General features: G+C 38.4%; 2 protein-coding genes and 1 pseudogene across 5 annotated transcripts; 1 reads left to right on the forward strand and 2 right to left on the reverse strand.

The window, feature by feature from the left end:
* Positions 1 to 20,024: 20,024 nt before the first annotated feature.
* On the reverse strand, positions 20,025 to 27,963 carry CCDC59 (coiled-coil domain containing 59). Its single transcript, XM_004583069.3, has 4 exons — positions 27,730 to 27,963; positions 24,833 to 25,127; positions 21,688 to 21,787; positions 20,025 to 20,467 (listed from the first exon to the last, which is right to left on the reverse strand). The coding sequence occupies exons 1-4, from the start codon at positions 27,881 to 27,883 to the stop codon at positions 20,306 to 20,308; spliced, it is 711 nt and encodes a 236-aa protein (XP_004583126.2). The 5' UTR covers positions 27,884 to 27,963; the 3' UTR covers positions 20,025 to 20,305.
* METTL25 (methyltransferase like 25) lies at positions 27,961 to 93,250 on the forward strand. Of its 4 annotated transcripts, none has more exons than XM_058673208.1 (12): positions 27,961 to 28,297; positions 41,418 to 41,582; positions 43,933 to 44,039; positions 47,755 to 48,357; positions 52,716 to 52,863; positions 69,831 to 69,925; positions 72,283 to 72,312; positions 76,006 to 76,079; positions 79,598 to 79,691; positions 88,434 to 88,508; positions 89,101 to 89,172; positions 91,659 to 93,250. In XM_058673208.1, exons 1-12 carry the CDS (start codon positions 27,961 to 27,963, stop codon positions 91,749 to 91,751), a joined length of 1,893 nt encoding a protein of 630 aa, XP_058529191.1. In that variant the 3' UTR covers positions 91,752 to 93,250. The 4 variants fall into 4 exon arrangements, with proteins under 4 accessions (XP_058529191.1, XP_058529192.1, XP_058529193.1 ...); XM_058673210.1 differs by having other exon boundaries at positions 28,210 to 28,297; positions 41,418 to 41,464; XM_058673209.1 differs by lacking the exon at positions 41,418 to 41,582.
* On the reverse strand, positions 50,306 to 50,472 carry LOC131482147 (U2 spliceosomal RNA; annotated as a pseudogene).
* Positions 93,251 to 144,179: the final 50,929 nt, after the last annotated feature.

Here is a 144,179-nt window from a genome sequence, read left to right on the forward strand (position 1 = left end):
AACAAAGAAGTTATCCAAGAAAAAAGTTTAAGCAAAGGAAGAAGCTAACAAAAATACCAAAGTGTGTTTTTAGGTTAAATTCTCAGAAATACAATTACCATGTCAAAATATGTGTACACATTTTAAGCATTTGCTAAATGACCTTTTTGGAAAACAATGGATTGGGAAAATTTTTTCTATGAATCACAGTTGTTTTTTGTGTGACTTCTTATACATAGCATGTGATTTTTTTTTTCCAATTTGGTCTTTGGCTTTTAAGTTGCACTGCAAAATCATTATTCGTTCGTTTGTTTTAAAATGCAGAGATCTGGAATGGTGGGGAGTACTCACAGGAACAGAGATCATTCATCCATCAGTTCACTCCTCAAATGGCTACAGTGGTGGGTTCTAGGTTGACCTGAGTCAGGAATGAGGTTGATCTGGATCTCACGTCCATGCAGGGGCCCAAGCACTTGAGCTACTGTCAGCTACTTTCCCAGGAGCATTAGCAGGGAGCTGGATTAGAAGCAGTACTGCTAGCATGTGAATCAGCACCCATATGAGACACCAGCACCACGGATGGCTGCTTTATCCATTATGCCACAGCACTGGTATAAGACTGTTTATTTTTAAAAGCAGAAATATTTTCAGTTTATACACTCAAATGTATCCATCTTTTTCTTTATTATTTACTTTGAAGTAATACTTTACTATATCTTACTTTCTGGAAAAGAAAATCAGATTTTTTTGTCTGGTTATTTTTGAACTCATTTTGAATTGAGTATATTTCATAATGTAACTTTTCATGAAGTATAACTAGAAGTGTAAAAGGATACAGTGAAGTTCATATTTCCTGACAAAATCCAAAAATTCCTGTCTTGTATAAAATATTTTGAAATAGAGGCATGACAACATCCAGAATTATTACAAACATATTGCCCTGAACTTTTATTTGAAATATAATTCTAGATATAAAAGCATTTTTAGAGAAATTTGTTTTAAAATAAAAATTATTCTCAATACATTATTGTACAATATTTATCTTAATAAATAATCTTTTGTAGAATGGTTTTATATGTCACAGTGTTTTATAATAAACGTGTGTGTTATGGGAGACAAAAAGTTTGAGTGCAGATAATATGTATTAATAACAAGCATAATCAAATCTACAGCAAAATGAAATGGATATATCAAATTCTGAGGAACGGAACTACCTTGATAGAGCATTAATTTTAGCACCAATATCCTGACTTTAAAAAATATTTGATCCCCAACAAAATCAGGTCTACCTGTGCTTTTCACATCAAGGCCCCCACAGGGCTTTTGTAACCTTTGCTTGATCGAATTCCTGCCACTGAGCGGTTCGGTGGAGCATTTTCAACCTCATAGCAGGCTCCATTGTTCTCATACAATGAATAGAGAAGAATGGCCAAATGCAAATGAAACCCTTGGGTGGAATAGTGCAGCTTTTTAAAAAATATATAAGATTAGTCACTTTATAAATGATCAGAAAATTGTCAGCTCCCTTCTAGTTTATAATGTTTGCCAATATTTTCTAATTTTGTATATGGGAAGCAAAAAGCACTTCAGAAATATTTAGAGCTATTATTCATTCAAGATTTCAATCGGTTTATGTACATATTCTCACATCAGAAAATTGTGTTCGTTTAATCAAATATAAACCCATTATAAATAATACATATATATTTCTTAATTATAATAGCCAATTGCTGGAGATCTTTCCTGATATTAGTCTCCAAAATAAGTAGGAATCACATTTGATAGATTCCATAATTTGCTTAAATTTTAGGCTTATTTGCATTGTCTGAAAAAATTAATTCTTGTGAAAAACACCCCTTGCTGAAGATTTAGGCTCATCCTTAAATTATCTGACTTATAGACAGTATATAAATATTTAGGTACATTTTTATTACATAGGCATAAATTATGATCAATAAATATATTTTATATTCATAAATGTATTCTATGACTCAAGAGAGAATATATTTTTTCAAAGATTTTTAATTCCTTAATGTTAAAACAGTGCTTTGTCCTCCCTCTGCTGGTCTATAAAGGTACTGAACACATTCATACTTCTGTTTAATACTCTAGCACAGAAAAACAGAAGCATTTCAGCAGCACATTAAAGATTACATAATGACTGCAATCATAATACAATCCAAGTAAAAATAAGCATGGTCCCAACAAGTGAATATTGACAGGACATTAACATAAATTCACAGTAACAAAAACAATTTGAAATGGACAGAGGAAAACATAAATAGAACTATGATAACAGTAACACATACCAAAGAGCGTAACTTTCTTCTCTTGACTAAACTCTTATATTTGTAGCTCAATCAAGAGAAGAAAGAAGAGATTACTAATAATGCATGCTAACAAAATTTGTCATATTGTTGGTTGTAAAAAAAAAGAGATTTCTATCTCATACCCTACAGAAGTAAATTTCAGATGGAATTTCAGATGGAATTCTGTCTCCTTTCACATTTTTGCACATTTCCCAAGAAGATGAATTAACTTCTCTTTTGCTTAAGACTACCTTTTTTCAAAAGGTAGATCCCCTCACTGCACAATTACAAGCTTCAGATACGCTCGGCCCAGCGCTCTGTTATAAACATAAACCTGCTGTGAGCACAGCATCCCCCTGCCCCAACACAGCACCCTGTGGGAAGCTGCTGAAAAAACGGCAATACTCAGGCTACTACCATTAATTTATAATAAACTGACCCTGTCACAAAGTTAAGAACCCAGCATCTTCGGCTGTTATTCATAAAATATAGGATAATTGTTTAATTTGACAGACTCCAAATTTGTTCACAACTGTATCAATCAACACTTTACTGCTTTTCGCTTTTAGTCATTTTAGTATGTGTGGTTTTCATTTGCATTTTCATGATGATCCGTGTTGGAGATTTTTTTTTAATGTTCTACTTACTATCCACACATCTTGTTTACTAATGTCTCTTCAAATTAGCAACCCTGTTTTACGTGGAATCGTTGAAAGTAATCTCTCTAGACACATGTCACTTATCAAATACTTTCTCCTAGAAGGTGGCTTGTGTTCTGAATTCATTTTAAGTACCTTCTGAAAAGCAAACATATTTAATATTTATGAAGCCAAGCTTACCAATGTTTTATTTTATGGATCATGCTTTTATTGTCACATCCAAGTAACTCTCCCCTAGGCCAAGATCATAAAAATCTTTGTACATTTTCTTACAAAGTTTTATATTTTTAGCTTTTACAACTCTATTTATGAGTCATTCAAAGTATTACACACATCAGGTTTATTTTTGGCCTATGATTTTGCACCATATATTGAAAAGAAAATACTTTCCCAATGAATTACTCTGTCAGCAATGAGAAAATGATGTGTCATTTGCATGTAGATTTCTGGACTTACTCTTCATTGTCTAAAACCTACAGTGTATTGTCTTGACTATCGTAACTATGTGGAAAGCTTCGTAATAAAATAGCTAAGCTCTCCAAACATTTTTATTTTTCCAGTATTCTTTACCTATTCTAGATCTTCTAAACATTAGTCTGTTTAATGATAGTAGCAATAGTCAAGTTCTAGACATAGAGTGGAGTTGGAAGAGAAGTGAGTTCAAAGTGGTTAAAGATCATACACCCTGTTGGATAATAAAACCAAGAAAATGTGTGTGAATATGCTTTACATAGGGTCAGCAAGTTCTAATCCATCTGTGAAATCAATGAATGCAAATATGGCTTTGTGAGTTGACCATAGTCTGACATGTTCTCATTCTGATAGCTTTTTTTGCAATAATAATAATAATAGTAATATCAACAACTAATAAATTATTTTTTGTTTCTTGAAAGTTCTGCTGCACAATATACACAAAAAAGATTGAGCCCATTTAAGTCTCATTAAAGTGGTGTACCACTTAAACTTTCTATAAACAGACTGGAGTTTAAACATACATTATTAGATTTGCAAACTGAACCAGAAGACTGACTTTTCATTTCTAAGAAAAATTGTATTTCAGAAGCAGAATTCAATAACTTAAATACAGAGGCATAGAAATCAATTACATAGAGACAACTATAATAACAAGAAATAGTTAATTATGCTTATTTCTTTGGGCATACTGTTGGTATTATTTGTAGAGATCTAGTTTTCTGGTGGAATTTTGAGTAAGCGTTTCACTGTCTTATAAGGTACCTGTAAATTCAAGTATTGAACTATGCTTTTACTAATTGAAACTGAACTTTTTAAAATGATGCCTGAAAGAAATCAGATGCAGAAATAAGGTACATTCAAGATACTAAGTTTTAGAGAATAAATGCAAGAGGGAAGATAGGTGATACTGCAGTCTTGAAGAAATCTCAACTTTAACAATCATCTTGGTAGAAGATATTCAAAGATTTATTTATTTTTATTAAAAAGGCAGATTTACAGAGAGAAGGCAAGACAGACAAAAAGATCTTCCATCCACTGCTTCACAATCAAAATGGTCACAAGGGTTTGAGCTGAGCTGATCTAAAGCCAGGAGGCTCTTGTAAGTCTCCCACATCAGGGCAAAGCCCCACGTTTTTTGTGGGTTTTTTTTTTTTTTTGGTTTTTTGATATTTTTTTGGCCATTCTGTATTGCTTTTCTAGGACACAAGCAGGAAGCTGGATGGGAAGTGCAGCAGCTGGGACACTAACTGGTGCCCATATGGGATCCTGGCAGTTTCAAGCTCAGAATTTAGCCATAGAGCTATTACTTATATTGGAGTTGAAAGAAAAAGCCAACTTGCTGTTCAGGATAAGTTTTTTTATCTACTAGTTATCTATTAGTAAAAATGTTTTAACTGCTAGTTTCAATTTTTTTTAATTTTAAAATCTTGATATCTTCAATGAAAAAGTAAAGAATTATTATCATGTATACACACCACAGAGTTCTGACTGCTATAATGTAAGCTATAACACAAGTTTCCTCAATAATGTCTTTAGTGTTATCTGATGAAGCAAATACCCTCAAGTACCTATTTTTAGACTGTGATAAGGAGATAAGTATATTCATTTCTTTTTGAGCCTTTGAACTTTTTCTTATAGAGTTGCAATAAAGTTCAATTTCACTTAAAAATGTATAGTTTATTGATTATTACAACCTTCAATTGTCAATTAACCAGGTTTTTCAATGCCAATCCATATATTTAATCCAATATATTGAATTTTACATACTGAGTGAATTTATATGACAATGCATTCAGCCCACTTGCACCTTATATTGTATGCCAACCCTTGTACCTAATATCCATTTTATGTATAGGAGCAATTACAGGTTGGTTATAATGTAAAACAGTTCATGGGAAAAGTGCAGAAATTAATTTTTTAATAAAGAAGAGGTTTTTCTTTTTTTATCTCTCACACAGATAGAGATACATCATATTCCTAAAGTCGTGTGGTTTTGGGAACTGATGTTTGGAACTGAAAAACACAAAATTTACAGTTTCTTCCAAACTATTTAAACGTCCCTGTCATGGATCTACCTCTGCCACCGTCCTATCATCATGGACACCTAGCAAGGATTAAGAATTTACTTGAATTCAAACTCTGCAATCTTCACAATCTACCCTTGATACTGATTCTCACTTAAGGTATCCCAGCCCTTGTCACAGAAAATGACTCATCCAAGACTGTTTTTCAGACTTTTTGATAATCCATGTAAGAAGCTATGAATTTTTGTTTGCAGTTTCCACATTTATGCACTGTAGAGTTTTCAGCAGACCAGCGAGGTCAAAAATGTTATGGCTACCACTTCTACCATAGCAACTAAGCTTCAAAATCATTTCATATCTTCATTCCTTGAGCTGCTTGTGTATTTCAGGTGTACCAACATTTGTGATCCATTAAGTAATACTAATGTTTTTGCATTAATTATCTGAAGCCTGTTTATTTAAAGATTTATTTTTATTAACCTGAAACAACTACAGAGAAACAGGAAGAAACAGCCCAGAAGAGTGAGACATCAAGAGAATAAAAGAAAAATGGAGGCTTCCATCTGTTGGTTTGCTTCCCAGTTGGCCACAAAAGGCAGGGATGGGCGAGGCTGAAGATGGGAGCATAGAACTCCCATCTGGAATGGTGCAGCTCCATCATTCACATGGGTTGTAGGGACCAAGTGCTTGCACCATGCTCTGCCACTAATAGGGAGTCTGACAGTGGAGCAGCCAGGACCTCACTTGCAGCCACATGAGATGTTAACAAGGCTTAATCTGCGCACCACAGCACCAGCCTCTATGTTGTATTTCTGCACTGGGTGCTTCAATTATGAGAACAAACCATTGTCAAATTTAAAATTCTGTTTCCAATATCCATTTCTGGCACCATTTCTACTGACTAATATTGTGACAAGAGCATATAAGCAAAAGCAAGACAAAAAAAAAAAAAACCCTAGAATAGAATTTCAAAAAGAAATGATTTGCCCAGGTATGAGTAAGGTGTGAGGAAACCAGAAGGATCGTGAATATGTTAATATGTGCAGGTTCTGCTGGTATGGGTGTGGGAAGAAATGTACCCCACTCCATTATTGATGGGAGCATAGACTAGTGTAGCCTCTAAGGAAGTCAGTATGGAGAATGCTAAGACATCTGAAAACTGATCTACCATATGACCCAGCTATCCTACTCCTGAGGATGTATCCAAAGGAAGCAAAATCTGCACCTGAAAAAGTGACCCAAAATCCTATATTTATAACAGCACCTTTCACAACAGTAAAAACATGGAAGCAGCCCAGATGCCCACTGAAAGAGAAATGGATAAATAAACTGTGGTATATCTACTCCATGGAATAACATCTTGTTAAAGATTTATTTTATTTCAGTGAAATAGGCCAATCCCAAAAGGACAAATATCATATGTTATCTCTGATATAAGGCAACCATACTGGAAAGTGAAGATACGTGACAGCATATACCTGTACTCTCAAATAAAAGGAGTACCCCCAAGAAACGGCTGAATATACTTTGACAATAAGATACTAGACTACCATTGTCTATACCTACAATGCCATGACAGACTAAATCGCAGAATGTTGGACTTGTAACTGGTGATGAAAGAATATACTGTTGTATAATAATATGGGGGAAAACAATGGGGTTGAGGAAATGGGGAGGGTGTGGAAATGAGGATTAGTGGGGGAGGGAAGTCCCTGTGCCTATGGAACCATTCCATAAAAATTATTTTTTAATTAAAAAAGTAAAGCATGTATAGGTTCTTTGCACTCCTTCCTGTTTAGTATTTCATTACTTCACATAAAATATAGAGTAAAAAGCTGTGCTCTTCACTTTCTTACTAAAGCCAACTTTCAAATCATTAAGTAACAGTCCCTATCCATTTCACTTCCTATAAATATTAACATCTCTACCTAATTCATTGTGGCATCAGGGTTCAATACTTCCTGAGTCTTGAGGATTTTAGCATAGCCAAAATGTATGTAAAGGAAGAGCAGGAGATGAATTTGAAATAATCAGAAGGTGCTGGAGATCCTTCACTATCATTAGTCCATCTCTCTACTACAGCACAGGAGAAAGAAGAGGAGATACTGGAGCCCCTCATACGTTCATTTTAATTTTTGAATTTGCTTGGTTTGAGAAAAAGCACTGATGCAACATCAGCGCAAAAGACGCAGACTTCAATGTGCAGCACATTCTACTACAGTGTGACAAAGAAAATTAGAAGAAGCTATAAACATCCTAAGCATGTTTAAGCCACCCCCTGCTGTGAGCTGAGAGAATGCAAATTGTATGTTCTCCTCTCATTTTAGAAACAAAAGTGAATCCTATTAAAGTTCAACCTATAATATGACCTGCGAATTAAAACCGTTAACCAAATGTCTAATTATAGACTTGCTGAATTTTTTATTTTGATTAATATCCCTAAGTAAAAGCCATACTTAAGGAAATCAAAAGCATTAAAAGTTTTTCCAACCTGAGCCACAGTGCCACTTCTGACTCAAGGAGACATACGTGCATACTTTTCCTTAAACACTGCTATACTACAAATACATATATTTATATGTACTTGAATTGAGTTAAAAAAAACAATTACATAATACACAAATAATGTGAAGGTAAAGCATAACCATTGGCCTCCCATCCATGTTGTAGTCAGGTGCAGCCCAGATCACCGCCCCCATTCCACCCAGGTGAAGCATCCCCTTAGCTCCCGCACCAGGCCTCTTCCCATCCACAGATCTTTCTGGTGCCAGTGATTGCTCTGGCCCAGCTCAGAATGCCCCATTCCCCATCTTGGCCTTTGTCATTAGATGCTGCAGCCTGGCTTGGTCCAGTCCACCCCCCAGTCCAACTCTTACTGGAGGGTGCTACAGCTTAGCCTTGCCCAGTCTGCCTCCATTCATGCCTCATGCAAACCAGTAGGTGTGACAGCCTGGCCCAGCAGGATCTGCACTCCAGCCAGACTCCTGCACTTGCCAGTGAGCTAAGGTTGAACTGGTCCTGCCTGGTCCAATCGTCCCCAAAACCCAACTCAGACTTGCCTACAGATGGAGCTACCTTGTCCAGCCTGACCAACACCCAGGCCTGAATCACATGCTTACCTGCAGGAGCCACAGCCCAACATGGGAGTTTCCCAAGATCCCCAAATAGGCCCACTCTCAAACCCAGATCTCACATGTGCCAGTGCATACTAGGTCCTTACCCAGCATAGTCTGCCCCCTACACCCTAGTTTTTGTGTGAGTTGGTAGATGTAGTGGCCTGGCCTGCTCCACACCCTCTTCTTGGGTGTACCTGTGAGTGCTCCAGCCTGGCCTATTCCCAACCCAGTATCCATGAGTGACAAAGGATTTGATGGTCATGCCATCTCAGCCCATCACTACCTGAAGCAAACCAATGGAAATTGTGGTTCCACAGGCGTGGGACCTTGTATCCCCCACAGAATCTGCCCTCAGACCTGGTTCTCTCACATGCTGGTTAGTGTCAGGACCCAGCATAACATTACCCATCCCCTGTTACGATACTCACTGGTGGGTACTGTGATCTAGCTCTGCCAGGGAGGCCCTTAGCCCTAGCTTTAGTATGCCTCAGGGAGTGGTGGTTGGAGTGATCCATGCTAACTAGCCCAGCTCAGGTCTTCCACATTGGTAGGTGCATCAGTCTGATCCATAATAGTCCTTCAACTTTCCCCCACCAAACCGCTCAGCCTCAACCCCATTGCTTACCTGCAAGCACAGTGGCTTTGTCAATAGAAATCCCTCAGAAGGCATTTCTCACCTGCAACATACTCTGATAGTGGTACTCGCTCCCACACAGCCCTTTGCCCCATTCCATGATCGCTTCACAGTCTGCATCCACACGCGATGGGTTCCCCAGCCCTGTCTTCCAGTGTGGTGGTGTGTTGGCCTGGAGCTCTTCCTGCTTACTAGGGTCCCAAGTTCCTGGCATGTGTGCTGGCCTGGGGACATGAAACCTCCACACACCCAAGATTCAGGCACATTCAAAGTTCCCCAGTCCTGGTCCACCAGCTCACCAGGCCAGCATGCTAACCTAGGGCTCTTCCCTCCCTTGCTCCCATCCTAATACGGACCAAGCATGTGGGAAATCCCCAGGCTGACTCAGCCTGTCTAAACATGAACCTCCAGCCCCCACAGGTCCCCATCTGTGCCATACCCCAGGGCCCCTGCAAGCCTGCACCCCTAGGGCCCCACAAGCCCATTGCCCCCTGGGCTTGCCAGGTGCCAATGGTTGGCACAGCAATAATTTTAAGCAATTTCATATTCACAGGCTTGGCTTGCCTCTATGCATAACACCATATTTCCACTGGAGTATAAACATGGACTGAAAACAAAAATCCAATCCCTAAGAAACAGTCTCATTTTTACCCATTTTTGTATATTCTATATTAGCTTCCATATTTGACAGAAAACATCTGATTTAGTCTCTTTGTAACTGATTTACATCCCTAATCCTAATGGTTAATGAGAAAAACAAACTAATATCAAAATGGGCTATATGAATCCCTTGCTTTTACTACTCACCTCTCATCTTTGGCCTTTAATTTAAACCCATTATGGAAAAAAAAAAGTTTCTTTTGAGGAATAATTTGCAATACGGGACAGAACAGACCCAATCCTTTAATGTTAGTCTATAAAACCTTGTCATATTAAACATTCTCCAACTGCTTTAAAAAATAAATCTCAGAATCTTGCACATTTATAACATACAGAGAACAAGAAATTTATAAAACTAGGATAAATGCTAGAAGAAAATATCACTTTCCCATTCTTTTTTAAGTATTTATTTTTATTGGAAAGTCAGATATAGAGAGGAGGAGAGACAGAGAAAGATCTTCCATCCAATGATTCACTCCCCAAGTGAGCCGCAACGGCCGGTGCTATGCCGATCTGAAGCCAGGAGCCGGGAACTTCTTCCAGGTCTCCCACAGGGGTGCAGAGTCCCAAGGCTTTGGGCCATTCTCAACTGCTTTCCCAGGCCACAAGCAGGGAGCTGGATGGGAAGTGGGGCCACTGGGATTAGAACCGGCGCCCAGATGGGATCCTGGCGCATTCAAGGAGAGGACTTTAGCTGCTAGGCCATGGCGCTGGGCCCCATTCTTTTTTAAACTCTGCAGATGACTCTTGAAATCAAGCATAACTTGACAATTATCTATCCATGTTTCAAAGTGGAAGTATCTATTAGAATAAATGCCATGAGTATTGAGAAAATGATTCCCTTTTAATGTCCAGGGAACACCTGCATTTTTCAGTTACTCTAAGGATAATCATTGCATTATTAATTTTGTATACTATACGCAGGAAAAGAAGGAAAAACATGTGTAAGAAACACACATCTTTTCCCCATCAATCCCAAATAATCCAAAACATCATGTTGAGACTTACTGCTAAGCCTTTTAAATAAGAAAGCCTATTTTCTGATTATTTTCAGGAAGATTTATATAAAAACAGAATCCTCTAGAGTACTGAAACTTTCTGTAAGTACGCCATTGGTGGAGTGATTCAGTAGGTAAAGAAGTGCTCTCTCTCTTGCTCTTTCTCTTGCGCTCTCCCCCTCTGTACCACTGTTTCCAATAACTAAGTATATCTTTAAAAGTAAAAGCTCAAAAATGATTTTAAAATTTATCAGTGATATACACTTCTGATGCTTAGTATACTAAAAATTATTAAACGTGTAGTTTAACATGAAACATTACATAAGTTTATCTCAAATATTTAATGTAAAACAGCAATGTGTACAGGAAAAATTATAAATATGCTTCAAGGTTTCTAGTCTTATGTGTTGTTACCTTGCTGTTATTTAGAAGAGCCATAATTGAAAGGTGAAAATTTGAACCAACTATAAAACATTTTAAAAAAGAAAGAGAAGACACTAAAAGACGGCATAACTTACCACGTTACTGGGTAGGCAGGAACATCACCAAAATGTGCATATTACCAAAAGTTATATGCAGATTCATCACCACCCCAATTAAAATTCTAACAACATTCTTCTCAGAAACAGAAAGGATGATACAAAAGTTCACCTGGAAACACAAGAGACCACAAATAGCCAAAGCTACCCTGAAGAATAAAAATCAAGCTGGTAGAATCACAATTCCAGACCTCAAGACATACTCCAGCGCAGTAGTTATCAAAACAGTCTAGTACTGGTTAAACAGACAGAAAAAAAGACAAATGGAACAGAACAGAAATTCCAGAAGTGAGCCCACACATATACAATCAACTAATCTTTGACAAAAGAACTGAAAACAATCCAGGGGAAAAGTCTGGTCTCTTGAACCAATAGTGTTAGGACGACTGGATAGCAGCCTCAGAGATATAAAGAAAGAACCCAACCTGTCACCTTATACAAAAATCAGTTTTAAATGGATCATGAACCTAAATCTGCACCCAGAAACCGTAACATTATTAGAGGAAAACATAGGAACTGCAGGGATTGGCTTTGTGACAAAGCAGATGAAGCCCTCAATTATAACACTGGCAACTCATGCAGGGTACTATTTCAAATTTCCAGCTACTCTACTTCTGATCTAGCTTCCTACTGAAGTGTCTGGCAGGGCTAGAGATGACGGCTCAAATGCTTCAGCCCCTGCCATCCACGTAGAGATTGGGGTGAGGTTCCTGACCTCTTGTTACAGCCTGAAACCAACTCTGCCTATTGAACCAGAGGTTCATTAAGGGTGTGAACCAGAGAAGGAACTCTATTTCTCCTGCCTCTTACTGAAACTCTGCTATTCAAACAAACTACAAAAAATAAATATTAAAGAAAAAAAACCTGAGAGTGCAAAAAAACTGGCAGCATGGAGATATTCTGTATTTAAAAGCAGGATTTTTTTATATACTCATTTTTTCACAATTGCAAGTGTACATAGTAATTTTAACCATATACATTAACTATACTAAAGAAATGAATATTGTTAGGCTCACTGGAAAACAATGCACAATATTTATGCTAAATCACCTAGAAATACTAATACAAAAATTGATAAAAGACCATGTTTTTCAGAGAAGTTAATCTTGCTGCACCTTTGTTATCAGGCACAGGAGAAATCTGTTTTCTGTCTGGTTCAGGTACTTGAGTGAGGTGACTGACTCTCAGAGCAGTGAACATCAGGCTACATTTCTGACGTAGACTGAATCTAATATCTCAGTGGGAAGGAAAGCCATTTGAGTTGGTAGTTTGTTTTCACAGTGATAAATGAGCTAAAAAAAAAAGAAATAGTCTTCCAATAAAATGCTCTAAAATATTCAGCATTGATGTGTGTTATACATTGAATGATGTTCCCCCTCAAACATACGTGGAGTTCTAACCCTCGTGGACTGACACTGTGTGCGACCTTATTTGACAATGCTATTACGGAAGTGATCACATTTGAAATCATGTTATTAGGGCAGGCCTTCAAGAGTTTACTGGTGCCCTTAGAAAAAAAGGAAATTCACAGACATGCGTGCTCAGGCAGACCATTATGTAAACACTGCATTTACACTGCCACAAACCAGGAAACAATTAGTGTGTGTAACAGAGGTCTGAAATGTTTTTTTCCCAAGTGTATGCAGAGGGAGTTGGGCTCTTCTGGGATCCTGATTTGGATTTCAGATTTGTGGCCTCTAGAACTGTAAGACAATAAATGTCTGTTGTTCTAAGTTGCTATATGTTATTACTAATTGTCATTCAGAAAGTGGGTCGGCGTGCCTTCTAGATGACATACTTCCTAGGCTGGAGACCATGAGAGGTTCTTTTTTTTTTTCCTTTGGAGGGTGTTACATTTCTGCTAGGCTGAAAACTGAATGAAACAAGCTAGTTTGCGACCAAATTTAGGAATAGCCTTGGGATGATCTTAGGGAAGGAAAGCACTGCACCTTGCCTCGTGATTAAACCCTCTCCGGGGGCCTGCATTCCACATTAAGCATCTGAGTTTGAGTACTGTCTGTGCAGAGACACAAATTTGGAAGATAGGATTCCTTGCCAGTATAAAACCATTAAACGGCTGTAAACCTGTGAGAATGCTCTGGGAACTCGGGGCAAAGGTCTGGAGGCCCTAGGAATGGTAAAGCATGGCCAGGAGCGCCCTAATCCTCAAGCTTAGATAACAGACCAAAGAGAGGCATCTGTTCAATTAGTAGCCTGTCAGAATACATTGTTGGCTGACTGAGCCCCCTTTGCATGCCTATGTGGAAACTATTGATTCAGACCCACCTTCCTTGTCTGTGTGACCGTCAGTCTTTAAAAATCTGATGCTGCCAACAGACTTCGACTATTGACCATTAGTCAGCAGTCCATGTGTGTGATTACTGCTCTGCACCAAGTCCTTTGCTGCTGAACAGTGAACACTATTTTTGCTTCTGATGCCTGCTTCTTGAGAATTCATGCCTGGTAGACAGCAAATGGTCGCTCACATGCCTGGGTCCCCTCTACCCACTTGGTAGTCCAGACGGAGATCTCAGCTACCAATGTCAGCCTGCTCCAGCCGTGGTTATTGTGGGTATTTAAAGAACACTAAGGCAGACTCTGTCAGCTGATAAACCTTGAAAATATTTTCTCATTCCAGGTGAATGAGGCCAGTAATGTCTCAGAACCATCAAGACTCAAGGAACACTGGAAGCACTCCTTCCCACACCAGGGTCTCTAAGACATCATCAAATGACCGTCCCTCATCCCAGGGAGCTCATGTGGTTTGACAGCAAGGAGTGGCCCATCTTTCCCCAGAGGACACGGGAGAAAAAATAAGAACTGAAACATGTGTCCTACCGATCTATACCTCAACCCTACCCACCCTAATCAGAGGCCCAAATAATTAAAATTAAAAAAGAATAAGCTGGTAGTGCAGTTCTCTCTTTTTTTTAAATTTTCTAAATTAAAAAGCAGACAATCTTTGACCTTGGACCAAGGAACTGTGTGTTTAATAATGACAGTGCAAAATTTTATACGAAGGAAAACCTAATAATTGTGACAGTGTCAAGGTAGAAGAGTACTGATTCAGCCACACCAACATGTATGTATAAACTAATGATTTAGGCAGACTATTTGTAAACAAATAAAAGGACTTATAAAAAAACAGGACTATACCCTAACTTGCTTTTGTGGGTTTATCTGAATTTTTTGTTATCTAACACTATTTATCTAATGTGAATTATTCTTTAATTCCATAATATGAATTATCAGAGTCTCCAGACATGCATTTATTGGAAGGACCGTGGTTCTATACAGGAGCCATAACTAAATCACCAAAAATTATCTTTACCAACAGGGAATTCCTATGATGGACAATTTTCTCCTTTAGCAGGCTAAGCTGATCACTGTGAGTCATCCACAGCCAGCTTAAATTGGAATAATCACTCTTCTGAACGTTTAGTGGTGACAGATTTCAATTTAGAAACAACTCATGCAGTTGGGATGCTAAAGCTATTCATTTAGCAAGTAGCACAGCAAAGACACTGTGCTGGCATTTTGGTCTGCCTGTGTACTTCTTAAATGTAATGATCTCCTTGTGAGTTTTTCATAACCTCCACTAACTCACTGATCTTTTCTACTGGTGGGCAATGTACACCAATGGATCATAAATCTTCTCAGTTTATACAATACTCCAAAATCATGAACAGTTCCTAAAGCATATCTTCTCTTTTATCTTTTGCCACAATACAGGCGTCAGTCAGAGCTATTAATTCAGCTACCAGGGACGACTAAACACAGTGTAATGCAAGTGCCTGCATGGCTGCGTTTTCACCAGAGACAACGAAGGGGATGGCGTGTCATGTATAAAAGTGAAATTCATCTATAATCTATGTTAAATCAGAATTACCTAAAAAGATGCTTGTAATATCTAACCTGGATATGCTTGCCTCCTGAGTTATGTTACAGTCATGTTTCCTTTTCATCTTCAAGTGGAAAATCAAGGTATTGAACTATACCAAATAGGAATATGTAAAAGGGATGATGAGAGAGAACTACAGAGCTGCACAGAAATTAAAAGGATTTCACAGGAGATACACAACAGACACTGAAAAACAAGCTCTGTATCAACAGAAGTTCAACCAGCTTGGCAACCACTGCAACCTGTTGCAAACATGAGAAGCGGGTCCAACACACGCTGTCTTTATCTACATGTTTACTAAAGAAAGCTGCACAGAAATGTACCACCACAAAATAATTACTCCTTCACTTCAAGCAGAGGACAGGATTCACTCATGCGCCAACTAGGGCTCATGTTAGGAACTGCCAACAGCCGAGGGATCACAGTTCTTCAGCTTACTCTGGGTTCCTGAACACACAGGGAGCATTTTGCTGGACACACTGTGTCTTCTTAGTGAGTGGGATCTGAGACAGGGGTACTATCTTCCGAACTACAGAATTCAATGATGTAATCCTAATCGCTAGGTCTCCTTTGACCTGGTTCTGATGTCTTATAGCTAGTCTATTCAAAATTTTATATTCAAAAGTGTCTTTACATGACATTTCAATGACTGGTCATGAACAATTTAGCCCTTGATCTACCTTTTCTGAGTCCTTTTTTTTTTTTTTTGCATAAAATGATTCTTCTGAAGTCTAAAAACAGCAAATATTGATATAGTCATTAACATCTAGTATTATCTTTGAATATTCTTTTCTATTAAATCCTTGGCTCAAATGAGACTGCTTCCTAGTGTCAACAGTGTTTTAATGAGGCCCCTGCTGCTCACACATGCATATTTAATGTAGGTCAAGATTAAGCTGCAGCAGCCTACATCTGAAGTTGCCTGCATGTTACTGCCTGTCTTGGTGCCAGCACAGCCAGGGCAGCTACCAAAGCCCCCCTCAACCCCCCCCCCCAGCCTGTGACTAGCATCTGTTGAGCTGAGCCCGGAGGCCAGAAGCTGGGGAAGCCTGCCCACCACATTCTGTGCCTTTGCTGAAGCCTGTATATGTCTTCACCAGCAGGATCCACACACACCCCTATTCTGGTTGAGGCCTGCACACCTCTCATTAAAGGCTCAGTATCATAACCTATCTCTAGGGGAAAAAAAAAAAACAAACTTCCGGGGAAAAAAAAACTACTTTAAAATTTGGTAGGTAAAAAATTCCATGCACCTGCTATAGGCATTTGGCCTTGGAGTTGACATTTGCATCCCATATTGGAATGCCTGAGCTGGAGTTCCTGCTTCACTCCCTAGTCTAGCTTCCTGCTAATCTGCAGACTGGAAGCAGTGTCGATAAGTGATTGCGGCACTCCCTGAGCCATGTGCAGACCTGGATTGCGTTTCTGGCATGACTGGCAGCTTCAGCTACCACACACATCTGGTTAGCAAACCACTGGATTCGAGATCTTTCACAAACATTTTTAAAAGCAAGCAAAATTTCATGTCTTAAGCATTTAGGGAGTGAGCCAGGTCAGATCTCAGAAGAGATCTCCTACAAATCAAAAAAGAAAAACCAAGAAGCGTGTCTTAAGCCTCAAAGTCCTTTTGCCAAAACTGTAGCAAAAATATAACATAGGCCTACAAAACTGAAAATAATGGCTCAATATAATTCCCCACAGACTGCTGAGATCAAAAGTCTACACAAACATTGAAGTTTCAATTGAAGCCGCAAGCACTGACCAACCTAAGCTTCTCCACATAGTAAGCTCCCTCAGATTAGGTCCGTTTTCATCCCTTCATGTACTGCCCTATGCAGCACAAACCTTGTGATGCCATATGTACAAAAGCAGGCCTCTTCCCGGCTCTGCGTCCATCCTCTGAACTGCTCTCAACAGATGCTCTTCATAACCGCAACACAGACAATAAGGACGTGCATGCTACCAGACCATGGCCTCCCACCCTTACTTCCATTCTACTTTCCTTCTCCTGGACAGAACAGGTATGACAGTAGGAGACGATGTGTGTTAGGCTGACAGTGTCTCCTCCCCAGGGAGTCAAACATTAGAGATGGCTACAAGTGTTGTCCTCCATCTGTAATAATGCAAACTAATTTGTAGACAGTTCCCTGCCTCCCGAGTGCCTTCCCTTCCTGCACCTCCCTCACGCAGTGCTCCCCTCTGAGCTTCCCAACCGTGAAGCCTTTCCTCAATTCAGTTTCAAACATACGTTTCCTAGTTTCTCCAAAAGAAAAATCCTATTCTGGTACTTCATAAAACGTGGCAGAAGGACCAATGACAGTACAATCTCTGTGATCACAAGTTTAAAAGTCCATGACTGAGTTTTTTTATACTAGCCAAAGCTCTCCGCGTAGGACTTTAACATGCACATCCTAGGAGAACGCCCAGGACGTTCCCCGGTACCTCAGTTTGGACAGTATTTTGCAGCAGACTGTCACTGAGCATTCTCTCCCCATGTTGTTTTAGCTCTCACTCCCTTAAAGATCTTTGAAACATCTTTTAAAAGTATAACTGCTTAAAATGAACCTTACATAATGTTAAAAAAAAATTTTTTTTTTTAATAAAATTGGAAACAGAATGAAGAGATACCTTCCATCCAGTGGTTTACTTCTCAAATGGCCACGACAGCCAGGGCTGGGTCAGGCTGAAGCCAGAAAGCGGGAAATCCATCCTAATCTCCCAGATTCAAAGGCTTAAGCAAATGGGTCACCATCTGTTATTCTGCAGGTCCTTAGCGGCAGACTGGATCCCACATGGGGCAACTGGGACCTCTGTCCAGCACTGAGAACCTCAATAGCAGTGCTACAAGGCACGGCATAACCTAATGCCATCAGAATGTGAGTCCCAACAAAAGTAAAAATGATCTGGATTTTCAGTTGTCTGCCAAGTCTAGATCTCCTTCCATGTTGTGCCATGTTAATATCTAGAAGCAAAAACACAAGCAAAATCATTATAAATCAATTGAACAAGTATGCAATATACTGCTTAACAAGGTAAATGTAAGCTTTCTAGGATGCCTACTATTTAACTCATTGCAAATGTCTAAACCTTGTATTTTCTTAAACAAGCAATAGGGGCTTGCTAAGCAGCTCTTTGTGTACTTTTAACTGCTGAACTGGCCATTATAATATAGGTCTCTCATAGACTCAATCTAGCCCACATTTGCCTTTACAATATTATCAATGTTTTATCAAGCTTGGGTTCTCTCCTTTACAAAAACTACAGTCTCCCTTATCTCACTCTAACTTGCGGGAGGAAAAGCAGTTAGCCAAACACTCTCCCTCACCTTACAAAGACGTTCACACTAGAGGAGCTCTACCATGAGAGATATAAAGCACGGTTCTAAATGACACTGCTGGGTTTCCATCAGCATTTAAAATCTTACATTAGCAACCTGTGTGCTTTCACTTATTTAATCATTTCACTTACATAAGGGAAACAAATTTCATGTATTTCAAAAAAGATAGAGAGCATCATGACATTTCCCACCCTTATTCCCACCCCCCCTTAAAAGCCTTATGACGTACTTTCAGTTAACCTCATAATCACAGGCTTACCCTCTGGCAAAGAACAAACAGCAAGTTTGTGTCCAATGCAGTAGCATAGCGGCTTAAATCCTTGCCTTGCATGCACTGGGATCCCATATGGTGCCAGTTCTAATCCCAGCATTCTTGCTTCCTATCCAGCTCCCTGCTTGTGGCCTGAGAAAGCAGAGGATGGCCCAAAGCCTTTGAGGCTTCACACCCACGTGGGAGACCTGGAAGAGCTCTGGGCTCCTGATCAGCTCAGCTCCAGCCATTGTGGCTGCTGGGGTAGTGAATCAGCAGACAGAAGCTCTTCCCGTCTCTCCTCCTCTCTGTATATATGATATTCCAATAAAAATAAATCTTGACAAAAACAAATAGTAGAAAAAAAGAAAATCAGTTTAAAAAGTACAGTATAAACAACATAGTCTCATTTCAAGGACTACTTGTGTATCTCAGACACTAGGATTCTTGTATTGCAAGATTCATTTACTCATCTCAAAGTTACACAGGAAGTGTTTCATCTTGCTGGTTCACTCCCCACATGCCTTCATCAGCCAGGTTGGACGAAGTCCAAGCCAGGAACCTCATCTGGGTTTCCCGAGGGTGTAAGGGGCCCAGGGTCCGGGCCTATCTTCTGTCACCTTCCCAGGGAATATGCCAGGAGCCGCATCCAAAGCAGAGAAGCTGGCATGTGAACTGGTGCCCACACGGGATGCTGATGATACCATAGGCATTGGCTTAGCATGGCACACCAGAGTTTTGATCCTAAACTCCAGAGTTTTATGCTACACTGCATAAAACACTTTTTTAAAGATTTATTTTATTTTTATTGCAAAGTCAGAGAGGAGGAGTGACAGAGAGGAAGATCTTCCATCCGATGGTTCACTCCCCAAGTGGCCGCAATGGCTGGAGCTGAGCCAATCCGAAGCCAGGAACCAGGAGCTTCTTCTGGGTCTCCAACGCAGGTGCAGGTTCCCAAAGTTGGGCCGTCCTTGTCTGCTTTCCCAGGCCACAAGCAGGGAGTTGGATGGGAAGTGTAGCTGCCAGGATTAGAACCAGCGCCCAGATGGGATCCCGGCGCATTCAAGGTGAGGACTTCAACCACTATGCTATCGCGCTGGGCCCCATTTATCTCAATAATAATGTGAATTCAAAGACATACAGCTGAATAATAAATGAACATTTATTTTGTAAAACAATTTATTTCACATGTACATGTGCATATGCTTGGATAGCATCTCCCAAATGGGTTTTTGCAGTTCTTCAGCTTCCCTGGCTAGAGAGGAGAATAAGAAAGTCACAATATGCAGGACATATACAGAGAAAAAAATGTGTTAACATGTTTTATATACAATATAACCTTATAGTCCAAAAGCACTTTCTACGTAAAAGGTCCCACTACAGTCAGCAAATATTTTAATCTTTGAGCAAGGACAATTGCGTGATTCAGTTTTTTTCTTGTATTTTTTGAAGAAGATACTCCATTTGTAAGTTCAGGTTTGGCTGACCCTTCTTGGTCTTTTTGCTCAGTATTTTGAAGGTTTCCATTTTCTTCTTTTTGTAGAGCCGTTGAGCTGCTTCTCTCTCTTGTTTTCTCCTTTCAAATTCCTGAAATCAACATTTACAACCTTGTTAATAACAAACAAAGATGCAATTCAAAGCTTCCTTTGAAAAAGCTATCATCTATCCTTTCAGGGGCATCTCAGATTTTACAAAATGTGTACTGTTTTCTATAATGATTCAATGAGCCTTTTTTCCTTCAAAATGATACATGACGTAACATAATAAAGTTATCAAACACTTTCAATCGTACCTATTAAACCCAAATTAGACTGCTGAGGAGAGATGGCATACTAACGTAACTTCATTATTAATTAAATCCACTGAGGTAGAAGGGACGTTAGAGCTTATCTAGTCCAATTTTCCACATAACACTAAAAATTGATTTGCCAGTATTTATATCTGATACTATCTTAATCCTGGCAATTGATTTATAGGTTTAATAAAACATAGCATTATAAGTTAGTATATATTATGCAAAATATTCTATTAGAGATTCTGATTTTGGCCACTTAAGAGCTATCATGTACTTTCAAGTGCAAGGAAAAAAATAAGCAAGTTTCCTAAACCCAAAAAGCATTACTCAAAGCCCAACATTCCCACTAAAATCTTAAGTTTTTAAAGAATGTAATAGGTGCACTGCATTTTAATTTCTGCCTCAAAGCAGAGCTCCCAAACAATACAGTCTCATATTTTTATGGTAACATAAACTGCATTCTTAAGACTCATATGTGAAATCATAAAGTTCCATCATTTCCAAGTGTACATGCTAGGTTTAATGTTCATCTTACAGGGGAGTCACTGTCCAGCAATGCTGTAAGTGACTCACCCAACAGTCCAAACAAGTGCGGAGGCGAATCTCACAGCCAGATGTGCAGAACTAAGAGCCTGCTATGTTCTACCACACGGAATTACATTCTCATACGACACATAATATCTTCTTATTTTAAAATGCAAACAGATCTAAAATTTGTGTTAGTTATGTAGCTCAGCTTACTCCTACTGAATTTTTCTAATAATATATTTTAATAAATTTACTACTAATAATGGGTCTTTAACTAATGTTCTTAACAATTTTGATTTCTGAATGACAATAGTGTTGACTTTTGCATTAATGTTTGAAATCAGCAAGAATAAACTGCTGCTAAGCTTTATATTTAGTAATTTTTACAGAACAATTACCAGGTGTCCAATGCTAAAAGGAGTTTGTATATACATTTAGAATAAAAAAGGACAACAGGTACTATGATTTTTAAAACAAAACTTACTTGTTTCTTAGCAGCACGCTCAGCTTGTATCTGTTCATACTCCTCTTGTGCCTTTTGATTTGATGTTTTCTTTTTATTTTTCTTTGAATTAGTAATGGAGCTTATAAGGTAAATTAGACATAAGACATAAACTTTTAAAACTATTGAGCTAAAACCAGAATGTAATTTCCAGACATCACACTTGAACAGCAAAACTCTACTACACAAATTAACTGAGCAGGGAGGGCAAGGAAGCAGAGACGGGACACGGGCACGGGTACGAACACCCTCCTTCCCACAGTGCAGCACGTAGCTCCAGTCCTGACTTCCAGCTTCCCAACACTGCACACACTAAGGGGCAAGGCTGAAGGCTCCAGGAACGGTGTGTCTGCAACCCATGTCAGAGACGGATCGTGTTCCTGACTCCTGTCCTTGGCCTGGTCCACTTCTGGTCATTCTGGACATCTGAGAATGAACCAGCAGAGGGGAGCATTCTGCCTCGCAATTAAAATTTCAAAATAAGACACCGAAAATATAGTTGTAGCATTGAGGATTACAGATCTACTTGAAATCTAACAAAGATTCTTAGAGAACTATCTCAACCAGAAACAACACAAAAAGCTCTAAACCGTCCTCATGTATTAAAAAAATTAACAAAAACAAGAAATCGGTATATGGAAACAAAGTGATAAACCCATCAAATTGAAATGTGACAAGAGGTGATGAGTATACATGAACCAATCTTAGTTCTTTGACCATTTTGTTTTTATTTCTTTCTTCTTATAAGATTTATTATTTATTTGAAAGGCATAAGCTGCAGAGGAAAGAGAAAAAAGAGGGAGAGGGAGAGAGGGATATCTTCCATTCACTGATTTCCTCTTGAAGTGGATACAACAGCTGGTGCTAGGCCAAGCAAAGCTAAAAACCAGGAGCTTCTTCCTGGTCTCCCATGGGCTGCAGGAGCCCAAGTCATCTTCTCCTACTTTCTCAGGAACCTTAGCACCCATATGGGATGTTGGCGTGGGAAGGCAGCAGTTACCTGCTACGCAACACTGACCCCCTGTTCCCTTTCATTTACTTCATCATGAATCATAACTACCCTATTGCTAATCCAACCACCTGAGACTCTACCTATTATTTCTCGATATCTGATTCAATACTGATCTTCCTTTCCTCTGCTTCTCAACTTCTCCCTTTCTGACTTAACTGTAGTGGGCATTTTTAGGGAAGCCCGCCCCCTTGCTCTAAAAGGAAAACAAACAAAACTAGAGAAAGCCCCAAAAGATGAATGATTGTCAACAGGCTTTTCCAGGAAAGGGGCGGGGCAGGAGGGGCTTTCAAAAACGCTAGGCTCTACCTAGGAGGCCAAACACTGGGCACTTCTGCAATACCACAAATGCAACTAGCTCATCTCAAGCACCATTCCCAGGTCAGCTGCAGCTCAGGTGCGTGCAGGCTTCATTTTATATAACAAGTTGTGTGGGCAGTGCTATCACTCTAACATAACTGAATGTGCATTAGAAAACCTTTGTGCTAGCACATAGAAACAAGGGCCTCCGCCTCGTTTGGCCTCCAGGATATGGAGATAAAACTCTTCACCAGGTCTCCCACAACGCTGTCCAAGTTTTCCACGAAATAACTGCAACATACCATGAGGGTGCCCTACACATATAGCAAGAGACACAAAAACTCTTGTACCATGATAAATTATCTTTTAACGTTAGTTTTTCTGTTAGCGTCTTAATACCCTTTTGCATTTTAGTTCCTTTCATAAACACATAAAGCATGCATTACCCAACACTGTGATGTCTGATTTCTATTCACACTAACCATGTCCATCTCAACAGTGTGATGATCTTCCAGTCAAATAGAGCCCTCAGTACTTCTCAAGATTCCACTCCCTTAGCTGGGGTAATACTCCTCTGTCCAGACCCTCTCTAACTGCTGCTCCTTGGCTATGCAGTGTGGAGCCTCTTGGTCTCCCTCACCCTGCTGTTCAGTGTCCTCACCTGCAGCTTCAAGCAGCAAATGTACACAGAGCTAAACACTGAGTCAGGGTTATCCGCTGAGACTGTTCAAGTTCACCAATGACTGCCTCATTCAGATATCCAAAAACTGTTCTACAGTCTGTTTTCCTTGGGATCCTAACAGCTAACAAAACTTGATCGTCCCAAGTTTATCTGGTTTAGCTTTAAAAAAATCTGAATATGTGCAGTAAGTTCTTAAGTTAGAGCTGCAACACTGGTTTTTAAATTGCAATCCACTTTCTCTTATCTGCAGAAAATCTGGACTAATAGAATCAGAAGTAGGAACAGGTAACACTCATTCATGCTTCCAATGTAGCATATACTGCCATTTTTAAGTGGCCAATAAATTAACTCATTTAATCTTAACAATGTCAAGAAACACTTCAGAAATATCACAAAACCCGTGTGGATAATCCACGCAGACTGCCCAATACAATGACTCTAAATTACATTCCTAATTTACAGGAAAGGACAGTGGGGCACCAACATTTAAGTGTGACTCTAAAATCCAGAACGCTGATGACTTGTTGGGGAACATCTGCCAAAAAGTGTTTCAAGAAATGTATTAATACATGGAGCTAACTGAGCTCCAAGTAATCCACCTGTCCATGATAGGCCGAAATCCACAATGTAGACCTCTTCATTCATACTCCACTGCTTCTTCCAAAATAACTAAGGAACAGAATTAGTTACTCTGAAAAGTCTCCAAGGGCCAGTGCTGCTGTGCAGCCAGCTAAACCTCCACCTGCAATACCTGCCCCGCTCCACAGCACTGCTTCCAGTGCTGGCCGCACCTCTTCGAGTCCAGCTCTCTGCTAACGTGCCTAGGGGACAGTGCAAGACAGCACAGGTGCTCGGGTCCTGCCACCCTCACCGCAGGCCTGGGCGGAGTTCCAGGTTGTGGGCTTCAGTCTGGCTCAGCGCCTGTCATTGCGGGCACCCTGGGGAGTACATCAGTGCATGGGAGATCTCTTTCTCTAACTCTGACTTCCAAATAAGCCTCTTAAAAAAAAAAAGCCCACAAAACGTGTGTACTTTTAAAAGGGTAAAATAAGAACAACTTTCCTAGTTACCCTATTATAACTTTAGAAAATTCTACTTACTTTTGAAATAAGGAATTAAAAGAAGAAGAAACCTACCTGACTGTTTTGCTAGACTGTTCTGTCTTTGGCTGGTGGCCGGGCAACGCCTGGTCAGTGCCCTCCTGCTCCTCACGTGGTGGCTGGGCAGTCGGGCCCTCTGACACGGTCCGCTCGACCTTCCTCGGCCTCTTCTTCAGCCTTTCCTCTTCAGCTAAGTAGAGGTGCTTCAGATGCTCCGGGTAGCGGTCTGTGAACTGCGAGTCGGGCGCTCCCTGAGCCGCCTTCTGCTTCCACTGCAACTTCTTGTAATTCTGCTGAGTCTTCAGTTTTCTTCGGAATGCAAAGCCTTGTCCTATATTAACATAGCAAACATGTTGAGTAAAAAACACAGTTTTAATAAACATGAAAATCTTTTTTAAGATTACTTTAATAACTTTACCCTGAGGGAGAAATAACACACAAAAAATCCTATATTAAAATAGCCGGCTAACAGTAAGCATCTTATAAAAATATGAAAAATTGATTTTTTTTCCACAGGTTTTAAAATGTATTTTATTTAAAATGCCTATGTGAATAATAATTACAAAAGCTTGAAACACTAATTCCAAGTAATGAAAGGTAATTTTCCTTAGAAAAGGAAGAAAAAAAAACACCAAAAAGTCCATTTAATGTTTTGCTGCTTCATACACAGGAATACTTTATTTTACACACTAGTCAGTTACAACATGAGCCTGTAAAATTAAAGACATTTCCTATTCTGTCTCAAAGGCAAAGATGGTGGTACAATGATATGCTATTACATTAATCAGTATGGTAAGCATAAAAAAACCTTAAGACTACAGTAACAGTTCAAAATGTACAAAACAGGCACTCTGATGTGAGTTACTGTGTGTAACTTTCACAGTCCCTTGTACACGTGTGGGATCATCCAAGCCGAGCCACCCGTGAACAGCTGCCTTTGGTGCAGACGCACAAACAGGTGCAGGTTCCAAACGCTGTATGTCAGCTTGTAATACATGCAAGACAGAGAAACCTTCTAAAAGAAGATGAAAAAAAAAAAAAAGCCAGGAGTGAAAGCATTTACAAGGCCTTTAAATGTTAAACCAGTGTTTTAAACCCCTTCATTCTCAGGTAAGGGATTAAGAGGCTGAGAAAGAGATCGTCTGCGAGGGTGAGGGTACTGGAGGCTGGCAGTGTAAGCATCGCAAGCGTGCTCTACCACAGGAGGAGGAGGAAGCAGCTGGGCGTAGCTGGACCATCTCGATCCAGCCCGTGGGGAATCCACAGGCGCAAAGAAATACCTGAAACAATGGAAACAAGAACAAAACACCAAAACAGAAAAAACCAGAAAGAGAAAAGCAGTAAATACAATGAGAACCAAAGAGGAGAAACCACATGCTGGGAAAAAAAAACAAAAAGCTTTAGTGTATTCATGCCGAACTAACGAAATGCAGCACAAACCAAACCCTGCCTCAAATCAAGACTGCTCAGGCAGAGAGAGAAAAGCTGAAAGACAGACATACTTTCTGTTAAACTTAAAACGTCGAAGAAAAATCATCACTATGAATGTTGAAAAGAAAGACATTAATCTGATACATTTTCAGCTCTCTCAGAAACACTGGATACTATTTCATAAATTCACAAATCTAATGACCTTTTCATTTTGAGCCATATTCCATCCGTAGTCACAGCAGGCACACATCATACACAGTGAGACACACTTCCACATGGCATGGCTAGACCTGACATACTCCTCAAGAAATACAATGATCACATACATTTACTCCTCAAAGCGTTAGAATTGCTGCAGAGTTTCTGACAAGTAAAATGTTCAAAGAATTATTATACCTTATTATTCTTTTACCATTTTAGGACTTACCCGTAATATTTATGCATTTTAGCAAACGTAAGAATTTTTAGCTTTGTTAGCAACATCAGAGCTTTAGATAAAGGACATGAACTAATTGCAAGAGCAAACTAAATTAAGGAAAATCCTGAGACAAGGAATGCTAACTTGCATGTACAGTTTCAGCAAAATTATAATTGCTTCTCTTATGTTTCCAGATTTCCATCTGCAGTAAACATTAAGCCACAGAACGAAACCATAAAAATACACAAACACATACTATAAACTGAAAAACTGATTTTTAAAAACTAGTCACCAAACAAAATTTCTCAATTCATCAATTCTCAGACCCTCAGATCTGCTGAGGTCTGGGCCACACCTTCAGCACTGCCCATCCACGGGGAACATCTTACCTTTAGGGTACCCCCTAACCAGGAGGAGTTAGAGAACGCTTTAAATCCCAAGACCCTTTAGTGTCCCTCCCTCCTGTGGGAGGCACCCCACCTCCCCGCTTTCTCTCGGGACCACGGGCTTTCCCTCCCCTCTCCCTTCCCTGTTCACCTGGTCCCTTCACAAACTTTTACGTCTGTAGCAGATTTTCGCCTTTTTATTTCGGTACTAAGCTATAATAAGGAAAGAACCCTCCGAGGTTTTCCAATAACACAAATGCACACACGAGCGAATGTGCAGGCGCAGCCACCGGAAGTAGGGGCTATGCTGGGGTTTCAGTATGACAGGGAGGCCCCTGCGTCCCAGGAACCCGGGGAGCCCTGGGGAGCTCCGGGGAGCAGTGGGAGCCCTGGGGAACAGTGGGAGCCCTGGGGAGCTCCGGGGAGCAGTGGGGAGCCTGGGGAGCCCCGGGAGAACTGGGAAGCCCTGGGGAACGCTGGGGAGGGGAGTCCAGCAGAGCTCTGGGAGCCTTGCGGAGCAATGTGGAGTCCTGGGGAGCACTAGGAACCTTGGGAGCACCGGGAGCCCGGGCAGTCCTGCGGAGCCCACAGTTCCGACGCCCCAACCAACACGGGCCTCACTTTCTCAGTCTTTCTTCCGAAGTTCTCACAGCCCCCGGGGCTCGGTGCTGGGAACTTGCAAGCGCCTACCCCCTTACCCTGGCGAAGGCTGCCGGCGAAGGCCTGCGCGTGGCTAGGCCACCAAGTCCTCCGTCTCACACTCTTGTTGGCGCATCCGACGGCAGCAACCCCTTCGCCCCGCGTCCCAAGTCCCCCGCCTGCCCACCTCGCGGCCGGCCTGGCCGGCGCCATGGTCACTGCGACGCGCGCAAAAGACGTCACCAGGCTGAAGCAATCGATGCCGCAGCCGGCCTCCGGCTCGGCGCTCGATGCGGCCGGCCTCGCAGCGCACCGCCGTCGCCGCGCGGCTCCGCGGGCTGCGCGGGCGCCACCTGCAGCCCGGGCGGGGGAGCGTCATGGCGGCGTCCGGCCTGCTGCCCGTGACCCCCGACCTGCCCACGCTGCGAGGCAAGCTGCAAGGACTGCTGCGGTTCCTCGGCGACGCCCTGGCCATTGCCAACGCGCACACGGTGGACTTCTACACGGAGTCCCTGTGGGAAGAGCTGGTGGACCTGGCCCCGGAGGCGGCGCTCGCGGCGCTGCAGCCGCGGCGGGAGGCCGCGCCGTGGGACGCGCTGCCCCGGGGGGACGCGGCGCCGGGACCAGGTGGACCGCGGGCCGCGCGGGAGGGCCGGGCTCCGGGGAATGTTCTGTGCCGGACGCTCCGGGCGAGGCGCGCCCTCTGGTGGGAGCAGCCCGGGAGCGCGGGCGGCCGCGGGGGGCGTCCCGGGGGAGGCCTGGGTCGCTGGGCAGAGGCGTTCGTTCCATTGCTGAACGCGACAGGTTTTGACTTGATGGAAGCTCGGCCACAGTGCTTGCGAGGGGCGGATAGACCGTATCAATAATGCGGGGGAATAGTTCCGACCAGTGATAACTGGGCAAGTAGAAAGTCAAAATGGGTGTAATGGAACGGCCATACCAAATAAAAGATGGATGGGATTGGGGACCCAAAGGTAGCCGCCTGTAGGGATTCCCAGGACGGCGTTGCAGAAGGTAGAAATTGCACCCGAGTGTATCAGCAGGTGCGGCATTAGGTGAAAACCTAATGCAATTCTCTTTGGAAAAGATAGTTCACTTGTTGAAGGATGGACTACCAGGCAGTGAGGCAAAAGTGTGAGTCGAAGGGCCAGTCATGAGACCACTTCAGTGGTACAGGAAGGCAAGGATGGCGCCTTGGACGACGCTGGTAGCCGTGAATTAATTTAAGAAGACTTTGCAAAGTCTCTATTACGTACCTTGATTTTTAGTAGGTTCTCGGGTTCCGTGCTTTTAGGAAATTTCGATTCTCAGGCCAGCATATTTTTGCAGGTGGAGTGATGGGGAGTCGGCAGCAGGCTTCCAGGATTTGTCTTTGCATGTACGCTTTCTGGCCCTTGCCATTACCGCTGAGCGAAGAAAGGTTGACTTTTATATTTTCCACAGACTTGTTTTCTTAGTATATATTTATTCAAAAAGCAAAGTGATGAAGCGAGAGGTTTTCAGTCTGCCGCGGTGCAGAAGGCTCTGGGGGCAAGGCAGAAATTAAGGATGCCATGTGTGTTTCCCACGTGAGAGGCAGGGATCTGAGTACTTGAGGCCACGCCGGCTGCTTTCCAGGTGTGTTAGCAGGGGACTGGATGGCAGGTGGAGCAGTCAGGACGCTTAACCTGAGATCTGATCTGGGACAGTGAAAAGTGTGTGCTAACTGCAAATTGTTTTGTTTGTTTGTTTAAACTTATTTGTTTGAGAAAGGTCATTTTCAGAGAGGAAAGACAGGAAGAAAGATCTTCTGTCTTCTGTTTCCCTGCCCAAATGGCCACAGTGGCTGGAGCTGTGCCACTGCAGAGCCAGGAGCCAGAAGATGGGAGCTTGGAGTTTCTGGGTCTCCCTTGTGGGTGCAGCAGGCAGCTGGATGGGAAGTGGGGCAGCCAGGACATGAACCAGTAACCCTATGTGATGGTGGCGCTTGCTGGCAGAGGATTAGTGAATGAGCCATCACACCAGCCCTGTGGTTGATTTCATTTACAGTAATTGTTTATAACTGCATTTGGTTAAAAGAGAGTAGAATAGCATCTATTTTGTACTAAAGTTGAGATATAAGCAAGGGAGTTTAGGATAAGAATGGAAGATGACATTAAATACAAATGATATGCTATCTGTAATGGAGGGGAAAAGGAGTTTTCAGAACTATGACTTTATTTTGCTTTCTCTCAAAAAATCCTTTTAGTAATTTGATTGTGCTAATAACTTTTTTGAGACTAATAAGTCCATTTGTATTCCTTACCTCAATAATAAACTAATAGATATCATTCTTGGAAAATGAGTCTAGGCTAGGAAACAAGAGGCTGATGGTACAGTGGCAGGCCTAGGATGGAGGCGTGCTGAGGCATTGCTAAGTAGTACGGCCTACAGTGGTTTCACAAAAATGACAATTGAGATAGGAAATTCAGATGTCTCTGGAGGGAGGAACTGCCATCTCAAAACGTGCCGAATAGCTCTGTTGGTTATTTCAAGCTGCAATCAGTGGAGCAAAAGTGACTTTATAAAGGGTTGGCTGATCACTTTGTGCGTGAAGCAAGCCAAGAGAGTCCTTGGGCAGGCTGTTCCTCACGGACCTCTGCTGGACATCAGCATGAATTACCAGAGCCTGGGAAACTGGGGCTGCAATGGAACTGAATAGAGTTAAAAATCCCTTACCTCCTTTTAGTTTCTACACCCCTCCACCTTAAGTCTCTATCTTTTTTACATCATCTGTTTATTTGATTATTTCAAAAGGAAAAGTCATAGAGAGATCACATACCCTTTGATTCACTCCTCAAAAGATTGCAATGGCCAGTGCTGGTCCAGGCCTGAGCCAGGAGCTCGGAGGTTGATGCAGCTCTGGCACGTGGGTGTGGTGCCTTCGGCCACGTGGGTGTGGCGGGTTATCCTCAGCTGCCTGCCTTCCCAGGTGTCTTAGCTGGGAGCTGGAGGGGAAGACACAGCGAGCAGAGCGGAGCAGGGACTGGCACTGGCACGCTGCATCACGAGCTGCCGCTTCGCCCACTGCCCCACACAGATGCCAACCTCTGCCATATCTATAGATTCCTAGAATTGACAAGCCTAGTCTGGGTAGGCAGCTCTTCTGCTGTTGTCTCACAAATGTCTGCTTTGCCTCACAAGTGTGAAAGTACTTTGGGATTGACTCATTGATCACCCTCGGGTACATGTAAATTTAATAAAACCTTTAGCACTTACATTACTAGGTTCTCAGATCCAGCCAAAGATACCACATAGGAACTAAGGGAGGGATAGATAAGGTCTCTCGCTCTCTCTTTCTCTGTTCTTATCTCTTCGACAGCAGAAAGGAGAGAGGAATGAGAGATTGCTTTGGAACCGGACGCTGCACTTTCATAGAATCATTTTTATCAATTATAAAAATTCATAAAATTATCAATTTTTAAAAATTATCAATTATCAATTATAAAAACCTGAGATTTCTTTTGCATTTTTAACTAACTCATGTTTTATATATGAAATCTACATTTGTTATTCATCTAGCAGATGCTTAGCTGGCAGTTCAGGTTTGTGTAGCGCACCTCTGGGTTCCCAGGTATGCTTTCCACCCGGGTCACTGCATCCTGACTCCAGCTCCCTGCTTCCCTGCCAGGAGGCAGCTGCACTGGCTCCCTGCCGCCCTGCTGGTTCCCTGCTGGTTCCCTGCCTCCCTGCTGGTTCCCTGCCGCCCTGCTGGTTCCCTGCTGGTTCCCTGCCGCCCTGCTGGTTCCCTGCCGCCTCCTGCTGGTTCCCCTGCCGCCCTGCTGGTTCCCTGCTGGTTCCCCTGCCGCCCTGCTGGTTCCCTGCTGGTTCCCTGCTGGTTCCCTGCCGCCCTGCTGGTTCCCTGCTGGTTCCCTGCCGCCCTGCTGGCTCCCTGCCGCCCCCTGCTGGCTCCCTGCCACCCTGCTGGTTCCCTGCTGGTTCCCTGCTGGTTCCCTGCCGCCCTGCTGGCTCCCTGCCGCCCCCTGCTGGCTCCCTGCCACCCTGCTGGTTCCCTGCTGGTTCCCTGCTGGTTCCCTGCTGGTTCCCTGCCTCCCTGCTGGCTCCCTGCCGCCCCCTGCTGGCTCCCTGCCACCCTGCTGGTTCCCTGCTGGTTCCCTGCCTCCCTGCTGGTTCCCTGCCTCCCTGCTGGTTCCCTGCTGGTTCCCTGCTGGTTCCCTGCCTCCCTGCTGGTTCCCTGCCTCCCTGCTGGCTCCCTGCCTCCCTGCTGGACCAACACCTGCCTTCCCCTCTGCTCTTGGCCATGGCTTCACTGCTCTGAGAGTGAACCACTACATGGGTCTCCCTCTCTTTCTCTGTGTCTCTTTTTGTCTCTCTGCCTCTCACATAAAGATTATTTGAAAATTTCAGGAAATATTTTAAAATATTTGTTTCATTTATGATCAAATGACTAATTTTATGTGAAGTTCAAATTTATTGAATTTCTGTGAATCTCCTTTCTCTTGCTTTTTTCTTCTGATGATAGAGTTGGGATAATTAAAATATAGGTGAGGTGGTCACAGAAGGTGGCTGGGAACCCGCATTTACTTTTAACATATTGGTTACTCATTACTATGTCAATTAATTCCATAATGATGTAAATTTTTGCTGATGGTATGTTGGAGCTTTCAATTGACTGGGATGATACTCTGCTGGCTCTGTCATCAGACCAGAGGGGGTATACCTAAGAAACCGTTGAACTTGACGGGACAATAAGATGCTGGACTCTATGTTTGGTATACGCTTGCAATGGGGAAATCTCAACTGAACTTGAGCTGTGGTTATGCAATAAGGTGGAGGAATCCACCATGGTGGGAGGGTTTGGGGAGGGGTTGGGAGAACCCAAGTATCTATGTAACTGTGTCACATAATACAATGTAATTACTGAAGTTAAATAATAAATAATTAAAAAAAAAACAAAAAAAAAAAAAAAAGAACGAGATGTTTAGCAATACATGAATGGATAAAGAAAATCTATGTAAATAAAATAGACTACTTTTCAGTCAAAAAAAAAAAAAAAAAAAAAAAAAAAAGAGTTGGGATAATAGAAAATTGAAACAAGCTTAAAACTCTACTATAGGTCATTTGTGCATAATCAAGATATCAAATAACAAATTACATGTAAGATTTAATGAGAAGTATCAGTGAAAGTAAAACTCTGTCCTGTATTTTAAAGTTAACTCTGAGACATAATGCCAAATGCTAATTAGCAGGCTTTCCAATGTAGAATTCCTGTGTTCATCTTATCTAGAGAATGCTGATTCCCAGCATTTCAGGTTACACCTGCTTGTTGATTCTCACATTGCAACTCAGTCACCCCAAGTGTATGTTGATTCTAGTAGGAGGGCTTTTTCAAAAAGGTTTATTGATTAATATATTTAAAAGAGAGAAGAGTGGGAATGAGAGGGAATCTTCCAGACGCGTTCATTCCCTGTACGGCCCCGACAGCCAGGGGTAGGCTAGGCCAAAGCCAGGGTCTGGGAACTTAAGTTTGGATCTCCCAGATGGGTGGTAGGGGTCTGAGCGTTGTTGACAGGGAGCTGCCTCGGCAGGGCAGCTGGGACTTCAGCTTAGACTCCAGCCTGGGGTTCCTGCATTGCACGCCGTGGCTCCACTCGCTATGCTACAGTGTAACTTCCCCGTAACGGAGATCTTGCATTCAAATTTCAGAAGCCAAACCTCCTTCTTAACAGCAGAAGTCGAGTGTCGCTATTGATCTTTACTTGAAATTCTGCTTTGCTATTCTATACACTATATCCCAACTAAGTCTCACCGTTAGGACATTTGCTACGTATAGTTAGACTTCTTGGTTTGGGGGTTATCCATTAGAATCTAGTCTGTTTTAGGGAAATTTCAAAACCGTAGTTGTTTATGTCTGTATGAATGTATACATGTATATGTATAAATTATGTGACTTACAACACTTTAGAGTGGATATTGTGCCCAAACTTTATAGATAGAGAAATTAAGTCATGGATCAAATAAATATATCCATAGTAACATAAAGCTCACATCCATAATAACAAATAGTTGAAGCTAGTATTCAAATCCCAGTTCTTACTTACTATTCTGCTCATTCATTCATTAAATGCCTACTATGTGCCAAGAACTGCAGTGAATAAAAACCTATTCCTTGTAAATGTTGCTTATGCCATGATGTAATGACCTTCCCAGGCCCAGCCAGAACTGGAGCCAGTAGGTAAGGAAGTGTTGCGGGACGTGAGAGAGATCCCTCCAGACAAGTCTAGAATGTATTACAAAATCTTTATTAACCAAGCTTGATGGTGGCGGTTCTTGCTAGAAATTAGCAAATGACAAGTCTGTGTGGCAATCCAGTCTGAATCAGAGCCCTAAGAGGACACAGATGCAGGCACCCGTGTTTTTCATACCCCGGAGCTATGCACAGATTTCGGTAACTGTCCATCTTTAAAACTTGAAGAATGAGCCAACCCAGGCAGGATGCTCTGGACAGGTCGCTTGTCCCTTGGTGATACCTCCAGCAGTGAGTGGAAGCCAGCTGCTTGCGTGGATTTCCACACAGTGCTAGTTGGCTGTTTCATTACAGTTATGAAATGCCTGCAGCATCTAGCTTATAAAGAGAAATGGTTTATTTAGCAGTTTGTGTTGGAGCATGCAAGTCGAAACATCATGGAACAGCCTTTGCCTGTGGCACAGCCTTTGGCTGCGATCAGGGCCCTGTAGCAGGTGGTGTGAGGTGCAGCAAGTACAGAGGAAACATCTCTTGGTGCTACAGGAAGCAGAGAGGATCTAAACCCAGACTTCCGTAGCACTTCCCTCACAAGAAGTACCCCTGAGCACATGCACCATGGTGGAAGTGACCTCCCACATGGCTCCCACTCCACGTAGTGACACACAGGAGACCAAGGGGACACAAGGGCCTCTTGGGAAAGGGAGCAGTCAACATCCAAGTAGGAACAGGAACTAATGAACCCTTGTGTCTAAGGTGGCTTATGTAGTTGCCTTTGGAAATACTTGTCTATACTTCCTTGGATATGTTTAATTTCACTGCAAAGCTCTGTTCCTGGGTAAATACAGTTCTGTTTAGGAAGAACTCTGACAGCTGAATATCCTTCTAGATTTCACATCCTGTATCAGATGATTCGAAGTGCCATAAAATAAAGAATTGAAGGGGAGTGAGAGTTGAGTTTGCAATTTTAAATAGAATTGTCGGAGTCTTCACTGCAATGACAATATTTGAAAAATGATTTGTGTAAAAAAAAATCTGACAAAGTTTATTTCAGCAAGGAGAAGTTTCCAGAACCAGGCATCGTTGAAGATCAAATTTGGTTCAGAATGCCTCACCCCACCACCTATGCAAGTTATATTTAAAACCAGAGAAAATAAAGTGGCATAGAAACAACCTAATTGACTTCAGGCAGCATTTACCTTTTATGGGTATGGTGTGTGAAGCATTTGTCTCATATGGACATGGTCTGCTCAATTGGCAGTCTGTGATTGGCTGAAAATCAACTGCTCTAATTGAGCAGCTACTGCTAGGAAAATATACTTCTACTTTGCAGTTCATGGCACCCGAAGGCAGCTTTGGGCCAAATATTTTCTTCCAAACATGGAAACTAACCAATTTAGCAACTTGAAAGAAGACAGAAAGGGAGCCACAAGTATATCTGGGGAAAGAGGGTGTTCAGCCAAGAGGGGGAACCCGTGTAAAGGTCTGAGTGAGCTCACCCCTTGTGGCATTCCGTAGAGCTCTGACTGGGCAGTGCTGAATCCCCTTGAATCCATCCTGGCTGAGCGTTTGTTATCCACATGCTCTGTGAAGCTGTAAAACACTGTGTCCACCAAATGAGTCATAAGTTAAGACAACTTCCTTCAAGTTTAGTTAATACCTTGGACGTTGTGGGTGCTACTGGCTGGCTTGCTTTCTTTCATTCTTATCAAGTTTATTTTATTTAGCAAAGAAATTTCTACATTTCTTTTTTCTGCATGTCTTGATTTTCCTCAAATTTTGAAAAGGATTGGTTAGAGTTAAAATGTTGTGGTTGAATTTCTTACATTTGATTTTGTTTTTATAGATACCTTGTTATGTAAAACTGCTTTTAGAATGATCAGATGTACGTTGTGACAATATTGGGACAATAAGGATATGTCAGTTTCTTGTTACATCTTATTCCTTTCAGGAGTAGGAATTACATTATTTAAATAACATTTTTTTCATTATGTATTCATGTATAACTTAGACTAGAATAACTCAGGCAAAAAACATTGCCAGAACATAACCAGGTGATCTGAAAGGATTTCTTCTAAAGGAGACAGTATGTATATTTATTTTTTTCCTTTGGTCACCACAGGATTATGGCTAGATTAGACTCACGTGTTCGTAGAATTTAATGCACTGTATCTTTAGTTTGCAAAGGGTGATAAGACAGACTTCAACTTTCGGTTAAAAACATCTATCAAATATTGAAGCCAAAAGTCAGCTGTTGAGGAGGCCAAGCCAGAAAAGGTTTGGTCAAATTTGCACTGAATGAAAGTTGTTGTTCACTTTAAAACAAGTGTTTCCCTCAAGCAGCGCTCCGTGAGCATTGTGCTTTGGGAGTCGCTCTCACAGCAGCAATGGTGAGAGGCAACGGACGCAAAACATAGTAATGATAGGCAAGGGGATTTCCACACAAGAAACCCTTTTGCACCAAAATTGAGAGGCTGGTGTTGTGCATTGAGAGTAAGAGAAGCATTTAAGATAATGAAGTCATTTGTAACTTTTTCACTCAGTGAATCGAAGGATTGGAGAGTGAGAATATTCACTTTAGTTTTGAATCTTTTGGATTTGTACAACTTTTAGGAAGAAATGAATGCGTTCATACATACCATGTGCAAAGTATTGTTGCCTTCACAGGGCGTGGAACTATTACAAAGTAGCCTCCACAACATCTTATTATTATTATTTTTTTTTATTTATTGAAGCCTTAAGATTACCTCTAGTGGAGAGAGAGAATGAAGAAAGTGGAAAAATTAAGATGATAACACAAATATGCAATATCTTAAGATGTTTCTGTGAATTAATTTCTACTGGAGAGAATTCTTGCCACAACTAACTCTGCGTCTGATCTTTTTCTGTGTTGGTGCTTTGCTGATTTCCTCACTGTCCATGGACTTGTGATGGTGACATGCTAACAGAATGCAGGCCTGAAGAGCAGGGTCTGATAGCACACTGCCTTGGTTTCATGCCTTGCTCCTCAGCGTCTGTGCAAACCTTGGGAGAATTAAAACCTCCCTGTCAACTTCTTCCTCTGTAAATGTGAGAGTACTGTGTAATTAACTTACAAAGCCATTTCCTGAAAAGGCAAGTATTCAGTGGTTAGCGATAACAGTCATGAGTTACTGTGAACCCTGACAAGTCAATGTTTAAGTTGTTGTATAATAGTCAAATATGTACTTTTTGGATTTTTATTAAGTAGTATGCATTGTAAATAGTAGATGTTATTTTTATTTTATTTTTAGTTTTGAAAGTTCATTATGCATTTGTTTACCTTGAGATTGTCTTAAACATGTATATATGATTTTTTTTTTTATCAAGGTAGCACAAAAAATAAAAGTAAGAAAGATAAAGATTAAATTACAAGCAGAGCAAGAGCTTCCAGTAGAGGGAGATGTAGGCAAAATAATCAGGCCAGCGACTACGCAGGTGCAATGAGCAGGAACAAAAGTCCCTAGGCATTGACTCAATGTAAGCTAAACAGTGCAGTGGCTTCTGGTTTGTCGTTGGCTACCTGCGGACCGACTCTGCAAGTACCTAAGGAAGCACTGTGAGGGTAACACACTGTGGCACTGCCGCTGAACCCGCACCTGCTGCTTCAAGGAGAGAAGACAAGCTCATTCATACCTTTCTTTCTCTCTCTCTCTCTGAACATCCAAAAATAAAAAGTCACAGAAGTTGCTATCTGAATCACTTGAAAAGTGAAAAATATATGGCAGCCGTATTTCCATAATTAAGGCATGTTTTTCAATGCGTTTTAGACTACGCAAGTAAACCATTGTAAATGCTAAATGACATGAACTATTGTACTGAGAACACTATCCTTTTAAAAAGCTCATTGCTGAACAAGGAATGTAATTGTAATTAAGACTTCTAAGTTTATGAAATTACTGGGAGTGCCAGAACTACACCAAAATGAACAGTTTGATTTGGGTAAGATGGGATTTTTGGAAAGATTTTCAGTAGTGTTTAAGTTGATTTGAACTTTTCCTTTTCCAGCAGAAACATCACATTTCTTTCTGTTGGCAACATTGTGCAATAACTGACTACTCTAACAGTCCCTCTGCGCTTGGAGATTTAATGCTCTTACCCTATCACACTGTAAGAAATTGCTGCCCTGGAACTTGGCGATGTTGAAACTGCTTTTAAACCTGAGAATTTCACTTAATAGTTGACTGAATTTACCCCTCTTGTGGCATGCCTAAATATTTTGCCATAAATTCTGTTATTTTTGGCTGCATTAGAAAATTTAGTGTGTAAAATGTCCAAAGAACTTAATATATAATACATTAAATGGATGTTAAATAAAGGCAGTATAGTAATTTTGTAATTTAAGTTTATTTAGTTGAGTCAAGTATGGAATGTTCACATTTCTGCCAATTTTATTGTTATTAATGAATTTGATCAGCATTACCAACATCAACATAATAGAAGTAGATGCTGTCTTTAAAGTAAGTTTAACAATGTAATTGTTATTTAAAATTTTGAAACCATTTTCTTGTGTTCAGCTTAATCTAAATAGCTATTTTATAATTTCATAAATAAATATATGAGATAAACTGTGCAAGAAGGAACTTCATAACAGGTAGCATGACTTTTTGTGGCTGTCAGGCCACAGTTGCATTTCAGTTGTTAGAATAATTTCCAGTGAGTCAGCTGCTAGACTCATTCATCCTAGAGTGTCTTTAAACCACTACAGATGAATTGGAATGCCCTTTTTGAGCTCTCAAACATTGGAAGGCCTTGCATATGGCTATAGTAAACTAAGATTATTTAATTCTATCACGTTACCTATTTGCTTGCATCAGAATTAGTGGATTTATGTGGTAAGGATATGCAAAAAAAAAATGAAAGCAACAAAGAATACTTTTCATACAGGCTGCATTCTCTTAGAGTGTGATGGTAATGCTGTCCTTACTGTAATCGCTAAGGGAGTTGGGTTGGGGAAGGTTCTGTCTTCATACATAGTTCTTTGATTATAGAGCTGGAAGAAAAACACACCTAGTGACTGTTCTGCCGGAAAATCATGTAGTTTGCATTAACCACACCTCGGTTTGGTGTGATGCATAATCCTTGTGTAGAGAACTCACTGGGTGTTTGTAAATAATATAATGATTTTCCTTATCATTTTAAATTCATGAGTTTTACTGCATGAAATGTATGGAATGAGTGTTACTGCATTAAATGTATAGAAAATTGTGAGAAAAATGACCAGTTTCACAATTATGAACAGAAGAGTTTTGGAACTGTCAGGTTGACTGTACATGTGGAAGCCATGCCTGTGTCTGCTTGACCCAGATGATGCAAGAACTGTTTTTCAGTAACATTTTTATCCTGGGACTTTTAGCATGGTTACACATGCAGTGTGGCTTGGGAGGAACCCTGGATTGGCACACTTACCTCAAATGCTCAGTAGTAGATGAGCTTAGACAATTCATTAATGTAATGAGTACATCACTGTTCATATTTTAATATTTCTTTTTCTGTTTTCCCTCTTAGCTCTTGGAGCAGACAAAAAAAAGAGAACAAATTTTGATTTAGAATCTGAATATATATTTTTATTAAAATGTTAACAGAAAATTACATGCTACATTAAGCTAATAGTTCAAATAACATTGAAAAAGGACCATAGGGGCCTGGCGGCGTGGCCTAGCGGCTTAAGTCCTCGCCTTGAACGCCCTGGGATCCCATATGGGCGCTGGTTCTAGTCCCAACAGCTCTGCTTCCCATCCAGCTCCCTGCTTGTGGCCTGGGAAGGCAGTCGAGGACGGCCCAGAGCACTGGGACCCTGCACCCGAGTGGGAGACCCGGAGGAGGTTCCTGGTTCCCAGCTTCGGATCGGCGCGCACCGCTGTTGCAGCTCACTTGGGGAGTGAATCATCGGACGGAAGATCTTCCTCTCTGTCTCTCCTCCTCTCTGTATATCTGACTTTGTAATAAATAAATAAATCTTTAAAAAAAAAAAGAAAGAAAAAGGACCATAGAGACATTTCCAAAATTTATACCATGTAAGCCTAACAAGCTTCTGAAAGAAACCATCATCCAAGTGAAGAGGCAGCCAACAGAATGGGAGAAAATATTTGAAAGCTATTCCACTGTTAGAGAATTAGTATCCCAGATCTGTTTTTACAGAATAAACAGCAGAACAAACAATCCAGTTAAGAAATGAGCAAAAGGGAGCCCGGCACAGACGGCTCAATCCTCAAACCTCTGACTACTGCTCTGTCCTACAGCACTGGGATTCGTCATGGATGCCAGCAGTGTTCTGGTTCCTCTGCTTCCCATGCAGCACTGTGCCTGTGGACTGCCAACGCAGTAGCAGACGCCCTAAGCCTTGGGACCCTGCGCCCATGTAGGAGGCCTGGCAGAAGCTCCTGGCTCCTGGCATCAGATTAGTTCCACTCCCTTCAGTTCAGTTCAGTTCAGTTCACTTGGGGAATGAAGTCGTGGATAGAAGATCTTTCTCTTTGCCTCTCCTTTTCTCTGTAAATGTGCCTTTCCAATAAAAATAAATAAATCTTAAAAAAAAACGGACAATGGACATGAACAGGTATTTTTCCAATGATGAGAAATTCAAATGACCCATAGACGTGAAAAAACAGGTTCATTACCCATGAGGGAAATTTAAATACCAATTCACCCCAGTTAGAATGGCTCTCATATAGAACTCAGAAAACAATAAATGCTGGGAAGGATGTGAGCCAAAAGGTACCCTAAACCACTGTTGGAGAGAATAAACTGCTACAGCCATTGTGGAAGACAGTATGAAGATTCCTCAGATGTCTGAAAATGGATCTACCGTATGACCCAGCTCTCCTGCTCCCAGGGATTTACCCAGACAAAATGAAATCAGCATATAAGAGTTATCGCTACCCCAATATTTGTGGAAGCTCAGTATACAGTCAACCAAATATGTGTCAAGTGATGACCAGATAAGGAAAAAGTGAGATATATGCACTAAGAAATACTAATCAGCCATAAAAAAAGAATGTGATCTTGTCTTTTGCAACTGAATGGATGCAATTGGAAGCCATTATGCTTAGAGAAATAAGCCAGTTCCAAAAAGACAAAAATCATGTATTTTCCCTGATCTGTAATAACTAATACAGAGAGTACCAACAACTTCATGTATAAGAGTGAGATTGACATTCTGGAATTTCATTATTGCTTGCAACCTGTGTCTCTATTTCTGAGGAAGAAGAAGTTCTTTAATATCTACTCTCTTTGTGTTGATATCTTTACCTAATTGGGTGTTACTGCAAACTGAAATGAAACAGACCATTGTGGAACGTAAAGGAACAGGAAGGAAGACCGTGGGTGAAGCATGTGGGCAGGCGGAAGGTTGAGGAGGGAAGTGTTGCTGCGCTGCAGGGTCTCTATCATGAAATTTGAATTTGTTCTAAAAGTCTAGAGGTGGTCATTTATTGTTTTAAGCCCGATCATTAGCTGTTAATTAACTGTTACTTGTTTCTTTTTTGATTGTGGTTTTTTTTTTAGGTGTTACTAATTTTCCCAAAATATTTAGTGAAACGTCTCAGAAGCTGGTGAGTGCAGAAGCTTTCGCTCTGGCTGCAAAATATTTTTCCCCGCAGAACTTGGGAATATGTACTCCTTTTGAGCAATTGCTTGTAGCCCTACAAGGAAAGAAGAAGCAGAGAACTGGTATGTGTATTTATGTGTATGTGCAAGGCTTTCTTAGGCACTTAGCAGCGACATAGTGGTCACTGCCCCCTATCTTTCCAATATGAATTAGCTCGTACCTCGAAGACTAGATTTTCTATTGTTACCATATTAAATAGAACATATTAAAGATTTCTGCTTTTTTATTTTATTTTGTTTTGTTTTGTTTTTTTGCTACATTAGCCCTAGTAAAACTTCAGATAGTTCCTGATCATCAAACACACATTTGCAGTGGTCTACCAGAGATGACAAAATCCTTCCATCTGTTTTTGTTACAGTAGAATTATGTTATTTACAGCCAGGATCTTTTTAGTATTTTTCTTTAATTAGGAAATAGATAAGGGACAAGTGGAAAACAAATAGCAATATGGTTGATTAAAGCGCAACCATGTCATAAGGTCAAGTGTAAATATATTATGTACTTAATCACAAAAGTCAGAAGGTTGATTTTCAAGAAAACCATTCCTCAAACTTGAGCTCAGAGTCAGCTATAATAATATGATGATGATGAATTAAGTAAATATTATCACATTAATAAAATAATCAGATGCCCTTTTATCATCTACAAAGGTCTTTCATATCTGGTAATTCACCTTTTTAATTTTGAAAGCTTCCAAACATGCAGACAATTTGCAAAACAGTACAACAGACCCTGTATGCTTTCACTTAGATTCACATTCGTTAACATTTTGCTACATTTGTCATAGTTCTGTTTGCTAGGTTAATGTCTGCTAGCAGAATGGCACTTTATCCTTTGTGGAATCCAAACCTCTCCAACAGAGACCATGTCTTAAAGTGCTGTCGGTGTGTTACCAAAAAAGTTTCTGGCTTCCATCTACAGGACCCTGAGTAACCACCACTTACACTTGGAAAGACCTTGTTGAAAACCCAGTTTCCCAATGAGATGATCCCAGGGTAAGCCTACATCAAGGCATTCTCAAGTGTGAGCACTGTCATATCATAATAGCCATCCCAGCCCTACATTTCAGTTCCCCCACCACCCAACTCTTGCATGACTGCTGGTGTTGACTACCTTGTCATATGCTGTTTATTCATTTCAGTATATTCTCTCTCTTTTTTTAAGTTTTATTTAATTTTTATTGGACAGGCAGATTTACAGAAAAAAAAGGAGAAACTTCCTTCCGCTGGTTCACTCCCCAAGTGGCCACAACAGCTGTAGTTGAGCTGATCTGAAATCAGGAGCTTCTGCCAGGTCTCCCACACGGGTGCAGAGTCCCAAGGCTTTGGGCCATCCTCTACTGCCTTCCCAGGCCACAAGCAGGGAGCTGAATGAGAAGTGGAGAAGCTGGATACAAACTGGCATCCATATGGGATCCCAGCAGATGCAAGGCAAGGATTAGCCAGCCCTCAGTAGTTTCTAATTGTAATAGTGAATACTCTAAGATGCCACCTTGAAGAACATGTGCAGTAATGGAAATATTGTCTTGCACTGCTTAGTTTGGTGGAAACTCTCCATTTGTGGCTTAATAGCTACGATGTGGCTGCCTTAGCTGAAAAACTTAATTTGCAATTTTAAATGTAAAGTTGAAAACATTTGATTAGAAATGACTATATTCGATAGTACAGGTAGTGAAAGGATTATTCAATTGTTTTGCCCCTTTTTCCTTTAAATTATTTTTTTTTAGTGATTTGTAGGCATTTGTTTTGTTTTATTCTTGGATACTGGTTCTGTGTACATTCTTTGTTTTGGCTTGCTTTCTGACTCTCTTTTAATAGAAAATTTTTAAAAACCTTTTCATACTCCAATTTATCAGTCATTTTCTTTGCAGTTAATAATTTTTTGCCACAAGAAGGACTCTTAGTACTCTTTTTTTAAAAAGTTGTAAGAAGAGCTTTATTTATTGAATAATAAAGGGAAGACAGGGATAGAAACAGATCTTCCATTCACTGGTTTAGTTCTCAAATGGCTGCAGTGGTTGGGAATGGGCCAAAAACTCCTTTTGGGTTTCCCATGTCGGTGGCAACAGGCCTAGTACTTGAGCCATCTTCTGCTACTTTTCCGGGAAGATTAGCAGGGAGCTAGGCCTGGCGAACATGCAGGACTCGAGCTGGTGCTCTGGTGGAGGATGGTGGCATGTACATACAGCTACATCCCAAGCCCCAACTCTCAGCAGAAGCTAGTAATCCTTCTGCTCATGTGTATTTCCAGTTTGATTCATAGCAGCTAACCCTGTAAAAATCTGTCATGTGGAGATCACAATAAAATATATGTTGTCAATTTTAGCTTGAAAAATAGGAATCAACTGGTGATTTCTATTACGTTTTGCTTCTTTAGCAGCAGTATTTTAAATCTTCTTTTATTTTCATTCAGGTGAAAATGTGAAGCCAGTTGATTTTATGAATATGAAAAAATCTCATGAAGTTCAAGCAATGTCAGAACTGATCAGCAGTATTGCTGATTACTATGGAATAAAGCAGGTAAGACAATTTCCATATATTTTATTATCACTCAAATACCATTTTCTGGGCCTGGTGCAGTTGCCTAGCAGCTAAAGTCCTCGCCTTGAACGCGCAGGATCCCATATGGGCACCAGTTCTAATCCCAGCTGTTCCACTTCCCATCCAACTCCCTGCTTGTGGTGTGGGAAAGCAGTCGATGGCCCAAAGCCTTGGGACCCTGCACCCATGTGGGAGACCTGGAGGAAGCTCTTGGCTCCTGGCTCTGGATCGGCACAGCACCAACCATTGCACTCACTTGGGGAGTGAACCAGCATGGGACGGAAGATCTTCCTCTCTGTCTCTCCTCCTCTCTGTATATCTGACTTTGTAATGAAAATAAATCTTTTAAAAAAAGAATTTTCATTGCACTAGAATAGAGTTGTTTCATTCCATTTTCCGTTAACTTTTTTTAATTTAACTTTTTAAAATTTTTATTTTACATTTTACAGTTTTGCAGGTTGACTTTCTTCCTTTCCCTCTCTTTCCTGCCTCCTTGACTCCCCTTCCCAGTGTCACCCTATGTTTTACAATAACATAGTCCTTCAACTACAGCATTCAGCTCTTTATGTGCCTCATGACATTGTAGATGTAAGCCATTGTGGAGAGTCTAGTGTTTTGTTGTCAAGCGATATTTAGCAGTTGTATTGGGTGCCTAGTTTCACTCAAGAGTAGAAAGTCATACTGCCAATCTTTGATTCCTGGTACTCTCGTCTTCATTACATTCTTCATTTGTGACATTACAAGTGTAAACTTACTTACCTTTGTAAATTTTTGTTGTGCATTTCGGGTGAAAGTTACCGTGAATCAGAGAGGACATATGATATTTGTCTTTGGATTTGACTTATTTCACTGAGCGTAACAGGCTCTACTTGGGGACATTGTGTTGCAAATGGTAGAAATTCATTCTTTTTAGTGACTGAGTAGTACTCCAAAGAGTAGATTTACCACAGTTCCATTATCCAGTCCTCTTTTAATGGGTATTTAGGTCGCTTCCATTGTTTTTTTGATGAATTGTTGACTGTCCTGCAATGAATATAGGGATACAGGTTGCTTTCTCATGTGTATGTATCACCTTTTTTGGATGTATTCCTTTGGAGTAGGATTGCTGGGTCATATGGTAGATGAATTTTCAGTTGCCTGAGCACTCTCCAGACTGACTTCCATAGTGGCTACACCAGTCTTCAGTACCACCAACAGTATACAATACCACCACATCCTTTCCAGCAGTTGTTGGTAGATTTCTGTTATGTAGGCCATTCTCACTGATATTAAGTGGAACTTAAGTATGGTTTTCATTATATTGTCTTTATTGCTAGTGTACTAGAACATTTTTTCATATGTCTGTTAGCCATTCATTCCTTTGAAATAAATGCTCATTTCTTTTCCCATTTCTTAACTGGTTTATTTGCTGTCATTGAGTTTCTGAAGCTCTTTATACATCCTGGATATTAGTTCTCTATCTGTTGTGTAGTGTGCAAACATTTTCTCCCATTCTGTTGATTACCTTTTTGCTTTTTTGGCTGTTTCCTTTGCTATACAGAGACTTCTTAGTTTGATGTGGTCCTTTTTGTTTATTTTACCAACCATCTTCTTCCAAGTTGTAAACCTTTAAATTGCCTTTGACATTGCAACTCTGTTTCTCTGGAGGGATGGAGATACAGGGAAACCAACAAATAGAGCTCCTGTGGAATCTTAGAATGTAATCTTGTATTCATGAGTGTGGGCGAAGATGGTATCTATAGTTAGATTGCAGTTTTTTAAACAACATGTCTAACCCTTTGGTATTTTGCATAGAACCTTGCCAGATTATTGATTTTACATAGAGTAGTAGTATACGGAACTGTTGTGAGTTCATCTGTTTTCATGATACATTATTTACTGAAATTTTATTTTTGAATTGGCCTAATTCCAAACCCTGATTTTTTTTCAATCTGTATCAGATAAAAAAAGGAAAAAGTTTATTGAAATTCATTTGTAAATGAGAATTTTATCTTAATCCATTAAGGAATGCTTTCTGGTAAAATGAAAAGAAGAAATACAAAAACCATACTGCAGTCTTTAGACATATTTTTAAAAAAATAAGCATGTTTACATAAACCATGAAGATTGATATGCATTCTTAGAGATTTTGCTTTCCATTTGTCTGGATAGATGTGAAGGGAGCCTCTTCTTGATGCATTTTAATGAGAGTTTCTTGGTTTCTTATGCAACCACAGACAAAAGAACTTCTTGTATTATATGTCACTGTAGTAATTGTGATTACTCTGGTTTTGTTAGTGTCTTGGGCCGTAAAAGAGGAGTTTTCATCAGAACCTGAGAAGGACTTGAAGCCTGTGCGCTAGCTGTTCCTACTTCTGGGTATACATAGCCATCTGGGATCTGTTGTCACGGCCGCCATAGCAACCTAAGATCCTGAGAGTCTCAAGGATTTGTTTAATGATGGGTTTTACTTTAACTATACAACTGTTTCCTTGAGTGGCTCATATTTAACAGTAGGATTTAACTGGTTTTAAGAGTTAGCTTTAGATATATAGGAAGATTGGATAATGATTTGTTATAACAATATTTCTGCAATTGTCTATTCATTTCTCTTTAAAATATTTTTACTTAATTTCCTAATGTAAAATGAACAGATTCCATGTATTTCACCATACAGATTTAGAATTATAGTGATACTGCTCACGCTACCCTGCCTCTGGCTCCCGTTCCCAATTTACTTCTTCCTTCCTTCCTTCGTTGCTTCCTTCCATCCATCTATCCATCCTGCCCTCCTTCTTCCCTTTCTTTCCTTTTTTATTTTTTTTTTATAGTGGTTTACTTTCAATTCCCTTTTCAATCACAGGCTTACACTCCATTAGGTGAAGAATTCAACAACTAACAAGCAAAAAATAAATAAATTAAGTAAGATAAGTGTACTCCTCAAAAATAGAGACAAAAGCTATAAACAATAATCAACTCTCAAAATGTCCATATCCTTTATATAGGTTTCACGTGTTTTTTTGTTGTTGTTAGTCTAGGCCCTTCATTAGTTCATATAAATTGTGCTACCTGAACACCTGCATATCAGTTTGTTCAGAAAGCTGTGCTAGAATTTTGACTAGGGAAATAATGGGTCTGCATGTCAGTTCAAGTGAATTGCCATTTTAGTATTGAGTGTGCTATTTTACAAACATGGTGCATCTGTTTACTTAGGTCTTTTGAAATTTTTTCACTGCAGTGTTTTAGCTTTCAGTATATAAATCTTGCACATCTTTGTTAAATTCATGAACATTCTGTTTTCATGCTATTTTTGTTTAGTTGTCTTATTCTTTCATTATATGGTGTATATTCCAACTGTTTCTGGCTGCTTTCTGTTGATTTTGAGCCATCATGTACTGCATAGTACACCTACTTTTTCTGTTAGCTTTTATGTATATTCTTAGAATTTTCTGAGTGCACAATCATGTAATTTATTATTGAGGACACTTTACTTTTTCCCTTCAACTGCTTGTCTTTCACAACTCTTGTAACTTGCAAGAAAACTCAAAATCATCAAAGTGATTTTCAATAGGAATAAAAAAGTTGAAATAAAAGAACAAGCATAAACAGATTATATAAATTGTTTCACTTGTTTGTTTATTTGGGTTTACAAACAACTGCTTTCTGCTACCAGTTATTAAAATTTCTTTCATTTAATTTGTTTTCCTTTTTATAGGTAATCGACCTGGGTTCTGGTAAAGGCTATCTAAGCTCCTTTTTGTCGCTGAAGTATGGCTTAAAAGTTTATGGAATTGATTCCTCAAATACAAATACTCACGGAGCTAAGGAGAGAAACAGGAAATTGAAGAGGCATTGGAAATCCCATCATCCTCAGTCAAGATTGGAAGTCAATGGAACCACATTAAAAACATCAAGAGGAACAACAGAGCAAAGTGAAATGAACTACAAAGCAGATATTGAGGAAGTTTGTAGCATCAGACCAGCAAATAAAGACAAAACAACAACTTCAGATTGTTTTCCAGCTGTTTCTGATTCTGTAATTTCTAACACCAGAAAACAAATGGAACACCTACGTACTCAGCCACATCTAGAAGAAAATTGTTTGGAAAATGTTTTTTCTCTAATAGACCTTTTCCCTATTAATGAAACAGAGGCTACTTCTTCATCTAAAGGACCCAGCAAAGGAAAGGAGATGCTGGAAACAAGTCACGGGAGAAGAAATATGACGGCAAAGTCAAAGGACTCAAATATTTACTCACCTTTAACTTCTTTTATCACTGCTGATTCAGAACTACATAGCATTATTGAAGATCTTGAGGTAATTTCTCTTTTAAATTTCTCAATTTAATTTGAAAATGTTTTAAACAGAGAATTCAATTTATGAGTGCATTTAACATGTTAAGTTGTATTTGATCACATTTTATTTGATAACACGTAAGTTGTATTTGATCACATATGTTAAGTTGTATTTGATCACATTGATCTACAAAGAGTATGATAATAAGATGTTAAACAGGAGGCTGGCATGGTAGTATTGTAGCTAAATCTTCACCTTGCAACTGCCAGGGTCCCATTATGGAAGCCAGTTCTGATCTCAGCAGCCCCACTTCCCATCTAGCTCCCTGCTTGTGGCTTGGGTGTCAAGGGTGGGCTGAAGCCTTGGGACCCTGCACCCGTATGGGAGACCCAGAAGAAGCTCCTGGCTCCTGGCTTTGGATCAGCTCAGTTCTAGCTGTTGCAGCCACTTGGGGAAAAACCAGTGGATAAAGATCCTTCTCTCTGTAAATCTGACTTTCCAATAGAAAATAAATAAATCTGAAAAAAAAATGTTAAATAAGCCTTTATTAGTCGACAGCTACTAAAATTTAGTAAAAGTGCGTTTTAGAGTACCCTCTGCTAAGTTTAGTTCTTGTAAATCAAATACATGTACAAGAACAACAGCTGAGTATTTAACTTGTCACTTTGCAATTTAGAGATTGTTGAGTATTATACAAGAAAGTTTTGCAATTTTAATTTAAACTTGAGGTAAAGACATATTTAGGGCAAAGTTATATTCAGTGTATCCTTAGTGACCAAATAGGTGACTTCCTTGAGCTAGAATGGCTTCTGAGTATTCCTTAAAGTTTCAATTTTTTCTAAATTATAGGAGTATATAAGTGAGGTACAATAGATCTTAAGCTCAGGTAGTGGTATATGCTACAGCAGTATTTTGTGGGAGTTCCTCCACCAACTCATTGTCTGTAAATACAAGATAGCTTTTGGAGTTGCCTTATTCTACTCTTTTTCAATTTTTCAAAAATTCTTCACCACAGAAATGAATAAGCAAAAGATAGTCCTTGCCTGATAGCTGACCAAATTATTTTACATTTTTTAATGAAAAATTTTTCAGCAGATGATTTCGGGTAGTACAGAAGTGAAAAGAACAAGTTAATCTTCACTAATTGGCTTTTCTCATATGTGAAATCAATAATTCTTGAATATTCTTAATTTTTTAGTAGATTTAATAACCCTAAATATCTTAAACTAACTTTTGAAAAGAAAGAAAGGGAGATGGAGGAGAATCCCTTGACCTACAAAAGCGTGTCATGGAAAATAATAATAAAAAGCAAAAAGAAAAGAAAAACTTGTAGTACACATTGTTACTTTTCAAGTTTATTAAAATCTTGTTGAAACTATATGAACAAAATTATATGCAAACTCTTGTAAAATGATCTACAGTAAGATGCTGGAAGAATGCTTATTGCATTTCATAATGCATCAACATTTAATAACTGGAATTTCATATACACTTCACATATTCTGTCAATCAATCCCCACACAATATGTAAATATTTACTGTTGGGATAAACTTGTGATTGCTTTGTCTTTTAGTGGCAACTTGCTAATGTTATTGACTATTCCTACATGATAAATATGTGAACAGGGAAATTAAATATATCTGTATTGTCTGTAAGGAATATTCAATTAATTTTAGAGAGAAGTTACACATTTTTTTGTGTAACGTTTTAGCTTATAAATAATGCTCTTTTAGAACGAGGCTTTGAAAAGAATGGTGTTTGAAGCAACTGAGTGTTCATACTTGTGACTGAACTGGAATTTAAACCCAAAATCTGTTAGATGTTGGCTCTGCGTTACATCTGGATTATATGGGATGAGATGACATTTTTAATTAAATAATATTTAAATGAAGCAGTTGTATTCAGAAAGTAATTATCAAAAAATACTTGAGTTACAAGTTAATACTTCTGTTATTTATAATATAATGTAAATGGTAATGATAGCATAGAATGCATTTGCTTTTTTTTTGCATGCCAAAGATTTTACTTACCATCATTTACGTGAATTATATTACTTGACATCTTGTTAAAGATTTGTTAATTTCAGTGAAATAAGCTAACTCCACTTGATCTTAGCCAAAAGGCCGAGAAGCGATAAAATAATAAGCTAACTCCAAAAGGACAAATTGTGTTCTGTCTGACAAAAGGCAACCTTCATGCAAAATATAAGATAAAAAAACAAAATAGGCAAACATGTATTGCCATATTTACATATATTAACCAAAGGAACTGTATAATGGAGACTAGTATACTGGGAAGACTACCAAGGAAGCTGCTGTTAAATATACGTTGACAATAGGATGCTGGAATTTCTACCATTGTTTATACCTACAATGTCATGATATGCTCAAATACCAGAATGTTGACTTGTTGCTGTTGCTGAGCAGCTATACTATTGCAATAATATGGGAGAAAATGGAGGGTGGAAGGGGAAAGCTCTGTGCCTATGGAACCATATCATAATAACAATAATAGTAAAAAGATGTGTTAATTGGAGGTGTGGCAGAAGAAACAGCAAGAGAGACTTCTTCCTTCTGCTGATTGATCCCTCAAATACCTGTAAATAGCAGGGCTTTACCAGGTCAAAATTAGGAACCTGACACTCCATTCTAGTCTTCTGCTCCTGTGGCCCAAGCACTCTGTCATCTAGTGCTTTCCTAGGAGCTTTAGCCCAAAGCTAATCGGAAACAGTGTCTGAGACTGAATTTGTAAGTACCATGGCAGAGATAGGAAGGTAATAAATTTAACTCTAGAGTGATTGCTGTATTGAGCATTTGAGCCAGTATACACCTGTGTAAATACATTTTAAATAGGCTGTGTGTATTTTAAGAAATATTTTATAGAAGATTTTTTGCCAAAAGTTCATATTTTAAAAATCAGAGCCTTAAAGAGAGAAAGAATAAATGAGCTCCAATTCTGTGCTTCGACTCAAAAATGCTGTAATAGCCAAGGCTGGGCTAAGGCTGGAGCGGGCATCTGGGAACTCAATCCAGGGCTCTCTGATGGTTGGTGGAGCCCAGCCTTATTAACGATTCCACTACTCCCACAGGCTGAACTCACTGCAGCAGGGTATCAAACCCTCATACAGTGATATTGAATATGGGCATCTTTCCTGGTATTTTAGCTGCCAGGCTAAAGCCTGCCACTAGAAGAAAAATGTTTAACTTGAATTTCTTTTTTTTTCTTTTAAAGATTTATTTATTTTTATTACAAGTCAGATATACAGAGAGGAGGAGAGACAGAGAGGAAGATCTTCCATCCGATGATTCACTCCCCAAGTGAGCTGCAACGGGCCGGTGCTGTGCCGATCCGATGCTGGGAACCAGGAACCTCCTCCGGGTCTCCCACGTGGGTGCAGGGTCCCAATGCATTGGGCTGTCCTCGACTGCTTTCCCAGGCCACAAGCAGGGAGCTGGATGGGAAGCAGAGCTGCCGGGATTAGAACCGGCGCCCATATGGGATCCCGGGGTGTTCAAGGCGAGGACTTTAGCTGCTAGGCCACACCGCCGGGCCCTATATTGAATTTCATACTGCAATGTTTTCTACAAAGAATGAGGTAACTAAGTTTGTGTTAGAGTAGAATTGCCCACTTTATCTTAGAATTTTTTTTTGTTATGATTCTGTTTCATGGTGATCTAGAAAAAGGGAAGTCAGTGATAAAAACTGGTACATTATAAATACGTCTGAGGTCATGGGTTTGCCTTAGTAGTAACCTACTTTTGATTAGTCCAACCTTTACTTTTTTTGTGATTTATTTTTATTTGGAAGGTATATTTATGGAGAAAGGAGGAGAGTCAGAGAGAGTGCCAGTGGTTCATTCTCCAGATGTCGGTAACGGCCAGAGCTGATTTGATGTGAAGCTAGGATCCAGGAGCTTCTCCGTCTCCCATGTGGATGTAGTCACCCAAGATTTTGGGCCATCCTTCTCTTCCCAGGCCACAAGTAGGGAGATCCTGAATTGGGAGTGCAGTAGCCAGGACATGGACAGGTGCCCATATGGGATACCAGCACTACAGGTGGAAGATTGACATCCTAAGCTACTGTATTGTCCCCATTTTATCTGATTTTTAAGCAGACTAGCATTTTAAAGCAAATATTAGCTGTAGAAGTAATCAGAAAAAACATAAGTGAAGAAGGAAGCAAGAATGCAGAAGTCAGCTCAGTAGTTTTTCTATCAGTTATTTTGCCTACGGTAAATAATTATTTATTATGGGAATTTAAAAAATACTTCTTGATAGAATCTTATAATTGTGCATATGTTTCTGAGCTTTTAATATTTTGTCCTGAGTTTATCTCTCCTTTTAACTGCCAATATTTATTTTCCTTCTTATCTATAAAGGATTGTTTGCTGGTAGGCCTACATACCTGTGGTGATCTTGCTCCCAATACTCTGCGAATATTTGCTTCCAACTCTGAAATCAAAGGTGTTTGCAGTGTGGGTTGTTGCTACCACCTCCTATCTGAAGAGTTTGAAAACCAACCCAAAGGTACAAATTTCTCCATGCATCATGATATTTATTCAGTGGAGCATATTGGCTCTTGTCTATTTCTACCTCTTTGAGCATTATTGTGATTTGAATTCATATTTTGGATGACATCATTTTCCTGCAGTTTTCATTTTACAGTATTGAAATTTGATATAACATCTTTGTTTTATTATACTTTTTCTGAATATGTAGTTTTAATGTGTGTGCTGGAGATTTTGAAAATTTTACATAGTTTGTAGTTTATAGGAATTCTGTTTAAAAATACTTGTAGGGGTATATATTTCCTGAGACGAGAAAACATCTGTCTTGAATAGAGTCCTAAGCTTCTCTTTCACTTGCACTGTCTTCCCCTTCTAGAATGAACTTCGATAATTCACAGGCAAACATTCCTGTGTTGCATTTTGTAGAACCAGCATCTGAGGATTTTAGAACACTGCAAAATGGTGTGACCACATTAAAATATTTGTAGTCAAACTTAGATAGCTACACTCAGAAAGGGCTCAAAGGAACCAAGTGTTAGGTTGGCAGTGTTTCTATTAGAGGAGCTCCTTCATTAGCTGAGTTGATCCATTTCTGAGTGGTTACCCCCCCTTTGGTTTTCTCAGATATGTGATGAGATTCTCTAGTTGATTCTCATTATTTTTATCACAAGGTCATTGATACAGTTTTCTGCTTCTTTAGTTTAATTAGTAATGGAATCAGCAAAAGTTGCTTGCTAAGGTTAAAAAACATAAGATAATGAATGTTTATTCACGTGCCTGTTTTTTTTGTATTAGTCTTCAGGTACCTTTTCTAGCAGGTTGTTGCATTTAAGTTTCGCAGCTTTTATTACCCATGCACTCTGAGTAAAATGAATTTCAATATTAGAGAAGTCTTTAATGTGCCTGAAAGGAAAAGGAAGATTACTGTCTCCAGATATTCTGTCCAACACATGACTTTCCTGCCAAGGAAAGTTTGTATAGGCGTAAGAGGCTTTCCAGTATAGATTCTGGTTTTTATTCAGCTTTGTATCTTAGGATTTGGTTTGTACATTGTCGGAAAATGATTGATGTATGTGTGTCCCTGTGACCTCCAAAGGAAGCTGCCTGAACTTCCTAGCGCTGACTTCACCCAGCTTTTGTGGGTATGTTTGTGCAGTGACAGGCTGAAGGATCTCTTCCCCTCTCTCACTCTTCCTCCTCCCGTTGCTTTCTCTTCTGCTCTGCCCTTAAAATAAAAAATATTTTTTAAAGAAAAGACATCATTTAAAACCAAAGCATCATTGATACTGAAATTTGAAATGAACACACTTGGGAGTTTAACTTGTTAGAAAAGCAAAAAATAAGAATAACTAAGGAAGGTGTGAATTGGGCAGAGGTTTATAATGCATAAATACCCCTGGTCTCTTGGAAGTCAAGAATCAAGAAATAAGTGAGAAGTGTGGATAAAAGCATAATGGGGAGAGTAAAGCAAACCTGGTTTATGTAGCAGTTTGGCCTAGCCGCAGACCGCTGCATTCTCATCTCAAAAGCCAGATGGAAAGGGTGATTGACTCAGTTCTCTCTTTCCCACATTCCATCGCCAATTTTTTCCTCACTGTATATTTGAGGTAATAAAAAAGAGAAGATATGAATCACATATTGTGGTTTGTTTAACAGCATTTCTCAACTTTGACTGACCAGGTTAACCAAATTTGACACTTTTGAGTATTCAGATGCCTGGGACCTGCCTCTGATCTACTGAATTATGATCTATAAGTTGTAAGAGTTGAATGTACTCATTTTGAAAATGCTGATTTGGTAAGCCTAGTAAGCAGCATGAGTGAAAACAAGATATTTGTTACAGTGATGTATGAAAACCTTTAATATTCTGAAAGATAATATGTATAAATGTTTCCGACACTGTCTGTTGTCATTTCAACTTCTCTCATGCAAAGATGGGTTGATGCCAGTTGGCAAGTTCAAACTAAAGGCTGGGCCAAGAGGGCCCACAGGTATATCAAAATAAAGAGGGTTGGAGTATCCTGCACAAAGTTCTTAGAGTTAGCGATCACAATGGCAGTGTAGGGAAACCAAACAGAGGTAACAGGGCGGGAACAGGGCCTTTAGTAGGGAATGAAGTTAAGAGTTAAAAGATAGACAGATCAGGGGAAGTGTTCTACAACAAGCAGGACATCTCGAGGAATATTATGGGCATTATTATAATTTGGTCAGCTTATCTTGATTGATTAGCTCTGTGTATGTGTGTGCGCGTGCGTGTGCATCTGACAGCTGATTCTGGCAAATACAATTCTAGGTTTTTTTAGCCACAACTCTTTTGACAGACGGAATGTAAGTGTAGCTTTAATTTGCACATGTTATCTGTAGTATTTAGGTCCTAGTATTCCTTAATGAAATGGAAATCTTCCACTGTGTGATTTGATCAAAATATTAAAATCAGTGACTTACTGAGCAAGAAGCTAAGAGCATAGTGTTAAAATATGTTTCCTGTCATACACTAAGTGAAACATTCCATAAATTCTGTCTGAATGATTCAGTGTGTTGTGTCTCCTTTCCTTCATGTCTTACACACCTGCCTATCATCCTCATTTTATTGCACAACTGTTTTTTTACATTTGAATCAGGTCAGAAATTAGTGTTAGAGAGCTAAGAGGGTAATTTTACCTTGACTGCAAGGTTGTATGAGCATTTCAGAGACTAGGAGGTAGAGAGAGAGAGTAAAGAAAAAGTGGTCTTTTGGGGCGGGGTTACATAAGGTAGGTTGATACTGCTGCTTGGTTGACCTTAATAGAAGCCTCTACTAGAAGCAGCTGTTGTCAAGGTATCCATTTGTAGCAGGTGTCCTTCTTCCCCACACCTTCTAACCCAGTACCAGGGAGTCTTCTGGTATGTATTATTTGTGCACTCTAAGTAATGCAGAACAATGGAGTCACATAGTAATGGTATAACCTTTGAAAGCCTACTGCCTAACTTCATGTTTCCCTGGCCTTACTATGACAGAAGATAGTAAGCTGATGCTCTCACAAATACTTCCATTTACTTTTGTATGGTTCTGTTTCATTTTGTTCTAAGTAGCAGAGGGTGACAGACCATTGTTTGGGGACATCTTTTATTCTCATGCCACCATTTCTCTATCAAATAGGTATTTGTCAAGGTTTGTGATACCTATGCAAGCATAGATCGTTTCTCATCCACAAGGCAGAGAGTGGGTACATAATCTTCTTCCTTGTGTTTGAATTTTGAAGATTGGTTCCATTGCTTTAAATTCAGAGCTACTTAAATTGGAAATGGTGCCTAAAGGTTGGAGAAAAATATTTGAGCTGTTTTATAAAAACACATTCTCTTAAGATATACTATTGGCAGGGCTGATATTGTTGCACAGTGTGCTACACTTCTACATGAACAGGGCACAGTTTATATTAGAGAGCCTACTCTTGGTTTTTCTACTTCTAACCTAATTTCCTGCTAATGCACCTAGGAACCAGGAGATGATGGGCCAGGTGTGTGTGGCTTCTTTCCACCTGTGTGGGAGACCTGAGTGGAGTTACTGGCTCTTGGCTCGGACCTGGTCCAGCCGGTACTGCTGCAGACATGTAGGAAGTAAACCAGAAAATGGAAAGTCTTTCTCTTCCTGGTCTCTCTTTCTCTGCCTTCACATAGATAGATAATTTAGACTTGAAAGCTTATGTTATATTTCTAGGCTTTCAACTATGGAGCATATGCTACAGATTTTTAAGTAAACATGAACTTATACATATCTACATTAAATTATTTATTGTGTCTTGCTGCATTTAATGATGAATTTCATTTCTAATAGCAGTGAATAATCTCATAACAATAGTCATAAAATTGTATTTTCAGTAAAGATATGTTACTTTTTACTTCATATGATATATATTTTATTAAATATCTGTTTTTCTCTTATATGTTTTTAGTGTTGATATTTTGTCTCCTTTCAAAACAGTGTAGTTTGGATTTTTATTTCCAAGAGTGTTAATTAGAGGTGAGATTTTTCTGAAAGTCAGTCTGTTATAGTTCAGCTGGATCCTGTATAAATTAAATCATATATATTTTTAACCATTCTTGATTAACAAAATATGAGGAAACCTGCACAGACTAAGAAAAATTGAAACCTCCAACCGGCACTGTGGTATAATGGGCTAATCTTCCATGCTATGGACCCAATGTGCCATATGGGTAGTATTAGATCAGTTTATACTAGAATGCTATAGTCCTCAAATACAGTATCTGGTCAAGTTGAGCTTGTGTTGCGTAACCCTACTGCGGTTGGGCTATAAATGATAAAGTCTATATTTAGGCAGTTCTGGTGTCCTGGAATCTCATAATTTGAGACTGCAAAATTGGCTACTAAATTTAGCTAGGGTAGAATTCAAGATGCATGTTAAGATTGTTAAGAGGAATGGGGATAATAAGAAGTTATTCAGGTTGATTCATAGTTTATGTTTTTTAGCAGCTGAGTAGGAGATGGTGTAACTCCCATGATGGTGAGCATGAAGAATGGACCACATTTTGGGTGACATTTTCAGTATGTTTACTTTGGGTTTGCTTTTTATATGAGTGATTGTATTTTGGAAAAGTCTTATATGGAATGGAATTATTATGACTTAAGCACAAGGATTTATTTTTCTCATATTTTCAAAAGTGGTAGCCAACCTTGGTTTTTATGGCCCAAGCCTGTGAGTGAGGGCTAAAGTATCCTCAGTTTTATTGGCCTTTTACTTATGGGCACATAATAATTGCTGCTTCTGTGTCCGCTGCAGTGCAGATGGGATGAAATGCAAAGGTGAAAGCATTTCTTCCATTAGAGGAAGCATCCTTGAAAGAATTTCCCTGGAAATTCTACCTAGTCACTTGCTTTTCTCCATGTAAGCCTGTCTGAAAAGCTAAGAAATATAACCTAGGTGAGAGTGTCACAGTGCAAAGGAAGTCAAGATGCTTGGAACACCAAAGGGAAACAGAGCAGGCAGCTGTGTTCTTCTGTCCCGGAGTATGTGTATAATGTTCATGCTTATGTGGAGTCCTGGAAGAAAAAAAGAAGTATCATTTATTAAAATATGTGAAGGTATCCATTGCCCTCTTCTTTTGCTCATATCATTCACCATGGTTTAGCAGAGCAAGCGTCATCCAGCCATCAGCTAGAGTACCTGTTTCCCAGTAACAAAGTTCACGTCAGAGTAACGTGAACCATTATACATTTAGAGGAGTGCTGCTTATCTCTTTTTTCTTCATTTTCCTGTACTGATTATACACTAGCAGTAGCCTTGATAGAAAAGTTGATAGCAGAGCTACCCTTCCTACAGGAGTCTCTGAATATACATTCTATACTGTCTTCCTATGGGCCATGACAAGAGAGAAATGGATTGTCTTAGTTATGAACCTGTGTTCTGAACTGAAAAGAAAGGTTTTATCCTAAATGCTTTTCCTTAATGCGGAACTGTCACTTTGAGACTGTATTAAGAATGTGGAACAAGCCCCTAATAATAGACAGGTAAGGAATTATATATCATTTATGTGTAAAGGAAGGAGAATGTATTAAATGCCACAAGAGCTATTTCAGCCAAATGGCAAATTCTTTTTCTGTCATGAAACCAGGAATGACTTTACATAGGTAGTGACCTCTGAGTTCAGGACATAAATGTATGATGAGCAGTGCAAAACTAGAGAGGAGCATTCCAACTCTAAGCAATATCTTAGTCCTTTAGTGCCACTACAAAAAAAGTAGTTTATAAATGACAGAAAGTAATTTCTCATGCTGTGGAGTCTGAGAAATCCAAAATCGTGAGCACATGCAAGCTTGGTGTCTGTGTGGAGCCTTTTGGCTCAGCTTCCAGGACAGTACCTCCTGCGATATCATCCCGGAGGGAGTAAGGGGGGGGAGCACAGCGGATGAGTGCCCATATCCTGTGGTCATTTCATTGAGCTGCAGTTCCGAGGCCTGCTCTCCCTCTCCAGCCTATGGCCCAAGCCCCCAGACCCGTCACAGCTGCCTAGTCACTGCCATGGCAGAAGCAAGGGACCGGGCACTGCCACGAGAGAAGCAGGGGATTTCTGTGAAATTCATGAAACATTTAGGAGCACAGCAATACTTCCTACCCTACCCTCCTCTTTTCTGCATCCCCTCCCTACCCCATCCTTCCTTATTTCTTTTTCTCTTTTTCCCTAATTTTTACAGTGATATGTTTTTACTTCACTTTGCAATCACAGGCTTAATACTCCATTAGGTGAAGGTATCAGCACATAACAAGCTTAAAAAAAATTAGCCCTCAGAAGTATAAACAAAGACTGTAAACACTATATCCAGTAATCAAATCCCAGGATGTCAGTTTTGCTCATATGGATTAATTTCAACTGTTTGTATTAGTTGTGACAGATGATGGAAAGTGTGTTTGTCCTCTTGTGACTGATTTATTTCACTAAGTATAACAGCTTTTAATTGATCCCCTTTGGTTGCAAAATACACAATTTTATTCTTTCTATTTTTGTGGCTGACTCATATTGAGTAGCTTGTATATACTCACCTTTTCTTTATCCACTCATTAGTTGATGGGCATCTGGATTGATCACATGTCTTAGCTATTGTGAATCCAACTGCTATAGGTTTGAGGGGTCAGATTACTCTCTCTTATGCTGATTTCATTTCACTTGAATAAATTCTCAGGAGTGGGATGGCTGAGTCCTATGGTAAATCTAGCTTCAGATATCTGAGCAATCTCCGTATTTTCTTCCATAAAGGTTGTACTAGTTTCTATTCCCAGCACCGATGGTACCTTTCTCCCCTTAATCTTGCAAGCATTTATTGTTCTAATTTCTGTGGTTGCTGTTCTGTGATGAGCTGAAATGTGATTGTACATTTTATTTTCATTTCTCTGATTACTAGTGAAGCTGAGATATTTTTTTGATTTGTTGACCATTTGAATTTCATTCTTTGAAAAATGTGTGTTCATGCCCCTTGCCATTTATTGTCTGGATTAGACAATTTAGAGTTGATTTTTGTATGTGGTTCAAGGTAGGGATCTTCCCTCAGACCTGCAGGTAGATCTAGCTTTCCCGGAACCATTTGTTAAAGAGATTGTCCTTTCCATTTGGACTGATTTCAGTTTGCTTGTCAAAAATTAGTTGGATGTGTGGTTTCATTTATGAAATTTCTGTTCTGTTCCATTGATCTTCTTTTCTGTTTTTGTGCCACTACAAACCTGTTTTCATTACAACTGCCCTGTAGTACATCTTGAAATCCATTATTGTGATGCCTGCAGCTTTGTTTTGCTGTTTAAGATTGGTTTTGCCATTTAGAGTCTCTGGTGTTTCTATATGGATTTTAGCATAATTTTTCTAGAATTGGAAAGACTGTCTTTAATACTCTGATTGGGACCACACTGAATCTGTAAATTGCTTTTGGTAGTAGGAACATTTAATTATATAATTCTACCAATGCATGAGCATGACAAATTTTTCCATGTTTTGGGGTCTTTTTCTAGTTCTTTAATGTTTTGTAATTTTCATGGTACAGATCCACCACATCCTTGATTAAGTTCATTTGAAAAGATTTGCAGCTTTTGCGTATAGAACTAATCTTGAAGGTCGTTTCTGAGTTTTTAAATTGTTTATAAAAACAAAGGCTTTTTTGTATGTATTTTATATCCTTACGAGCTTTCTGTCTTATGAGTTCCAGTGGTCTCTTAGTAGAGTTTTTTGGTTCCTTCCTATAGTAAATCACATCCACTGCAAACAGAGATAGCTTGACTTCTTCACTTTCAATTTGTGTCCGTTTGGTTTCTTTAACTTGCCTAATGGCTCTTGATACATTTTTGAGGACTATATTTTATAGCAATGATGTTAGTGGGAAACCTTCTCTTATTCTAGAGATCTTAGATGGATGTCTTCAATTTTTCCCCATTCATTATTATGTTGGCCGTACATTTCTTTCGTAGATATTTTATCTTACAGCACAATACATTTTGGCATTTTTGTTCCTTCCTTCTAAATGTTACAAACTTTTGATCACAATCCTCTCAGTTGATTTCATTACATGTTAATGACTTGTGATGTGAAGGTAAATATGTAGTGGCTGACTCAAACTCTACATAAAAGCCCTTAATAGGATTCCCTCATTTCCATGGTGTAAACCCACCACGCAGATAGTCAATTTCAGATTGCCAAGCTGATGTCAGCAGAGACCAAGAGTTGTGAGGCAGTTCTTCCTCCAGCCACCAAGAGCCAAAAGCACCACTCCACTGCTTACAGTAAAATATTGCTACATAATGTTGTAGGTAACTAACTTGAAAGCACAAATCACCTTCTCTTTACTTTGTTAGGCATCTTAACCACCATCTGTTGTACAGCAGGCATTTAATGTATATCTGTTGAAAGATATATTATTTTCTTTTGACAAATATATTCAGTTCATTTAAATTGGTTTTCTTTTTTAATCTTCTATTTTTATGATGAGGACTTCAATTTCCCAATTGATTGTCACAGGATTTTTCAGATCATAAGCTTATTTTTTTAAAGATTTATTTATTTGAAAGGCAGTGTGATAGAGAATGAGATCTTCCATCAGCTGGTTCTCTTTCCAAATGGTCAAAATATCTAGGTAAAAGCCACAGCCAGCAGCTCCTGGAACTCCATCATGTCCTCCGTTAGGATGTATGTGTTGTAAGTGTTGACTTAACTTGCACATATGGTTGCATGTGCCATAACACCAACCCTTTCATAAATTTCTGTTTTGAAGACAAAGTAGTTACTTTACTAGTCTATACCTCCACATACCAGCATCCCACCCGTATGGGTACTGGTTTATGTCCTGGCTTCTCCATTTACAATTTAGCTCCTTGTTTATGATCTGGGAAAGCAGCAGAGGATGACCCAAAGCCTTGTGATCTTGTACTTACATGGGAGACGCAGAAGAAGCTTTTGGCTCCAGACTCCTAGCTTCAGATCAGTTCAGCTCCTGCAGTAGTGGCCATTTGAAGAATGAACCACTTGGGCTCGGCGCAGTGGTGTAGCGGTTAAGGTCCTCACCTTGAACGCACCGTAATCCCATATGGGCGCTGGTTCTAATCCCAGCAGCTCCACTTCCCATCCAGCTCCCTGCTTGTGGCCTGGAAAAGCAGTCAAGGACGGCCCAAAGCTTTGGGACCCTGCACCTGTGTGGGAGACCCGGAGGAGGCTCCTGACTTTGGATTGACTCAGCTGCAGCCATTGCAATCACTTGGGGAGTAAACCATCGGACAGAAGATCTTCCTTTCTGTCTCTCCTCCTCTTTGTATATCTGACTTTCTAATAAAAATAAATAAATCTTAAAAAAAAGAATGAACCAATAGATGGAAGATCTTTCTGTCTGTCACTCCTTCCCTGTGTAAATCTGCTTGTCCAACAAAAAAAAAGAAGTCTTTAAAAACATATGTAAGTGTTGATTTAAATTAATTTTCAGTGAACTCTTTTTCAGTCTTGTAAAAAGTAGTACTGGATCGTGAATCTGTAGACGAAACCATAGAACTTCTGTATCTAATACGAAATTAAAATAAAGTCTAAAAATTTGTGATGAATTATAATGAATTTAGTAACCACACTATTGAGTGTTGCTAACACTACTGAAGAGTTAATCAGTATAGAATGTGCTAAGATTTAGCAGATACTGAATAAACTAAGTACCCACTCACTCCCCCGTTTCCCACGTATGAGGATATCTGAAATGAATTCTAAAAATGCACGGGATAATAGGTAGAATCTGTTTCAGATTTTGAAAAGATGGAGTGTGACAGGTGCTGAATTAGCTATGTTTCAGTTCCACATAGAGCAGAGAGTTAGTGATATCTGAGTATACAAAAGTATACAAAAGACAACATGGAAGACATCCTTTGACTAGAGTTCTCATCCATGTCTGTAGTGCCATGAACTTGGATAAATCAGTTAGCTTTCACTGATAATTTGCCAATCAGTGAAGCATGAGAGGAGTTAGATTATTTGTCTCTTATTACTTGATTGGAACTTTCTAATGCATGCTTGTTATTAAACGTAACTTGTCTCACTTTTAACAGGAAATAGTTTGGACTTAGCATCTTCTGGTGTTGGGATTGCAGAAGCCTATAAATCTGCTTTTGGATGGTAGTGTGACATTTTTAAAAATTATACTTTTACATCTATACCAGCGTAGCAAAACAATAAATGTTGTTTTCTCCTGAAGTTTTGTGTTTGTTCAGAAGTAAAATTGTTAGTGAGTACTTAAACTTTAATTTTTCTTAATTATCGGTGCCAATAGTCTGTTAGTTTGTACAGAAATTCCATGAGAAACAATCAAAATCCATCTCAACTAAAATAAAATGTCTGAGATGATTACACTAGCTGTTGTTCTTTGCAAACACTAGACATTACTGCCAGACTTGTAGATTCAGCTGTTTATAAACTTTTGTGAAATATCACATTACTTCTCACTGTTCAGCTGGACTTCGGTCTCAAAAAAATTCTTGCCAATTATTATAGAATGAATAGAGAAATTGCTAGATGTACTTGGCATTCTTAGCACAATTACCTCACAGTGACAGCTGTGTCTGATCTTCAGACAGCTGTATGTTTTCTAGAATATTGGCATTGATTTTATTTTTGCCATGAGGCACCTTCTTGCTGCTTAGACATAGTTAAAATGCATTTTCAATACACTTTGTCCCTTTATCTCTTTAATTTGTACCACATTTTTGTGACTATTATAATTTTTTCGGCTCATAATATTTGCAATAATTCAACATAAAAAGGGTTTCTCCTGTGTTCATGGTAGATAAAAGTCTAGAATCTTATTAAATCTGAAATATGAAATTAATGTAGTCACTTTAAAAAAATAGGTGCCGGGTGATGGCTCCATTGCTAATCCTCTGCCTGCAAGTGCTAGCATCCCATGAAACCCTGCACTTGCTTGGAAACCTAGAGGAGGACATTGGACTATTGATGATTTTTAAGAATGAAAACAAAAGCAAAACTAGACAAGTGGAATTACATAAAACTAAAATAGTTTGGCACAGCGAAAGAAATATAAAATTGAAAACAGTGGAGTTAAAGAAAAATATTTGTAAGCTATAAATCTGAAAATGAGTCAATATTTGAAATATGTAGGATACTCTCAAGGGCAATAGTCCCTCCCTCAGAAAGAGGGCAGAGAGAGAAGGATAAAGAAAGAAATGAGAGAAAGTAATGAATAGTCAATAGTCATTTCTCTAAGGAAGACAGAGGCACATGAGAAGGTGCTCAGTGTCATTAATCATCAATGAAATGAAAAATTGATAGTGATTATCACTTGAGGCCCATGAAAATGTTTTTAAAAATTAATTGATGAATATTTTAAAAGGATGTAAGGAAAGGAATCCCTTTTACCCTTCTAGTGGAAATGTAAAGTGATAGTCACTATGGAAATCTATATGCAGTTTTCTCTGAAAATTAAAACCTGATTACTGTTTGAACCATTAGTCTTAATCTGTAGTGTATAACTGAAAGAATTAAGACCTGGGTCATTAAGAAATGTCTTGACTCCCATGTTTATTGCGAAGTTGTGCACAATAGACAAGATATATAATCAGCCTCCGTGCTCAATGCCAGATGAATGAAGAAAGTGATATGTATAGACTGAAGAATCACTGGTCTGCCTTTAAAAAGGTGAAACATTGCTGTTTGTAGGAACATTGGGGTAACTGGAAGAATTTATACTAAGGGAAGTAAGCCAGACACAGAAGTAGACCTGATAGCTTAGTGGCTAAAGCCCTCACCTTGCATGTGCCAATATCCCATACGGGCACCAGTTCATATCCTAACTGCATAACTTCTTTCCTAGCTCTCTGCCTGTGGCCTGGGAAAGCAGTCAAGGACGGCCCAAAGCCTTGGGACACTGCACCCACACGGGAGACGCAGAAGCTCCTGACCCCTGGCTTTGGATCGGCTCAGTTCTGGCTGTTGCGGCCAATTGGGGAGTGAATCATTGGATGAAAGATCTTTGTCTCTTCTTCTCTCTGAAAATCTGACTTTGCAATAGAAAATAAATAAATAAATCATGTTTTAAAAAAGAAACTGTGGTACATCTACTGCATCGGATGTTGCTTAGCCATGAAAAATAGTGAAATCTCCCATTTGCATAGTCCCAACTAGAGACCATTGTGCTCAGTGAAATAAGCCAATCCCAAAAGGACAAGTACCAGGTATTGCCTCTGATATATAGGGCAACCTCCCTGCAAAACACAGAATAAGTAGATACATAGATAATCACATCATGTAAATACATACATTCCTGTATAGAATATGTAATGAAGATTATTATACCGGGAAGTGAAGATACATTGCAATATGCACCTCTACTCCAGAGTAAAAGAACTCACAGTGAAACTATTAAATATCCCTTGACAGTAAGGTACTGGACTATACACCATTGCCTACAATGACATGATACGTGAAATAGCAGAATGTTGTACTTGTGACGGTTGTTGCAGTACTATACTATTGTAATAATATGGGGGAAACAGGGAGGAAGGTACGGGGGTGTAGAGTGCGAATTCCCTGTGCCTATAGAACTGTATCTTGAAAAATAATAAATTAAAAAAAAAGAATTCGGAATTAAAGGAGGAAATAACAGGATGGCTCTAAAGTTCAAGCTTGTATTACTGGGTGAATAATGATACCTTTGCACAAAAAGTGAGAACTAGTTTTTATCTTAACATTTTAAAATTAATGAATTTCTGATGCCCACAAAGACGACTAGGGAATAAAATGAACAGCAAGCACTGTGGCATGGAAGGTTAAATCCCTGCCTGTAGCAGAAGCATCCAATATGATCAAGTTCCAGATGCCCCACTTGTGATCCAGCTCCCTAAAGATGGCCTGGACAAGAAGCAGAGGATGATTCAAGGGCTTGGCACCCAGAAGAGGCTCCTCATTAGACCAGCTCAGCTCAGCTCAGCCCTTTTCGGCCTTTGGGGGAGTGAGCCAATAAATGGAAAGTTTCTCTCTCTCGCTCTCTCTCTCCCCCTCTGTCCCTCCCTCCCTTCCTCCCCTCTGCTACTCTTGCTCTGTGACTCTGCCTTTCAAATAAATAAACTTTAAAAATAATACAGAAGGAAACACAAGTGACGTAACCTATTTCAAAGTTTGCATTTGCAGAAGCTTTGAAAGAGGAGCTACAGGGAAGCAAACTGCTTTGCTGGTAAGGGTGGTTAATGTCCAGTTATAGTAGAAATGAATATGATATATGAACACAGTGTAAGATACCGATGCATAAAAGTAGAAGTTCAGTGACTTTAGAATATTTAAAGGACCTCACTGTACTAAAGACAAAATAATATTGATTTTTACATGAAAGACTTTGTTTGACTTCAAAGTTTTCCAATTGTTTGTACTTAATCCTTATTTAAGAATCCAGAGATGTGGAGCTTCCATGATCTTAACTGCGGGAGAAGTTACGGTGTAGATTCACAAACTTCAAGGTGGTTTATAACCCTGTGATGTCCCGAAAAGCCATATACCTTCACATAACTTTGAGCCACATTTGACACTTCTGCAAATTACCTTTGACTCTTAAAGTTCCTACATGTTTTGAATAGGGATTCACAGAGACAGGTGCATAGAATTAGATTATCCTTCTGTTCTTTGTATTCCATTGTGTAGGATTTTAGCCAGAGCTCTTGTATAAACAGATTAAAAGTGCTCTTCTGTAAGCCTTCATGTAGCGATAAATAGAAGCTTTATAAACCATTAGAGGTTTATAACCTTCCAGTCCTCAGCTTTCATCAACATAGGTGAAGGAACATAATTGAAATAAGATCATTTTCTACTGGCCTCCATTTCTCCAGTGACGGTTGGATAGGCTGCATCTGGAGCTGTTCTGCTGACTTCCAGCACAGTATTTTTCAAAATTGGGGACAATCTTATGTATGTCGCCTTGTACCTTCCCTTTATTACCAGATACCAGTTAGAAAACCGAGTGTTGTAAAATTCTCACCTCTTTTTCTGTGCTATCACAATCCTTACTGCATTGCCATTGTCTGTCTAAAGACCCCCAGGGCTCTTCCCTTCAAGTTGTTTTTCCTGTTGAGACCATTCACCACTCCTGGTCCAACAGCTAGCTCACCTCTTAATCCTAGGAACCCAATCAGATGTTTCTTTATACTTCCTTTCTTTGGACTGTGTCTTCCACTTCTTCCCAATTCCAAAACCCGTCTGTTACGTCAGGCCCTCTGTAGCTTGCATTTTTAATTGAAGTAGAAGTTGGAATATTTCTATCATTCTGTCTATATTTCTCTGTCCTTCAAGTAAATAAATGAATAAATAAATTTAAAGTGAATTTAAGTAACTTGACTGTAAGTTTGACAAATTGCCTCATTTTTCATCCTGTAAGTAGTTTATCCTTTCAGTATAATGTATTCTTCAGAAATTGTGTATTCCTTTGAATTAAAAGCTAAGTAATTTTTTTTCTCAGTCTACCTTTCTTTAAATTGTGACTTGGGGAAGATCATTGTACCTATTTCCAGGCAGGTAGAAGATATACCTTTCTTATTTGGCAGACTAGTTGATTTGCAGAATAATGATAGTTCACAAATTATGCCCCTTTTTTTTTACAAGCACTTTATAGTGTAATGCTTTCTGTATTCAGCAATAAGTTATCTATGATCTTTGTTTTTCAGTGCCACAAGTTTGCAAAATATTGTCGGAGTATTAAAACAGATTGTAAAAATTTTGGTCAATTATCAGTTTAAATTATTAAGATACTCTGTGGTTATTGAGAACTTAATTTTTGTGTGTCATTTTTTCATAAACACATTTGTCCCTCATTTTTCACAGGAATCTTCTGCCATACCAAAGTGTGCAGATGTTCAAGTTCTTTACATAGAATGGCAGAATATTTTCACATAACGATGCACACTCTCCTTTATGCTTAAAATACTTCTAGATTATTTAGAGTACCTAAGAGAATATAAATGTCAGGTAAATAGTTGTTACATACTATTGTTTAGGGAATAATGATAAAACATTTATGTACATGTTCAGTAAGGATATTATTTTTTTTTAAATATTTTCAATCTGTGCTTGGTTGAATCTATGAATGCAGACATCAACGACTAAAAAGACCAAATATATCGTCATGGCTTTCCTTGTCATAGGGTTGAAGTCCCTGATCAAATGTCACATCTTCAAATGCCTAATATATTTATAAGAATGCTGGGATGTTTTATTAGTGTTCCTGAGGTAGTTCTTCCTGCATTCCTGCACAGGGCTTTGTGAGTGCAATCAAATCATCTGTTTCTTCTAGTTTTAGATAGATAGATAGATAGATAGATAGATAGATAGATAGATAGATAGATAGATATAGTATATATAGATATATTAGATATATATATCACATATAGTTATAATAATAATACATATATAGAGCGATATTGCAACTGTGCTGAGCTGTCAAGTTTAGGAATCAGTAAGACATGAAAATACATAAACATTTTTTTCTCAGAAAATGGAAATATAGGCATATTTGTACAAAAATTTTTGATACCCTTGCATATTTTTTCAGAGTTCTCATTTTCTTTTTTTTTTTAAGATTTATTTATTTTTATTGGAAAGGCAGATATACACAGAGGAGGAGAGACAGAGAGGAAGATCTTCTGTCCGATGATTCACTCCCCAGATGACTGCAATGGCCGGTGCTGTGCCAAGAGCCAGGAACTTCCCCCAGGTCTCCCACATGGGTGCAGGGTCCCAAGGCTTTGGGCCGTCCTCGACTGCCTTCCCAGGCCACAAGCAGGAAGCTAGATGGGAAGTGGAGCTGTCGGGCTTAGAACCGGCGCCCATATAAGATCCTGGTTCGTTCAAGGCAAGGACTTCAGCTGCTAGGCCACGCTCTGGGCCCCAGAATTCTCATTTTTCTGTAAACTCCCTGTTAATACCTCATAAAACTTTATATTGAAAATAGATTTGGATCCAAGTAACAGTGACCTACAACAGGGCCATTTCTCCCTCAATCCATTGGATGACAAATAGCCCTGACATGAAGCTGTGTATTGAAGACCTTGAAGAACCAGGATTCATGTATTTTTAGTTGTTGCACCCTTTTCTGTTTTTGTTTACCTGAATCTGGTTGACTTGCCACCAAGGCAACATTTTAGAGGAGGAATGAAGGCAGGGACAAGAGGTGAATACTAAAGGGGAAGAGCATGTCCTGTCCCTCTGTTTATGCACAGAACCCAGAGTTCATGCATAACATCGTTTGTGCACATATTTGGCCAAAACCCAGTCTTGTAGCCATCCTTGCAGCCATGGGAAGCCTAACACATGTAGATTTTAATCTAAAATGTTGAATACAAAGAAAGAATGGATTGGAGGAGGACAAACTAAGTGTTTCCATTGGTTAGTTTTGTGCATTAGCACTGAGAATAAATAACATACACTCATGTCTCGATCCTTTCTTTTTACCGTAGGAACTGAATGTTCCTCTTAGTTATAGGGGGAAAGTGCCTTTGTTGAAAACTGGTCTCAGATCAGTGGTTAAAGTCACAATAAAACTCAGATCACAAGTTTCAAGGCATATTGGAAGTAGAAGAAGTAGCATATTAAATTCCCAAATATCATATACAAGTTACTTTTTTTAGAGTTAGGTCAAAAATAAATGATCAGTATCTCCTTACTTATGTCCTGTAATCACCCTGTACATGAGCAGCATTTGAATTTTAAATTGTTGCTGCTAAATCTTAGACAAATGGTTTTGATGAATGGATTGGTATCAGACCAGGAACTTAAACACAAATCAGCTGTTGTTGAACAAGCACCATTTTCATAACATTAATATGTTTTCATTTAACAAACTAGAATGAACTGTTAAGCATCATCGCTTCCTTGTTTAACTACTCTTTAACTTCCTCGATGACTGACTTGCTTTCTCAATAGATTGTTTACTTTAACTGAAGCAGGAAGATTTTTACTTAAGTCATATTCTTCACCCTCCTGCAGAATGTCCTCAAGAGAAGTGGGGCTTTCCAATGTGCTGCTATTTAAAGGAAGAGAAATGGTGCTGTGGTCGCAATGCCAGAATGTCAGCCTGTTTGGTACGTTGTATTTTTTTGTTGTTGTTAAGTAAGATTTTTATCCAGATTTGCAGAACTTAATATTTTTGGAAAATATGCATCAAATGCCAAATTTTGTGCATCATCACTATTAACATTTTTATTTATATAACGAACACTTAAAAGTAATATTTGCCCTCTCAACATTATTTACTCTACATGAAGTATAATAACAAATTTTTGTATAAAAATTATCCTGGGAGATGTGCCAAGTACCAAGTGGTTGCTCATTCACTCCCCAAGTGGCTGCAATGCCCGGAGCTGAGCCAATATGAAGCCAAGAACCAGGAACTTCCTCTTGGGTCTCCCATGCGGGTACAGGGTCTCAAGATTTAGACCAATCTGTACTGCTTTTCCAGGCTACAAGCAAGGAGCTGGTTGGGGCGCAGGGCCACCAGGACACAAACCAGCGCCCTTATGGGATCCCAGCACATGCAAGGACTTTAACCACCAGGCTACTGCGCTGGGCCCCCAAGTACCAAGTGTTACATACTGAATAGGTTTAATACTTTATTCACAGCATAGTATTAGTGTTTGGTGTCCTAATTTTTGTAGAATATGGAAAATACTGAGTTTTCTGGGCTATGATATTACTAGTTAAATAACATTTTATTGTGCCTTATTTAACAAGTATCCTTAGATTTAGAGTACTTTAGCCTGCGGTGGTGTTCCCTGTTGATGGTGTAATATTGATTTACAAAGGATCAAATTAAATAGTGTAAGTGATTTGTTTGTGTGTTTGTGTCAGAAACTTATGTTGAACATATGTGATAGATAAATCATAAGAACTAAAGGATAGCATGACAACTACAGACAATCATAACTGCACTATATACTCTCCGTGAAATTTTCTAAGAGTAGATTTTAGATGCCATTACTACATACACACAAGATAGCTAAGAGGATGGGAATAGAAGGTTTGTTACTTTGATTTAACTGTGTGTGTATACAGAAGCATCATATTATATGCTTCCAGTTTGTATGAAATCACTTTAGATTTTAAATATAAAATATTTCATTTGCATAAATATATACAATGGTTAATGACCAAACAAAAGATAAACTGATTGTTGTATAGTCCACTGTTTCCACGTAAGTTACATAACAGTTTATGAAGTATCATACCAAAGATCTAGGTTATATAACCTAAAACTTTATTTATGCTGAAATATTTATTCTCTTATGAATCTTCACTTACAATACTTTAGTGAAAGTTTGTCTTATTCTTTCATCTTATCTGTCAGTGATACTTGTTCGGGATCCTGTTAGAATGACAGTCAGTTTTGGAATGATTTGATTTCTAGAATGTTGGCAGCCAGGCTTGAACCTTCCAAAAGACCAAAATATTCTTTCCAGGAAATCTCATTAACCTAGGGAGAAAGACAAAAGATACTAACATTAAGAATATCACAGTGAAACAAAATATATCTAGTTCTCATTGGTGAGACACCCGATTAATACCCCTTCCTCATCAGCCACGAAGCTGGTAATCAGGTGTATGGTACTTTCAACTTGATTATCAATAAATGGCCAAACTCACTAAGTGTTTAAGAAAAGCCTAACATTAAAAAAATAATAATAATAGAGATCATTGGGTCAGTGTTGTGGCATATTTAAATCCAATTTATTTATAAAGCTTTGTAAAAATGTAGTGTGTCTCTATTAAAAGGAAGATTTCAGAAGCCATTATTCCTTGCGTAAATGACAAATTTCCTGATAGACTGTGTATATTTGTTTAAAATGTTAAAATGGCTTATATTGTATGTAAGTTGAAAAATCGGTAGATGTAAAATTGCAAAAATATATGCAAGTATACTAATGCTTCCATTTGTCACTTGATGGTTTCTTTTAAGTTTTATTTGGATTTGCAGAACATGCACACTCAGATATACCCTAATTTCAACTTTGTGTTTCTTCATTTTAATTTAATAAAATATAAAATTATATATTCATTAAATCATAAGTAATCATGTCAGAATATAGTATAGAAGTTATACCAATGTCTGTATGTTTATAGAACAATTGCTTTAGCTATGTTTAAATGAGTTGAGATGTCATTCCATTTCTGTCCTGTTTGTTCTGAAATTCAAGGATTGTGTATAATGGGCCTGTATATATGTTTGTGTGTATGACACACATCTTATAAATCAAACCTAATTATATAAACATACTGGTGAACATTCTTTAATGATATTAATACTTCCAAGTATGTAAATCTACATGTTATCAATTAATCTTTTTCAGTGTCACTTTTACAAACTCCTTTACACTATGTTTATAACTCCTATTAGATAAGACTAAATATATCAGTAGTCTTTGTATTGTTTTTTTCTTTAAAGGCATTGGAGAGAGTTGAAGTTGGCCAAGGGGTAAGTGAGAGTGTTTACTATAATCCAGATGAACATGATAGTTTTTCCTCTCAAGCCCTTTTCATACTTGACCTGCTGATGAACCCAAAACCTGATGGATCTTATTAAATATCACCTCTGCTTGTCACTGCTACATATTCAGATTTTACATTTCCTCTAAGTTTACTTTAAAAGAAAAGTGAACTTTCAACCAAGTCAATTGAGCTTTTAGGAAAATTTCCATATTCTACTCCAGCACTAACCTCTCACTTCTTCATATACTAAACAGTCTATAAATATCTCTAAGGAATGTTGTTTCTGAATCTCAAGCTTTTATGGGCTTAGTTCAAGTAAAGATAAACAAGGTATAGCATGCAATGTATTATTTAACTGTAGTCCAAAACACATATTTCAGTAGGTTGTTTGATAACTTTTTTTAAATGGACTTGATTAGTCATTAGTTGCAGCAGAAAACTGGGCTTCTATGTGTAAACAGAAGTTGATTGTATCCGCCAGCTATCCATATAGTTGCACTGTCCTCTATCTTACATTCATGAAACATGTTAGGAATTTTTAAAGAAATTTTTATAAGATAATTCTTGTTAGAGTTAAATTTAAGAAACCTCTCTTTTGCTTCTTTTCAAGGAACATTAACAATTTATACTTGCACTTTTAAATGATTTTGAAACCATAATTATAGCAAGTGCTATATTAAGGCTGCTTACTCTGGGCTAGGGACATCGATGAGTACTTTGGATTTTTGTTGTTGTTGTTATTGTTTTAAATCTATTTACCCTGGCTACCTAAAAATAGATTAAAGGTATTCTTTTGGTAGCATCAGATCATATTAAGCATTGGGGTCTAGGTAGACTGGCCAGTTTGCATACTGTCTTCATCATTTAATCATTAAAACATGTATCAGAATTTCTCTGTAGTATAATTTCTTTGTTTAAAAAATAGGAAAATGATAGTAAAAGAGGAGTAAATCTAATTTCCTCGTAGAACTGTGGTTAGTATTGAATAAATTAAAATGTAAAATTCTTAAAACAATATCTATGAAGAGCTAAAAATATCTACTGTTACTGATGGTAATAATAATTATGAAGATGGAAATATTAGATAAAAGTAGCTCAGAACTTACCCAAGTACTGTTCTCATCAGGTAAGGTAATAGATATATACTACTGAAAGGTATGTTTTCAGTAATAACCCCATGATACACATGAGAGAAATAAGATAGTGAGTAATCATTTGAATTTGTATCTGCCTCTGGAATTCAGCCTCTTAACTACTGTACTACATAGCAACTTAGTGGTTCCTAGGGGTTGGAAAAAGAAAGCTGTTGCCATAATGCCATAAGAGTTTTTTTTTTCCTTTTCCCCAAGTGTTTGTTCATGCTTATAATCAGTCTTATGTTCTGGGCATTATCCCAGGCTTTCATGGAGCATGCTACACAGCAGAAGCTAGTGAGTTCTAGCTCCTGTAATTAGTTGCAAAGCCCTGACTTTGAGCTAAATGCCCTTTCCACTAGAACTCTGCAATGTATGTCTAATATACTTTGAGTGTATACTTTCTGCATTAAAGTGTTAAGTAGATTTATCACATCTGAGAGAAAGAACATAAACTCTGAGTCACGTGCAGTTTGTTGCTGGACTCCTCAAGCACAGGCTGCCGGGAGATGTTGCCTGCCTTCCCATATACCCCAGCTATATTGACCAGGATGAATAGTCCCACTACTTCCTGGAATGCACATTTGAAGGTACTTCATAACCCCTTTCCATTTCTCTTAGGGAACAGTTATAAAGCTATTTTTCACTCATAAAAAGTTGGGAATTATGGTTGATTTTATACAATATTTCTCTGTATTCTATCAGAATGTTCTCTTGCTTAAAATGCATGGCTTACTGTTTTGTAAGAGCTAGTAATTACATCTGACTTCATGCAGTAGATTTGCCAAAATGCTTTGATTTTCAATAAAACAGAAGAACAAAATTGTTGTTAATATTTTCAATTATTTTAGCATTTTCTAACAGACGTAAAGGGACTTTTAAAGAATTGAAAAGTGATAAAAGATTTTGTTACTATAGGAAAGACTTGCTTGAGATGAAAAATGTCAAATTGTAAATATAACCAAAGATAAGAAATTCTAAATGAAATTTTAGCAGTTTCCAAGGAATGGAAAGTTTTGAAATCAGTGATTTTTTTCTTACCTCAATTGAAGGGAATTGTAAACATATTTAATATAAGGAAGCTACCTTTTGAAGGTTACACGTTTAAGTGTGAACACTCAAATATATGCATGGGTCTACTCTCAATGAACTATTGTAAGAATTCATCTGAGGAGTAGAATATTCCCAACACCATTGTCTAGTGGAATTGCCCAGCCCATTATTCCATTCTCCTGGAGATTACAGAGGTTGTGTTCTTTCAACACAATTACTGTCTGAAGCAATTATTGTGTGCTCTCCTAAGGTATTATTACGTCAGGTATTCTGCAGTGACAGCGCAAAGTGCAGTCACCTGAAAACAAAAAAATAACAATTACCCCTCACTGCCATCCTCTCTAATGTTGGGTCTTTGTGGTCTAGATACCACATTTTGGAAGCCTGCAATTGGATCGGAGCAGTAGACAAAGTTTTCTATTTGAACACTGAATTATTATTTTGTGGTAAACACCATATGAATTCCAACTTTTTTTGTGGTTGAATACATGAAACTGTATGATTTGGGCTCTGAACAAAAGTAGAAGGTAGGGAAGAGTAACTTGTGGATCTACACTGTCCAGTGAACTCTGCAGTTCAAACTGCACCAGACCTTCGACAGTGTGCTTCCCTCTGTTTGACTAATCCAAAGCACTAACTTTTGTTGGCCTCCTTCATTCTTGCTTATGTTTCCCTTTTCCTTTATTTCCTTAATAATAACTTTGCTTGGAAATAGGATTATCATTGCTAACATGATTTTGTGTTGAATGTTTCTGTACTCTAACGGTCAAAAAGTTTGTGGGGATATCAGATTTTTCAAGAGTTTGTACTTTCTTGTATAAGAGTTCCTCTTCAGTTACTTTGTTGAAGATTTTTCTTTGATGAATGTTATTTTCCTACTCTATGCTTCTTTGAAACTGGCATGCTTCTTGGGTTCCAGCCATTCCTTCTTTGCTTAGAAATTAATTGAAGCTTCGTAAATCACCTCTCATCTCCTTTTCTATTGGAAGCTCAGCCTTTCCAAGAATCCATGACTTATTCTGTGTCCTTTCTAATGCTCAGCTTTTTGCTCTGCTGTAATCCATACTATGCTCTTTCAGGACTAGGATATATATTTAGTATTTCCTTACTTAGAGTATTAGCTTGTGGTTGATATTATCTCTGGTTTACCTCCATTAGGACTAAGCCACCTTTCTTGCTCTTTTACATGTGTTCATCCTGACTCTCAGGCTCCAGAAGTGCTTGGCTGATCTCCAAAGTTTATTTCTGTAGGTTTCCATTGTTTCTCCTGCATTCATTACTGTGTCTTCTGTCCTCTGGAAGAATTAATTTTACAGTGAGAATTAGCCTTGGGACAGCACTTGAAGTTTAAATGGAATAATATTATAAAATCCTCCTCTATGATTAGCAACAAAGCTTTCTGAAATTTACTTACGATCATGACTTTCTGGTATTGATTTGGTTTCTGATTTTTGTTTTTTTCTTGTGCTTATATGTGTCTACATTTTTTGCAGCTGCCTACTGAATCACTATTCTATCGTGCTGTTCTTCAAGTCATTATTAAAGATTGTTATGGAATCACCAAATGGTATGAGGATTTTGTTTTAATAAGAGTAATGTTATATTGTAAGTGAAATGACTTTTAGTATTCAAGTGAATTTGTTCAGTCACTATTATTAAAAACTTTGAATTTAAGTGTAACATCAAAAAGACAGTTAACTATATCTTAGATTAATTTCATTAAAATGGGAGCTCTAATATTTTCTTATATGCTGGAAGTTTATTTTAATTCTAAAATGTGCTTAAGATTTTTTGAAGTACTGATTATATGTTTCAGTTAAATAAGTATTATTTCAGTAAGTGCTTCAGTTAATTAGTTATCATCTGAGCAGGAATTGCATTTAGAATGTTTGACATCTAGTACAGCATAGACATTTAACTAACTACAACAAATATCATTCATAGATCGCCATTATGATTATTCATATTTCTTCTAGTAGAATAGCAGCCATACATGTTTTCTTTTATTCTGTTTTTACCAATCATACACTGATTATTCAAAATGGGAAACTATAGGAAAAGTTTCTTATGTTGGTTCAACAACTGCTGTATTCAAGCCTCTATTCACAATCAGATATATTTCCTGAATTTCTTTTACTAATTAGAAGTTTAGGGCTCTGACAGCCACTTGTAGCATAGGCTTAGTCTTCAACTTAAAAGGGAGAATTTTCTGGTCATAGTAAAACCAGTCCATACCTACTTATACATGTAAGAAGTTTTAGATTAGCTCTTACTTTTCTGTAAGAAAAAAAAAATCTTTATGCCTGTAGTAATATTGTAGACAGATATCTATATATATAAATACTGCATGTAACTAGCTCCCAAATCGATGTCAGTATTCATTCTCTCTTCTGAATATTTACTGGTCTTTTTAAAAATTTTCTTTTAAATATTATTTTCATAATTGAGAAGAACGCATGCTCATAGGGCCTCTGATTAGGGTGGGGAGGGTCAGGTGTGGAGGAAAGTGGGTGGGATACATGTTTCTTTTGAGCTCATCTCATGATGTTAATTTTGTTGAAAAAAGTAATAAAGTTATGCAACTCAGGTCCTTTCAGGTATTGACTACTTAAACTTCAAATTTGTTCATACATTTATTGTTCCCTTAGTAACTTGTTAAATTTGATCACATCTTTTCTAAATGTTTCTTCTCACTTAAGTATTTTATACTGTACAATCTGTGTCCTTTTGCCTTCCTTTATTTCTAAGATAGATGGTATTTATTACAAGTTTTCTCTTGTTCCAGTCTCCTTGACATTTCATCCACGTTTGACCATGTTGACCATTGTTTTCCCTCTAAAGTGTTTTATTTAATTACTTCCATTAAACTTCATTCTGTGGAGTTTCTTTTCCTACTTTGAACACTCAGCTGTTTTCCTTAAGGGTTCTTATTACTCCATCTCCTAACTGCATCTAAGCATTGTTTGGTATTTTATATGTAGTTCCTGTCTGTTCACATTTGTTTTCTGTTAGCAATTACATTCACCGCAAAAAACTCTTGACTCCCACAACTTGCGCTTATCTTTAGAGGTTGAAATCCAAAGTGCTCATGTTGATATGAATAGCTTCACTTGAGTGCTTCCCAAATGCACCAGATTCAGCTCTGTCAGAAACCAATGTGTTCTCCTTGCTTTTTTGGAGTTTGGTGTTCTTCTTGCTCATGGTTCTTGTGTTTCTACACTCATTTTAAAGCATCTTTGGAAACTTTTGCTGGTTTTCCTCCTTTGAGTGCTTTTGTCTTTGAAATATATGCTTTTTGGCCTGATGCAGTGTCCAGTGTTTCAGCAGGTATCCAGAGGTGTGTGCATGCAGATTATGATTATTGTAACTGATACACATGTCTCTCTACTAATATATTCAATGGATTTTACAATAAATAGAAATTCAAGCTGGAAGTCTAACACTCTCTTTCCTTTGGGGTGTGCTAACCCTTTTTTGGATATTACAGTGATAAAATACTAAGAAACAAGAGTGAAAATGTGACAGAAAGGTAGTCTGTCAAGTACAAAACTTTATTTGGAAGTCAAAGAAGACTTCCATGAGGCAACAAGGTTTGATATAGAACAAGAAGGCAGGAATTTATGCTTCTCATGGCAAAACAATCGCAGGTGAAATATTCTAAGAATGGTGCTTATGACCGGAAATATAGTGTATTCAAATAACTGAAAGAATGCCTTCATTGTTCAAAAGGCTATACGATAACAGAGTATTGAAGAGTTCAGAAGAGGACCTGTTCATACAAAGCTTTTATTTGTATGATGAATATTCATCCTAATTCATGAGAAGCTCTTCTAAGAGCTTGAAAGTGGAGGAGAAACATGATCTGATAACCAGCTTGCTAGTTTAATTTGTGTGATATTTTCTTATTATTATTAATAAGAACCATTAATGATACAGACTAACAAATAGAAATAGAAAGTCAAAATGTAGGGAACAGTTTAAAATATAGTAGACTGGTGTAAGAATGGAAAAATTAAGTTCTGAAATATAATGGTACTTGAATGATATGGAAAATGTGAATAAAGTGGGCCTGATAGTTTAACAAATAATTTTGAAATGTATTCCCTATTATTGTTGAAGAGATACTGACTTTTTTTGTAACAGGTAAATGACAAAACGAAAAGTGTTCCTCTAAGAAAGTAGCATGTAGGCAAAAAAAAAAAAAAGAGAGAGAGAGAAACTTTAGTCAGGGCTTTTGCTTTGGAAATAGTTGAAATAATCAGGACACAAGATATTAAGAAGTAGAATTGTCATGGCTACCTTAAAGTAGACCTGAAGGAATATTTTTGGAAATGTATCTCAAAGGAAGAATTGTTAGAATGACAGGCCAAATTAGTCATGTGGGTAATAGTTCCTGAGCAAAGGGTAAATGAAGTTTTAGTCATTGCTTCTGATGATTTTAAAGTAGTGATTTGTTTTTTAAATCCCTTCATTTTTATATTCTGCCTAAAATGTAACCAAAATTTTGAGATAGAATAGTCTAGTAGTGTGTTCTGTAAATTCAAAACAACCTCATACATTTTGGTTTAAATGTAGTGAAATTCTGCTTGGCGTAACTGACATCAAGTCAGACCTAACTCAGCATATGATGTGTAATCAGTGACTGGCATTGAGAAAGTTCTTCAAAAGCTGTTGAATTATTGCCACCACTAGCAGGTATTACAATTATATGTGCACAGCAATATTGAGCCAATAAAACTAAGGTATTCATGGGAAACTTTTGCAGAATCTGTTTGTGCATTTTTAAAATCAGACCATTTTTACCAAATTTGAATAATCTTTCTCCAAGTGTTATCCTCAAAATATTGTGTGCCACTGCTATGTATTTTAAGAATTCTAAGAAGTAGATCTGTATGATCTATATGCTACAAAGCTTTAAAACAAAGCTTTAAAACATTTTTAAAAAGTATTACTACATTTTGATCATATTAGGAGCTTATATTCCATATATTCAGAAGGTGTCTTTAAATGTTTAGTGAAGGATATAAACCTGTTGTATAATTTAAATTGGAACAAATGGAAAATCTATGTGATTTTCTTTCACAGTGAGCAACATGTTGGTAAAATTTATTCCAAATGTTCTTCCTTTCTGGATTATGTCAGAAAGTCTTTAAGAAAGCTTGGACTAGATGACTCAAAGGTGAGTATAAGACTACCCATGGTTTTTATAAAAGAACTCCTCTGAGCTAACAAAATCCATCTATCTATGTAATGTAATTACATATAATATGCAATGGATAAATAGAATTCACCTTCAACATTCCTTCCATTTGTGTTTCCAGTTCATCTTTCCTGTGAATTTTAGATAGAATGCTGTTTTGTACTTTCTGAAAGATTCCCCTTTGAGTTTTATTGAGCCAAAAAAAAAAAAAACTCGAAACAGAATTGAGAAACAACACAGTAATACAAACAGAAATTACAAATAAAGGAAGAGAAAATGAAGAGAAAAACAGTATGTACAGCTTTTATAACTAATAAAACTTAAAAGTTATATATTTTTAAAAAGCACTTGAATAGCTGACCTATGAAAAATTGTAACATCATAGGAGTCCCAAGAATTAATTGAAAATAACATTGAAGACATAAAGGTAAGCTGTTTGACTTATGGTAATGATAATCTAAGAGAAAGTCTGAGCTAAAAGTCTGATTCAAATACCAAAAATCGAATTCAGTATCAAAATATTAATTTAAACTTATATTACTGATATTTTTAATTCATTATAAATTTATATAATAAAACGTGGTTAAAAGAATGAAATAGATTTAAAGAAAATCGTTATACAGGCACTATCAAATTATATTAGTTGAAACTTACTATTTATTGTACCAGTTATCTCTTTAATCCCTGTTTTTCTTTTGTTTAAAGCAGTTGAATTGTTATTAATCAGTTTTCTCCCCTGTAAAATCAGTATTAGAAGTATTAGAAGGCCCTAGAAATTAGGAAAAAACAATCTACCATTCTTCAGTAGTACAGACCATGACTGTAACCAATAATTAAATATTAGTTCATTAGTCTCAGACATACAGATAATTATATTTCTTTGTACTGTGTGTATTGGTTATCACACACTAGGGAGAGCTTGTGATATTTATCTTTTGGGAACTGGCTTATTTCACTAAGCATAATGGTTTCCAAATTGGATCTGTTGAGTTGCAAAAGACAAGATTTCATTCTTTTTTCGTACATGAGTGGTATTCCATAGTGTGTATATAACATTTTCTCTATCTGTTCTTCAGACTTGGGCATCTGTGTTGGTGGTGAAGGTGAGGCTCTTTTCTGATCATGCCTATTAGGACTTCTGTGTGCACCCAATGCTTGGATACTCCTTTGTTTCTCCCTATCAGGGAAATTTTCAGTTTAGGAAAGTTATCACTGACTAGGTCTTCATTCTCTCTTTGCCTGTCTTATGAAATTCCCGAGACATTTATCTTAGGCCATTTGATAGCAAATTTTGGACACCAGTTTTGATTTTTCATTTCTTTTTGTGTTTTGTCTGAGATTTTTTCCATCAGACATTGTTTTGTCTGCCTCACCAAGTCTGCTGTTAAGCTTTTCACTGTATTTATTATTTGGCCTACTAAATTCTTCATTTCTAAAAATGCACTTTGATTTTTCTTCAAAATCTGAATCTTGTAGGAAAACTTCTTATCCATGTCATGTATGGAGTTTCTTAATTGACTCATTTACTTCTCGTTTTTCAAGTAGTCTTGTCATCAATTTTTGAATTCACTCTCAGATATTTCCTCACTTGCTTAGGCTTCACATCCTAATATTGAAGTATTGCTGTATTTCTTTGGGGGAACCATATTTTCTCCCTTATTTATGTTTCTTGAGTTTCTCCACTTGTTTTTAGGCATTTCTGGAAGCATTTGTTGTTTTTCTCCTCTGAGGGTCTTTTTCTTTGAACTGTGCCTCTATGGCTTGGTGGAATGACTGCTCCTTCAGTGGATGTCTCAAGGTGTGTGATAGGTGGGGAGAGCATACTCTGGTCTATGCTCAAGTGTGATGTCAGAGTCCAGGGTGGCACCAAAGTTGTACCCGGGTGGATCTCCTCTTTTGTCAGTACAGGGAGGCATTGGTCATGACTGTTGGTGGAATCATTGCCTTTCTTCCTCTCTTCTCTTTCAATATGAGAACACCCACGGTAGCCCACAATGACTACATCTTCCTCTCATGTCTTCTGCCCATGAACCACACAAAGAATTTGGCAGTTCCGTGTGTGACCAGAGACTCAGCTACACAGCACAAAATAAACAGTGTCTCAGAATTCCCACAGTGCTTGCTTGCAAAACCCCCATAGTCACAGGGTACTAAAGCCCCCCACAGCTACATGATTCTACCTTACCTGCCTGACCTGGAGAACAGAGGCTTTCCCAGCAAGAGCTCCTTCTGAATTCTCTACCTTTTTTGCTTGCACTGCCACACCTTCTTGGCACTCACGAAAGTGTGGGGATATGTACATGCTTCAGTGTCCCAGATACAAGCACTGCCACCTGCCAGGAACCAGCCTGGAACCAAAGTCCATGGGAAGCATGGAATTGTCCCTTTGACATAACAGCTTAATCCTGTATGCCCACACAGAACCAATTCCATACCAGGACTATTACAGCCACTTTACCTTTGCTTAACTCATACCCACGGTCATCTGTGCAGATTCTGCCTTCAAAATGGCAGCACTACCCACTGATCTGGGCTTATTTTTAGGAGAATGGAAAGGAGTTTGCCCCTCCCTCATGGAAACCTGCCAAAAGCCTTCCCTCATACTGTCTGCTGTCCAGACCCAGAGTCAACGTGGTATATGAGATTCTGGGGCAGGAAATGCTGCCAAATTCTCTGGCTGTGTTGTTTGCTCCAACCTCTTTCTCTAAGTCTGCTATCTTTCCAAATACCCAGTGCAGTGTCTCGTACTTGAGGTGGGACTGAGCCACAGCCCAGCAGCAGCCTCTGCATTCCCCACATGGCTGACTGCAGGCAACCTGTTTGAGCTCTGTCCTCTTTCCCAAAATTTTGGTATTTCAATCAGAAACCCTTGGGACTAATTTACATTTTGCACTTGTTTCATATTCCAACGCGTCCTTTCTTTTTAGTAACTCATACTACTCTTCTTTCTGTCTCCTTTGTGTGTTTACTTACATAAAAATGATCAAAACCAATCCTATGTACTAGACAAAGAATGATTCCTTAGTTATTCATAAACATGTGTGAAAAAGTGATATGAACTCTAGAGATAATCATAATTTAGCCCATGAAAGGAAATTAAGTAACACCACATGAACCTGCAGTAATAGAAAAAAGTATGGTGGTGAAAGGGAGAAAAGTAACTCGCTGTTTGAGAAAATAAAAATTTCAGAAAGGATCTATCGTTTCTTAGCTTGGCCTTAAACCAAGCAGTGTGGGAAGATAAAGAACAGAATTTGTTTCAGCTATTTGGGGTTGGAGAAAGCTTGTGCAAAACCATAGCAACATGACAAACATGATTCTGGACTTAGCATTGCTCCAGCATAAAACAGTTATAGGAGAAAGTAATGATGGATGATACCAAACGAGAGGGCGTGTGTGGAAAGGCATTATTCAGGAGTGATTATAATCACTAAGTCATTTAAATACGGATAGGAGAACGGGGCTCCTTCCACAAGAAGACAGCAGGGCGCACAAGGAGCTCATTAGCTCTTCCATAGTAGATATCAGAGAATTGTCCAGACTGAAGAAGTCCCTCTGACCTGCATCAACAGAAAATTCCAGATATTGATTGTCTTGAAAAGCTGTCTTCTTTGAGGATGTGAAGAAGTCAAGTGCATGATTTACGTAAATAAATTCCTGTGACTATCACAGTAATACTAATTGATTGACAAGAAATCAGCAGTGAATATTAAAACTGTTGAGTCACCTATTTTGAAGTAGCATATTTATACAGGATCAAACTCTCTCTCCCAGATTATTATTTTTCAAAAAGTAAGTAAACCTGATTAAAACCCCATAACCAAGTGATCAAAGCTAACGTCATAAACAATACCACAAATTGGCCTCATTTATATACTATTTTCTGTCAAAATGCATAACTAGGGATCTACTAATGAAGAAATGCTAAGACAACTGGCCTTTTCAAAATATGTTAATGTCATAAAAGATAAAGAAAATAAAAACAACTAAAAAACTGTTCCAGATTAAATGAGATTAAAGAGGCATGACAACTTCATGTAGTGCCTCATGCTGCATTGAGGACGGTGTTTTTAAAACCACAGTGATGGGCCTTCCCACGTGCATGAGAACCAGGACTGGGAGTAGGTCAGGCCAGGCTAGTTTCTAGTACCCAGTGACATTTTGGAGAGCTGTGTTTAGGGATGGGTCTGGTGAGGGTTCTTTAAAGTCAAACCAACTAGGTCACAGCACCCAGCAGTATACACTAAAACCAGTGCTGGGGGCAGGCTGGGCCAGGTTAGGCTTCAGCACTCAATGGTGAATGCTGGTACTAGTAGTGGGCCAGGTTCAGCTAGGCTACAGTAACTGTCGCACACACAAGAACTGGAGAGAGGGTGGGCCAGGTAGGGGATTATTGGGGATTCTCCTACCAGGCTGCAGCACCCAGTGATGGGATGTGAAGGAACTGGGCTGGTAGCGGGCATGGTAAGGATTCAAATGGTTGCTGTTACTAGACCGAGGCACCTATTGATGTGCATGAGAAATGGAGCTGGTAGCAAGCTACATAGGGATTCTTTAGGGTTAAGCAGAAAGATATGTGGCTCAATCCTGGAGCACATGTTGTAGGACTGAGCCACAACAGTTGCTGACCCACATGCCGGAATGGAGAACATACCCAAACAAACATGAAAGACAAGAAACCCAGCAACTCTAAGCCAACAGTCCAGGTGCCTCATCAGAAGATGGACAAGGCAGGTTGAGCAACATTCCGGGCCAGGTTCTACAGCAAGCGCCCAGGTGTGTTGGCACACTGAGGTAGACAAGGACAACCAATAGGCCTTAGAAAGAATTTCTCACCTCGGTAAAACAAAGCTAACATCTTCTCAGAAAAATCAAGACCGACCAAGTAACATACCATGAGTACTAAGAACATTGAAGTAACAGCCTCCAAACACTGTTCCCCACACTGGGGCCTCAAAGATAACATCAAGTGACCAGCTCAGTCCCCGGAGCAGTGTGACATCAAGAAATGGCGTACTTGCTCCTCACCTTACCTTCCCCCTACTCTCTCAAGCCTGGCCATCCTAATTGAAGGTCCACAAGGGCCTGCAGCACCCTCTTCTTTGTAATAAATATTAAAATAAGGTCTTAAAAGTTAATTAAAAAACAAAATAAATACTGGAATGGCCATTATTAGGACAAGTAGTGAACTTTCAACATAGAACACATAATAAGTAATGGCTTCATCAATATTAAGTTGGCTGAATTTGATTATTATGTTTCTATGAGAGCACCTTGATTCATATGGTTTACTTGCTGAAGAATTTAGGCATAAAATGTAGCAATATTTAAAACTTACTTGTAAATGATCATCTTTTGTTACAATGCTAATAAATATGAGTGGCCAGCATGGTAGCCTAGTGGCTGAAGTCCTTGCCTTGCACGCGCCAAGATTTCATGAATGCCAGTTCATGTCCTGGCAGCCCCATTTCCCAACCAGCTCCCTGCTTGTGACCTGGGGAGGCAGTGGATCTTGGGATCACCTATGTTAGTTTTATCTGTGACTTCTCAAAGAACCTCCATACTGTTTTCCACAACTGCTGTACTAATTTACATTTACATCCAGTGTTTATTGCAATTCCCCTTTCTCTTCTTGCCAACATTTGTGCCTTTTGGCTTCTTGTTTATACGCTTTCTTACGGTGAATATCAGTTCAGTCTGGGGCAGAATTAATTTCATTGTGGCTTTGATTTGCATTTCCTTTAGTATTACTGCTGTTGAACATTTTTCCATATATTTGTTGGTCTTCTATGTATCTTTATTGATTCATAAATCGTGACAAGTATACTATGTTGTAAGACATTAATATTTAAAAATGAATATAGAGTATATCGAAACTCTCTGTACTACTTTCAGAATGTCTGTAAGTTCACTATTATTCATAAACATGTATAGTTTAAAAAAACAAAAACTGTGCGAGAAAAACTAATGTGTATTGAGCCTTTGCTTCGTACTATGGATTCTTTGTACTACTTGTAATTCTAATCACTTGTATTACTAAGGCTGATGTTGCAAAATGAGTAGTAGGTAATGTGTTTTATAGGTGAACGATCTAAGATATATGTTAACTTTAAATCAAAATCTAGGAAATGAGGGGAGTAAAGATTTCAATCCAGCTGTCGAATTCTAGAGTCCCATGCTTCATCATTCTGTCACACTGTCATAGATTGTCAGTTGACATTCACAGATGAACACTTGTTTGGCATTTTTGTAGAACTGGCAGTCAGACAAATAATAAGCCTGTGCAAAACAATAAAGCTCATGCTGACAAAAATACATTATACTTTGAAATCAGATTGAAGGAGAGATGAAATTCAGTGAATGAATTATATGGAAGAGTTGAAGAAGATACACTTGCATCCAGCACTTTGATATCTGAATCTCTTGTAGATAGGATGAAAGTGGCCAAGTATATGAAATATGAGTGAATTGTCAACCATACTGTGTAGCACATAAACTGTTAGAATTAAAACAGTTGTCATCCAATTCCAGGGAAAATGGGAAATATGAAACCAGAGTACCTATGCATGGTTCCCTACTTGTCATATCTTCAGTATTCTTTATGATAAAGTATCTCCCTTAGTTGGATCCTAAGCCACAAACTTAGAGCTCCGTTACAAAGCTTAACTTGTTTAATTCCTTTTCTGTCCTCAAGGCATTGATCAAAAGGAAGCAGTAGAATTAGTGTCAGATTAACCAGATGTTGTTCATTGTGTACATTGTTTCCATTTGCACTTAAAATTATATTTATTTTTATTTATTTAGAGGGAGTTGGGGGGGCGGGGAGAGAGAGAGAGCGAGCACGTCTATCCACTGGTTCACTGGTTCATTCCTCGAATCAGTGAATCTTTAAGTCAGTCTGAAGCCAGGTGCTCAATACTCAATCCTTGTCTCCTACATGGGTAGCAGGAGCCTAAGTACATGAATCATTCCTTGATGTTCACTTTTTGTAAGTATTGAATAATTTCTGATCTGAAAAGAAGTTTTTGATCATTTGCAAAATTTGATTAATGTTGGACTCAATCTAGCCAGTGACTTTTGCCCTTGAAAGCATGGGCTCACTATTGGGGATTCTATGTACTTTTTTGGGTAAAGCATATCTGTAATGCATAATCTAGAATGTTCACTTTGGTTCACTTCAAATAAAGTAACAAAATAATTTTTAAATTTAAGAGTAAGGATGGTAGTCTGTTATTTTCTCTGCAAGATCACTCAAAAATTTCCAACAGAGTGTTAAACAGAAACAGGCTCTTTTGACTGTATCACAATGCGTTTTTAAATCTCAAACTTTGTGTTACGAGATACAATGAACTTAACAGAGAGATGAGGACAAGAGGAAGTGCTCAAATTTACAGATCTCAGACGAACCAACTGGGGCACACCCTCCAAACTGGCATCCCCTGAGAAACAAAAGCAACCACTACCAGTGTAGTTATTTCTAGTGTGCCACAAAGGAGAAATTTAGAAAATAAAGCAACCAGTGAATTATATTGAAAAATTCGATTTGTAGAAAGTAGTATGGCAGGGATTATCAGTTCTGATTTGTCTTGCAATGGCTGATTATAGGATATTAGGGGAAAGATAAGGGCTACAGATTGTAATTTATACACAAACATACAAGTTTGTAAGACAGGAATTTCTGCTGCCTTAAAAAGCAGGTTTGGATTCAGTCCAGTATATTCAGCATACGCTTAAGGTAAAAAGTAATCATTTAGATCAAATTGATGGTATTATTAAAATTAAAATTATTAAAGATTATTAATATTGATATTTATATCTTAATTACACTGTTCAATAATTATTAGTGATTAGGAGAGTGGATTAGATTAAGGAGTGGATCATCTGCATGGGTCCTATACCAAAGGAGAGATAATTTTAGCCTGTTTTACTTTTTAAATTCAAAAGCAATTTAGTATGATAACGAAAAGAATAGAGGCTTTGAAAAAGAGGAGTAAATATTTTCATATTGCTGACTGTTTATCGAGTCTTTTGTTTTTACGATACAAAATTTTAAAGCATTTTCTTCTGGTGTATTTCCAATATTAATCCTTTGCAAATATAGTCAACTTTAGAAACATTTCCTTTTGTTTTCATTTCTCATTGCTTATGTAATTACATTATGTCATTACAATAATATAACTAACATAAAAAGTCTAATAATTACGGTTCAACTGGTAGAAGCAGAAACATGTGAGTCAGTTTGTATACGATTTGTAGGAAAAATAAGTGATAATCATTATTGAAGACTTTGTTAGACAAATGTTTAAAAATTATCTTAAATATGAAGATATTCTATTTTTATATTTCTGTTGCTTTGTTTTTCTCCATCTTGTATATAGTTTTAGATGTAATATTTAAATTAGTTATTTTATTCAGTTTTGACTCGACTCCTGTATCCCTCAGACATACTAGTAAGAGAAAAATAATTATTTTAGCACTATTTATTGATGTTCAACAGTATTAAGGTGGTGTTATTAATAATTTTGTTTGTGTGCTGATTAGCCTGTTCAGTGGAAAAGATTTACTTGAAATAATTGCTCTGTTGTTTTGTTTTTGTGAATTTCCTTAGGAAGAGCTCTTCAAATGTTTAAGATGCTTTGCAGTTTATTTTTCATGAGGTATATTTTGTAAGAAAAAACTGTTTTCTAAATATTATTTAAATTATTTTTTTTAATCTTGAAGCTACCAGAAGATCTTATAATGGACTACTACAAGAAATATAAGCCTAGAATGAATGAGTTGGAAGCTTTTAATATGGTAAATCTCAGAATTAAACATACTAAATTGGATATGTTGCTAGACTTCAATAGGGTCTTATTAAATTTTATTATGGAACGAGCCAATCTCTCTATATTTTTTTCTGTTTCTGTGAAAAGGCTGTTTGGATCACTTCCTACTTCAGAGCTATATTAAGTGTCAGTAATGCAATAAAGAGAACATGTGGTAGATTTCTCTTAAAGTGTATTATAAATGCATGGAATGAAGTTTCAGAATCCTTTGAACACATATTGGTCTCAATGGCAGTTATTTCATAAGCATTCCTTTTAATGAATTTCATTCTTAGTCCCCCTGTTAAAAAACTTTCTATCACAAGTGATTGCTTGTTGGATTCTGCCTGAAAGTCACTTAAAGGTCTTTCTCTGTTATTATTAAAGAGGAACTGTATCTTTTCGGTGTTCTGTTTCTAAAGGTGCACAATGGGTATTAGAAATGTGACCCGTGAAATCTTTTTACATGTATTTTGTTAAATATGAGTGTTAAAAAAATAAGCTGGTATCTTTTTTCTTTTTCCTTTTTGTTGTTTTGTTTTTGTTTTAAGTACCACCATTCTATATTATTCTTCTTTTAGTTGAAAGTTGTTCTGGCTCCTTGTATAGAGACCTTGATTCTTCTAGATCGGCTTTGCTACCTTAAAGAACAGGTAAACTGTGTTTTCTTATCCATAACAAACATCTTTATTAAAAAACAATTTTTATGTAAAATAAGGTCATTTTACATAAAATGCTAAGATAATTTTCTCCTGTTGTCATAGTTTAAAATTCCAGTTTATATCTTTTAAAACATCTAAGTATATGTATGACACATTTTCAACAAAGCTGCTGTTAAAAAAATAAATATTCTTTTAATTGTGTGGCAATTACTGTACATAGGCAATGAATGTATGTTATCCTATATGATATAACACACAGCAAAAATTTAATGCTAATAAGACATAAAGCATACTGTGTGCACATTACATTTTATAAAAGTTTGGCTTTTAGTTTCAAGAGTTGTCTTAGTCATTCACAGATTTTGGACCTGACCATTCTGTAGTAGAAACACTTAGTTCTGCTCAGTGAAGACATTTGGTTTTGCAACCTTGTGTGAATGAAAAAAATGCTACTTTTGATTATATTTAATGAAAATATTCTTTGCAGGTTATACTGTGGCCTAAACAAAGTTTTGTGAGATGTTTCAATCATACGCATTTGTGGATCCTGCCTAATGTTCCCTGTATAAGTCCTTTACTTTCACAACTTTATCATAATGAGAGCTCTACTTTCTTCTCTTCAGTATGTTACTGGGAACAGATGAAGTTATGCATTTGTCCTAATTTATGTTTTTATGAATAAAGACAAATTTTCAATGATTTTAATGATACACTTTTTCAGATGACTAGCTAACCCCAAAAATTATCCTTGGGTCCCAAGTTGGCAGGTAGCAGAATTAATGCATATTTCACTAGTACTCATTCTCTTTTTAGAAAAATAAATTTGTTTTATTTTCATTTTATTTGAAAGACGTAACAGGACAGTGAGAGACAGACAAACATATCTAATTTACTCTCCAGGTGCCTACAGCATCTCGGGTAGGAAAGGCTGAAGCCAGTGGCCAGGAATTCAATCTGGGTCTTCCATGTCAGTGGTGAAAACTCAACTACTTTAGCTCTCACTGCTGCCAGTAGGGTGCATATTAGCTAGAAGCTGCAGTTGGGAGTTAGACCAGCACTCAAGTCCAAACATTGCAGTATGGAATTACAGGCACCAGAGCAGCATCTTAAGGCCAGACACTCACCCCTCATTTTCCTATTTACAACAATTTCTGTTGACCTAGATACCGTAGTTAGATACTAGGTATTCACAGTGATTCCTAGGTTGTAATGAAATGATGGAATCATATGAATATCAATTTCAATATTTTAAATCTCATAAAAGTAATGCATATTTATATTACAAATGTTAAATACATAATTTATAAGACAGAAACATCAGAAGTAGCCATAAAGCCATCTCTTGAGATTACCTATTAGATTTTCAGTTTATTTTCTAAGACAAATTATTTGTACACTAATTGAGGTCAAATCATAAATGCATTTTGCATCTGTCTTGTTTCATTTTTTTAAAATTCTCACATCTCAATTGGAATATGCTGCAAAATGTACATGCGTCATCAAAAAAACAAGTTCTTTAATACCCCATTTGTTATTGTTCATATCTAGTTTTTCATGATCACAGTAGATAAACCTTGTAATTCCATTTTGTATGTACATCTCTAATAATTTGTTCAACATAAATCTTTGAAGATGAAATTTTATCCAGTAAAGAATACTTTTGCATAATTTTATATGGTTTTTTTAAAATAAAATTTTTTAAAAATTATTTATTATTTAACTTCATTAATTACATTGTATTATGTGACACAGTTACATAGATACTTGGGTTCTCCCCACCCTTCCCCAAACCCTCCCACCATGGTGGATTCCTCCACCTTGTTGCATAACCACAGCTCAAGTTCAGTTGAGATTCCCCCATTGCAAGCATATACCAAACATAGAGTCCAGCATCTTATTGTCCAGTCAAGTTCAACGGCTTCTTAGGTATACCCTCTCTGGTCTGAAGACAGAGCCAGCAGAGTATCATCCCAGTCAATTGAAAGCTCCAACATACCATCAGCAAAAATTTACATCATTGTGGAATTAATTGACATAGTAATGAGTAACCAATATGTTAAAAGTAAATGCGAGTTCCCAGCCACCTTCTGTGACCACCTCACCTATACTTCAATTTTAGTTTATATACAACATGTAACATTCAAAACATAACATGTTATACATAATATCATATCATCTTAAATTAAGGCAAACATGTGGTATTTAACCTTTTGGGATTGGCTCATTTCCCTTAGCATTATGGTTTCCAGTTTGGCCCATTTGGCCACAAAGAACTGCATTTTGTTTTTTTTTTAATAGCTGAGTAGTATTCCATGGAGTAGATGAACCATAGCTTTCTTATCCAATCCTCTGTTGATGGGCATTTTGGTTGCTTCCATGAATTTTATATGGTTTTAATGATAGCATTTGGCTTGACTGATTTTCCCTTTGTTTTCTCAACACATGGTTACGTATTGAAATCACCTGTCAACCTTCAGGAAGATGTTACGTGGTCTGCGCTTGTGAAGTTGTTTGATCCTGTTGCGTCTCCCAGATGTTATGCCGTTGTTGCTCTGAAGAAGCAGGAGTGATCTCAGTTGAAGCGAATTATTAGGTATATGTTTGTCAGAACTGTTGCAAAGATTACATTTGTAGGCATTTATGTCGTATTGTGCAAATATTTTAAAATAATTACAATGTATTTTAAATAAACAATGAAGTAATGGCTAACAGAAGGCCATATTCCATTTTTCCTTTGCACAAGTATACACTAATAAAATAAGAACTCATGAAAATATTTCAGAGAGATTGACCTGCGTTCCTGAGTTGCTATGTCAGTTGGACATTGTATTCTGGGTTTTCATTCTTGTCCAGTATTTGAGACCTTGATATTTGTTACAAATCACATTTTGACTTTAATGACTAAAAACAGATAAAAGGCACAAATGTAGGATAGAATTTAAATTATTTGTATTTGAAAGTCCTTTGCCTTTTCCTATACATTTTGGAAAATTTGTCCACATGACCAGAAGGGAAAATCTACTTCTAAAAGGAAGAACAACCCAGGAACCAGGCCAGCTATTAAAAGTGCTTAATATAAAGCACATTTTGCACCATGCTTTAATCTAATTTGCATCTTACAGTCTCTCCTCCTAAAGAAATATGCATCTTATAAGTGAGAAGCTTACTCTAAGAATTTGTGAGGCTGTTTATCTTTTTAAAACAACGTGATGGCTTGGCATGCAATAGAATTATGTTTTATAAAAGGAAATCTTGAGTAAAACAAGAGTACATGGAAGAAAGCCAGCACCCTGTTCTGTGTGAAGCAAGTTCCTTTCCTTAGGAGAATACTTGTGGTTTCTATTGCACATAGAGAAGACAGAAAGCTGGGCTCGAGGGTTCTTAATGCTCACCTACAGAGATTATCAAATGCTTCAAAGATGGAAAAGTAACTTTTGTAAAGTTTGAGTATCTCCAGAGCTGAGAAGAGTACCTGTTTTGCTGTACATTATAATATTCATATTCAGTTGGCAGGCAATATGTTTGTGAATGAGCAAGTGCTTTGTACAGCTGTAAAACATGAGGAAGAAAAATCATAGTCAATTTTTTATTCTGAAAAATTATCCACAATTGGCAATTAGGATATTAGAATCCTAATTTCAACAGTTCAACATTTATCGGTTTAGAGTTATCGCTGTAAAGTACATGGGTACATGCTGCACCCATGCCCTTCCTCCCTAGAGACTTTTGAGCAAGCACTTAAGTGAACGTGAGTGGATTTCAGAACATTAATTGAGAGTTTATATTACAACTTAATCCCCATTATCTTTTTATTCTTCCTCATTTTTTAATAGGAGCATCATCAGTTCTCATTTAAATATCTGCATTTGGTTCACAAAGTCTCTTCTATCGATTTGTTCCATTCAGAATCCAAATCAGGGTTGGGTTATGTTTACATTTACTATGATTCTTAGATTATTTTTAAACTAGGAGCCTCCATTTTTAAAAATCTCATGCCATTTTTATCCTTTCAATAAATTAGGTAATTCACTCTGTAGAAATTTTCCACTTAGAGGTTTCTCTGCTTATTCCTTTTTAGAACTCTTTCATACATATACGCATCCCACTGTTTCCTACAAACTTTTACCTAGATCTACAAGCCTAATTAGATGGAGATATGTGTGTGTATGTTTGTGTGTGAGAGAGACTTAAGCAGCTATGTTGTTTTTGGCTGTTCTGTAAGAGTGGTGCTAAGATTGAAGCCTGATCTACCACGTATAAAATTGCTCATCAGTTTTTCTCTACATGGTTTTAGCAAGCACTGATAGTGATTGAAACAGTAAGAAAAAACTCACTATAAGTTGATTTGATATTTTTCACACTGATTGAGAATCCTCCAGTTTCAATTTAAAGCAATGTCTATCATAGCTTTGAGAGAAGAACAACTCATAAAGGCCTATGGTTGTAGCATGAAGCACCAACGTGAAAAAGGCACAGACATGAGTTATCACTGCAGGAGAACTTTGGTGTGGTGCTGGGACCACCAAGCCACACATACTTCCTGGGGCAACCCCTACCCCAGGGCACTAGCGTAAGGATTGTTCTCAAGCATTTATGCCTTAAGATTTCGTGTTTGGAACTGTTACTCTCCTACCTATTTTTTGGTTGTTGTTGTCTTTTTGCCAGTTTCCCCCTTGTAAGCTAGAAACGACTGTCTTATCCCTGTTCCACCATTCTATTTTGGAAGCACATAACTTGCTTGATGTAGGCTCATGGCTGTGCAACAATTTGATGCTAGAATGAGTGAAGGTTTGAGTGGGGCAGAGCAGCTATTGTTTTGTGTGTGAGAAGCACATGCAGTGTAGGAGCCTAATTATGGAATTTTATAGTTTCAGTGTTTTTGTCCAACATTCATATGTTGAAAATTTAACTCCTAACCTGTGAGTAGGTGGGACCTTTGGGCGATGTTTAGTTAGTATGAGTCCTACCCTCCTGAATGGATCAGTGTGGCTATAAAGAGGTTTGCAAGTACAAGTTTAGTCTCCTACCCGTCCTCCTTCCATCACGAGAAGACACAAAAAGAAGACCAACACCACACGTCAACACCTTCATCTTACACTTTTCTGCCTCCAGAACTGTAAGAGAATAAATTTATCCTCTTCATATGCTTCTGAGTCTCAGCTACAGTGTAGAAACTAGATGAAATTATTGTGAGAATTAAGTGAATTAATGTATATTGTGAGGGCCTCCAAAATATCCCAAGGAAAGTAACCCAACAAGGTAAAACCAAGTTTACAGGTAACACTGTCCTGAGAATCATGATGGTGTCTAAAAAGGGCAAAATCAGGGGAAGCAAACAACAACAACAAAAAAACTATTTGATTGGAATGAGTCTCAAAGGAGTAGAACAAAGTAGGAATTAAAAAAGAACATGAGATAATATTTTAGGATTAGGATACACAATTCAAGGGTCTCAAAACAAGTCCTAATAAGAAAACAGTTGCTCCATACACAAGCTTCGCCAGGTTGAGAAGACTGTGTGTCCAAGATAAGTTAAAATACTGCAGTCGCCCGAAAAAAAAAAAAGAAAAATTATTTATTGCTTTAGAGTCTTATCTTTCCAAGGCGATGTTTTCCTAAAACAAACAAATAAATCAAGCTGACACAGGTGGTTTCATTCCTTAGACTCAATAGTTCCATCATGTTCATACAGATGGTTAAAGTTCTTAATGTACAGTCTTCATTCTTGGGGCATAGTCCATAGTGTTTTTTAATTTATTAGAGATAGATAGATAGATAGAATGAATTCCCACAAGAGACTCCAATCTCAGTGCTCCAATCAGCCAGCACCGAGCCAGGTCAAAGACGGGAACCCAGAGCATCAAATGAAATGTCCTTTCTGTCTTGTAAGGTTTATTATGTTATCAGAAGACTAGAATCGGGCAGAGAGCCAGGACTCCAGCCCAGGCACCTCTGAGTTGGGATATGGGTTTTGCAACTGTCATCCTAATGCGTATACCAGACACATGCCTCTAGGCACATTCACAGTTATATTTGTAAAATGTCCTAAAAGGACAAAACAGGAAATTAATCATATTTACAACATTGATTTTGTAGGAAAATGAGAGTTGCAATAAAAAAATTTTATTGTCATTCAAAATCAGAAATTTTCAACATTTCAAAATCTGAAGATGGATTTTAAGCTGGAAACAAATCAAGCCATAGATCTAAGAAAAAAATTTAAATCTAGGCAATTCATATTAAAATCGCTGAAAATGAGACACAACTGGAAGTCTAAAAACTGACCAACAGTATCAGCCTGCATTATGAAGAGCTCTCAGTCGGACACTGGACTTCATGGCAGAAACAGCAGACTTGGGCTTGGCGGCGTGCCCTAACAGCTAAAGTCCTTGCCTTGAACGCACCAAGATCCCATATGAGCACAGGTTCTAATCCTGGCAACTCCACTTCCCATCCAGCTCCCTGCTTGTGGCCTGGGAAAGCAGTCGAGGACAGCCCAAAGCCTTGGGACTCTGCACCCGCGTGGGAGATCTGGAAGAAGTTCCTGGCTCCTGGCTTTGGATCGGCATAGCACCAACCGTTGCGCTCACTTGGGGAGTGAATCATCGGACAGAAGATCTTTCTCTCTGTCTCTCCTCCTCTCTGTATATCTTAGTTTCCAATATAAAAAAATAAATCTTAAAAAAATAAAAGAACCAGCAGACTCAAACAGTGCTAAAGGAAAACGTGGAATTTCACATTCAGTGAAACTATTTCTCAATAATTAAGCTGAAATAAAATTTCAGATAAATAACAGTACCTTTAACGGCATTTCGTTATTAAAGTGAATAAAAATGAATGTTGTTCAAGCAAGGAAGGAAAGTATTTATGGTAGAAGATTGTGTAATACAGAAGAAAGAAAGGCCAGGAAATCAGTGAAGTTATGGGTAATTCATCTGAATATTTACAAAATGCAGTAATAATAACAGTGACACAGAGCAAGTTCATATGAAATTCTCAGAATCGACAATGCAGGTATCTGACTGAACTCGCACATTAGGTAAAAGATAACAAAAGAATGACTTAAAAGGGACAAAGAGGGAAACTAGGAAAAATATTCCGTTGTGGATTCAGGCTGCCTGCTGCAGTGGCACTGTCAGCCCATCTCAAGTAAGCAGGGATCCTTGAGGTGTGTGACCCAGAACAGGTGGCCCTGCTTTGCTGTCTTGGGATTCAGGTCCTGATTTTCTTTCTCTTCCCTTCACAAAAGACAACAGAAGAAAGAAAAGGAAAGAGAACTGACAGGACTTACAATAAGTGAAACCAATGAATTGATGGACTTCATTTAATACAAAATTAGATTTAGGGTTTTTTGAAGTTATTATTACTTCCCATGAAATAGTTTTGTTGGAAAGGGAATTCCTCCCTTCCCTTCTCTTTTCTTGCACATTTTCCCCTCCCATCATTTTCCCCCATATCATTTCAGTAGCTTAGTGGTTTAATTTAAATTGAATCATTCAGTTAAGCACAGTCGCTTTTCTTGGAAAGCTAAATACCAATATACTGTTTGGAAGAGATGCATCTAAAACAAAGCATACCAAAAGTTCAAAATTAATAGGAGAAAAGGAAACCATATCAGTGTCCAAGTAAAATATGTATAGTATTTTAATTAATATAAGAAAAAGTTTTCTTAAGAGGTCTCTCAGAATGGGAAGTTTTTCAATTTCCCTGCATGATACAGTAATTCTAATAGTTTGCATTTATTTGAAAATATAATGATGACTATATAAGGAACAACTAATATGACCACAAAAATATATAGAAATATACAGTTATGAGATTGTATATATGCACCGATAGATTAAAGCAAATAAATGAAGATACAAGATTTGCATGATGTGTTACATAATTGACCTAATGAGTATACCTGTACCAAGCTACCACTGTAAACATAGTTGTTCAAGCATACTTCTAATTTTAATGTTTTTCTAAAGATTTATCTTATTTTTAGTTGAAAGGCTGAGTTACAGAGAAAGAAGTTCATCACTGGTTCACTTCGCAAACGACCCCAATAGCCATAGTTGAGTAGGAGCTAAGAGTTTCCTTGGGATCTCCCATGGGGCAGTGGCCCGGGGACTTGAGCCATCCTTCACTGCCTTCCCAGGCCACTAGCAATGAGCTGGATCGGAAGGGGAATAGTCAGGACGCCAACCCACACCAGTGCAGGATGTGGGGAGGCAGAGGCTCAGTCTATTATTCCAAGGCACCAGCTCCAGCATTTTTGAAATGTATTTTATTTGAAGGGTCTGAAATCATGCATATACTGTCCCTGATTACAATATGCTTAAGCCAAAGAAAAAAAATATTCTAAAGATAATTTAAAAAGAAGAAAACAAAACTGTGTGCTTTAAAATTTAGACCTACACAGCAAAATAGCTTTTGGGTCAACTCGCCATGGAAATCAGAAAACATTTTTAAGTAAATAATATTGAAACAAATTGTAATGAAAATAATTACAACACAAAACCTGTGGGATGAGCTAAAATTTTGCAGAAAGGAAAATATTAGCTTCAAACGTGAATATATTAGAAAACAAGAATACGGGAAGTCGAGATGAATAGTGAAGCAAAGACACAAAGAGGTGGTTAAGACATCAAAAACTTTGTTAGATAGCTGTTGTGCTGCAAAATAAAGTTTGAGGATTTAAGCATTATTCTTTATGAGTTTATAATTTAGCCATTGAGACACATTGTAGATATATGTAATATTTAATATTTAAATAATGTTTTTTGCACAGAGGAAAAGCAAGTTGCTACATCAATGCGGAATTCTAAAACCATTCACATCTGACCTATTTATGTTAATTATAGTTTCCTTTATATTGTTTTCAAATGTGTTCACTAAAATGGCTTGTTTTCATTGAAAAGGACTGTTTAAGAAATAATCTGTTGTGTGAAATATGTACTGTGGTTAACCTGTAACCAAAGGAACTCCAGTCCCCTAAGCCTCCTCAGATGGCTCGTACTTGGCCAGCAATGCTACTGTCTGTGTGCATGAGAATTTATTAGTTGATGTATTTATCTCAGTGGATTGCCTCATCAAGTTTGCAGATGTTCTGTTAGTGGAAGGATTTTTTTAAAAAAATTTTTTTGCTGTTTTTATTAGAATTTTCCAATGCACAGTCCAGCCTAAGAGAATTAACAAATTTCAACACAGAACAAAGTAGCATGCATTTAAACCTCATGGGAGGAAACGCCTTTAACTTAGAGTAAGATGGTTATGATTGAACATGCTGAATTTTAGAAAAATACAGGAAATATGCAGATTCCAGCCCAAAATTTACCACATAGCTTCCATTCAAACAACATGGGATTTTTGTATGCCTTAGCTAATCATGTCAAATCAAATGTACATGCATTCTGAGTTAGCTGCCCTCCCAGGAAAGAAGCCACAAACTTAAGAACACTTGATCTGAATGGTGGTTTTCCATCGAGCAAAGTGAACTCAGATAATGAACATCGAGGGAAAGATAAAACAGTATCCAATATGATTTGATAGTAACAACAGACATTTCTGATGCTCTGGAAGCTTCCGGATATTTCTAATTTTAGTAGACAATATAACTGTGTGAGTGAACCTCTGTGAATAAAGGCATGAGGTAGATTTTAGATCACAAAGAAAAGTATTGTTGCCCTATTTCCACTTTAAAGGACAAAACTAAAACTAAACTGAAGACTAAAGATGGTTTATTTGCAGTATATAAAACACTGCACTTTGTGTGTGTGTGTGTGTGTGTGTAAGCAGATGAGGCCCTTAAAGGAGTTCACATTTCCGTTTACATGATAGCTTGTATTGGGTGTAGGAATTTCTGAAAGCCAACTGTTCTTCAACAGCATGCTATAGTGTGCTGAAGAAAGATTTTCGAACTCGATCTTTAAAGTTGTAGAATTGTCAGCTTTCTCAAGGTAATGTATCTCTTAGGTAAGTTTTTCTCTCACAGCAAATAATATTTATATTACCATTACTTTGAAATAGTTTAAGAAATGCACTTTCTATTTAGATCTTTAGCATCTAATCTACTGTGTTAAACAACTACCCGCTGTTTTTCTATGTTAAAAATTAACTTCTTTAACCTTTTATTATTGAATTATAATTTTGATATATTCTAGATATATCTTTTTTGATATATGACCAAGCAATAATTTCTGTGGGTTATCTTTTCAGTGCCGACACTTTTTATTTTCAAATACAATTTACCCATTTTGATGTTATTGTTGGTATGCTTTTGGTGTCATATCTAAAGATGTTTCTGACTCCAAGTCATTCAGACTTGGCCCTATATTTTCTCATAGAGATTTTATCATTTTATCTCAAATTGAGGTCTATGATCAATTTTGAGTTAATTTTATCTATGGTGTGAATAAAGTATTTCAGCTTCATTTTGTTGCTTGTAGAGAACTAGTTGTTCCCCTGTCATTACTTGAAAGGTTTTTCTTTCAGCAGTGTTGGCCATGTGTTGAAATTAGATTAAATAATTTGAAGACTGCTCTTCAGATTTTTTGTATTATATTGTAAAATTCTACTGTGTTATTAGCATAAGCATAGCTATACAGATCAACAAAATGGAACTGAGAGTCAAAACACATTTGCCTTTAATTTTCTTATATGGTAAATTACAAATTTTACAATTTAAAAATAAATTTCAGCTTGAAGCTTAACTTAATTATGTTAATTCTAACTTAGGAAAATCAAATGAAATCAAGATTTCTGTTCAAAATATAATAACATTTATTTGTTTATTTGTTTATGTTTATATTGGGAAACATTTACAGAGAAGAGAGATAGAAAGATCTTCTGTCCGCTGGCTCACTAAGTGGCTGCAACAGCCAGAGCTGAGCCCATCCAAATCCAGGAGCCAGAAGTTTCTTCCGGATCTCCCACATGGATGCAAGGTCCCAAGGCTCGAACACATCCTCTACTGCCTTCGCACATGACAAGCAGGGAGCTGGATAGAAAGTGGAGTAGCTGGGACATGAACCAGCAGCCATATGGGTTCATGGAACATGCAAGGCCCTCAGGATTTAGCTACTCAGCTGGGCCCATAACCTTAATTTTTTTGAAGAAATACAAAATTACTAAAAATAAATTTAAATTATTTAGGGATTAATCATCAAAATATTTGGCTTTTATATACATTATAAACTTTTATTCATGTGTTATGTATATATTACATATTATGTTAAATGATATAAATGTCACCAAAATTATCAGTGGTGGACTTTTAGAGAGATACATTTATAAATGAAATTGCAGAACTTTCAAAGCATACTTTGTCCACATGTCGAAATGTTAAAGCAATACATTTATTTGTTTTAAAAAACATCAGACCCAGCATGGTAGCCTAGAAGCCAAAGTCCTTGCCTTGCACATGCCAGGATCCCATATGGGTGCCAGTTCTAATCCTGGCTGCTCCACTTCCCATCCAGCTCCCTGCTTGTGGCCTGGGAAAGCAGTTGAAGACAGCCCAAAGCCTTGGGACCCTGTACCCATGTGGTAGACCCGGAAAGAAGTTCCTGGCTCCTGGCTTCAAATCTACGTAGCACCGGCCATTGCGGCCACTTGGGGAGTGAATCACCAGACGGAGGATCTTCCTTTCTGTCTCTCCTCCTCTCTGTATATCTGACTTTGTAATAAAAATAAATAAAAATCTTTAAAGAAAAAAAAAGATTGTAAGATACAGAAAGATGCAGGGAACACCTAACCCCTGAGTTTGTTCTTAGAAGCCCAAAATGCCACTACTCCTAGGAGTTCACTTCCCACCCTTAAAATGTTCCCTCTTAACCTTTTCAGACTCCTCTCTGTTTGTCCGTTGAAGATCATCCTTTTCCATTGCGGGCTCTGACCTTCTGCCTCTCAGGCTGCACATTTGCCAAGGAATATGGCCATGCTTTCCCTTCTGCTTCTGCACAGGTGATGCTTAGATCTTAACTTTTAGAGTAAATATCTCCCCAAATCTCTCCTGAGCTCCAGTTCTGCTCATTCAACTGCCTTGTGTACACTAACACTCTGCCGTGACATTTTACTAGCTCCTCAAATCAACATGTCTAAAATGAAACTTTCCTGTTCAAACTTTCTTTAATACTGCTATTCAGTGAAGGAAACTTTCTGTTGGAAAACAAAATTCTTTTTTTTTCAATGTTTCTCCTTCGAAGCATTTAATCACTCAGTCGTATTCATTCAAACCTCTGGCATTTCTTTTGACTGCCTTTCCTCTTCAGTCCTACTGCTACTGTAAGTTCAGGTCAACCAAACCATCCTAAAATGTACCCTAATTCTGCTCTAACTCTTCAATGGCCTTACCATTTTCCCTCCTTGATGCTTCCCCTGGCTACTTCATTGACTCAGTCATTTACTGCACTCTGTCTAACCCAGGCTTTCAAATTATCCAGGCTTTTTGTGACTCCCACAACGTCTCACGTATTGCCTCCATCTGGACTTTGTGCTTTCCAGTCCCTCCTGCAGCAAGGCTGACTTCCTCTTCTCTTCCTGTCAACACTTTCCAATGTTGCCCTTCAGTATTTATGATCCTGCCTCCACCTCTAAATCATCTGTCTTTTTATTGTGTCTCAACTGTACTTTGTACACATGTCTGTGACAGCATCAATAGCACTTTATTGTGTTTAATTTTAAAACATGTATATTCTCCTATTCAATCTGGAGGGACAGGAAATATATCATTTTAACTGTTTGTCTTGTGGCCTCCAAGTGAAAGCACTCAGAACTGGCTTTGGAGGAAAGGGAGGAAATGAACACATTGATCCTCCTTGGGGAGAAAAACCAAGCCTATCCTCCAAGTGGAAGCAAAACAAAACAATGTCAGGTAAGTGAAGTTATGTGATTCTGAGACCATGATTTAAAGTGCTACCCTCCTGGGGGTAGCTTTTTGGCACTGTGGTCAGGAAGCCACCATGGACGCCTGTATCCATATAAGAATTTCTGGGCCCAAGGCCTAGTCTGCTCCCAATTCAACTTCCTGCCGGTGTGCACTCCTGGAAGGCAGTGGTGATGACACAAGCACTTGGATCCCTGCCGCCCAAGTGGGAGACCCTGGCTGAGTACTGGCCTCTTTTCCTTGACTTGACTCAGCTCTGGCTGTTCTGGGCATTTTGGATCTAAACCAGCAGGAAAGTGATTCTCCCTTTCTCTCTCAATCTCTCCCTTTCTCTCTCTCCCTCTTCTCTCCCTCCCTCCCTCTCTTCCCCTCCTTCCTTCCTGCCTGCCCTTCTTCCTTCCCTGCCTGCTTCCCTGTTTGTGGGTGTGTCTTTCAAATAAAAGTGGTAAATACATTTAAAATTTTAAATGTGGGCCCAAATGTCTGCTCATTCCAATGCCTGGAATTCAAGCCAGGCATTAAGAATCCGTTTCCAAGCATGCTCCTGTTTCCACACATTCTGCTTCCCTGCTGGGCATGCTTTGGAACAGTGCTCCTTGATAACTCTTCATTCCATTATTCCCAGTGTCACATGCTCAACATTTGCATCGCTGTGCCTTCAATAGTCACTCCTTTGTGCCCTCCCACAGTGGACCAGGATGGAGAAATCCCAGCTCCTGGGGCTGGGACCTGGACTTTCTTCAAGAATGGTGATACTAATGGGGGTCCTTTGGAACTAGGGGCCTCTCCTAAGGGAGGAGCACACAATGACTTCCTAAACTTACATTGTTATGAATGGAAATAAATTCAAATTGTGATTCCTGTAGTATGGCTCCTGTCATCCAAATGGCAGACCGGGATTGAGTTCATAGATCCCAGCTTGGGCCTGTTCCAGCCCTAGCTCTCGTGGGAATTTGGAGAATGAAGCATGGATGGGTACCATGTATCTCCAATAGATTCTGAAATTGTGAAAAAATATTTATACTATTTGAATGTATGTAATACATAAATAAATATACTAACTTACTTATGAATTTCCCCTATTTTTAACTTTCATTTTTGAGGTATGTGAATTGACTTTTTCCAATGTTTATGTTGTATTTATTTGAAAGGCAAAGTGAGGGAGAAGTCATCCGTCTCCTGGATCACTATGAACATGACTTCAAGGACGGGTAAGCCAGGCCATAGCCTGGCCAGAACGTCATCTGGGACTCCCTCTTGGTATGCATTTCCAGGAAGGTAGATCAGACGCAGAGGTAGACTCAAGTCCAGGTATGCTCATACGGGATATGAATGGCCCAAGTAGGAACTTGCTGAACCACAATGCTTGTTGCAAATTTGAGATGTTTAAAACCAGTTTTGTGGTTCTGTAGCATCTTCAAATGTATACCACTCAAAGCGATGCTTTCACTCTGTTACACAAACGCATTACTAAGTCCTATTCCTTCAATGAAAGGGTGCATTGTGATAGGTTTTATTTTTGCTGCACAGAAGAGCAGCAATGATGAAATGTACTGATGGGGAGAAATAAACAGATCATTTTTTCAGCCAGGATGTATAGTTCATAGTAGTCCACCACGCCAACACAACAACGCCAAAAAGACAGAAAACTAAAAAGATTTGTTTTTAAAGATACAAACAGTAATGAACTAGAGTAAACAAAATGCACAAGGAGCAGAAAATCATTCTGGAATAAGCTGGCAGTAGTTGGTTATCACTGAGATCTAAATCGTGGTGGAGAGCTTCTGGGGAGAAGGGATCCAGAAAATGTTTTAGTTTCCTGAGTAGGTATGGAATAATCTGTAGGAAATTTGAGGGGTCTCAATGAGAGAAAATAATGGTGGAATATATGAAATGTGAGTTCAGAGTTGTGCTAGAAAACGTTTTGATGTGAGGAGATCTTAAAAATAGGTTTAGAATAAACTGATTCAACTGGCATGTTCTATATAGTAACAAATGGGATCCAGCATGGTAGCCTAGTGGCTAAAGCTTGTATGCCCAGGATCCCATACGGGCACTGTTTCTAATCCTGGCAGCCCTGCTCCCCATCCAGCTCCCTGCTTGTGACCTGGGAAAGCAGTCGAGGACAGCCCAAAGCCTCGGAACCCTGCATCCACGTATTAGACCCAGAAGAAGCTCCCATCCCCTGGCTTCAGATCAGCTCAGCTCTGGCCACTGCTGTCACTTGGGGAGTGATAGCGGATGGAAGATCTTCCTCTCAGTCTTTTCCCCTCTCTGTATATCTGACTTTCCAATAAAATAAACAAATCTTACAAAGAAAGAAAGAAATGGTGCAGGAGGTATAAGTCAGGGTAATGATTCTTTTTCATCACTTCCTATCATCCTGAGAGCAGACCGAGTCCCTCATTCCTGCTGCCAATTTAGTGCCAGGATGCTAGCATATGAACCCATTCCAAAAAGCCCTGCAATCCCAATGGTGATGGCATTCTGTGTATAAGCCAGAACAGGAAACTTGCTGGAGGTCAAACATACCCACAGGTAAACAAAGCATGAGATGGGCATCAGTGTTGATTTGTCATGGAGTGCTTAGAGGCTCTGAGTTTCCATGAGGAAAATGTGGCAGAGTTCCGTATCTTTTATATCTCTAGGCCAGATGACATCAAGACCTTACTATTGTGGAAGGTCTTCAGCTCCGTTAACTAGATGATCACAACACTGTTTCTTAGTACAGATGAACTGAGGATATTAGCTTTGAGGGTTCCAGAAGAAAGGCTGCACTGAGCAAAGATCAGCAGTAGCAACTTGAAGCGTGGGGTTGAGAGACGAGCAGGGCTGCAGCTGTATTAGAGAGCAGTTTCTCTTGATACAGTAAGTCATTAATTATTAAACTCCATGGTTCTTGGCCTTATTCCAACATGCATTATTATATGGAGCTACGGAAGGGATGTTGAATTCTAATTTCTTAGTACACTTAATTTGTCACCATGTAATAACAAAGAAAAACCTGACTCAACAGACGGATTTGTTTGTAGACCTGTTAGTTTTTGTGAAACTGGAAAAATTGAAACTTAATGTCATAATCCTGGACAACACTTCATTTTTTTATATCATTCTCATCTCAACTTATAATCAATCACATTTTAAAATTTAAAGCTTATATGTTGCAAAAAAGCAAACATGTGTCAAATGACTTAATCTCTGAACAATTCGGTTTGTCCCCCTTGTCTGTCATTCAGGGTATATGTTATTCAGAATGATTTCTGTTCACTCAAATTTCACTCTCACATTATAAGTAATTAAACATTTGGATTAATATAAAGTTTGGCAACAATTAAATAAATTGTGAAGAAAGGCCACAGAAAAATCATAAAAAATCTTGAGGAACATTGCCATTATGTGAGAGTGGTGGAGTGTACATTTTTATTTCCTTTGGTTTTATTGATTATACATTGTAAGTTTTCATAAATGAAAACATGTCACATATTCTTTAGAAACCTGTCAAAGAAATTATTTGGTCTCATGTTTATATGCTTATCATAATATTTTGTTTAATGAGAATTTCAATTTTAATTTTGATAAAAGCAATTCATCTAAGGAAATTGGAACCAAGTTAGTAGTAAGTTTTTCTGGTGACAAGGAAGCAATTTACGCTCTTGCTGTTATCAAAGATTCTAGAGATAGAAAAATAAAAGTTTAAATATCAACAAATGTGATTTTGCAACCATCCTTTTTCATTATTTCAAGTTATAGAGCAACTAGTATAAGAATATCCTATATCTGAACATAAATATATTTAATGACATTATCTGAATTCATTCATTTGTGTAAGATTTAATTATTCAAGGGCCCGGAGGCGTGGCCTAGTGGCTAAAGTCCTCGCCTTGAACGCCCCGGGATCCCATTTGGGTGCCGGTTCTAATCCCGGCAGCTCCACTTCCCATCCAGCTCCCTGCTTGTGGCCTGGGAAAGCAGTTGAGGACGGCCCAATGCATTGGGACACTGCACCCGCGTGGGAGACCCGGAAGAGGTTCCTGGTTCCCGGCTTCGGATCGGCGCGCACCGGCCCGTTGTGGTCACTTGGGGAGTGAATCATTGGACAGAAGATCTTCCTCTCTGTCTCTCCTCTCTCTGTATATCTGACTTTGTAATAAAAATAAATCTTTTAAAAAAAAAGATTTAATTATTCAAAAGGCAGAGTTTCCAAAAAAGAGAAGGAGAGATAGAGACACAGGGAGAGAGAGAGAAAGAGAGAGATATTCCTACTCACTGGCTCACTCCCAAATGACCACAATGGCTGGGACTGGGCCAGGCCAGGAGCCTGGAATTCTGTCGCGGTCTCCCAGGTGAGTGTAGGGGGCAAAGGACTTGACTTATCTGCTTCTGCTTTTCCAGGCTCACTATCACGTAGCTGGATCAGAAGTAGGGCAACTGGAACTTGAACTGGTTCTCCCACAGAGTAACAGCATTGCTGATGAAGGCTTAACCCACTTCTACATAATGTCATTCCTAGTTCACTAATTCTGATAGCCCTTTTGTTCATTTAGGTGGCTCAGAAATTCTACGATATGCAAGACTTGCCACATATGTAGTAAAAGCAATGCTACTTGTAGAGGATTTTTAGAATTTAAGTAGTTTTCAAACTGCTTTAGATTCCCCTGTAGCTTGCTTTCACAGCATCCTAGTCTCTACTTCATTGAAATAGTCAAATAATAATTGATTAATTCTGTAAGTTTTGATTAGAATGCCTTTATTGGTCCATTTGACCTCTGCAAGATCTGGGAATGTTTTTTTCTGTTCATTACTCTAGTGATCATATTTATATTTAGCTGAGGATATAAAGCATAAACATGCTCAATAACAATATGCTTAACAAATTCCAGATTAAAAGTCCACTCTGGGGTGGGCGAACCATGACTCATCATGAGTCAGCTCCTGCTCGCTGGCTGCTCGTTATGGCCTTCAGAAATTGTTTATTCCGTTTGTTAATCGGGTCTGTTTCTCAAAGTTAGATGAATACCTGAGTAATAGACTCAGTTTTGCCTATTAACTCATAGTTACTCTGCAGCCCTGTAAGAACACATTGTTTGCCTGTGATGTAGATGAGTACCATGTGACAACATGTTTCTAATGATGTGACTATTCTGATTTTGTACTGCCAAAAACATCACTCTGAACTGCATGTGGCTGTTGAGCACGTCGGCTCATCTACTGTGACTAAGGTTCTAGACTTTTCATTTCAATTAATTTAATTAATCCCACGTGACTAGTGGCTACTGTGCTAGACATCATGCTAAAATGGCATCATATATAAATTAGTACACTTCATGTAATCACAGGAACTAATTAGAATTTAATTGATAGGGAAAATGAAAAAATATGTGCCAGCATTTTGCAGTTATTCTTTCTTTCTGGAAAAAAGAGTAATAAAACATTTTGTCCATTAGTTCAATAACAAAAGCTAATGTTATGATTATACTCTAAAAAGGAGTAACAACAAAATTATTTCATTTAATTTGATGGATACACAAGAACTTTTAAAACAGGTAGTGGTTATTCATTCTCAGAACAATAGATAAGAAAAGAATTATCTTGAACAACACAGCTGATGTTGATATTATATTAAAATCTAAATAAAATGTTCTTTATGAAGACCTAAGCTTTTCTTTGTATTATTGAAGAAATCATAACTTATTTGCCAAAAAAAGTTTTAAAATGAGTAGGTCTTATTCTATAAATGTGCTATAGGTCTCTTATGTGGGCAGCAGGAAACCATTACCAGCCGCCTCTCAGGGTCTACACTGGTAGGAACCTGGAGTGAGGAGGCAGAGTAAGAAAGGAATCCTGGGCACTCTGATAGACACACACATCTTAACTGCTGGGCTAAATGCTTGCCTTTCCCATTCTGTTCAGGAAGGCAAAGCTTTTTCCCTCGTCCCTTTTCTCCCAGGAAGTGTAAGGATGCTCAGAGCCCTTAACTGAAGGAGTCCTTGGCCACTTTCCATTTCCTATATTCTTCTTCAGCTCATTCTATCAATGTCTAATTTTTAGCCATCTGCCTTCGCTTTTGGACAAAATGGTGGCACAAGTTTAGGAACTTAGACGCCAACAGTACAAATGGGAGGAATGTTTTAGGTACCAATTCTTAGAACTATTTTTGCCTTCCAATACTTTAGGTGACCCTATGTAGCTATTCTCCCAATTCTGATCAAATTAATTACCTATTGCATCCTAAATTGAAGCTATTACTAAGATATTCTTATTTAGACTATCCTCAAGTATTTCCTCAAACTGAACAGAAACAAGAACTGCTGAGCCTATTAAGGACTAATTTAGCATTTGTCACCATCATAGCTATAACAGAGCCTTTCCAGCGGGCACTTGGGACCACTCCTCTTTGAAGGGGCCCAACTTCTCTCTATGTATAGAATCTCAAGAAACCAGATTCCAGTTGCCTACTAAAAATATTCTCACCAGTCTGGCATCTACATAAGAAGTCTTCATGTCTGAGGAATTCTCTGTTTTGTTTAGTAATTACATCTTTCATTGATTGTCCTTATGGGAAAAAGGTGGTTTGCCTTGGGAAGTTTTACTCTCAGTGGTTGAGGTGATACATCTTTCTGAGGAAGAGGATGGTCCTTTTTTAAACACTTTTATAGGGGAGCATTAAAAAATTTTTTTAAGATTTTTTTTTCTTACAAACTCAGATATACAGAGGAGGAGAGACAGAGGGGAAGATGTTTTGTCCAATGATTCACTCCCCAAGTGAGTGCAACGGCCGGTACTCGCCGATCTGGAGCCAGGAGTCTGGAACTTCCTTCCAGGTCTCCCATACGGGTGCAGGGTCCCAAGGCTTTGGGCTGTCCTTTACTGCTGTCCCAGGCCACAAGCAGGGAGCTGGATGGGAAGCTGGGCTGCCGGGATTAGAACTGGCGCCCATATGGGTATCCTGGAGCACCATTGCTTTGGCAAACTTCCTCTTTCGATGCTGTGCTCATCTCAGGGGGATGTACAGATGCTGTGCCTTTATCATTTGACATTTCTATGTACCAGGAACAGGAGAAAAGTCAAACAAAAATTGAAATCTATTCACCCTGAAAATACCTAATGGAGAAAAAGAAAAGCCCAAAAGCCCACTCCACTTGCCTGACTGTATAGTTATCAACCATCCATGAGAGCATTTTGGTTGGCACAACCTTCCCTCCTTCCCAATGGCATGACCAATGTTACCTGGCTCTAGTTCAGTGATCCACCTGGGGAGGTGTGTTTCCCTCAATTAGGTTCCAGATAGGGCCAGAGGTTTGATAGAGGTGTGTGGGCCATCCCTAGTTCTCACAGCAAAGTCCAAGAACTCCAACCAGAACACAAAAATGTAAAATTTGATAATATATTTTGATTGGTTTGGAAGTTTCATTTAGAGCACCATGTATTAATAGATGCTCATGGAAAATATTTTAAATAATGCTTTGTAAAGCCTTGTTTTCTATGGAAGCTGAAAGTTCTCTAGGTAGATTTCTAGTAAAACCTAGACAATTTAAATACTATTTCAGGTTGTCAGAAGGAAAAATACTTTTAGTTATTGTATTAGTTATTCATCACTGAAATTTACAGTACCTCTTATATTGTAGTTTTAAGACTTCAAAAAATACACTTGCATTTTCATAGCTTATCCTTTTCTTTACTATGTATCCTGAGCACTTTCAAATTTTCAAAAGCCCTATTGAAGAGCAATCAATGAAGGTACATGAGGGCTTGTCTTCAATGAAACGAACATTATATGGTAGAAGATTCAATATGGGAATGGAATATGGCTCCATTTATAAAGCACAATATTCCTGGAAAAGCTACCAAATTTGTTTTTCAGGTTAAAAAAAAGCACTTATCATGTTGCTGGCCTAAGGAAAGATTGTGTATTCTAATTTAAAGCAGATATTTCTTATAATAAACATAAGGAGGGCATTAGCCTTGATCATGGCATAACTATCTTCCAGGTAAGACCCCAACTTCTGAAAGTAACTCTCATCAGTTCACAATGACTGCAAAGCTTAGCATTAGTTCAAGGGACTGCTATGATTCTGATTAAAGGTCTGGGCCTGGAAAACCATATGGAAGGCTTGGAATTAAGATGATTTAGCCCAAATAAGGCTTGGGTCACACAGTGGTCACCCATTGTCTTATTTTGTTTGGCCTAGACAGTGATTTTTCTTTGTTTTCAATGTCTGAATTAATTGCTGACTTCTTAAATATTGGGAGATTATACTACTAAGATCTTAGTAGTAAGACTTTATTCTCTCTTTTATACCTGTCAGTAAGAATGTAGAGATGAACAGCAGACCATTTTTTCCATGCGGACATGGTCATCCCTCTCAAATGGTTCCTATAAAACTCAGTGGTTCCTTTGCTTGGCAACTACTAGTGATCATTAGATGACTCCATGCAAGTGCTGTCATACAGTGAAGGCGCTCAGTTTCTAAAGAAGCAAAAGAGATGGAGCTTTGGGTGAGTCATATCTTTACTCATTCCCAACAGATCCTGAAAATATTTGCCTCTCCAACAATGTGCAGTTTGATTAAGGATATATCCTTCTCTTCCAACTCCCATTTGGAATTGAGATACAAATTCTAACATGTAGACTTGTTTAACTCTTCAAATACTTTTTTACCTTATTGTTTAAGGCTTAGAGGTTTTAAGCATAGATTATAGTCCACTGTCTTGCTTCAAATTCCCATTAGGTTAGTAATAAATTATGTGATCATCGGCAAGTAACTTAGCCTCCCTGTGTCTTGTATGTATCTAATAATGTACCCACATCATAAAATTGTGGGCATTACATGAGTTCATGCACAGAAATCCCTAAAAATAGTGCCTGTGCAACTGGATGCACATTAGCAGGAATCAGGAATTATAGGCAGAGTCAGAAATGGATTCTCCAAGGTGAAACCCTAACCTCTGTACCCAACATACCCACTCAGAAATAATTTTTAAACAGAAAAAAAATGTAAGTGCAAAGTGGAAGCAAAAAATCAAATAACTGTCATAGAATCCATTTCCCTGAGAAAGATGTCGACTTTCAAGACTGTAGATGAGCAAAGTGGAAAGATTTAATTTGTGATGTGAAGCTGATAGCAAAGTCATATACATTACCATCATCTTCTTTTTAGTCAAGCTAGCAGTTCAAGAGAGTTTGACATGAGATTACATGCAATGAATGCCACTCTGGTCAGGCAGAACTCTGATTTTGAATAAGCCTCTCTTTTGACTGAGGTCAGGAAGAGACAATTCATTCAAGTTTTTTATTTTTGATTCACAGAATATTGTTTTATTAGAAAGTCTATAGTCTGTTCCATTACAGAAATTTTCTTGGAAAAGCCATCTATCTAAATGATTGCTGGTTATATAGCTCCAGTTAGGCTTGCAGTTTACCTAATATTTTTCCATCAATGGACTTCGTAAGAATTGTGAAAAATGCTATTTTCAAATGCTAATCTAAATTATTCTCTCTCATTTGGGCACAACTGTCATTTCCGTGTAATTACATTTGAGCATTGCATAAGTGATGCTTTCTTAAGAGAGAAAAACAGGTGACTCTAATAATCACTGTAAGTAGCCCCAAATTAAATGTCTTCTAGTTGAAAATGAAACTTTCAAGACAAAAAGTGGGAACATCATGGCAATAATAGATTGCAAAACTACCTCTTTGCTCACTCACCATTTAGTCAGGATTCTCTGGCATGCAGAGACCGAAATCTTTAATGCTTTTTTTTACTAGCTTAATAGTGAAAATTAATATCATTAGATAGCAGAAATTAAAGAGAAAAATCCAAATTCAATCACTTTTGGAAAATGTGTAAAATATACTAAGGAAGATGCACTTTACTATCGAAAATGACACTTTTCTTTTCCATGAAAAAGCAGAATTATTCTTTGAGAAGCTCTGCAATGAATTTCTTATTCTCATGTACTTTCTCTCTTCCAAGTATTGGTCACTGCTAATTTAGAGTTTTAGTCATGCCACTGGTATTTTATTAATATTCATTTTTTTTCTCTTATGTGAGAGATAAATCTGGGGATAAAATTTGAAAAAAAAAAAGCTAAAGAGAAAGAAAGAATGTGGCACCTGGAAAAGTTATGAAATGCTACTATTGAGAACTGCTGGATTTTCTGGCTGGAGAAGCAGCATAGATGAATGCAAGTGGTCTCCTTGGGTGCAGTGGTCTGAAGCTTGAGGGGAGCCCAAACATCTACAGATAAAGGCATTACCAGAGATGTGAAAAAACAGAAATGAGAGGCTAAGTAGCAACAGAAAAACAGTTGTGATAGTCTCTGTAAGAACCAGAAGTCATCCTGACCTTATACTTAAGCAGAAATGGCATTTATCAAAAGAATAAAGTTAGCTCACACAAGAACTATGAATTAGGCTTAAAACACAGGTGTAAAGCACATCCAAACCAAAGCCAAAATCATGTCACACAGGAAACGGTCAGCGGGGATGCACTTACACCTCACTGGGTGGGACACAAAGATTAGTTACTCCTAACTGGGGTATGGAAGATTTCTCTGCACACCCCTCCTAAATATGCTCACCTGAACTGCTGACATATATCATGTTAGAATTATAGAGTTACACCACCCGAAAAACAACCAGGTTCAGCGAAATCATGCTTCAATGCTATAAACTGCTAAAGACTAAAATTAAAATAGGCATGAGACAACTGAATAGCAATCTAAGCCATTTTAAGGTGTATAGAACACGGTTGAATGTAAACCAAAATTGAAATGTCTATGAAGAAGTCACAGGTTGTGGTTGAGAACCTGCATTTTCCTATTAACATATTGGTTAATCAATACCATGTCAATTAATGCCATAATGTTGTAAATGGTTGAAAATATTATGTTGGGGCTTTTAATTGAATGGGATGATACTCTGCCGGCTCTACCTTCAGACCAGAGATGGTCTCACCAAGAAACCATTGAACTTACCAGGACAATAAGATGCTGGACTTTAGGCTTGGTAAATACCTCCAATGAAAGAATGTCAACTGAATTTGAACTATGGAAATGCAACAAGGTGGAGCAATCCACCGTGGGGGGAGAGTGGGGGGGGACGGGAGGAATCCCAGTGCATAAAAAATATATCACATAATTTTAAAAAATGAAATGCAATAAAAATATGTTTAAAAAAAATCATGTCACAAGCCACCCAAATGGTACTCTTGCTCTGCCATGAAACTGTGGACCCCAGCCTGAGCTCCCTCAGTCCTGGACACTTTATGCCATTGCAACATATATTCATGACTTATTTTACACATACTTTGTATAAACAGTGATTTACAGAATAGCAACTTTCTAATTTGAGAAGTTGACTATGAGCATGCTGTTGACATTTAAATTATTCAAAGAATGTGCAGTTTATCAATAGCTAATATAATTGGAAATGTTTAAATTTTTTCAAACAGTAATTTCACTTTGGTGTGCTTTTCCTTTTGAAACTTCTTCAATATATAAGGTTCCACAACTCTAACAATTTTCATTGAGTAGTAATTTTCCAGTCTATTCTTTATTATTGGCTAAAATGAGGAGTTAAAAGATTGCTTATAAACTATCAAAGCCATCCTTGGATTACAGAGAGAAGTTTTAAAAATCAGTCTTTCTGAATGAAAAGCGAGGTTAAAAATATTTGCAAAAGCCAGAAACACTAGGATAAGACTTATCAAATGGACTCTAAACAAAGGTAAATTTATATTTAGTTTTGGGAATAATGATGAGGACAGCCTGATTGTGTCAGTATTTCATGTGGAAATTACTTGGAGAGTCTGAGAAGACTGTAAACCGAATATGTTGTATTCTGGATAAATGATTTCTGCTCTTATGTTACATCTGACCCAGATACTCAAGTGAGGGAAGCTGTAATTGTCTTCTAATATGATGTGGAAGCGAGAATAAAATTGAAGCCATCAAGTTTCAGCTAGCCATAAACTGAATTACTCTAGGGGATGAAGCATGAGCAAGTATGATAGAAATTATGTGGATATGGACTTGTTTGCTTAAAATAGAGCTTTCTGACAGATGTGCTTCCAATAGCAATTTTAATGAGGTAGTGATTTACAGAATACAATCATGGAGAAATTTCATGGCTATTTAGCTATTCTATACTGGGTAAGAGAACTTACTTTGCATTTTTTTAATATTTACTTATATTCCATGTTTTTATTTTACAGGTGAAAACATAGGCCCACAGAGTGAAGAAAAAGGCACCACTAATAATGTTGAAGATACAATACATTCACAATTTCATTTACTTGTTAACCAGAAGCCATGGGATATGGGAAGGTGTAGCTCCACAACAACAAAGAGGAAGAGAGAGAGAGATTAAAGTAAGACTATTTAAAATTAAGTTCCAGCCCTATGAGTGCAGGATGAGGAAAGCCTGACTTGAGAGGGTGTTTCCTATGAAATCAATGTGAGGACTTTGAGATGACCACAAAACGATATACATGTTACGTAACGGAATGCATTCTACAAAATTATTCTAAAATGATCTCATTATTATCCCTCTTCCTTCAGTACTGTTCAGTGAAACTACTCCTTGCTGCAGGCAGTTAGTAAATAAATAAATAAATAAATAAATAAATAAATAAATAAATAAAGCAAGCAAGCAAGCAAGCAAGCTTGACTTGATAAAGAAAAGCAGGCCAGAATGCATCTGAACTCTTGAGCTCACAGACTGCCAGTGCTAGACTGAGGTTAAACTCTGCAGGCAATGGTCTATGAGTGGGCAGAAGACCAAGACCAAGGTCAAGTCCTGTGGATGAGGGTCCACAGTTGGGCAGTGTTCCAAGGCCATAGGTCTGTGTGCTTTGGACATCCTAAAGTGACTTCTGTACTTTGGTCACGTTGTTGCTTCCTGATCATCAAGCATTGGCTGGTTAACATCAATATGGGATGTAGCTATCAATGTTTATGCCACATGAATTCCTGTAATTTGACTTCTCAAGCATTTCAACAAAAGATTAAGGCAGTGAGCCTTCTGTGTCATTCTTGTTCAAAGAAGGGGGCTTCCCTCTTGCCACCTGTTTTTGTAGTCATTGTCTTTTGTCTATCTCTTTACTTATTTTCTAAATTGCAGTCCGCCCCCTCTTCAATCCTGGCCATCCCACTGTGGTCAGAGGTACCTCTTTCGATAAAATCTTGGGCCAAGCTATGACTTCACTCATTACCCTTAGATAGCAGTCCTACCTTCACATTAAGTCACAAATACAATCTAATTTATAGTTTAAAACATCTGTTACTATTTAGAATCCAAAGTCTGAGCCTGATTTAGAGAGAAAACATGGTTGTTTCTTCATCCCATTGGCCAGAGCCTGCCTTTGGTCAGCTGCTTGCAGTAAGAGACAGCCATGGAGAAGAGCTCATGGAAAGAGAGAAGAGATAAAGGGAAAACAGCTTCCCTTGTGGAGACTTCTGTAAGCTAGCAGAATTTTCTCCAGGAGAGTGGAGAAATGGTTGTTTCTAACTGTATTGCTCTCTTATGGAAAACTTTGGATCTCTGGGGACTTTGTCCCAGGAACCTCCAAAGTAGCTCCCTTTTCATAGAGTCTTTGGTTGGCTGGCCTTTGTCACCCTCTTCTCAGTTGGAAGATTGAAAGAGGAAGAGTAGTTTTCTTTTTAGAACTGCATCCATGAAATTTAATGAGATCTGTTCTGTTTTAATAATGGAAAATTTATGAAAATTCTGATTCGTGCTGAGTCTTTGGGCTGCCCCAGTGCCCTGTCTGAGGGCCAGGATTACTGAGTCCCAGCTCTGCCTCTGACCTCAGCTTCCAACTGAAGCACAGTCTGGGCAACAGCAGATCATGCACAAGGGTTCAGGTACCTGTCACCCCTGCAGGAATCCCACAGCGTGTTCTTTCTTGGCTTTGTCCTAGCTCAGTTCCAGCTGTTCATGTGAATGCAGGAGAGTGAACAAAGTGAACAGACCAAAACTCAGTGGTCTCTCTGCTTTACAAAAAAAAAAAAAAAGAAAGAAAAAAATCCAAGGATTTTCTACTATATTCATTTAATTCCCTCAACAAATGGATTTGGATAAGCTTTCATAGGCACATTTTTTCAGATAAGGAAACTGAGGCAAGGGAGGATTAAGTAATTTGTACCGACCATGAGCATGCAGCTTGTGAATTGTGAGGCATGATATGAGCTCAGTCTGTTCTCTGGCCAGTGCTGCTGGAAGTGTTTGGATCAGCAAACATCTGGTATTGTGTGTTCTAATCAAAAGATTGAGCTTTCTTTAAAATGAATGCACTTGTATCTCCTCAACCCAACCGGCCAGTGCTTGTCTTTGGAGGAGTGAGGTGTACTGCTGTGCAGCTGGAACCAACCAGCATTCCCCTGACAGTATTTTACTGAGTGATTACTTAAAAGCTCTCCTTTTCAGATAGTTATTCCCTTATGTGCACATAAAATTAGGAAATTCCTTGGTATGTTATTTTGCCAGTTTATTTGTTATCTGACAGAGAATAGTAACACTTGACCACTTATGAATGTGCAGGCCCTCTTCTAAGTGCTTTATCCAAACTCCTCCATTCTTCCCTCATAACACCAGGACAGATTTTTTTCCTATTTCACAGGTAAACAAAGTCCGGGGAAAATACTGGAAACCACTGCAGGCAGACAACCAGGCTGTTGCTTCTTGTTTCACCATTTGCTAGGATTCAGAGTTTGTGGGACCAGACACACAGCTCCTTAGGGTTCTAAATCCATAAAATGATAGGGATAATGTGAGAGTTAAATGAGTAAGAACTTTACAAACTCACAAAGTCCTGTCTGGAATGAAAGAATCCATGTGACAGTATTGCTATTTCATGAGCATTTGCCTTCAGTAGGTAAAACTACAAACTCATCGTCGGCTGAACACCCCAAGACAAGGACCTCAGAGATGCTGTCCCACAAAGAGTAGCTAGCATGTGCTGCTTGGAATAAATGTTCCCCAAAATTATTTAGACAGAAGGAAAGCAAACTTAGAATGTGAAAAAAAAAGAGGGAGAGAAACTTCAATATATTGCTGAGACGGGGCCAAACTGGGAAACCTCTGGGAAACTTTTGTTGTTCTTAAGAGCTATTAGGCTTGAAAATGAGAGCCAGGTGCAGAAGGAAGGGTAGGAACACAAAAAGAGGAGCAGTGACAGAGAAAAGACAGTCACAAGTTTAGCATAATGATACAGAAAAGCATTTTTTAAAATCAATGCAAAAACGAACCAGAGTTTTGAAGATATGACTATAGCTTTGCAAAATACAGCAACTGCTTTATTCCACAAGCTGAGAGAGGAAGAATGGAAACTTTCTTCTCTTTTCCAACAAGACATAACAAAAGCTGCTCTGATGTAATTAATGAAAAAAAGATGGCTGTTTGAAACAGTGAGGTCGCTGAACAGCAGAATGGCATGGAAATGAAGTCCATATTTAGGGACAATTCATTTTTTATCTCCTGTATTTTTTATGCACACCATGTTCTCGGGTAATAGTTCTCTCTCCAGGGAGAATACCAAACCAGGTTGGTAAGCAATGCAAGCATGAGTAGTTAAAAGCTGTGCTATAAGCAGCAGGCAGATGGAGTTATTCCTTGAATATCAATTAGCATAGTCCATCCAAGTAAGACTCGTACAATTGAATACTTCAACTTAATGGATCTGTTTTCAAATTCCCTTTAATGGCCCTTCTGTGACCATAATCTCTCCTTTTCCAGACATCCTAAGTAGAAACCATTATGGACAATGTATGTAGAATCCCCCATGGAAAGCATATGGAGGGGAGAATGGGGGTTGCCAAATATAGCAGTTCTGGAGAGAGTGTTTTTGAATTAAACTTGAATCTATGGGGATTACAGTTCATTTATGACTGGCAAAACATATCTTCCCAATTCTGAAAAGATAAATCCCACTGATATACATGTGGATTTCAGAAGGGTTTCTCAAAAGCTCTAAGAAAATAAAAAATACAAGCATTCCATAACTATTCTGGAATGATGCTATGTTACATGGTATGTTGGCAGTTTTCTTTTTGTGAAATGGGACATTTTGTAAGCTCTATATCAACTCCGACCTGAGGAAACCAAGGTCAGAAATTTCATCTCTTAGAAATAAAGATAAAATGTCTGTTTTGAAAGAATTCATAAAGTGGAAGATTAAAAAGGCAATGATGATGGCTATGGGATTTTAAAAGTAGGTATAATTCCTAAAATGTAGGGATTGGAAATATGAGCATGGGCATATTTTACTTTTGCAGAATAAGTTTGATAACGTACAGATTTTTAACCAAGTTTAATTTTATTCTATACTTAACACATATGAAAAGTTAATTTACAGCATGAACATTTTTACTTTAAAGGGCAGATTTTTAACATATTTTGCTTCATGAAAAATTATTTTCCCTTGTCTTAGTCTTCTAATTTCACTGTGACCAGTAGAAATATTTTGACAAAGTGGAATTGGCCTACAGACCCAAAATTGATAACTGTTTTGCCTGATTGAGTTTTTTTAGCACCAGCTAGTTCTGTGTCCTGAGCATTAAACTAGCTCAACAACTTCTAGTGTCTCAATGAAAAGCAAACACCCATAATTTAGGACAATGTAATTCAATATCTTTATGAATATTTACATTTATATGAGAATGGTCTTTCCTTTTCTGTTCATTCAATAAATTCTTTGTCTTTGTTTTCTTTCTGATTTCTAGGACATGATAGAGCCAGAATTTTGCTCACTTTGACCAATTTGTACCATAACTGTCAGTGCATCTTGAAGCAATAGTATGGCTTCTAATTTACAAGTGCAGTAGACTTCAGCTCTTTTTTTTTTCATTATAGATAGGTTTGTTTCAGACCAAGATTGCTTTTATAGGTTAAGTGAAAACATGAACGCCATAAAACTACAAAGATTGCTTGCTTGTATTGGCTATATTTTGCATTAAATGTCTAATAACAAATGGCCTAGAAGTGGAAACTTTTAAAAATTCCTGTTCAGTAAATTTTGATATTTTTAAGAGAGTTGCCCTAATATGAAAAAACTAACTTAATTTATGCTGGTTGAATGACTGTCCATTGACAGTGAGTGATGAATCATAAAATCGGGTTTTACTCTTCATTAATCTCTGAAAACCTGGATTTACAACACTCACTTTCAAGCACACTTTGTTCTTCCTATCCATTTGAAAATTGGTGTCAGCACCTGGACACTTTAGAAAAAAATTGGGTTATGTCTTCTGTCTGGGCAGACCAACAGGCAATCTTCTGGAACACTTAATTTTTTAAAGTCAAGGAAAGGAAATGTGTTTTTAATTCTGTTTTTTTTTTCCCATGCTTTACGTGGCTACTCTGCAAGTCTGTATATGTTTAAATTCCATCCATCTGAATTAAAGCCTAGAATCTCAAACCAGGTAACCCACACTTTAAAACATTTTCACATCATGAACTTATCCAAATCTTGGAAAATTTGAATATGTCAAATGCTAACAAAGAGACTCACTTTTTAACTAGTATCTGTTTCCTGAGTCTTTGGATTCTTTCTCTCACAGAGTGCTTATATTCCTGTTGTAAGTAAAAGTCTGTCAGGCTTTGTTTTGCCATTTTTTTATTACAACAAGAATACCTAATATGATATCGACACTTGCAATAAAATCTTAGAATGCAATATTTTTAATTTTGGCACTATATTGAATATAAAATCTCTAGAACTCTGCCATCTTGAATAATTGCACTCAGCCACGTTTTTGAAATGTGAAATCAGTGTTCCACAGACCCCAAAACAATTACTCTTTTATTTTCAAAAAATAATAAAACACAGAGGGGGTAAAACACAAAATATATTTTAAACTATAGAAATCACTGAATATAGAAGTTAAAACTGGATGAAAACCAGGATGGTTCTTTTTTGTATGAACATTTACTTTCAGTTCATTCTGGTAACTTTTTCATGTGTGTTTTATAGATGCAGCTGTACATTTTACAGATGCACTTCAATAAATTGGGATGGTTTTGACTACAATCTCTGGTAACCAGTAGAGGTCATTGTATACCACCTCTAGCATTTCAGAGGAGGGGAGAAAAATCTTGAATGTCTGATTGGTTCGTAAAAATGTGCAAAAAGGTCAGAAGTTTTCAATATGAAGTTTTCCTTCTGGAAGTTTTGCATAATTGAACCAATACTCAGGTCAGAAAAAAGAAGTATAAATAAAAATAATGGATACAAGATGTCAGTGTTGTAAAACTTTGAAGCAGAATTTCTTAGAAATTACATAAAATTCTTTAGTCAACTTGGTTAAATGCAAACCCTTCTTTTGTGTCAAAATGTTGAAAGGGAAACATCAAAATGTTATCAAATGCCAATACAGTAAAATCCATATATTTTCAAAATACCTTTTTGGTCTCTTTTTATCACTCAATGTTTACATGTTTAAAAGCCCCAAATGTTTGCTTTTAGGATGATTTATTATATGGTTTCCTACATTTTTTTATGTATTAGCTTTCTCAACTACACAATAAAAGTGAATCTGTCATAGTGTTAATGTGGTTTGTGGTTAACACAGTTTACTAAGCACATTAAAGCTTTACTATATAATTCCTCCTGCTGAATATCCCAAGGAGACTTATTTTCCTTAAGTCATGAGAGAACTGAGATGAGAAGACTTAATATTTTTATTTACAAGGTATGCATATGCTAAAAAAAAAAAGATTTGTGTTTTAGGAGAAGGCATAAGTTATTTCACAATTTTAGGATGGGACAAAGGGTAGAACTAGATTGAGTTGCAGTTCAAACTCGGGAAAGCTTGGTGATCAACAGAAATTGTTAGGAGACATGGTTGTTTCAGAAATTAATAGGTTTGCTGTTATTGGATTGGATACTCACTTGGTAAGATTGTGTTGAAGGTTTTAATTCTGAAGTTTGGTTGGAAAGCTGTACGAAATTTCTAAGGAACATTTTTAACTCTCAGATATTGTTATTTTAAGTTGATAAGTGTTACTGAAATTATCCCATGTTGGAATAATGCTAGCTGATGTGAGAAATACAGAAATTGGAGTAGCTTAACAAAATTGTGCATTTTGTGTTCATGCATTTGTCTCAAGCTGTTGTTTTGATGATTAATAGAGACTCCAGAGACTGTCTGGGGAGACCCATGGATTTTGTGGTTGTGCCATCTCCTAGGATTTTGAAGTTCTTTTCTGCTGCTCAGCAGAAGGGAAAAGAGAGAAATGCATACCTACTCCCTAACCACCTTGTACTGGAGTTATGCGTTTACTTACTCTCATAATTTATTGGAAAGATCTAATACCATGATTCCACATTGATTCTCCAGAGAGGGAAAGGGAAGCACAAACTGATCCACAGATTGCTGTCTCTTCCACTGCCCACGTGACAACAGACTTTTCCTACATGTAAAACAGACTCATTTCCTCTATTCAGAGTTAGCTTTATGCACACAATTTCCAGGAAATCAACATCTCCTTCAGATCTGGATGTGGCTCTTCTTTCCAGAGATGGTATTTGGTTCCTGAAGCAGAACTTATCATTGGCCCATATCTGAACCACCCCTTATATGCACATATTTTTCCTTAAACTGCTACGTCTATTCACTGCGGATGAGATGTTGTTCCTCAGCCTGTCTGTGGTGTGAGCCTTGTGACTTGCAGTGACTACCTAAGTGTTAGTAGACAAGATGTCCCATTAATGGGAGACATGCCTCTGGTTAATACACAGGGGAATGAGGGCTTTGTGAAGCAGAGGCAGTTGCTGGAGCCAAAGCTTACCAGGTTAGTTGATGGTCAGCCCATCTCCAGATGCTTGAGCAAATTAAGCCAAGGAAAGGCTGTCTGGATAAATCCCAGCTAATTCTAAATATACGAACAATAAGGTGCTTAATTGTTGGCAACGCCCACGTCGCCACGTACCCCGAGCCGAGCGGAGGGACTAGGGTTGCAAAAAAGACAACACACAGTACACAGAATGCCGATCGATGACAGATTGATCTTTATTGAAACTCCAGGCTTTTTTTTATACTCTGCCTAGCTCCTCCCAGTGTTTATCCAGTCCTCAAGTGGCCACCCTAAATCCTTCGAGTTCCTCCCAGTAGTGGCCACCCTAAATCCCTTGAGTTCCTCCCAATGTTTATCCAGTCCTCTAGTGGCCACCCTAAATCCCTTGAGTTCCTCCCAGTGTTTATCCAATCCCTTGGCAGATAACTTGACAAATAGGAAGCAGGAACTTGCGGTTAAGCCAGTGGCTAGATGTATCAGGCCAAAATTGCTCATCCTGTTACCCTCTGAGAAACAAGCTAAGCTGTGGAGTTAATCCTTGGGAGACCGGGGCCTGCATGTCCCTTTTTTTTGTTTTTTTTAATGGACGCCTGTCTTAGGTTGTCCAACAGTCAGTTGACACCTTACCCATCATGGGGAGCCCCACCTGGGGAATCCCTGTCTTAGGTTGGTCATCAGCGCTACCAGATCTTACCCGTCTCTGGCTGCCCATCAACCATGTTCAACCAAACATTTTCCACAGCTAAAGCCATCATGGTTTGTCAAATAATGACCTGCTCCCAGGCTTGTTGCTGCTCCACTTCCTCTCCCAGTCCTCCCTGCTCATATCCTGGGTAGGCAGCAGAGGATTGCCCAGGTTCTTGGGTCCCCTCACCCACATGGGAGACCTGGAGGAAACCTTTTGCTCCCAGCTTTCAATCTGCTCAGCTTTTGGCCATTGTTGCCAGTTAGGATGTGAACCAATGCATGGAAGACCTCTGGTCATCTCTCCGAAATTTGTTTTTCAAACAAAAATAGCAAATCTTAAAAGAAGAGTAAATATGTAAACAAAATCAATCTCTTGATCTCAGTTTGTGTCAATTCTTTCTAACATAATGCTTACTTTCCACCTAAGCCTGTTAACTGATTAGTGAGAACTGGATGCAAAATACATTGTTCTGCAGCAAACATTTTTGATTTCAGCACAATTGACATTTGGGTGCTAGATAATTTTTTTTGCTGTTAAAGCTTCTGTGATTTTTAGATTGCAAGGGAACTTTAAAAATTCATGGTAATAGAATTAAAACATAAGTTTATTTTGTTTCAAAAATAATTTGAAATCTATACATACAAAGGGCCTTAAAAACTTCATAAAACAGGCCCAATGCAGTAGCCTAGTGGAGAAAGTCCTTACCTTGTATGCACCTGGATCCCATAAGGGCACTTTTCGTGTCCCGGCAGCCCCACTTCCCATCAAGCTCTTTGCTTGTGGCCTGGGAAAGCGATTGAGGACTGCCTAAAGCCTTGATACCCTGCACCCATGAGGGAGAACCTGGAAGAGGCTCCTGACTCCTGGCTTTACATCGGCTCATCTCCAGGCATTGCAGCCACTTGGGGAGTGAACCAACGGATAAAAGATCTTTGTCTCTCTTTCTCTGTGTAAATCTGACATTCCAAAAATAAGTAAGAAAAATTTTTGACACATTTTTAAGATTTATTTTAAAATTTACTGAAAGGCATTTAATCAAACAGATTATGATGGTCTTTCTAAAACATCCTATTCCACTGTAAGAGTTTTGATTATTTAGCAACTGTTACTTCTTTTTATTATTATTAATTATGTTGAATTATGTGACACAGTTTCATAGGCTCTGGGATTCCCCCAACCCTTCCCCTTACCCTCCCCCCATGGTGGATTCCTCCACCTTGTTGCAGTATCACAGTTCAAATTCAGTCAAGATTCTTTCTTTGCAAGCGTATGCCAAGCATAGAGTCCAGCATCTTATTGTCCAGATAAATTCAATGGTTTCTTGGGGAGACCATCTCTGGTCTGAAGGCAGAGCTGGCAGAATATCATCCCGATCAATTAAAAGCCCCAACATAACATCAACAACAATTTACAACATTATGGAATTAATTGACATGGTATTGAGTGACCAATATGTTAGAAAATGCAAGTTCTTAACCCCATCCTCTGACTACTTCATTGACATTTCAATTTTAGTTTGTATACAGAACTGGCTGCCATACACCTTGAAATGGCTATAGGATACTATTCAGCTTTCTCGTGTCTATTTTCATTTTAGTATTTAGCAGTTTATAGTGTTGAAGCATAATTTTGCTGAACTTGGCAGATTTTAGGATAGTCTAAACTGGCTTACAACTCTAACAAGGCATATGTCAACAGCTGAGGTGCAGAACAGCTTTAGGAGGGGTGTGCAGAGAAATCTTCAACACCATAGTGAGGAGTAACTAATCTTTGTGTCCTAACTAGTAAGGTATATGTGGATCCACACTGACCGTTTCCTGTCTGGTTCTAAGCTTTCCTTGTTCTCTATCTGTTCTAATTTTTTTTTTTTTTTGCTTTTTTTTTGGGGGGTGGGCTTCGGAACGACCCTGATGGTCATTGCCAGAGAGGATGGGGATCCAAAGTTGGAACTAAGTAAGGACCAGAGAAAGCTCCTCTCCCTAGTCCCAAAGGAAGCTTACTGTTCTTCTGTTTCTGCAGACCACTCAGGGCTCCTGGCTGTTGTTCTGATGACCTTGGATCCTGCGAGGAAGGATTTGGCCTTCTTCCATCCCATGTGGTAGATCCAAACTGGGGTGAGTGACCTCAGAGTTCTTGGCCTTCGTGGGCACTCCAGTTCCCCGTGGTTTCCTTGGCAGTTGGGATGTAGTCTTTGGTGCTCGTACTGATACTCCTTGGTGAGGATCCGGGAATCTCCAGGGTTGGGATACCATCCTCCTCCTGTCCACCTGCTCCACTCTGGGGTCCCCACTGCTCTGTGCATATGACCTCCTGTTAAGAGGTTGTCAGGGGGGATTCCCAGAGCCTATGAAACTGTCACATAATGCAAAATAATTAATAAAAAAATTGTAAAAAAAAAAAAAAGAGGTTGTCAGGATCACTCCTGATTCCCCCATATGTCTTTGTAGTTTTACTGTTGTCTAATGCTGACTCGAGTCTGTTGTCTATGAGTTACCTGTTATGTTCCCAATAGGTTATAGTTCACGTCTTCCTCACACATTCTAAAGAGATGGAAGATTTCTCTGCTCTCCCATCCCATTTCCGAGTAGTTTAGGGTCTTAAAAGTATATTAAGTTTTATAATTCTTTGATGTAGATCATAAGCAATCTGACTCACATTGATTGTTCATTGGTTACATCACACAGTAAATAAAAAATTTTTTTTAAATTTCATGAAAAAACAGGTGTATGCACATGCTTGAAATATTTCACATCAAAAACCAGTTTAATTTCATTTTCTACAAAATTTTTGAAGTCCTGTTATAATTCTTGACACGAATTCATTAGACTCCGGTACTGTTTCCCCAGTTGTCACAAAAAAACATTGTCTCCAGGTATTGACAGAGGTGACCTCTCATGATATCTTTCCCGTCCCCATTAAGAAATTTGAATTGACAAATGCAATGAACATTTTTTAGCAATGTTAGATTCCTAGAAAAGGTGAAGCCTAAGGAGTTAATTTGTACAACCTTTTCATTTTATAAAAGAGAAGACTATATTCAAAGAGTTACTCAAAGCCACAAAATTAGTTAATGCCCTGTCTATTGGCAACAATTGTTTGGTGTTCTATGTGTCTGCTCTCCTTTTCTTTGCAAATGCAATTATGAGATTCCTTTAAATTTTTTTCTTTAATTTAAAGGCAGATTGAGACAGAGGGAGCTTCCATCCATTGACTCACTTCACAAATGCTCTCAATATCCAGTATTTGGCCAGAGCAAACCTAGGAGCCTCAGTGTCAACCCAAGTTTCCCATATGTGTCACAGGAACCCAAGCACTTGAGCAATCACCTGCTGCTCCCCTGGGCCTAATTTGTAGGGAACTGGAATTAGAAGCAGACCAGACACTCTGATACCGAGGCTAGCATCCCAAGTGACATTTCATGCTCACATCCACTTACGGGAGTTGTGACAGTCCATTAACTTCTAATTCTTGTTCTGGCTCCGAATAATGAATTCTTCTCATTATTTATCTCCCTCCCAAATCCCTACTCAGGAATTCATGAGTAATATTTATAGCTTAGAAGACAAATGATCAGTTATCTCTTGACATTCTTCTTTCTTCTATTTTTAAAAATGTGTCATTGTTTTCTTGCAACATCCCAAACTATTGTCCTCACTTCTCACTCAGGGTAGCCTTTGAATTTCTTCTTTGTTTGGGGGCACAAAGTGTAGCTTGCAGCCACTTTTCCTTTTTTGAAACGAGCATATAAACAAAAAAAACTCTTTATTAAATATGATAAATACATTCAATCTAATGGAAGTTGCTTCTTGATAGAAAATAATTATTTGATAAGGGTAACAAACTGCAATGAAAAGCCAGTCAGTAACAAGATTATTATCATAGTACTCAGCATTATTTGTATTTAGGGAATTGATTATTTTCATTACAGTTTGTGAAGAATATAATTGATTTCAAGTGAACCTCTTGTGAAGAATATTTCTTTCTTTTGTTTTCTGCAAAATGAGAATGAAGAGGAGAAAACTAACATTCCATAGAGTGTTCAATTTGAACACATTTGGAAAATATTCTTTTCATTTACTTGAGGTGTGGTTAATAATTTGCTTTTTAGATCATTCTGATATACATACGGTTGACAGAGGAGATTTGGAAAAGATTCAAAAGATTCAAAAATTTCTGCTAACGCTAATAAAGCCAGTAAACAGTTACAAGTGAGGATAATTTTATTCTGCCATGTGTATCTGTGCTGAGCAATTTTTCTAGAAAATATCAATAAAGAGATCAGTCCCACATTTATAAAAGTGAGATGTAAGGATATGAAGATATTGTATTCCTATAGCATGCAATATATATGTGTATCTCTCTATATATGTGTATATACATGGATTTTAATTTATATTTCATATGGTTTATTGATTTTAGGAAAAGCCATTTCCAAATGTAAGATGTTTTGGTTTGTTGTCTAGGTTGCAAAGGAACCATGTTTATACTTCATATGTAAGCAAATAAATTTTAGTGAAAACTTCTTTTTCAAAATTGTTCTTATGTTTGTAAGAAATCTGTAAATGGGCATTTTTACTTTTATATGGACATTGTGTCTGGGTCTAGAAGGGCAAAAAGTGGATATTTAAATTGTTGGTTATAGAGTAAACTGAGGCTGTGGATTATAATAAGCTGGATTTCATCAAAGTGAATTGTTTTGGCTCACTTGTATGCCTCTTAATGCCTCAAGAAAGCACAATAGTCAAGTAAAAGTCTATCCACGTCCTTTGTTTATTTAAGGATTCTGGCAAATGAAAATGTGAGAGATGTGTGAGGAAGAAGCAGAGCAGACCTCTGATGTTTTCGCCTTTCCTCCTGGCATGCAGCAGGAGGACAGATCAGTTATCCACTGTCACAATAGTGCTGTGTGAAACACAAAAACAACATTTACATGGGATGTTCAAAAATGGCATTTTATCTTTTTTCATGAGCACAGGTCGGGCACAACTGATCTGAACTGGACTCCCGCATGCTGATGCTGCCAGAAGGAAAATCAGTTTGTGTTATCTGGTCTGCGGGGCCCTGTGTACACAGCTTGGCTCACGTCCAAATTTCCTCTCTTTCTCTTCAGGATGCTAACTAGAATGGTTCCAAGAATTCAATAGAACATGTGTAGGTATAGAATGCTACAAGAAGCCTAGGCTCAGAAGTGGGGTTCTTTTTGGGCCAAAGTAATGCACAGACTATTTTTCAGGAGTCACAGGATGGGAAACAGTCCCCCGATCTTAATGGAACAAACTGAGAAGTCACATCTCAAAATAGATACATGCAACAAAGAATGGAATTTGGGATATTTTTCCAATTGATTTATTCTGTAGGATTTAGATAGAGCAGTATTAGTGGAAACAGCATCTAGGGACACAGAAACTTACCACTGTGTTGGGAGTCAGACATTTGGTGCATAGTTGCCACTTAGAATATCCACATCCATATAAAAGTGGCTGGGTTCAAGTTGCAGCTTCACTTTCAATTTCTTCTTCCTGATGATGTGCACCCTGAGATGCAGCAGATGACGACAGAAGTCTTGTCATCCTGCATCCTTGCTACACACCCTAAATCAGCTCCAGGGTCCTACCTCTGGCTTTGTGCTAACCCAGTTCCAATACTAGCTGTTTGGGGCATTTGGCATTTGAACCACTGAGTAAAAGTTCTCTCTCTCTCTCTCTCTCTCTCTCTCTCTCTCTCTCTCTCTTTGTGTGTGTTTGTGTACAAACACATGCACATCTGTCTTCTAAACAGTGTTGAGCAAGTTGCATTGTTCACGGAAAGAACCCTATAGTTATGCATATTTGTTAAGTATTTATTAAGGGAGATGTGATACTATTTCCTTTTTATTGCTATAACCGTGTTGACAACAATTTATGCTGTAAATCATAGTGGAAAAATCAGAAAAACAGTTAAAATTTGTAGTATATTTCAATAATTCAAATTTTCATTGTCTTGGTAAGTTCTCCATGAACACTAACCTAATGTTGGTGAAGATTCCTTATTAGTTCATTCTGTGTAGATACAAATGTGAGACTCTTGCATCTTAACCTTCACACTGAGCTTATAGCTAATGTATCACCTGTGTAGACCCACTAATTTCCTTTGGTGTGGATCTTTCTCTTTTTCTGTCCCAACACTTTTCCCTCCCATCTAAATTGTACATACATTTCCCATTTTTAAAAGACTTATGTAACTACAATGCAGATTTACAAAGAGAAATGACAGGGACACATATTGAGAGATATATTCCATTTGCTGGTTCATGCTTCAAATGGCTGCAAAGACTGGTACTGTGCCAGTCCAAAGCCAGGAGCCTGGGGCCTGGAGCTTCTTCCAGTTCTTCCATGTGGGTACAGAGACCCAACAATGTAGGCCATCTTCCATTGCCTTCCCAGTCCTTTTAGCCAGAAGCTAAATTGGAAGTGATGTAGCCAGAACTCAAATTAGTGTTGATGTAAAATGCCAGCACTGTGGGCAAAGGCTTAACTTACTGTGCCAGTACACCAGACCTAAAATTTCTCATTCTTGTAATAATAGTGTTTTGATTTTTTTGTGTGTTAAATTATCCCTCCTCCTTTCTGTAAATACTGACTGTTTTTTTTTTTTATTGGAAAGGCAGATATACAGAGAAGAGGGGAGACACAGAGGAAGATCTTCCATCCGATGGTTCACTCCCCAAGTGAGTACAACGGCTGGAGCTGAGCCAATCCGAAGCCAGGAGCCAGGAGCTTCTTCTATATCTCCCACGTGGGTACTGGGTCCCAAGGTTTTGGGCCATCCTCCACTGCTGTCCCAGGCCACAAGCAGAGAGCTGGATGGTAAGTGGGCCTGTCGGATTAGAACCGGTGACCATATCAGATCCTGGCGGGTGCAAGCGAAGACTTTAACCACTACGCTATTGCGCCAGGCCCAATACTGGCTGTTGTTTTAAAGATAGAGGAATGTAACTCAAAACTGTACTAATGGCATCTTCTATTTAGGGAATTTCAATAGTTGCTTGTTTAGTTTCTCCTTAAATTCTGTGAAGTATCTCATATTTTTCTTAAGAAATTTCTCTGTTTATCAAGAAGTGTTTTCTGTTTCTTATGATCAGAGAACACTTTAAAAAGCTCTTAAATTTAATAATTGCACTTTGCCTTACAAAAATTTGCAGGATGTATTAATGTCATTCAAAGCTCTGATTGAAGAAATATAACTTAAATGTGTTTACTTTTTTAAAAAAAAAGAAAGATCTTGAATATTTGGACTGATGAACAGCCATAGGGGAGTTGGGCAAGGGATCTTGGCAGAACATATATCATTGGTTCCATTAGATGAAAGTGAAAAGAAGCTAGAGATAGTAGAAAAAGTATAACCTTTGAAGCTACACAGATCAGGGTTGTAATTCTAGGCTAGCTTTGTGAAGACAGTCCATTTCTTTTTTAAGATTTACTTGTTTACTGGGGAAGTGAATAGGGTGGGAAGAAGAAGAAGTGGAAGAAAGAATCCCTATATTTATAAAACAGTATCGTATAAAATTTAAAAAAAAAATTTAACATTTGTTTATTTGAAAGACAGAGATATAGAGAAGGAGAAATGGAGACAGAGACAGCTTTCTTGCACAGATACACTTCCCAGATGGGTCAGGCTGGGCCAAGCTGAGGCTAAGAACCAGAAACTTCATCTGGGTTTTGCACATGGGTTCTGGTGTCCAAGGGTATGAGTCATCTGCTGCTGCTTTCCTAGGTGTGTTAACAGGGAGCTCAAACAGAAGCAGGACAGTGGAAAGTGAGCTGGCACCCCTATGGGATGCTGTCATCCACAGGCAGCAGCTCAACCCACTGTACCATGACACCAGTCCTGGAACTCAGTTCCTTAACCTTTAAAATGTGAGTTATAGCACTGTGTCCTACTGATACTGATATTGCCAAGAATTAAAGACAATGTATAAAGTACTTGCCATATTATACATACTTGTCAATTTATACATCTTAGTATTGGTACAAATGAGTAGTGAATAATTAGATTTACCTGAAGGGAGCTCTGACCTTCTGTTCTGGCCAAGCTCAAGAGAAATCGGCTCTGAACTGTTGGATATTCTTAACTGCTGGGAGCATCCTTGTCACTCTGGATCCATCCCAATCTGATGTTTTAGGGAATAAAGTAATTCAGAATAAGCCCCTGCATAATCTTTGCTAACATTATGGCTTAGGATGGGTGCTGACTAGTCTGGAAGATCAGCCATGTGATTAGAGTATTGGAGGTTTAAGCCATGTGAGTCTACTAAAGTGCCAATGCCAGAATAACAGGTCCTTGAGAGCGTAGATTCTTCATGTTTGCAATTCTATCAGTCTTGAACTCTACTCTATGCCTCTGTTTTTTCGACTGGGATTGTTGGGATATTAAAAAAAAAAATGCTGTAATTGAATTCTGTTTGCTCAGGGTTCTGTTTGTGGTCGTTCCATACACACTTAATGTTTTTATGTGTGTTTTTGCTTATTGTCTCTCCTGTTACACTAGAGTTAAAAGTAATTTATGTACTACAGCTGGCACCAGGGTGTAGTGCGGTAGTCTTCCACCTGCAGAGGCAGCATTCTGTATGGGTGCCAGTTTGTGTGGTTTGTGTCCCAGCTGCTCCACTTTGGATCTAGCTCCCTGCTTGTGGCCTGTGCAGGCAGCAGAGGGTGCTCAAGCCCTTAGGACCTGGAGTCATGTGGAAGATTCAGAGGAAGTTCCTGGCTTCTGGCTTCAGATTGGCTTAATTCTGCCCATTATGGACATGAAACACTGAATGGGAAAATCTGTCTCTCCTTCTCTCTGTACATCTGCCTTTCCGATAAAAATAAGTAAATATTTTATTTTATTATTTTTTTATTTTTATTACAAAGTCAGATATACTGAGAGGAGGAGAGATAGAGAGGAAGTGGAGCTGCCGGGATTAGAATCAGTGGCTATATGGGATCAAGGCGAGGACCTTAGCCACTACGCCACGCCGCCGAGCCCAAAAATAAGTAAATCTTTAAGACAATAATTTATGCACTACCATTACAGTAGTCGGAGCATTCTGAATTTTACTCTTCCCTTTATAGGGAGTAGAAATATACTTTCATATGTTTCAGTATTGTTAATCCCCCTTTTTTCAATGTGAAAAACTTATTTTTGCATCTCCTGTAAAGTTGCTCTAATGGTGATAAACTCCCTTAGCTACCATTGTTCTGTAATGTCCTATCAGTTATTTCTGAGGAATGACTTTATGGGAAATAGCATTCTTCATTGACTTTTGTTTTTATTTTATAATACTTTGAATGTGTTAGCTCATTCTCAGCTGTCCTACAAGATTTTAACAAAGAAATTCATTGATAGCTTTGTGAGAATTCCCTTGTATTTAATGGGGTTCTTATTCCATGATGCTTTCACAATGCTTTGACATTAAGTTTGAAGAAATTAGTTATAATGTGTCATTATATACTTCATTCATTCTGGTTTTTGGACTTGGTGAATCTGAATGTTTATTTCCTTTACTAGTTTTAAAAATGTTTTCTGTCATTTGTTTAGAGAAAAAAATCTCTATAGGACTTCCTAATTTGCTACTGATTTTGCAATTTCCATAATGCATCTATCATTGTCCAACAATTCCTATAGGCTTTCTCATTCATTTTTATTCTTTATTGCGTTTGTTGCTCGTCTTGAATGATCTGTTCTCCAGCGCACAGATTCCTTCTTAATCAGGTCTGCTGGTGAAGATCTTCATTGAATTTTGAAATTCAGTCATTACGGTCTTTGGCTCCGCTGTTTCGTTTTTGTTTGCATCCTTTGTATGATCTCTGTGTCTTGTTCGATCTTCTCATTTTACATATTGTCTTCCTGATTCCGTTTCATCGTCTGGGTTCTTTAAGAGTACTATTTTGAGTATTTTTGGCCACGTACTTTATTAACTGCTGACTTTTTAGAGTTAGTTGCTGTACTTTATTTTGTCCATTTAATAATTCCAAGCTTTTTGGATTATTTGTAACCCCTTTCGCAATGCTTTGGTATCTGTACGTTTGACAAATTAGTCACCTACTCCAGTCTTTAATGAGTGGCTTGGAGGGAAAGTCCTTTCCTCTTCAACCATGACAGACGCTCTGGCGTGTGGTGAAATGCATGGGCTGGCTTGCTCCTTCAGTTCACCAGGCCAGCTGCATGACAGGTTCAGCAGACCATTAGGCCAGACCCCTGTCTAAGGAAAGAGGTGAGGCACAGAACTCATTACAAGAGCAAATTTATTAAAGATGAATAAATTCACAAAGGAGGCTACCACCAGCCTGTTTATGAAGCAAGCACACGGCAGAGAGCAAGGATGTAGTCACCATCTGAGTTTGTAGCATAACGCAAGTAAGGGCCGTGGTGGGAATAGCAGAGCTCACCTGGATTTTGAGGGGATTTTCATACTCAGAAGGGTTTCTTCTGGGTGGGCCAGGAAGTTGGAAAGGAATGCAGGGGGTGTGATGGGCAACAATTCAGGTTGTGAGATTGAGCTGGATTTTTGTTTTGTTTTGTTTTGTTTTGTTTTTGAAATGTAGGGGCAAGAGTTACTGGGGGTATTGGATCTGCTTTCAGGCTGGGAGCTAAAATGGCAGAGCCTTAAAGGGGTCTGATGTGGTAGCCTTGTGGCTGACATCCTCACCTTATATGTACCAGGATCCCATATCGATGCCAATTCATGTTCCAATTGCCCCACTTCTCATCCAGCTCCCTGATTGTGACCCTGAAAGGCAATTGCATCTGGCCCGGGGCCTTGGGACCCTGCACCAACGTGGGAGGCCTGGAGGAAGTGCCTCGTTCCTGGCTTTGGATTAGCATAGCACTGCCCATTGAGGTCACTTGGGGAGTGAGTCAGCAGACAGAAGATATTTCTCTCTGTCTCTCCTTCTCTCTGTGGATCTGACCTTCCAATTAAAATTAATATCTTTTTTTAAAAAGTCTATGTTCCATTAACCTGAATCTACAGAATCCCCAGGCTGAATCTCGGATCTGTGAGGTGGAACACAGTGCCTGGTGAGGTGGACCTCTTGAGTGCCTTGGGAGTGTAGGGCTACTGCTTGATCCTGGAACTGTGGCAAGCTTGGACTCTGAGCCTGCTGGGGCAGAACCAGAACTTTGGTCTGCTTGGGATCGGATGAGACTTGGATTAATGGGGACTATTCTTGAGCCTTTCCTACGGGTGCCAGCATGGTACCTGGTGCGATGGGACTGACCTGAAGCCAATATCTACAGGAACTATCTTGGAAACAGGTCTATAATTGCACCCCTGGGTTCCAGATCAATGAGCGTTGACCCTGAGATTCAGGTTGTAAGGGATGGGCTGGCACTGTTGTAGCATAGTGATTTAAGCAGCTACCTACCATGCTGCCATCCCGTATGGGCAACAGTTCAAGTCCAAAGTGTTCCAATTCCCATCCAGCAACCTGCCAAGGCACCAGGGCAAGCAGCGGGAAATAGTCTAATTCCTTGGGCCCTTGAACCTGTGTGGGAGACCCAAACAAAGGTCCTGGGTCCTGATTTTGGCGTGGCCTAGGCTCAGCCATTGCTGCCATTTGGGAAGTGAACCAGTAGATCAAACAGCTCTCTCTCTGAAATTCTCTCAAAAAAAAAAAAAAGTAAATAAAAAATAGCTGGCTGAGTGCTAGAGGAGACCTGAATCCTAGAGCTGTGGAGTCAGCCTTGTCCTGGGACAGGCCCAAACCCAGAAACTGTGAATCCAGTCGGAATCCCAAGGCTACAGGGGCTGGAATTCACTGGAGAGCTCCTCATGCCAAACTTCAGTGCAAGTTCAAATACTCATTTCATTGTGGTTTTTTGTTTGTTTGTGTCTCCCTGATGTGCCGTCAAGGCTCAAACACAGAGTGAAGCAGGTAATGCGATCCTGCACTTTCGACCCTGCTCACTGTGAGTCCATTCTGTCCTGCGCCCGGTGCTGTAATCTCTCACCTGGATTCCAGAGTGCTTGTGGAGTGTGGTCACGTGTAGATCACTGTGGAACGTGCTATTTCCTCAGAGGCAGAGGAGCACTGAAATGTCCTTTTCCACTGTGCGTTGATGTCATGGACACTTTCAAAAACTCTCTAACACTGCTCTACTCCTAATTTTCCTGTCAACTATAGGATCTTCCTGAAAAGTAAATAAGTCATTTCTTCCTGAACTACCGTAAGTATTCTCCTATAAAAATCCTTTCATATTTTTACTGACAAAGTTCAGTGAGTTCTTTCCTCAGAATAGTACAGAAATAAAAATCCAGGACTCGGTTGCGGACAGTTTTCTTTGCAATGTGACCAGGTGAATGGGAAAAGAAGGAAGGAATCCAGGATATGGAAGGGCTCTTGAAAAGACAGAAGGACAGCCACTGAACTTTTAACAAGTGTCCTAGGTTTTAAAGCATTCCCTGACTCCCTTTGGGTGGGAACTTGTATGAAGACATTCCTCATTGGTGGTCTCTCGGCCAATTAAGAAATGGCTGGGCAATTCCTTTGCTGCCAACTCTGAAGTGTGGTTTCTTGGCCACCTGGCCTCCTGGTGAGGTACAAATGGTGGCTTTCCCAACAAATGGCAAGTTGTCTTTCTCACTGGGTGTCAGGCTTCTCAGGTTTAGCCTGTTCTCCAATACTCACAGTGTGTGTTGACACGGGGCAGTGCGATGGAGGCCCAGCGAGAATGGCCTCATAAGGCTTGCCCCTTAACTTAACAAAAGATTTTAGCAGGCTTGAACATTCTCACAGAGGACAAAGGAATGACTCTCACAGTTTTTAGAAATTCTTGGCTTTGGGGAGTTAATGTAGTTGATTTCCTCCAATTTTATTTGAAGTCCTTCTAAAAGGCAGTGTCCCTACCAAAGATCCCCTGAAATTTTAACTCCCAACGCCCCCAAATTTGTCAACTCAAAAATAATCTCAGAATGAAGGATGGGGTTACTGGACCTCGGACTGAGTCTGGGATGTGGCTTCCCCTTTAATACCAACCGAGAACGCTTGGTCACTACTGAGATGACTTCAGGGGCTGCAGTTTGATTTTGTGGGATTATTCTCATTTTTCCTTTATTTTTCTCCATCCAGGGAAAAATAAAATGGCACTATCGATTGTATTCTACACAAGGGCTCCTGAAAAAGTGAATCAGTGTGGGTTGACATGGATGGCATGGCTCTGTGGACAAGCCCTTTTCTACCCAGAGGGGATATCTATATCTAGATCTAGATCTAGATACAGATAGCAGTATATGTAACTGAGGCTCAGCTAGCATGAAATATTTTCGTGGTGTCACACTAAAGGGATAATGAAGTGGAAATGCTAGAGGGAGTTATATGTTATAGAATAATGTAGTACATACCTCTGTCTCCTATTGGCAGTCTTCTCATTAGTGTCTTGCCCTTGTAGTCTGGACCAGGATTCCTGAGATGGAACCCTCTTGGCCTTTTCAACAGAAAAGCATTTGAAATCCTTCTAGCATCCTTAGGCAAACAAAATGGAAATGATAAGCATTTGTAATGGAGGTACTGTGCATCTGCAACTTCAGTGCCATGCTACGTGCTCAGTGTGGGTCGCTTTCACTGTGATTCAGTTCTATTTGATGACGCCTTTTACACTTACCCTTTTCACTCGCCAGTATTCATATTCACCAAAGAAGACATTATGAATGTTTAGAATCTCTAGATGCTTACTGTAATGCTAGCTTAATGAATAAGACATCATCCTTCCAAAAATACATTAACGGTATGTGTAAAGTATTTATGGAATATTACACATGCATTTTCACGTTTAATATTACTGTATGGAAAATATTTAATAGACTAGAAGCTGTTAAAATCCCTGTGTCATACTCTAAAAACAGCAATGGTGTTTTCTGTAGGAAAAATCTTCATAGTTGTCAGTTGTAATCCACTAGGAGTCCAGGTACCTAGATTCTCATCATGTTAGAATTCAGCCTCTATTAGAAAATATCTGTCCCTTTTGCCTTTGAAAGGGAAACAGTCCTGCCTGACATGTCACCAGCCTGGTGCCGACTTTATTCTCTTGCTTGGAAAGGCTGATAACATCTTGCGATTACATTGACTTGTTAGCTCTGCCTTTTACAAAGAAATAAAGTGTACCACTGAGTGTCATTTAGACTCAGTCAAGCTGGATTCATATAAAGTAGAATGTGCTGGAGATAAGAATGGGCTGATATTTTTAGATCTTTTTAAATTTAAAAAGCTTTATGCCACCATTAGCATGCTCATTAAAGTAGCATTCAATTATGAGATAAGGTTTTATGCATATATAATGTATCAAATTAAGCAGAAGAAAATTACTTTCAGCCTTCTTACTTTAACTGCTTTTGCATTTCACCATTTGGGGAAAAGTAATTCTTAATTTTTCAATTAATTTTTTTTATTAAAAAATCTCTTTAGGAATGGCAATTCACTGAAAGGTTGGGGAAAGATAGGGTAGAGTTTTGATAAGTGTCCTTAATGCATCATTGTTTCCTTGTTCCATCTTCAAGCCTACCTGGTCACCTTCTTCAATCCTATTACCTACTACATTATAGATCAGAGATCACAAACTTAAAAGCTCAAGGATATCAGGTAGAAAAATAAACTTGTTTTTTTAAAGATTTATTTTTATTCCAAAGTCAGATATACAGAGAGGAGGAAAGACAGAGAGGAAGATCTTCCGTCTGATGATTCACTCCCCAAGTGAGCCCAACGGCTGATACTGTGCCAATCCGAAGCAGGGAACCAGGAACTTCTTCCAGGTCTCCCACGCGGGTGCAGGATCCCAAAGCTTTGGGCCGTTCTCGACTGCTTTCCCAGGCCACAAGCAGGGAGCTGGATGGGAAGTGGAGCTGCCAGGATTAAAACCGACGCCCATGTGGGATTCCAGCGCATTCAAGGTGAGTACTTTTGCCACTAGGCCACGTCGCCGGGCCCAAAAAATAAACTTGTAATAGAGAGGCTGGAACTGGTGTTATTCTTCTAAACATGGCTATGCCTATTTAGTTCCAGTTGATCTTTGGAATTATAAGTCCATTGCTGACTAATCTGCATATTTATAGGAATTCCGTTACATTTCTAAACATTGGCAAGTAATTAAAAGGGAACGATATGTTCTGTAACTCTTCATTGCTGTGAGTCAAAAGGGGGGAAGTAGCTACGAGTCAGAAGGATCTCATAGCCTGTTCAGATGCAGTATATGATAGAGTGAAATGAAATTAGGAGGCAGAGCTGTCAGAAACATCAAAGCAATCACGGGCAGAAAAAAAATGTTAGAAATCATGTGGTTTCAAATTGCAGAAAATTTTACATCTGTTGTCGTTTATAAGTGAGAGAAATCTACTGTCTCATTAAGTGAAGTGTCTCGATGTAGGTTTAGATCCAGGCAGCTGAACGTAGCGATTCAACTGGTGGCCATGTTTGTTTCCACTCTTTCTCTTGACTTTGCAAGATGTCTACTTTATCCAAAGGTTTTCTACAGTAGCATTTAGTAGTTTCAACATTTTCCATTGCAGTTGAAAGTTAATAGCGAAGTTCACATTGCACCTGTTAAGAAAAGAAAGAAGGTCTTTAGGATGTGCATACGAGAGAAAATCTCTTTCTGTAAAGGTATAATTGATTTTCTTTATAAATAACAATATCTGGGATGATAGGCCCCACCATGACCATCATGGTCAGAGGATGCAATTCCCTTTTAACTAAGACCATTCAGTTTCACAGGCACCTTTGGAAAGTCACAGAAAATGAGAGGTAGGTCCATAATATTTTTCTTAGAGATTATTACTTAGAGTAAAGGAGAAGAAATCAGAACCACAAGAAATGGTTGTCTGTCGTGTTGGTGAAAATCCATTAGAAAGCTGAAGATGTTGGAACAGTGTTTTTGTCTAGTAGACAGTGCCACTTGCGCTAGCGTCATACCGTATCAGAGAGCCTGAAGCTGAAACATTCCCCCAGATTCCACCTTCCTGTTAATGTATACCCTAGAACGAAGCAGTGATGCATGGAACGCTTGGGACCCTGCCACCTGAGTAGGAGGCTTGAATTTAACTCCCATTTAGCTTTGGCTGGCGCAACCGTAGTTGTTGAGGATCATTTTAAGAATGCACCAGAGGATAGCAGCTTGCTTTCTATTTATTTCTTCCCCTATTTCTCTTTTATTACTCTTCCTCTCAAGTAAATAGAAATTTAAGTCTCTATTAAAGAAATAAAGCACTAAATTAGTGGAGAAATTATGAAAAATTCTATCAGCATCAGAATTGTGACACAGCTAGTCAAGCTACCTACCACTTAACATGTCACTATTCCATGTCACAGAAATGGAATCCCAGCTGCTCCAGTTCTAATACGGTTTCTGTTACTGCACCAAGCAAGGAAGTGGGAAATGACCCAAGGACTTGGCTCCACCCATGTGGGAGAACCAGATGGCCTTCCTGTCTCCTGACTTTGGTGTGGCCCAGACCTGGTTTTTGCAATCATCTGGGGAATGAACTAGCAGATGGACTGTCTTCAAACATTTGGGAAGCAAAGTAGGAGATGGTAGGTCAGTCTCTCTCTCTCTCTCTCTCTCTCCTCTCTCTCTCTCTCTCATATACTGCTTTTCAAATGAGTGAAACTAAAAAAACAAGGAAAACAATTCCAATAAATTTTACAATGTCAAAAGGAAGATGTGATACTCAAAGGTAATTTACTGCAGGGACATAAAGTACAAGAACAGAAAGTATCCATTTTAAAAGCACTACAAGAAAATAGAAAGAATCTTTATTTTTTTTTTATTTCTATAATTTTAGAGTAAGGTCTGCCAAGTTTAAAAACAAGACTTTCAAGACAGAGAAACTAGATTAGTTTGACAAAATAAAACTTTAAAATTCTATATATTTTAGTAGCATGATTTCATTAAAAATAAGATAAGTAACAAACTGGTGATATGTATTTGAAACTGACATGATGCACACAAAAATTTTCTTAACTATTAAAAAGCTATTACAAATTAAAAGAAAAATAAAACTAATGGGAAACAAAGCCAAATTTATTAATGGGAAAAATGCCTTAAAATATGAAAAATACTCAGTTTCAGTAATAATTTATAAAAATGTGGCTCTGATGAGACATTATTTTACCCATTTCACATTAAAGAAAGTCAAAACATTTGACATCATGTAGTATTGGTAAAAAATGTGGGAAAACAAACATGTTTGTGCATCGTTTATAATATTTTAAATCTCTTTGAGGTACATGAATTCTCAAAACATACTACCTGTGAGTATGTAATTTGTCAATTTTCCTCAGTGAAAGAACATTAGGAAAACATCTGTAAAGGTGCTAGTTATTTGTAGTGCTTAGTACAGAAGTGTGATTTATCTTATTAAGAAAGTGTTATATGTTGTGTATAAACTAAAATTGAAATGTCAATGAGGTGGTCACAGAAGGTGGTAAAGAACTCGCATTTACTTTTAGCATATTGGTTACTCATTACTATGTCAATTAATTCCATAATGATGTAAATTTTTGCTGATGGTATGTTGGAGCTTTTAATTGACTGGGATGATACTCTGCTGGCTCTGTTTTCAGACCAGAGAGGGTATACCTAAGAAGCCGTTGAACTTGACCGGACAATAAGATGCTAGACTCTATGTTTGGTATATGCTTGCAATGGGGGAATCTCAACTGAACTTGAACTGTGGTTATGCAACAAGGTGGAGGAATCCACCATGGTGGGAGGGTTTGGGGAGGGGTGGGGAGAATCCAAGTACCTATGATACTGTGTCACATAATACAATGTAATTAATGAATTAAAAATAATAATAATAATAATAATAATAATAAAAAGAAAGTGTCACGTCTACCCATCTTTTGGGATCTCAGCTTTGGAGGACTTGAAGGAGAATTGAGTGAAGAGAGACTCTGCTATGCCCTGGATACTTTAGAAAGTGAAGACAATTCACTGGAATGGTGGTGTAAGAAGTTAAGCTGCTGCTTGCAGCAACTCCCATAGGGACATCAGTTCAAGTCCTGGCTGTTCTGCTTCCCATCCTGCTCTCTGCTTATAGCTGGGGAAACCAGCAGAGGATGGCCCAATTCTTGGTTTCCTGAACCCTCATGTGAGCAGCGAGCTGGATAGGAACTGGAGTGTCAAGTCTTGAATTAGCACCTGTAAGGGATGCCAGGGTTGCAGCTACACCACAATATCAGCCCTGTTCAAATATTTTTTGTAAGACTTTGTTTTGGTTTTTTTACTTTTTGTTTTTTAATTCTCCAAAGGCATTATCTACTTATTAGTCACTTCTTAGGTATTCCCTGGTTTATTCTTCAATTCTGAGATTACTTTTTGATTCATTAGCACCTTTCTGCTTTTCTGTGAGCTCAAATTTCAAGTTTCCTAGTCTCTTCTCGACTATTGCACTTCAGACTTTCAAAAAAAGATTGATTTTGTGTCATGACAATTGTCGCTTTCTTAAATTCTTTTGTCCTTGAAATATTTACTCACTATTTCATTCGATTCTTGTCCAGATTATCTTAGCATACCTTCATTGCTTACAAGGATGTCATTTACGTGTTATTTTTTATTGTAAAACTCTGGTGGGATTTATCTAAAGCCTTTGATGGGCACTTTTAAAGCTATACACTTTTCTGCATTGGGAAGACTGTTCTAGCATCTTGGTTCTAGATATCCCTCATGTATTGTTTTCAAAATGTATTGCAAAGTGAAAACTGACATTTTCATGACATTTGGTAATTCTGGTCCTGCATAATTCTGTAAACCTTTTCTTTGTTTTGTTCATGTTAAGCTTCTACTCTTACTAATTTTTATATAGCATAGAATTAACTGGTAATTTTACCTGTTAATTAGCAAGAGACTATTATGCCTTGACCTGCTTACCATGACCCTTTAGTTTTCTATGAGATAAGATCTATAAAACTCCTACCCAAGTCCAGTTACTGTTTGCAAATTTCTCTGATAAGTTTACCAGTTCGTACTTACTGGTGTGAGTATTTTTTGGTTCTCCAGGACATCCGGACATTGTCTTTTCTCTGCTTCCCTCACACTGGTGTTGATACTTGGTATCTGTGTTAACTGACCTCAAATTTCTAGGTAACGCAGTATTAGTTTAGTCATAGATGTTCTCTAAGTGTCCTTCTGTTTTATAGGATAAGACAAAGCTCTGTCACCAATTTTCTAGAGTCTTACGTGTCTGAATGCTTGAAAACCTACTTTCCTGGGTTAATGTTTATATTTATTATGATTTCTTACGTATATGTTTTACCATAAACACTTCTATGTATTCATATAAGTGTGTAGCTGAGTTGATGCAGGCATGTGACATGCTGAGTAGGAAAATTTGTAAATGTTTGACACACTTTCAGGTGTTCTAAGTGTGTGTGTGTGTGTGTGTGTGTAGATATAAACACAAACCCTTGAATGATGAATGATGATGAATCTAAATTCTAAGTTTTAGGGCAGAAAACAAAATCAGCATGAGAACACCTATTTCTTATTTTATAAGTAAATAAACTGAACTTCAAAGCATTTGCTGCTAGACACAAGCAGGGTTTTTTTTTAAGATTTATTTATTTTTATTGAAAAGTCAGATATACAGAGAGGAGAGGAGATAGAGAGGAAGATCTTCCTTACGTTGATTCACTCCCCAAGCGGCCGCAATGACCAGAGCTGTGCCAACCCAAAGACAGAGGCCTCTTCTGGCTCTCCTATGAGAGTGCAGGGTCCCAAGGCTTTGGGCCATCCTTGACTGCTTTCCCAGACCGCAAGCAGGAAGACGGTTGTGCAGTGGGGCTGCTAGGATTAGAATTGGTGCCCATTTACGATCCAGGCACATTCAATGCAAGGACTTTAGCCACTAGGCTACCGCAGCGGGCCCAACACAAGCATATTTTTAATAATATCAACAGAAGCACAGAAATAAAGAGAGATAAATGACAACAACCATGTATTAACCATTTGTATAATATAATGTTTATAATTAAAGTGATCATTATTCTGATTATTATATTGTTTAAATAGATTAAATCTAAGAAATGTTATAAAATTAAACCTAAGAACATCTATGTTCCTAAGAATATTCAAGAAAATATGAGGAAAATTCATATAACATTATCAGAAGGTGTCGTAATATATGAGTAAAATAATAGAGTATGTTTGGTATTCCTTTGCCTTGAACATATAAAGAATTGTTATATTAGAGAAGTATTAAATCTATACAAAGTTAGAAATGTACTTTATTTAATCAAAGTAGAGTACATGAATAGAACAAGTCATCTCACAAGTAGATCAGCAGTAAATGAAGGAACTAGTCAGACTGCAAGTGATCAGATTCAAAGGGTGTCTGTAGCTAACCAGGCTCAGTGGTCACACATAATCGCCAAGTAAGAGCAGACTTCATTAGAGTGCTCCAAAATGATAAATTAACCAGATATACAAAGGAGAGAAGCTGACTAGGTAGACACAATCCCGCATCTTCTGGGAGATGACAATTCCTGATGGTCCAACTAATTATCAAACATGCTAGCAAGAAATCTGTAAGATTTTAATGCTACTAACAAATCACAATAATATATTAACGTTATGAGGCAAGGGGAAGGTAAAACTTACAAAGAATTCTTCATTTCTTGAAAAATTACTAAATCTAAAAAATTAAAACCTTTACAACATTTTTCCCACTATGTAATGATTAGCATTTTATTATAGAAAGAAATTTAATAATGATTAGCAACCCCCAAATCATCTTTTGTTATTCAACCACAGTCATGTCCCAACAGACAATTTAACTCTTCAAAACTCGTATCCAAATTTGAATATTCTGAAATGATGCTGTTTTCTTTTTTTTTTAAGATTTATTTTTATTACAAAGTCAGATATACAGAGAGGAGGAGAGACAGAGAGGAAGATCTTCCATCTGATGATTCACTCCCCAAGTGAGCCGCAATGGGCCGATGCGCGCTGATCCGAAGCCGGGACCAGGAACCTCTTCCGGGTCTCCCACGCGGGGTGCAGGGTCCCAGTGCATTGGGCCGTTCTCGACTGCTTTCCCAGGCCACAAGCAGGGAGCTGAATGGGAAGTGGAGCTGCCGAGATTAGAACCGGCGCCCATGTGGGATCCCGGGGCTTTCAAGGCAAGGACTTTAGCCGCTAGGCCACGCCGCCGGGCCCAATGCTGTTTTCTTTAAGATGAAGTTTTAGTGGAAAATCTAGGCAGATAAACTGAGAAATAATAGAAATAAAAATAACACAAAGCATCTTTATTCCTGGCTTTAGATTTCAAATGAGGCAAATTATTCTGTGCTGAATTAAGAAAGCAGCTGATGGACAGCACCTCATGGACAGAGTATATAACGTATCGGGGGAAAAATATGAGCAGAGAGGCCGGGGCTACGGAGATGTATTATGATCCTTATAGAAAGTGAGCTGCGATTAGAGAGAAAATGGTGCAAATGAGTCTGACATGACACCCATTAATCCAACAAAGAGGCCTCCAGATAGAAGCGTAGGAGATGATGAAGGTCTATAAAACCAGTAAGGCATGCACCTGTTTGTTGGGATGGAATTAACTTACTTGAGGAGAACACCCTGAAGTCAGGGAAGCATTTCTCAGCACACCAAAACTACGGAAAAATGAGTTACCT

The sequence above is a fragment of the Ochotona princeps genome, chromosome 15, assembly GCF_030435755.1.
Source record: "Ochotona princeps isolate mOchPri1 chromosome 15, mOchPri1.hap1, whole genome shotgun sequence".
Classification (NCBI taxonomy): domain Eukaryota; kingdom Metazoa; phylum Chordata; class Mammalia; order Lagomorpha; family Ochotonidae; genus Ochotona; species Ochotona princeps.

Excerpts from the sequence above, each read along its gene's own strand:
- CCDC59 (XM_004583069.3), bottom strand. The coding sequence starts at position 27,883 with ATGGCGCCGGCCAGGCCGGCCGCGAGGTGGGCAGGCGGGGGACTTGGG. Across the intron at positions 21,788-24,832 it reads CAGTCTAGCAAAACAGTCAG|CTCCATTACTAATTCAAAGA; the intron begins GTAGGTTTCTTC and ends TTACCTTATAAG. Across the intron at positions 20,468-21,687 it reads AGCGTGCTGCTAAGAAACAA|GAATTTGAAAGGAGAAAACA; the intron begins GTAAGTTTTGTT and ends TGTTGATTTCAG.
- METTL25 (XM_058673208.1), top strand. The coding sequence starts at position 27,961 with ATGCGGCCGGCCTCGCAGCGCACCGCCGTCGCCGCGCGGCTCCGCGGG. Across the intron at positions 41,583-43,932 it reads AAAGAAGAAGCAGAGAACTG|GTGAAAATGTGAAGCCAGTT; the intron begins GTATGTGTATTT and ends ATTTTCATTCAG. Across the intron at positions 88,509-89,100 it reads AGTTGGAAGCTTTTAATATG|TTGAAAGTTGTTCTGGCTCC; the intron begins GTAAATCTCAGA and ends TTCTTCTTTTAG.